General features: G+C 41.9%; 9 protein-coding genes across 12 annotated transcripts; 7 read left to right on the forward strand and 2 right to left on the reverse strand.

Annotated features, from left to right (window-relative positions):
• Nucleotides 1-231: 231 nt before the first annotated feature.
• Nucleotides 232-19,748, forward strand: crtc1a (CREB regulated transcription coactivator 1a). 2 transcript variants are annotated; one of them, XM_084008032.1, is made up of 15 exons: nt 232-421; nt 2,496-2,612; nt 4,313-4,438; nt 5,177-5,238; nt 5,942-6,036; nt 6,705-6,790; nt 6,875-6,915; nt 7,278-7,468; nt 7,649-7,788; nt 8,089-8,172; nt 9,617-9,715; nt 11,066-11,170; nt 13,579-13,662; nt 13,791-13,971; nt 14,872-19,748. In XM_084008032.1, the coding sequence occupies exons 1-15, from the start codon at nt 296-298 to the stop codon at nt 15,075-15,077; spliced, it is 1,743 nt and encodes a 580-aa protein (XP_083864158.1). In that variant the 5' UTR covers nt 232-295; the 3' UTR covers nt 15,078-19,748. The 2 variants fall into 2 exon arrangements, with proteins under 2 accessions (XP_083864158.1, XP_083864159.1); XM_084008033.1 differs by lacking the exon at nt 11,066-11,170.
• An 833-nt stretch (nt 19,749-20,581) lies between these two features.
• Nucleotides 20,582-25,899, forward strand: crsp7 (cofactor required for Sp1 transcriptional activation, subunit 7). Its single transcript, XM_084007193.1, has 3 exons — nt 20,582-20,937; nt 22,031-22,105; nt 22,192-25,899. The coding sequence occupies exons 1-3, from the start codon at nt 20,866-20,868 to the stop codon at nt 23,911-23,913; spliced, it is 1,869 nt and encodes a 622-aa protein (XP_083863319.1). The 5' UTR covers nt 20,582-20,865; the 3' UTR covers nt 23,914-25,899.
• A 3,320-nt stretch (nt 25,900-29,219) lies between these two features.
• On the forward strand, nt 29,220-34,835 carry cnn2 (calponin 2). The gene is made up of 7 exons (XM_084007194.1): nt 29,220-29,378; nt 31,734-31,855; nt 31,964-32,030; nt 32,355-32,492; nt 32,587-32,703; nt 33,088-33,234; nt 33,509-34,835. The coding sequence occupies exons 1-7, from the start codon at nt 29,325-29,327 to the stop codon at nt 33,812-33,814; spliced, it is 951 nt and encodes a 316-aa protein (XP_083863320.1). The 5' UTR covers nt 29,220-29,324; the 3' UTR covers nt 33,815-34,835.
• A 1,226-nt stretch (nt 34,836-36,061) lies between these two features.
• On the forward strand, nt 36,062-38,344 carry rps15 (ribosomal protein S15). The gene is made up of 4 exons (XM_084007075.1): nt 36,062-36,199; nt 36,600-36,685; nt 37,124-37,358; nt 38,183-38,344. The coding sequence occupies exons 1-4, from the start codon at nt 36,197-36,199 to the stop codon at nt 38,294-38,296; spliced, it is 438 nt and encodes a 145-aa protein (XP_083863201.1). The 5' UTR covers nt 36,062-36,196; the 3' UTR covers nt 38,297-38,344.
• A 583-nt stretch (nt 38,345-38,927) lies between these two features.
• Nucleotides 38,928-49,852, forward strand: LOC311012829 (dipeptidyl peptidase 9). 3 transcript variants are annotated; one of them, XM_084008566.1, is made up of 21 exons: nt 38,928-39,057; nt 40,429-40,519; nt 40,635-40,873; nt 41,076-41,188; nt 41,437-41,610; nt 42,417-42,588; nt 42,876-42,986; nt 43,081-43,209; nt 43,390-43,451; nt 43,544-43,644; nt 43,820-43,997; nt 44,127-44,286; nt 44,397-44,476; nt 45,028-45,180; nt 45,803-45,938; nt 46,586-46,731; nt 46,884-47,030; nt 47,139-47,291; nt 47,746-47,888; nt 48,345-48,456; nt 48,737-49,852. In XM_084008566.1, the coding sequence occupies exons 2-21, from the start codon at nt 40,464-40,466 to the stop codon at nt 48,827-48,829; spliced, it is 2,658 nt and encodes an 885-aa protein (XP_083864692.1). In that variant the 5' UTR covers nt 38,928-39,057; nt 40,429-40,463; the 3' UTR covers nt 48,830-49,852. The 3 variants fall into 3 exon arrangements, with proteins under 3 accessions (XP_083864692.1, XP_083864693.1, XP_083864694.1); XM_084008567.1 differs by having other exon boundaries at nt 42,420-42,588; XM_084008568.1 differs by lacking the exon at nt 38,928-39,057 and having other exon boundaries at nt 40,429-40,481.
• Nucleotides 49,853-51,343: 1,491 nt separating this feature from the next.
• angptl4 (angiopoietin-like 4) lies at nt 51,344-57,515 on the reverse strand. The gene is made up of 7 exons (XM_084007223.1): nt 56,892-57,515; nt 56,109-56,219; nt 55,891-55,984; nt 53,517-53,630; nt 53,309-53,404; nt 52,768-53,052; nt 51,344-52,680 (listed from the first exon to the last, which is right to left on the reverse strand). The coding sequence occupies exons 1-7, from the start codon at nt 57,417-57,419 to the stop codon at nt 52,496-52,498; spliced, it is 1,413 nt and encodes a 470-aa protein (XP_083863349.1). The 5' UTR covers nt 57,420-57,515; the 3' UTR covers nt 51,344-52,495.
• A 12,738-nt stretch (nt 57,516-70,253) lies between these two features.
• rps28 (ribosomal protein S28) lies at nt 70,254-72,295 on the reverse strand. The gene is made up of 3 exons (XM_084007626.1): nt 72,189-72,295; nt 71,841-71,888; nt 70,254-71,490 (listed from the first exon to the last, which is right to left on the reverse strand). Exons 1-3 carry the CDS (start codon nt 72,225-72,227, stop codon nt 71,368-71,370), a joined length of 210 nt encoding a protein of 69 aa, XP_083863752.1. The 5' UTR covers nt 72,228-72,295; the 3' UTR covers nt 70,254-71,367.
• A 984-nt stretch (nt 72,296-73,279) lies between these two features.
• On the forward strand, nt 73,280-78,362 carry LOC311012391 (potassium voltage-gated channel subfamily V member 2). The gene is made up of 4 exons (XM_084007850.1): nt 73,280-74,123; nt 74,245-74,878; nt 75,305-75,430; nt 76,724-78,362. The coding sequence occupies exons 1-4, from the start codon at nt 73,588-73,590 to the stop codon at nt 77,051-77,053; spliced, it is 1,626 nt and encodes a 541-aa protein (XP_083863976.1). The 5' UTR covers nt 73,280-73,587; the 3' UTR covers nt 77,054-78,362.
• Nucleotides 78,363-80,755: 2,393 nt separating this feature from the next.
• Nucleotides 80,756-81,755, forward strand: insl3 (insulin-like 3 (Leydig cell)). Its single transcript, XM_084007949.1, has 2 exons — nt 80,756-81,249; nt 81,546-81,755. Exons 1-2 carry the CDS (start codon nt 81,057-81,059, stop codon nt 81,719-81,721), a joined length of 369 nt encoding a protein of 122 aa, XP_083864075.1. The 5' UTR covers nt 80,756-81,056; the 3' UTR covers nt 81,722-81,755.
• The last annotated feature ends 20,629 nt before the right edge of the window (nt 81,756-102,384 follow it).

The following is a 102,384-nucleotide window of genomic DNA, read 5'->3' on the forward strand; positions in this document are numbered from 1 at the left end:
GGGGGCCAATAAGGAACACATTCCCAGGCCGCTTTTTTGCCCCAGTCCGCCCCTGGAATGAAGCATGCCAAACCAAAGAGACCAAAACAAAGCAGGTACATGTTTACCAGCAGCATTGCTGGTTTATTAAATTGGTTACGGTGGTCAGAAACCTCTTAACACAACTTTACATCTCTGCTCCTCCGTGGTGTGTTTTGTTTTGCTCACTTCGTCCTCTCTAACCGGAAGTGGCGCGTGCTCGTCGCGTGCCTCTTGACTCTGACCATTGAGGGAAAACGGAGCAGAAGAGCGAAACATGGCGACTTCGAACAATCCGCGGAAATTCAGCGAGAAAATCGCTTTGCATAACCAGAAGCAGGCGGAGGAGACGGCCGCGTTTGAAGAAGTGATGAAGGACCTCAGCATTACCCGGGCGGCGAGGGTAACGACCACACTTTTTTTTTACACCCCTCTTTCCCTCTCCTCCCGCCTCTTCTTCGTTTGTTTTCAGCGAGCTGTCAAATAATTGTGCATTTGTCGCGCGGAGCCGCACGCAGCCTGGGCAGTGGAGGTAAACAATAACAAACGACGCCTCCTGCCAGCTGTGGCCCCTTTTTCTCCCGCGGATGACGACCAGCAGAGGTGGCAGGAGCTAACAGTCCTGTAGCGTACATATCGGGGACAGGGACCCTCGTCCGAAAAAGTTATTCATTTTTTTTTGTCCCACGCAAGTGGAAAGCAAAGGGGCGTGCACGCGGATCTGACAGCCCGCGTCCGACTGCAGCGAGGATTCTCCCATCGTCTCTGCTGTTGAGGCGAACCGACTAATCGATGTTATCCACTACCATAGTGATATGTATTCTGTAATGTTAAATAATCGATGGTGTGCTGTGTGTGGGGCGTACGTGGTGGTGATATACGGTGAGGTGCTCGTGACTTGTAAACTTGTCTGACAGGTCTTCAGGCCCGCGCGCACCGCAACATGATAGACGGACATAAACAGCAAAGATGAAGGCAGGCAGATTATGTGGAAATTAAACCACATACAGCGCAGGCCTCCAAAATAAATCCTTCGGAGGCAGGGCTTCAGTGGTGACTGCTGCTGCTGCTGCTGCTGCTGGGCGAGAGCATGATGGGTAGACAGACTACAACTATACGGTCAACATGGAGCTAATGCAGCTTGTTGTGTGCCTTCACTGTCAATAGGAGAAGAATGTGCAAACACAAATCTGCATGTGTTGTCATCCTATATATGGAGCTGCTACAGGATTCTCTCTCTGATGACGAGGCTATAATATATTGCACAACTCTTCCTCGAGGTCTTTTCCACAAAAGGCACTTTGATTTGACACCATAGGCAAAGCACAGGTGTAAAATAATACAGTTAATTATGACACCTGTGCTTTTCCTACAATGTGATGTCAAAATGTCCTGTTTATGCAGAATTAGCATATCTGTGGATTTATCCCTGATTAATGACTAAAATTGCACTTTATTTGTGTAATGATGACTCCGTTGGGTCAGAATGACCATGTTGTTATTGATGTGGAGACATACTGGCTCATCTTGAGTGATTTTGTTTGTTTTTTTTAGATTTTATTTTTCATTGAATGCGTCGACAAATAGCAGGAAGCTCTAGCCAAAGTTAGACTTGTGTGAAGTGGGCCTCCGGTTTAGAGTTTCATCCCTTTCACCCCTCTCTCTCCCCTCCAGCCGCGTTCCGCCTCTCTTCTTTCTCTACTCGTCTGGCCCCTGTTGAAAAGATTTGGATTGTCTTCTTCCTGATCCTGAAATGTTCCAATAAGTAATCCTTTGTCAACAGAGCATAGCTACAAAATGCGGTTAAAGAGATGCACTGTGAGGTCGGAGGCTTATCAAAAGTAATGCAGCCGTAGTAAATGTTATTATTAGATTTTCTGCCCTGCCAACAGTGAGCAGTGGGCTTGCATGAGACAATTTAATTGACCGGTTATAGGTTCTCGAATGGGAGATGGAACTGGAGGTTGTTTGGAAATAAACACGGTTTTAAGGCTTGAACGAGTTTGCTTTTGGAAAATGCGGCTGAATCATCCCGTCTTTACTTACCACCTGACGTGTCTCATCTTTTCACATGTAAAAGTGTCTAAATTCACACTGCAGTGCTGTGGGGACTGCTGCAAATGTAGAAGCTTACATCAAACTATGCCAGACAGGCGCGAACAGGTGAAGAAGAAAAAAATCAATAAGCATGGGCGTTTCAGTGTTGCTGTCTCTAGAATCATTCGCTCATTTACAAGTACAAGTACTGGGGTTGGATCGCTATAACGGTGGATAAATATCCCTTTTGCAGCTTTCTTTTTGCTGTCATTATTGATGCTATTATTGATTGTTGTTGTAGGCCTGTGGTGAGTTTAGTGCCACTTCATTGTTTTTCTGTTGCTGGAGCCTGAACATGCATTGACTGAGAAACAGCCATATTTACTCCTCTTGTAAAGTTCACACAACGGCCTCTCGTCTTACCGCTGTTCTGCTTCCAGTTACAGTTGCAGAAAACTCAGTACTTGCAGCTGGGACCGAACCGTGGCCAGTACTATGGAGGATCTCTGCCAAATGTCAATCAGATTGGAAACAGCACTATGGATATGCCTTTTCAGGTGAGGGACTGTTTGCATTCATTTATTTTTCTATCTTTTCAACAACAATCGAAACACCGTTTGAGTACTGGATTTGCTTTGAATGTTGGCGAAGGAGCATTCCATTTCTACCAGGACCTGTTATCCATTATCTCTGTGGCCGGGTAACATCCTGCAATATTTATTCAACCTGTAGCTGCTCTATAAAAATGTTTACATTTGCTTTTTTAAGCAGCTGGTTAATGAGATCCTTGTTTCCTGGGTTAAACACTCTGCTCCAAAGGAGATGCATACTCCCTGTTTACATATGTAAGCAACAAGAGGACTTTGTTTACGATTAATAGCAGAAGGCAAAGTAAATAGACCAACCCACAGTCTACATGAGTTCTCTGTTGTACTTTAGTATAGAGGATTTCTAGCTCCTCTACAGAGCTCTATGGCAAAATAACAAACACTGTAATCAACATTATGGTGTTATTGATATGTATGAGATAAAGCAATGGTGTGCTAGCATACAAAACTAAACCGGCTATATTTTCTGTGGAAGGAGTCCCTCAACACACAAACATGGGTGGGAAACACAATGTCCTTGCTTTTTATTTTCTGAAGTTGTGTCAAAGACAGAACTGTTACCACAATTTATTTTTATTAGGTTTGTGTGGGGAAATAATGATGTTATGTTAATTCGAAATGACAAATGAACAGTGGTATGTTCTAAATGGGCCGTGGGGGAATTTTGAAGTTGTGTAATAATGAATCTTCTTTAAAAAAATGAGGTTGTGTCTAATGAAAATTATAGGAAATAATTGGGAATGTGTTCCTTGTTGTAGTGTCTCTTCATGATGTCCACACGCACAAGCTGGGAATCACGCTAACTTATTCTTTCACATTTTTTATTTTTCTGTGTGATGACGGCCATGTTGTCAACTCTGCCAGTCTGTTTCTTTGTTTTTCTTTTTTTCAGTCAAAATGCACTTGAAACAATCTCTTGCTTTAAGCACCCAAAAGTATTGAAGCTTAACATCAAAATATGTAATTTCCAACCTTTGCCCTAAATATCCATTTTCCATTCTATCCTTAAATGTATATGATATATTGCTATGACATGCATGCAACAGAAATATGATGCTCTGTTAAGGTTAAATGTGACTGAAACGCTCCAATTGACATCCAAGCAGGGGAAGTACTTATTTGGACGTTTCCGCAGATGGAGCATGGTGTGACTTAACGCTGTTGTTTCCCCATCAAAGCTCAGTTCCTCCACGAATCAGCTGATGAATGATGGCCCATGCAATTATTTCTCAAAAAAAAAAACTTCAAGAAACTCATGTGGACAGAATGGAACGGGCACCTCCCAGATCTTCATTTTTACTTTCACAGGCATTTTCCAATTTTCCGCTGTCATTTTTGCCCCGAGCTCCAATGGCTTTCATCCCTGTTCTGCATGCAGCTCATTTGATGCCGGAGCTCAGATCACAGGTTTATACTCTGTGGGCCAAGGACAGTGGAACTGGCGCTAGGCTACATGAACTGATTTTTTTTTTCTCTTTTTTTTAATTAATGACTTCAAAGCTCAAGATAGGATTTAGTTGTTTTTGCATTTAATATTCAGCCCTGTCCAATACAGCAGACTGAACACACAAAGAAGAATACTTGTAACTGGAGTGTAATGCTCATACTTTGATCAATTAATTCTATTTTTTTCTGCCTTTATTTGTCAGAATTCAGGGCTGGACTTGAATAGGTCAACGCGTCACCACGGGCTCGTAGACAGAGTCTACCGGGACCGAAACCGCATCACATCACCCCACCAGAAACCCCTGTCCGTGGACAAACATGGACGCCAGATATCCTTTAAAACCCTCCATTTGTTATGCTGATCACGTCGATACTGAGGTTAGATACCGTCTTTGAGGTGGAAAGCTGTTGAATCTATACCCACATACTGCAGGAGTTTTAATTATTCTGGTTGATGATTCTTCGTAGTGTACAAGCAAGAATAATAAAGATGGAAGCTGTCCCGTCCTCACATTAGCTTTAGGGAGACGTTAATCACACTGTGCACGCCCACGCGGTCCAGAGGTCTAATCAGGTAACGGGAGTGAAAACACCTGGGGGGGGATTTGCAGGGCCTTCGCTCTCATTACTGCGCTGTAGAATTAGGTTTATCCAAGTCTGTGGGTTGACTGTGTGACATTTCATCAAGATAACCAGCAGGTGCTCGCTGTGCAAATTGAAGTCAAAAATATGAAGCAGAGCTCATACAATTTTAGACTTTTTTTTTTTATTCCAGTGACACACATTAAATGTAGCTCTTGGATGTAACAGATGTGTCGATGTGGAATTATTGAACCTGTAATGAATTATGATTCTGTCTGTAATAAGCATGTAGAATGAGCCAGTCGGGATTGTAGATTAAGTCCAGATAAGTGTCGGATTGTGATGTTAAAACTCGCCGTTCATTATCCCTCACTTTTGTCACGTTCTGCTTGATTTTATCTCCCTGCGTTGAAATGTTTCACAGGACTGAATGCTTTCGATGTGCCAAAGACTCTCCAGCTGTATTTTCTTAACCTGCCTCTCACATTGACAGCTGTCCATATGGTTCAGTATATCTGTCACCGCCACCTGATACCAGCTGGAGGAGGTAAGACGGCATGCGGAATACAGGTCCCACATGACTGTTTATCCTCCTGTTTACTCCTTTAATAATGATCGTCATAAACACTAATTATTCTGACTTATACCACGCTGCTTTGCGTTGTCTGTATTGCATTATTTCCTGGATGGTAGAACACGCAGGGTCCAATCAGCACAAGACACAATGGGAACATAATAATAATCCTAACTGCTTCATCGCACATTTAGTGACTTCAAAATTTTCATCATAAACCATTCAAAATAATACAGGATGACGCATCAGATTATTTTAGATCATTGTGCTAAAAATCTTTGATATAATGTCTAAAGTGTGTTGATGATTGTTGGCTTATAATATTATTAAAAAAATTATATGAATTTATGTTGCATACTTTTTGCTTGTTTCTTTACGTTTCTTGATTATATAACTTCATGTTTTCTGAGGTGAGATTCTTGCTATTTGTTTGTTTCTTTAAATCCTTCCAAAATCTTAGTTAATAATTATCAAAAGAGTTGGCCATTATTTTTCTGCCTATGGACTAATTGATTAGTCAACTAGTCCTGGTTCAATGGTAATTATTTGTCTGTGCTGTACAGCATGGTGTATGAGTGATGAGTCGGGTCTTTGCTCTACAACAGACCCTATGTCTTCCTTAGATTTTACAATTCGTTGTGCTGTGTCATTTCTTTTTTTAATTCTTGTGCCGCAGGACAAACTCTGACTCAGCACTGCACCAGAGCACATTAACTCCTGCCCAGCAGGCCTCTTTCACTGGAGGATCACAGGAGCTCCAGCCAAAAAGAGGTACGCATTATCTCAACATGTTCTTTTTTTAAGGAGGAACTTTCAAGAAGTCAGTTTACATGGAAACCCGCCCAGTAAATTCATGAAATACTGACCAGTACATGGAGATAAGTGTAATACTGTGTTACAGTAAGCTCATATAGTATCCAGTTAACACATACCGTATAAACAGGTTTGCTTTTTAATCCGACTGCTCTGGTGTTTTCCCTCTATTATCTGCTGTAGGGACAGTAGGTGGTGGGCGGCCCTGCTTTCTTATAAGCCTATTCTTTTTTTTTGGTTTTATTTTTTTGGTTCAGTCGAGTGCCCTCCAACGTGTAATAAAAGGGTCTGAATCTGGCTCTGAAGGCAGAGGAGGAAATGACTGCTGAGAAGACGGAGTGCATCCAAGTGTCTGATGAATTTTACTGCTAATGGATGATATTTTTAGTATTTTAGTTTGAGGAGCAGTTTGGTTGAGTTTGAATAAATCACTCTGATCCATTATTGCCATTCTTATCTTTTTTGCTTTTTTTTCATCTTAATGCTTTTTCTATTGCATTTAAATATCACTTATCATATTAACCGAGGACATTGGGGGCTGTGATTGTTATGAGCTCAAACATTCTGGACATTTGTAAACCCGGGAGACTTAGGACATGTATTTGTTGTCTCTCCTTCTCCCCCAGTTCTCTTGCTCACTGTGCCAGGAGCTGAAGCAATTAAACAGGAGGATGATGAAGACGGACAAAACCAGAACTGGGAGTGCAAAAAGGTGGAACACATACATATTCATCTATCAGTTTTTATCTGTGGTCTTCATAATACTCCAGTTTTTTTTATTTATTTTTCTCTATAGAACATTTCAAGGTCTAAGCCTGGCAAAGTTCCAGGGATCCAGTGAGTATTTTATTGTTTTTCTTTGTGTGGAACTGGTGTGAGGAAATGTTTCCTACGGTATTTAAGCTTAAACTTAAAGTGCACATTTACGGATGAACACAACAGAGCTTTAGATTGAAGCCATCTGACTGCAGTTAAACATCATTTTCATTTACTCTGCCAGAGAAATAAGTGTGTGCAGCCAAAGCATTTGCAAAAAGTACCGATGGCCAAATATCTCTGGAGTTGTTTGTATTGGAAAACATTCCCAAGCTCAGTGATAAGAAGCCCAGTGTTTAGGTTTCTGTGCCTACATTTCGTCATCGAAATCAGCCAGCTGGGTGTGACAAGTTGTGTTAACTGCACCCATCTGTTGTCTGCAGCATATTCCCGTCTCCGGACCAGCAGCTGATCGCCTCACTAAAACCAGCAACCTACAACACGGGCGGTTCTCTTCCGGACCTGACCAACATCCAGTTTCCTCCTCCGCTGCCCACGCCGCTCGACTTAGATGATGCGGCGGTCGCCTCGTTCGGCTCCTCCGACAGCACACAGGCCCTGGCAAACACGCAAGGTAACACCGCCAACAGCGGCCCGCTCACGTTGAACACCGAAAACAGTCTCAGAGAGAGTGAAGGATATTAATTAGTTTTATTCGTTCAACATTTAGCACTCTCTGGTGCCAGTTTCTCCATGACTTTGTGTGTGCTTTTCAAACCCTCTTTACTTGTGTCGTTTTCTGTGTACTGGGTAGGAGTGAACACCTCTCAGCCCACAGTAACCATGGAAATGCAGCCTGGGCAGCACAACATGGTTCCTCTCATCCTAAATGACTCCCACCAGCACCAGAACCTGCAGCTCTCCCCGACATCTCCACCTCTGTCTCTGTCTCAGGTGCAGCCATGACCTCAGCTTTCCTTACAAAAGCAATCATGCGAGCTCATTATTTCAATTTATGGTCATTTATGTTCCACAATCCCTGACGATTCAAAATGACACCTGCTGTGTTAGGGTTATGTTTGTGGTGTAAAAATGCCAAGAATACGCTATTTGTCAGTAGGTTTGTATTAAATAATTGGTTTTATAGATTGATTTGTGGCTTATAAAGGGGAAATCAGTCATTTAAGCAGGGATAAATGAATTTCTCATAAGGCGTCAGAACCTCATGTCTTATGTGTTGCTGTGCTCCACAAGGCGGCCATCAACGCCATGAACCTTGAGCAGCAGCTGTCCCAGTATGCCTTCTTCAACCAGCAGCCGTCGTCCCAGACCCACCAGGTGAGTTTCCCTCCGGTTCTCGATCCATCAGATCCTTCAGATCCTTCAGCCTTGCAATCACAACTATTCAACTCAACTCCTCTGTGAATTACGTGCAAGAGTGTTTGTACAATTATTGCAGTATTTATGCAAAGTGGTTACATTGGAACACTTGATTTTACCAATCACTGCTGTTCAAAAAACAGTCCATTTGGAGACTAAGTCCAAAGGGTTTGAAGTCTAAAAGGTCATCTTCTTTGTAAATCTGTTCATGCTTATGGGATTTTATTAACCCCAATGTAGATCTCAACTCTAAATCCAGCAAGCTTTCAATAGTTGGAACAGCATCCAGATGTGAGCAGAATGAATAAATCAGTGAAATAAACAACATCTGGGGAAAATATATCCTGTATATCAGGCTCTTTGTTCTTAATGAAAGCGAAGTGACCTTCAGTTATTTTTTTCAGTTGTATTAGTTTTATTCATCTGAGGAAAGGGAACATTTTATTCCAGAAAATACTACCTTAAATACATTTATAGACATTTAGTCTCAAACTACCAGCATGGCACAGACCTAGAACATATTTCTTCATTCTGGTTTAGTTGTGGTTGAACATATAAATATATAAATCGACAGCTGCGTATGAATGCAGAATCAGTAGACAACCGGACAAGATTTTGGTATGGGAAGCATTGCGGTTTCCATTTGTCGTCTCAGTAGTGTTGACCAATCGCATATGAGCAGGCTTTGGTTGAAAGGGGAGAGTAAATGAGGCGGGACGCATTAGCTGAAAATGAAATCTCAAAACCCACCAGCTACCAGTCTGATGTTGATATTGCTTTTTATTATGCATATAATCGTTTATAGAGATGAGCCGTGGCCATTACGACCCCCAAAAATATTGTCCGTTCTCCCCAGAGGTTACATCGTCATCAGGCCGATAGCTGATGGGTTCTGAGATTGGAGGAGACAAAACTGTGTTACCGTCTCTCCGTCGATGATTGCACTAGAGTTCCCACCAGAGAACATTTTAAAAGTAAAAGCAAATATATATCTTCTAATTAAGATTTTGCAACGCAGATCCATCAACTTACCACAGCAATGTGTCCTCAGATCCCAGAACACTTCACTTCCTGCAGAAAACTCCTTTGAAGAAATTTGCTCTGATGTAGAGAAACAGCAGATCATGAATAATGAAATAATGATTCAACCGTGGTTTGTTGATTAGGTCATGAGTAAAAGAATGAGGCCTCTATGATGTATTATTCTGAGTTAAGTTAAGTGTTCTTAATAGAGTTATTAATATTTTGTGCAGAAAAAATGCCATGGTCATATTTGATGTTTATGTTGATACAAACACATATCAGCCAACATCCTATAAAAACAGATAGTGATGTGCTTAATGTGTGATATTAAATAATACTTGACAATGTCTGTCTTATGACCCCACTCTTGATTCTCCAGCAGACAGGTCTGGTCCAGCTGGCGTCCTCCATGAACTCCTGCTCTACGTCAGACAACCAGACGTCCTCCCAAGACAACATGACCATGGACATGAACACGGTGAGCGGTGGACGCGTCCGTCTGCATCACATGAGTGTAGCGCAGCGATGACGGGTTTGTCCTGGCTGGTTCGCACGTCTTTTCTCAGACGCCATCGATGTGCGGGTCTCGACGACTCCGCCTCGTTAAAGTATTTAGACTCCTTGATAACATGTATTTTGTTGTGATACACATTTTTCATGGGAAGTCTTGAGTGACGAAACATGATGTTTTTTTTATTTACACTGGCATAATTGATATATTTTTTCGCACATGAAGAAGATAAAAGCTCTCACATTAAAAACATCAAGGGGTCTAAATGCTTTGGCGAGGCACGGCGTGTCCTTCAGATCTTGGCTCTCGCTGCTCCTATTCTGCTGCAGTGCGATGCGTTTGGATAACCGCAGAAATTACAAAGTGGCCTGCATTCTCTCGGTCTCAGAGATTGCAGCGTGAGGTCAAGTGAAGCATCGTGAGGAAACGCATCAAGACACCAGCTTAGAGCTAATATTCTGTTGATTTAACCACAAATACCAAACTCTCCCAGCCTGTATATTAAGTACTAGTTTGTTTTGAGAGGTGGTTTTTAGATGTTTACCTCCATTTCTAAGCTGTAGGTTGGAGGTCAGAAGCAAATCCAGTTACAGGAAGATAATGGAAAATACTCATTCATATTAATAGATTAGGAATGGAGAGTTTTTAACTCCTGTTTTTGACCAATCAGAGATAATCTCAAGTCCTTTTCTATTAAATCACGTTTATCTGTTATTTATTATAATAGTAACTTTATTTTTTCTTTCCACAGTTATGGTCATGTATTTCTTCAGAGTGTGATCAGAATAGAAATGGTAGTTTTTTTCTGTGCAAATGTTCTTCCTTTGATTTTGTTGGATACGTAGATTGAAAAGAGCAGATATGACAAAACAGAACAAAAGAGTGTCGGCTTTCTCCGATCCTCCACTTTTACATTATTCACTCTCTAAACTTGGATTGCTGGCAACTTTTTTGTTGTCCTAATTAATCCCCTGTAGCTTTCTGTGCTGCTCCCCGGTCTTTTTCAGTATCATTAATGCACCGATGTGACTCATGGTACTCGGTGGACACTACTGTTACTTTAATTCTGCTGTATCTCAACTTGACATGCTTTACACCCATCAAACAATCAATCATGAATGAATGAATCAATATATATTAGTGAGTCCTCAGGTCAGGGTACCTGCTGTTCATGACTTCCAGCTGAATTGACAGAAATGAACCTGGATGACCTGCAGTGATTTAAGCAACGCTCCATCAGTATCCACTAACACTCACAGACGCCAACAGAGACCCGTCCTCCACTGTGAATAACTCAACCGTATCCTCTTGTATCAGGCCTCCACCCTCCAACAGTACCGCAATAGGGTGGGATCCTCTGCCAATCAGTCTCCAACCTCCCCCGTCTCCAATCAAGGCTTCTCACCCGGAGGCTCGCCTCAAGTAAGGGCGTGTGAACCAGTGAGCTGCTGGCCGGTTCACTCTGTATAAACGTCACCGTCCCCCTACATCCTAGTCCCGTGGTTATCATCGCCCAGTCGGACTCTGTGGCTGCCTCCCTACAGCTGCTTGTACTGTGTTGACATTAGCAGATCTGGGCAAAGAGAGAGAAAAAACAACGCTTTGTCCAAACAACAAACAAATCATAGTAGGTTATTAGATATTTAATTATTAACCGATTTACTTAAATGTTGAAATCTCATTAAAAGAACATACACTAAAATCAATATGCTTTACAGTAGACACGTTTCACAGCTGACACTTTAATGTGTCATAGCAGGAAGTTCACAAGTGTTTTCTCTCAGTGGAGGTTTCCCTCACCGATTATTGTTATTGATTACCCCGATAAAAAGGAAGCAGAGCCAAATATTGGCAAAGATTTCAGGAAACATTCTTGGAGGTATAAGAAACAAAAATAGAAAAATGGCATATCACCATTCCCAAATTTGAAAACCAAGTCATTTATGATTCGATTTATGATCCTATGAAGTAGTCCATGTTTTGCCCAGATCTGACCACCAGTCTCTTTAAACACTCGTGTCCTTGGTGTGTTATGTAGCTGTTGTCCTCTCCTTCTCTGCTGCTTTTGTGGTATTTGCATTGCATCTCCTACGTTTCCTCCACAGTCTTGCTATATATAAGAAGAGTCTTTTTGTGTTCATCAGGTCTTTGTTGTGGTTTTTTTGTGATTTTGCACCAGCATGGAGATTTAAGGTAGCGTGGAGATGGTCGTCCCACCGCCTTCAAGCGTTATTCCTCTGAGTAGAAGCTGCTAATCATTCCCATGGTCGAATCTCAAACAAACTGAACCTTGCCTGCAGGGCGGTGCGTTGAGATAAACTAAACACACCCAATGTAAACATGGATCAGGGTTGTAAATCCGCATCAGACTCCGTACAAGCATTTAGAGATTTGAAACCCTGGCTAACCGCTGAAGAGTTTGTGGGAAACATTCCTGAAAATAAAAACCTCGAATTACAGGTTAAAATGTATATTGAGTGGAGTTTTAGATTCACTACTCAAACAAAGAGTTAGGAAGCGTTTCCAATAAGTGATGTATGACTTTGTGAGTGAAGGAGAAAATGTGGCAAGTGAGTGTTTTGTATGCATTTGTTTGTGCGTGTTTGTCCTGCTGTTTGCTCACCCAGCCCCAGTCCTGACCTGAGCCCAAGTGGCTCAGTCGTCGTGCCGGGGTTATCTGCGGGCTATACCGCATCTGACAGGCTGTGTGCTCTATTATCCTGCTCTGCCCTGTGGGGACATCTGCAGCGCACACAGATAATTTGGTTTTGAGCTAGGAGGAGCACGGCCTGAGAATATGATCCAATTATTTATACATTAAGAGACCGCGATGAAATAGGAGAATTTCTGTCGCTGGTTCAACGAGGACATTCAAGTGAGAGACTTGAAGAGAAAAGGCTCGCACTGGCCGAGTCAGCGGAGAGAGAATAAAGTCACAGAGGGGATTATATTTTCAACGATTCCCTTTATTTCATGTGAATTTCCTCCGCTTTTTTTTCTATTTCTGGTTAATTAAAACTCCAAGGCTTGAACGCAGCAGAGGAAGCTCATATGGAAGGAGCTGCCTTCTCAAAGTCTCTGTCCTTATCTTAAGCTGACTGACTTTTGGCATTTGGTGGTCAGTGGTTAGTGTACACTGCCTTTGGGATGATGGTGTATGTTATGGTTCTTATTTACATAATTAATCAAGTCCCCTTTCTATTTATTCGCCTCTTCATGAATTTAGTCATTTATTTAGTTAGTAGCTGTCTTCATAAAATATGCATGCATTATTTGCCTGTTGATATCGCAGCAAATCCTGTAAATGTTTGCAAATACAGCAGGGACTGATTTAGTTTGTGTTAGTTTGTCTTTCGAAATAGCAGCAAGCTGCAAATTCCTCAGTGGGCCGTCACATGTTTGGTGTCCGTGTCTTCAAACGTCCGTTGAGAATGAAGAAGTTGCTTCTGAACGATGCGTTTCTTCTCCCTCTTACATTCAAGCCTCGGATCACGTTTGAGTTACAGAATCCTTAATGAGAGTGCAGCTTTCTCCTCTCTGCACTAGACACAAATATTGTATCATACACGTACAGAAAGGCTGGACGTGGCTTACTGGCAAACTCAAGTTACTCAACCAGAAGAATTCCTCTTCCAGATGTTGTGAGGTGATTTTAAGCACTTTGTTGCTCCGGCGTTGTTGCTGCTTTGACTGCGTCTTCTTCGTGTTCCACATTTTTCTGTTAAGTGTGAAACTCCTGCCGCCCGGATGAAGTATGTTCATTATGGATGATTTTTTTAAATGTTTTATCAGAGTCTAAATAAACATGTTTGACCTGTTTGTTGTTGCAGCATAACTCCATACTGGGCAGTGTGTTTGCAGATTTCTACGACCAGCAGCTCCCGTCCATTCAGGCCAGCGCTCTCTCACAACAGGTAGAGGCATTTGCATTTAGGGCGTTAGACCCTCAAATCCTAACCGTTTCCTTCCTGCTGTTGGTCTGGAGCTTTTACACGTACAGCGGCGACAGCTGTGATACATTTCTTAATGTTGTGATCGCCAGTTGGAGCAGTTCAACATGATGGAAACCCCCATCAGCTCCGACGGCTTGTATAACCAGACCTCCACCCTCAGCTACTCGCAGGCGCTTATGATGGGTTTGACTGGTGGCCACTGCAGCCTTCAGGACTCGCAGCAGCTGGGCTACAGTAGCCATGGCAACATCCCCAACATCATTCTCACAGGTGCTGCTTCAACATATCATGTAGCTCTTAAGTCTTACAGTAAGTGGCTGTGTTAAAAAAAAAAAAAAAAAGGAAAGAAAAACTTTTGTAGAGATTTCCAAAATCCCCACACCGGAATAATAAAGCTTGTGCTTCATATTTCCTTGTATATCTTGATATGGTGACGGTTTCTCTGACACCGTGACAACAACAAACCTTATCATATATGATTTGATTTGATTTGATTTTTATTTGAAAGGGACCATGTGCAATTAAAAACATAAATGTAAACATTTGATGCATTGCACCAGAGTTAGCCTTAGGCTAATTTGCATCTGCAGTCCCCAGATTCACTGCAGGGCTGTTATAATGCATTAAATTGTACCCGTATGCCCAATAAACTGGCTAAATTTAAATTGCCTGGCATTGTTTTTAATCTGCCTATCATGCAATGGGTGAATAATATATTTGAAGGTCATCTTTAAATGGCAGCAATAGTGTGAGCTGTCAATTACTGGAGAGCAGTGACATATGCCACGTTTTGGCTGCATTCATCAGACTAGACTATAAACTATAAGACACATGCGCCATCCTGAGAGAGCCAAGGAAGTCTGTTAAGAAGACTAAGTACAGAAAGTGGAGGGAGAATCTATATATTAATGGGTTTATATTAACTGTCAAATTGATCATAAGTGACAGCATCAACAAAGGATTTTTCCTCCCCACTGACTTTACCCTTCAGTGGTTTCGTGGAAACAAGCAGTGTCTGTTTTTTTACGGAAACGTGTAATTAAAACGTCAAGCTTCTCAAAGACGATTCTTATGCAATCATAACCCAGACTTGTCAACATGCTGTCTCTTCTTGCTGCCCTTGCTTTCTTTTCATCATCATTTTTGTGTTTGACTTGCTGTCTTGCCCAGTGAGCGGAGAGTCTCCCCCCAGCCTGCCCAAGAACCTGACCGGCTCGCTGTCCACGGACATCAGCTTCGATGTCGACTCCCCGTTCCCGCTGGATGATCTGAAGATCGACCCGCTGACGCTCGATGGCCTGCACATGCTAAATGACCCAGACATGGTCCTTGCTGACCCCGCCACAGAGGACGCTTTTCGCCTCGACCGCCTCTAACCAGGGCCACCGCATGCTCATGCACAGGTGTGTGAACGCTGCTTTCCAGTGAGGAACGGGGAGGGGGGATTTGATCTGAAGGGATAAAAAACCTGGAGGAGCAGATTTCTGGGGCGCGCTGGTCAAGACCTCGCCTGGGCAGAGCATCGATTCCACACTAACCGACCCAATCAAAGCCCACGAGAGAGCTATTTAAAGAAACACCATGCATTAAACAGGTTGGGAAGACAGTCCTCAATCCTTGAAAACCGGGAAGATGGTTTTCGACTGATGACACTCAAGTTATGGGATGAATGAACGTAAAAATGTTTTGATTTATTTAGATCTTGAGAGAGCTTGAGGAAAATATCACGAGGGCAGAAGGAGGCCGGTCTCTTATTCTCCACAATGACTGTCAGAGCAAACGCTTAACAATCTCCAGTAAACCTGTCACACCCCCGTTAACACAGAACAGGTTGATGACTCAGAGGAACTAGTTTACCTTCTCCATGCCAAGCTGGTTGCTCTCAGTAGTGCATTCAGTTTGCATATTTAATTAGTGCCGATCCCGGTGTAGTTTGTCATAGAAACCAAAGTCAGGCCTGGTTTGATTTCCCCCCCCCCCCCCAGATTTCCTCCAAAGTGTTGAGTGACGATGAGTCGTTGTTTTGTTCTTTACAAACTAGTTATTTTCAGGGGAGATGCTGAGTTTTGATTTGACCGTAGTAAATAGCAGCCATCAGTTATGCATGAAATCACAAATCACTGTGCATACTTGTTTTGCCTTAATAGCTTGAAATTTTTGGTTTTCATGCAAAGATGACTATTATGTGAGATGAGAAATAATTCAAGTGTCATTTTGACAGTCTTACAGGTGGTTTGGCCTACATAGTTCACAGTTCCTGTCATTGTATTGTTGAGGTGCGCCGATCTGACATCACTACCGTTTCATCGTTCTTTTTATCCGTTAAGAAATAGACGTTTACAGGCTTGTTTTGTTTTATATTTTACATGTACAGAATGTGATTCGATTTTGCGTAATGGTATCTATGCAAAACTACAGCGATTGGGTTAGGACTGTAAAAGGAAACCGATAAAATGAACCCTTATAAAAGGAAGCCAGGGTGCAAGGTTCTTATAGAATGCACAGTGATGGTTCCATGTTTCATTTCTTTTGATACGTTTGAAAGTCTTTACATTTTTTCCTTTCAGACTAGTACAACATAAAGAGAAAAAAAAATGCTCATACAATCTGTCATACAATAGAGACTCTCCTGGATGACGTAGTGTAGTTGAAATATATATATATTTTTCCAGACAATTGAACTGCCTCTATACTAGAACAGCATTGTTGATGCAATGAGAATGTATTTAGGTCACATCTGTACAGTTGCGTTGTTGCCATCTTGTCATCCTCATTGCCTCTCATATCTAGCCTTTATGTACTGTAGGACCAAATCATTTTTGGCATTTTTTTTTTTTGTTTCTTTGGCAACTACAGTGACACTGAATATCCGTTTCCTGGTCATGCTTTTGTTGTCTGTTAATCGATCTGTTCCGTGTGTCTGCGGCCGTTGGTTCTGCTTTTATATGGCTTCATGCATTTGCTCTTTAAAACACCCTCTTGTGTTTGTCAGTGAAGCATAACTGTGTCTCTTCTCTCATATTGCACTTTATGTATTTATTTAAAAACACTGATTTATGAGAGTTTCTATTCCCTAACCCTATATCCCCCCGTCCCCTGTGACTGTTATGTGCACTGGACCTGTTTGCCCTGTCTTTGGTTAAACCTGCCTTCTTGTAAAAAAAAAAAAGAAATATGAATAAAAAAGCCAAATTGAATTAGAATTATTTTTTAAAAGTCGAATACAGATAGTCTATTTAAAAGAGCTGTTTTTACTTAATCAGTGTATTTTGTTAGATGTCCTCTTTACAGTTTTTCCTAAATTTGGAAAACGTTTGTATTTCGGGACAGTGGTGATCCAAGGCGTGTTGGCCATTTTTCTGTGCTGCAGCTCTTTCAGCTATTGATAGCATTTTTGAGAAAACAGAGCTAAATATACTAGAAAAATATGTATAATTAATCACTGATAAGCAAAATAAATGTTTATTATTAAAATATTTAAAGATGCAGGTACAGTATAGAGTGATTTCTCAGATAAGTCCATTTGAAATCTGCATATTATCACAATATTGTGCCGGGTGGGATGAAACAGTCCCTGAAATGTATTTTATAACAAAAATGTATATTGTAATTCAGTCCAGGTATAGTTCTAATTAAAATGCCCATAAAATTAATATATGTTCCATCTTCTGGAATATTCCGCACTATGAAAAAGGCTATTCTGTAGCTGCAACATTATGTCTGTCATTGTGTGTCAAGGTCCCCCTGTGCCACAATATTCCACCATAAATCTCACATAATGCAAAATCAAAAACGTCAGTTCATGAATGAGTTAAAAAAAAAAAAAAGTTGTTGAGGTTGAAGATCCAACCACACCCCCTCATTTTTTTATACTTGAAAGGAATTTTGGATGCATTACATTACTGGAATTTGAAGCAGTCTCTTTTTGCTTTCCCCCCCATATTTTAAGAATGTTGTGACTGCATGAATATCTATAAACTTTATTTCCTTTGAAGAGTGGAATCAACTTAGTTTGTCAGAATGTTTTGTTTCTCTTGTTTGGTAATATTGTCCTTTGTCTCTTGTTAATTCAGCGTCATGTGTAGGCTAATGTATCTACTAAGCGAAGCCTAAAAGCATCAGAAATATGGTAATCAGCCTTTTATGCACACGTGGAAGCTGTTGTTGGGTACTTTGTTTTACACTGCAATATCCTGTATGTGCTTCTTTTCTGTGCAAAAAAAACCCCACAGAGTTGAATTATGTCATGGTAAATCTAGAATAGCTTTGTATATTGCTGTATGGTAGGAACAATGTTTTTCGTGCTTTATGTGATACGATGTCAAAGTGAGAAAATGCACTGAGAAATACCGTGCTGCAATATGTCATTGTAGCTCTAATATTCTCTGCCGGACCTCAGACTCGAGTCTGACATCGTCGTAGGTCCATTTCCTGTTTTGGTATTTCTTTTTGTGCTCATGTTGATAGCTCTGACTGATGTGTCCCACGTAACTGACACCGTTTTATGCATCCACGTTCAGCTATCCACTGGGATTTTACCAGTGTTTACAGAGAGTGTAAAACAGAGCAATGTTTGTTTTACTCTACATTAAAAAAAAAGTTTTGTTTCATACAGTATCTGGAATAACAGACTACATGTTAGACTACATTTTAGATTTTTAGATTAAACCGTGAATCAGTAATGTAATTTCAATACTATGCCCATAATTATATATATTGTAATTCATTATGTTTATATGAATTTATTATATATCCTTTGGACTTCATTCCTAAGCATTTTGAGACCCTGAAAGCACTTTTTACTTCAATTACAGACTTTTATTTTGCATTAATTCCCCTTCCTATACTTGCTACGAGCAGCTACATGCCATTCGAATGTTTTTTTTTTCACAGAATAGGTACTATTTAGTTTTGTATCAAGTCTGTCATCAGCACTGTATATTCCTTTCTCTTTCAGAGTAAAATCAACAGTTGAACCAGAAAGCCAAAGCTCAAAACAGCCATAAATGAGAAAATACTTAAGACATTTTAGCCTACGAACTGTTGAATCACACCCTCTCTCTCCTTTTGTTTCTCAAAATATTGTCTTGGGGTCCAAACTATTTAATCTATGGATGTATAAATGCATTGGTTACATCATTACAACATTATTCTTGCAGCATAACAAAGAGATGCGACTGACATATCATATCCACTCCCTGAGGAATCTCTTTTCTGCATTATACTGAATTTCAAAGATATCTCAGAAAAGACCTTGACATATTGTATTTTGCTTTAAGTTAAGTATTTAGTTTTACCTTGTTTTTATAAATCTGCTATTTTGTAGTGAATATTACTATATACACATCATCTAGAGAACTAACACACAGTAAGAAATAAAATAAGAAATATCAGATACAAATACTGTACAGTCAGACTATATATAGAGAGAGACATATATGTTGATTGACTTTGTCACGCATCGTGTTAAAACAAACTGAATCAGGAAGATGAAACAGAGTCATAGTCGTTTTCAGTCGCTCAGTGGGTTTACACACATCCATGAATCCTTTGTGTGCATTTTGAGGACAGCCCGCTGCTGGTTCAAGCCTCATACAATGGCAGCTAAATTGTTATACAATGTATTTTGTTTCTGACAACAGTGATACTGTTCCAAACACTGCACATGCATTTTACTGCCGTGAAGGGGAGGGGTGGCACTATACCCTCCTATAGTACACTCGCAGCAACAGGAAACGTTACGCTCATATGCAAAATCTAGCATTCTGCAGCACAGCTTGGCAAGTTGGTACCTTTTTTGAGCTAACCCTTTAAAAAAAAAAAATACGAGTTCAAACCTTGTTCTTCAAATTGTGTGTTTTCTATTTTAGCTGTAAAATCAGACCAAAAGAATCCAAGTTGGCTGTAAATGTGTGCTATATTAAAGATGAAATACGCTTCTGTTTGAACTGTACCTGGTGTATTTTTCTCGTGTGAAGGCTTCCGTCTTTGTATCTTTGCATTATTATTTGTAAATGAAATGAAATGAAAATAAATATATCTGACAAAGCAAAGAGATTTTATTTTTTTAATCTTATTATTGTCAGGTATTATTGTAGGTGAACTGAACTAAAACAGTTACATGATGATGATACAGCTCCCATAACTGGCATAACTCAGACTTTCACACCCACTCCACAGCTTCACGCCCTGCCTTTCCCACTAGGTAAGATTCACGATTAATGTTGCGAATGTTATAATGCTGTATCTATTACTGATAGATTTTAAGCCACTTGAAAATCTTCCAAAACAACTGATTTCCCAAAGAATCAGCCTGGTCATGCTCCCTGCAGTTTGGTGACTCAAACTTAAAAGGCCAAGTGCCCCCACTTCACCATCAGTGATGCCCTCAAATGGCTCAACGGTGTCATAACAACCAATCTGGTCCAGTGATGCAGCGTCTGCTCTTCTAGTTGTTGTTTTTTTGGAAACGTGATGACTCCATCTGCTGGTGGAATGCTGCAATAGAAAGTCGTCCACCTTGATCGTTCAGAATTGTAATATTTTATCACTGTCACTTTCACTATCATGTTAACACTGAATGTTAGCCTCAGAAGTGGCCTTTGGTAATGTTCTAAATGTAATACGGGTGTATAATAGCTGAGATATTTTGCAATATGTGAAGAAAAAAACCCATTTGGCCAAAGGTGGCCTCAAAACAATAATAAGCAACAGATCATATTGTTTCTTCTAGGAAAATTCTATTACAAGCCACTGATATAAGTACATAATAACAGACCGGGCATTAACAAAGGAGCACAACCATAATGCATCCACGAGTAAAGCGTGGCGTGTGAGGTGAACGGCAGGGATGTTTACTTGGTTACGTGCAGACGTCAAAGCGCATACATCGTATCCCAGCATGCAGCAGGAGGCCGTTGAGAGATCCAGCAGCTGGTAGTGACTCGCTAGAGCGCCCAGCAGGCAGCGGCCAACGGTCAACACAGCGCACACAGTTCCCACTCCATGTGAGAAAACTGAGCCGTCTACCTCACAGGCGACAGAGAAAAATATGCTGTTCGGACGCCTGACGTGTCACCGCAGCGGCTTTTGAGTCACCATTGTCTGCCGGTTTTCATTTTGGAGGATTCCTCCCTCCATCCTCCGGATCGCTCCGAACAGGCAATGACAACGGTCTCGGCAACCCCGCAGCATTTGAGGGACCGGCTGCTGCAGGCCATCGACAGTCACAGCAATGTGAGTAGGGCTAGCCGGCTAACAAGCTAACGTTAGCTTGTTTACCTAGACTCCGGCAAACTCAACAAGACAGTGCACACAACAACTGTCAATTGACATTAAACATTTCGTTGTTTCAAAAGTGCGTGGTGTGCGATTTGCGTTGAAATCGGACGTGTCGAATGGCTGCGAAAGATTGGGAGACGCTGAGCTCTTTGGTTTGACAGCTTGCAAGCTAGCTTAGCATACGCGCTACCTTGGTTGGACACCAATCTGGCGTTAGCTGGTTTACGTAGCATGCTAGCTTCTAGCCTAGCCGTTACGCTAAAGCGGGGTTTAGAGTAATTATTTAAAGGCTTGAAGGAATATAACATATACACGTGCCCTATCAGTTTAACTCTAAAATGATCTGTATGTTCTGCTCATTGGCGGGGGCTTCGTTGCAGACGGACTCGTGTCAACAATACCTTGTTACAGAAGTGTGGGAGGTAGCTAGCTAACTCTTAGCTTGAATAGCTGCGTTTTAGGAAATAGTCGGACCCTTCCTTCTCAAGTTAGTCAAATGCTAGCGGTAGCCAACTTAGCTAACACAATTACGCTAAGACTGCAAACATTCAAACGCTGTTTGAGTTTCTCGACAGGCACAAGAAACTCGCTCAAATGTAAGTTTGTTTTTGCTTAAAGTCTTTTGCTGTAATGCTACACTTTAGTTGAAACGTTCGCAGCGACGAAGGTTTTTGAGTTGACACTTCCCCCTCGTTACTTTTCAACGCCGATCTGAAGCATACAGGGAAGCTAACGTTTCCTAAGCTAACTTACGAGCTAACGTACACCCCCCCCCCCCCCCCCTACTCACACACGTTGCAGGCACGATTCAGTCGCGTTTCTAGCCAGAGCATTAATATAGCAGACTTGGCTATCATGTGAGTGTCAGGCGCGTCAGTCATTTGCATTGTCATCTAATATATGTCTTCTGTATCGTCGTCTTTTAAATATCAGGACAGTGGTCAACAGTGACTTTTGCTGTTAATTGTGTTATTGTGCAACCATTAAGTATTCGCTTTGTACAAACGGTGTAGTATTAAAAAAAACTGCTTATTTGTCCTCCCTGCAGATCTGCAATATGGTGGCTGTATTGGAGGTAATTTCCTCTCTTGAAAAATTTCCTATCACCAAAGAAGCACTTGAGGTAAGATGCTTTGAATTTGTCCTACTACTTCATGTCGAAATTATGTTGCAGAAATAGTTTCTAACTTTCACACATTGTTTATATAGGAAACGCGACTTGGAAAGTTGATCAATGATGTAAGGAAGAAGACCAAGAATGAAGACCTTGCTAAGCGTGCTAAGAAACTCTTAAGGGCCTGGCAAAAGCTGATTGAACCTGGACCGACTGTGGCTGCCAGCACCCCTGGGTCTACCAATGGCAGTTCTCATCCCTGCAGAACAGAAGCTCTTCCTCCTGACATCTCTGGGAAGGGTGTCCCTGAAGTCAAAATCAGAAACGACGTTCACAACACATACTCGCCAAAAGCTGAGAAATCAGGCAGTCGCAAACGCAGAGCAGAGCACAGAGACAGTGGAGTGCACTTACCAGAAAAAATCTCCAAAATCTCTTCATTTGATAACTCTGTTTCCCCACCACCCACCAATGGGATTGCAGGCAGTCCTGATGTCCCGCCTGACCAACAAGTCGCCCCCTCTCCTGACAGATCTCGGGTAGAGCACCTTGATAATGATAAAATCAACAGAATCCCCGTAAATGCAGTCAAGCCTCGCCCTAGCTCCCCAGGAGTGGCCAAACTACCTAGCACTTCATCTATGATCAAGGTTGCTGTGATGCAGCAACAGACCAGATTGGATGAAGGAGGAGGGGGGTGCTATCAAGCCAAAAGTCCCCGTGGCCTCACAACCAGTCCAAGAAGCATGAAGCAAGACACAGTGACCAAGCGCTCTTCAGCATATGCACCGAAAGCAACACCTATACCAAGCCCTTCCTCTAGGAACTCTCCCTTGTCTTTGTCCCAGCCTGTGTCCTCCCCTGCCCAAGCATCATACGCTGACAAGCTGCCACATTCGTCTCATCGGTCTTCAATGCACTGGGCTAGTTCGTCAGAAGTCCCCTCTCATTGTCCTCCTCAAGACATATCTTCAACACTGGAATCCCCATCAGTCTCCCCTTCGCCCTCGCACCCTCAACACAACTCAGAACTACACAGACCAACATCTGAGGGTGCCACGTCTGTGGCTGATGACACAGACGGGACAATAGTTCCCAACTCGGAGCATAAAAGGAGGAAGTACAGGTCAAGAGACTACTCTGTCAACCTAGATGGCCAGAAAATAGAGGACACGACTAAACCTGTACGGTTAAAAGAACGCAGAATAACATTTGATCCGGTCACACGTCAGATCAAACATCTGGTACATAAAGAACCCTCTCAAACAGAGGAAGCCTTCACGCCTGACCCTGCTGAGTCTAGGCAGAGAACTGAAAGCACTGTACAACAGCCCGCTGTCCCGGCCGCAATCCCAATCCCAGCCCTGGCCCTTGCCCCGGCCCCAGCCCCTGTCCCGATCCCAGCCCCAGGTCCCAGCCCTAATCCTTTCCATCAAACAAACTGGAAGGAGCTGTCCAGAAATGAAATCATCCAGTCCTACTTGAACCTTCAGAGTAACGTGCTCACCTCCTCTGGGGTCCAGGCCCCTAGTGCACACTTTTTCATGTCAGAGTATCTGAAAAGGGAAGAACAGGAGATTAAGGACTCACGGAAGATACATGTTCTACAGGCGGACAGCTCAGTAGGGGATTTACCGGGCTTGAGCCGGGAGGTGACTGACGGGGACATGGACAGGGTACACACACAGCACTGGCAGGGGGTGAATGGTTGTTATGACACCGAGGGCACCTGGTATGATTGGACAGAGTGCATATCATTGGACCCTCATGGGGATGAAAGCAAATTGAACATCCTGCCATATGTTTGCCTAGACTGAGGGGTTTGGAACGGCTGCTGTCCTTTTCCACTCCTTTTTTGTCTCCCCACAAGATACATTGTGATTTTGTTTGTCCACTGTGAGTTCGGCTAAAGCCAGGCCTGCTAAACTCCTCCCCTCACGCCTCTTCCTCTTTCTGTGATAATCTAATTACATTTTGGTATAAAAGAGTAAAAATTAAAAGAATAGTTAAGTTTGTAATACCAAGGGCTGTTTCTGTTTTTATTTTTCAAACTGAAAGCCACAGAAATGATGAGGCCCTAGTTGCAGAGTGCTGCTACTAACACAAGTAAGAGAGGACAGAATGATCCCAGACTCCCGGAATTGGTGTTATGATGTGAATTTTTGATGTTCTGAATCGTACCTCTATTTTTCAGGCTCACTGGGATATGTTTTCTTTTTTTGCCGTCTTGTTTCTAATGAAGAATTACAATCAAGGGTTAAATTTGAGGCAAGGCTGGGGTTTAGCTGACCTGTCCAGACCGCCATGTTGGTGCCCAGAAAGGTGTTGATAGAATTCATCTGGCACAGGTAGAGCCGAACATGTCCAGAGTATGAAATACTGGATCATATTTGGCAGTTACAAGAAGCTTTATGTGAGATATAAAGAGTAAATTATAAATTTCTTATCATGTATACATCTATTTATTTTAAACAGTTCATTTATGGGACGTTCATCCAAACAGGCGTTCAGAAACGTATAGATCTGTTCTTGTGCTTTTTTTTTTTTTCTGTTAGCATCACAATGCTGTCGGTCTGATCTTCAATGTTAAAGAAGCATACAGATATTTTTGCACGGTCGTTCTTTAAAGACTGGCCATTGCATTTGGTCATTAACATTCCATTCTTCACTCATCACCCACTTTCGCTTTCTCCGTCTCATCGCACAGCTACTGTGTGCCCATCCCATCTCAACTCTCAAGGAGACATTTATTCAGGAATATAATTGGGATTCAAAATGGTTTTCATCACAATAATCTGGTGCGACTTTGAAATGAATCAAACTAAAACAAAATCCTCACACAAATTTTCGCAGAAATTTGCTCCCAAGCTTAGAATATTAAAGAATGTCAAAACAGATGGTGCTGATCAATAGTTGCATCTTAGAAAACAAAAACGAGATTTCATGTTTGAATGCTGGGACTTGCTTTGTTTCCTTGACTTACCTTTAGATATCGTTTGCCTTCTATGGTTTTCATCACATTGTTTTTGTGAGTTAAACAGCCTTAGTGAATGTGTAGGATTGAGACCTCTTATGCATTTGTTCATAAGTTGACAACCTGTTGGTCCTTTAATCAGATTCATATTTGTATGGTGACTGATGTTCTCACAATCTGTCCCCACGGTTTATTCAGCATTTAAGATGCATTCAAGTTTTTGCAGCTGTTTTCAAGAGTTTAGAAAACATTTAGGATACCGTTTGAGGAGCATTTTCTTTTTTGCTTCCTTTTTTTTCCAGCAAACATAAAAGGAGAGAGAGAGGGAGAAAGCTGTGTGCATCAGATATTTTTGGCATTTTCCACGTGACAATTAATACGTAATTTTTGATTTCCCTTTATACTCATCGGTCACTACCACTTTTTTCTCACACCTTAAATTAAGATTGGCTTCTGCGCAGCCTCTGTCCATTCATTCTTTCAGTCATTCATCCCTACCAATGTGCCTTGGTAAATGGTAAATCTGGATTTGCTTCCGCATAAAACACGCCTGTCCGTGGAGCTGGGTGTACATGTGCGAGAAGTGCAAATCCCATGATCAAAAATGACGCTGGTATATGCACCGTTTCTGTTACTTTTGTACACACTGATCTAGAGAGGGTGAAGCTGCAGACAATGAGAAACTGCACAACGACGCAGCTGGCAATAAAAGAAAAGTGCTACAACTGGTTGATAAGAATCTGTTTTCTGGAGTTTTGACTGGGGCATCTTTATTTGTTCAGTGTTTAACATCTCTCAATTGTTTGAAAAATAAAATGATCTAAATCTTCAGCTCATTGGACTGACTCGTGGGTCTTTTGCGGTGCCATTGTGCTCGACGACCTCGGTATAGGGTGCCCTGTCGGAGCTGAATGGTCAGTCTGAGCTCACTATATTCTGCCTGTTGAAGTTGCATTATTGCTGTCATTTCTTGTACTTGCGCAGGTTGTCCATATGGGGGTGCACATGGTCCACTTGTCTCCTTTGTCTGCTTCAGTGTTAGTACCAGTAATTTTAGACAGGATTCATTTATCAGACTTTTTGTTTTTTCAAGGCCCACAAAGAAAACATTGCCCTCTATATTTAAACGAAAAGATCATACTGAAGATTTAGTTCGTTCTCCATCAGAGCAGCTTGGTGGGTTTAACACAGACTAAAGAGAAAAGAAACACTTAAAACATATTTTCATTAGCTTCAATAGAGATTGCATATCTCGTCCCAACATGTTTAATAGACTGGGGCGATTCATAACTACGCAACTCCATGTGGTGAGTCCGTGCAGACGTAATCTCATCACATATCGGGATGAGTAACTGCACCCCACTGCATCCCCCCCGGTGTCTTTACTTTCAGACTGTGACTCACTCCTCTGCACACCTGGATGATGTAATCAACTGCCACACACATCTGTAGAAACAGCTGTATTCATGACTCGTGGGCTTATTGTGGCTCATTGTGCAATTCCATGAAATCAAAATGACATCATAATAGGTTGATTTTAGGGCTTATTTTTATTATATATTAATGTGCTGCTGATTTTTAATTTTTTTTTTTTGCTAACTTAATTAATTAATTTATGTGACCAACATTACCAAAACCTGAAGATATTAAACTTACTAAAGAAAAGCACCAAAATCTCATGTTTGAGAAACTATAACCAGCAAATGTTTTACTTCTTCTTTTTCTTTTTGCTCACAATTGCTGAAAATAGTGATTGTTAAAATAATTATTGGTCAATTTATCAACGTATAATCTCAGTTCTGGTACTTCTTTTGGTAGATTGACACTCATCATTTGATCATTCTGTTATCAGCACTTTATAGACGATACAATACATCTATGTGTGCTTTCAGATGTATAAACATATTTCCAAGGCAGATTGCAAATTAACTCAGGTGTTTCAAAGGTAACTAAATGCACCGTGATCGGACCAGCTGAAACAAGGTTTGAGGTAACTCGGACGGCATGTTTGGCCAATGTGATGATCCTGATTGGCCAATGGTCAGCATCTCTATCTGATAGCCCCATTGTCCCTAACTAGATTCTGGTCTGTATAAACAACCCAGTATGTGTCGCACTGAGTAGGCCACCTTTTTAGAAAATATATGTTGGTGGAACTGTGTCTGTTTATTATGTGATGATGTTTCTGTTATCTTACACTGTAATGTACCCCCTGATTGCATTCAGGCTGAGGTAAAACATTTAATTCTATTTTTTTTTATTATTATTTAACTATTTAAAAACGTTCTTAAATGTCTGTCATTGTGTGAGAAGACTCATTTTAAAGTCATGTTTTTTATAAATAGAAAGTAAGAGTTGCAGGCCAGACTGGCTGTTTCTTTGTGGAACTGAAAGAAGAGACAGAAAAAGCCCCTCTGACCTGAGAGAGAAAGCGTCCAGCCTTTCAGACCCACTGCTTCATCAACAATTCTGCTGAGTGAACTGTTGCGTGTGTGTGTGTGTGTGTGTGTGTGTGTGTGTGTGTGTGTGTGTGTGTGTGTGTGTGTGTGTGTGTGTGTGTGTGTGTGTGTGTGTGTGTGTGTGAGAGAGAGAGAGAGAGAGAGAGAAGGGAAATTGTATCTATTATCTAAAACCCCATTGCACCGAAATTACGTCACCTCAGTAGCTCATAAACTTTTGTTTCCCTCCCCTTTTCGACAGTGACTCAAAAAAATGCGACAAGTAGTCTAGTCCGCTGCACGTCTGGTATGCAGGGTGGGACCTGTGGAGCACTCCCACCATTCAGGAATTTGGGAAGTTTCCTTCCATATAAGGAGTTTTTGATGTCAATCGCGATCTGAGGAAGAGAAGGGGAAGGTGGAGTCTACGATCGATTAACGAAGCGTATAAACAAAGAGTATACAGGAGAAGCAAGAGAAGTCCTGTCCGCCTAGTTCCGTGAATATAATCTTATGGAAACTTTACTGACACCATTCAATTTACGCAGCTGGAGCTCATCCAGAATGCTGAGTCCTTATCAACACCAGGAAAATGGACCATATCACAACTGTCCCGAAATCACTAGTGTACTGGCTTCCCATGTGTAAAAGGATAGATTTTTAAATCCTGTTACTGGTCTACAAGGCACTAAACGGTCTCTAGCCTAAATACATCTCAGAGTTACTTGTTCGTTATGAAGCATCTAGACCCCTATGGTCCTCTGGCTTTACTCAAGTCCCCAGGAATTGGTCCAAGCAGGGTGAAGCAGCATTTAGTTTCTAATCCCCATCCTGTGGAACAAATTCCCTGAACATCCGAGGTGTCCAGAAACTATCGGCTCATTCAAATCAGGGTCGGAAAACATGGTTGTTTACATCAGCTTTCTCATAAATTTAAAAGAAAGCTTATTTTAACCAATTTTATCCTCCACCATCCTCAGCTATTTCATCTGCTTGTTTTATTGTTTTTAAATCTGACTTCATTACATTTTAATGTCCTTGCTATTAATGTATTCTCTGTCTTTGTAAAGCACGTTGAATTGCCTTGTGTATTTACGGTGCTATACAAATAAACTTGCCTTGCCATGACATCTCTCGATGCTGCACAGGCCTGCTGGATATTGTATGTGACTCTAATATAAAGCTCAATCTTTGTCAATTTTGCTGAAATTAAACTTTTTTTTTTTTTACATGAATTTTATTGGGCACAAACAATTGTCCAATGTAAACATATTACGAGTAAAACATTGAAAATACCTATCATGTTTATTTATGTTTCTAAATAAACACATAGCCTATTGACACAGGACAAAAGAGATTAAATAATCAAAACATAATATTACACATTAAGGGAAACTCTTTTGGTAAGATTTATTTTGTTATTTTACATATTTTTCTTAAATAGCTTTGTTTAGTATAGTCGTCCATATGCTCCGTAAGCTGCTATTTCTTGCAGCATATGCTAACAGGTTGGATAAGAATACGAAGAGGTCCCAGTCACAACAGTCTGGGTCTATAGACGCATGTCTACGTTTTCGCGCGCTTGTACTGCTCCGGCGGACTATCGACGGTGAACTATCTTGACTGTCTCATCGACACTCTTTGGTAGAAACCGTGGGAGCGCTCTAATTGGCGGCCGTAAAAAAGAAAGGAAGTATTTAGTCCACTCCGAACTTTCATTGGAAGCGAAAGTCGAAGATTATTCGCAGCAGTGTTTATCAAGTGGCTGTCAGTTTGTTTTTTACCTGAATAGAAAACTCAGAACTTTTTCTTGACAATGTCTTTCACCAAGGGTCCTGCATTCGGATTATCCGCAGAAATAAAAAACAAGGTATGTGTAAATATGTTTCTTCACATCACATAAAGTAGGTAGCATCTAACTTTTCCCCCTCATCATCCACTCTTTGTTGCCTTCAGCGGAGCGCGAGCATCGCACCTGGCCTCCATTTTGATACGCTCGCGCTCCGGTCAGGTATTCAGAGGTGGACGGGAAAACAATGCCGGGAGAGTTTTAAAAGTGTCTTTTACGGGATAAAAATTGACTTTATAATCTCCCGAAAACATTCGCAGAGTGTTAATACTTTACAACGCAAATGTCCATCTTGAAAAGCAGAATATTGATTTTTCTTTGCAGGACACAAAGTTAAAACCCGACTATGGGCGTTTCCCCTCTTGGCAAAGAAGCGTGTCGTTGTGGCAAAATTTGTTATTTCCGTTTCCAGCGTTTTCTGTCCCCTGCACGGTTCGTTACCCGTCATTGTGACCCGCATACCTCTATTACAGTCCCGGGACTGGATGTCACCCATCCCCCCTTTATCTCCCCGTTCCCATCTCCTTTTTAATTGCTTCATTTTAACTGCGTGAATAGTTTCCTGCTTCCCCCTTGTGGTACGGTGTCCTGCTGCGTCTCTGGATAAAAACGCTTAAATCACGTCGGATCAGTGCAGGAAGTTGTTCTCTACACACGTTTTGACTGTGCAAACGAAGTCATTGTGTTGACTGAAGTGACACACATTTAATGGTCTCCACAGCTCGGTAATGTTTAACTTTTTGTTGAGAGGAGAGCACCTTTGTTTATTTGGACCTGCCTGCACACCCGGATCTACTTAAAATACCGGAGCTGATGCTGGAGATTTCTCTCCTGACCACCTTATTGTCTCTCACTGAGCTCTATAACCAGGGGAACTTTCCCTTTTTAGAAAATAATAATAGAAATATGTTACTGTGTTATAGAGTACATTCCTTTTTATTAGGCTTATTAGTAACACATCATCTGAATACATTTAATTTGTATTTATTTATTTTTTAACATAAGGAGTTGCAGCTACTCTTCCATAAAGCCTGCTCTTGCTCACCATGCACACATACTTCTTTAAGGCACCTTCAGCAGATGATTGTCTGTTGTTTCTATCACTCTGCATTCCTTGGCTGTGCCCTTGTATTTGAGATGGGGGGGGGGGGGGGGGGCAGAGAATGTGCTGGACTTGAAGAAAACATGTAGATATCCCCTCGCTGCTACCAGTGATGTCCTTGAAGAGGGGGTTTACTGATTTGAGTGGTATTTCCTGCCGTCTGTGACGTCGCCTCCTCTGTGAAATGTGAGGCACACGCTCCTCCCACCCCCCCTTTTTTTCAGCTTTTTCTTAAAACTCAGATTTGGAAAATCCGAGTTCTAAACGGTGAACTCTGAGTTGATCAGCTACCACGGTCTATTGATCCATGGAAAAACAGACCATTCTGCCATGGATCAATGTGCAGTTCTGCTTCATTCACCTCTTTAATCCATTGAGGTCAATCAATTCCTCACATTCAGCTTCTCTCTGTTAATTACATCTGTGGGATTCTTTTTGTGGGTGATTAAAATGGTTAGTATGTTGCCTTTTTTAAACATGGGGTAACTGAATGAAGGAAATGTAATTAGAAGACATTCCTTAAGAGCACAACCAGCTCAGCAGAGCGCAGAGAGAGAGAGAGCACAGTCAGCACCTTCAACTTTACTAGAGAATGAACCCAACACCTGGTTTAGTCACACTCCGGCACTCCAGATTGTCACCCAACTGGCTTAACTGTTGTTTACTTGCTGAATGGCCTCTTTCAGAGCGGGCTGAGTGTGTATCTGTCATCAATCAAGAAAAAGCTAACACTCGAGTCACAGCGAACCTCTCGCAAGAAAGTCAATCTCTGTGCCATGTTAAGCCCCTAACAACTCTCCCCTCCCACCCACCGCCTTCCTGTGTTTCAGTGGAGAATTTAGCAGTTTACCAAACAGGATGTCTGTGTGTGTGTGTGTGTGTGTGTGTGTAGTTGTGTCAGTGTCACCTTTTGTATTTATGACCGCTGGGGGAAGAAAGACAAAACCCCTCTGTGTCAGACTACACTGAGGCACAGTGCAACTCTGGGGTGACCATGAAACCTGATCACACGCGGTCATAATAAACCCTTAAGGACGTGATGTTATGGATGCAGCTCACTTATAGGTAATATTGTGAAATGATCCTGAAGTGGAGGGCGTGTGCCAGTGGGAAGTCATTGGGGAGGGTAAGATATCGATTTCTTCATCTGGTAACAAAGAAGAAGTCTGTGACGAACTATGAATACCTTTTACTGTTTAACGAACGACCTTCTGGCTATTATTGCTGCTCGTGGAACTTTTATGTGACCTTTGTTGACCCGTCTGCCCAACCAGATCGCACAGAAGTATGATATTCAGAAAGAGGATGAGCTGCGGGTCTGGATCGAAGACACCACCGGCGCTACCATCGGGCCAGACTTCCAGAAAGGCCTAAAGAATGGCGTCACTTTGTGCACGTAAGCAGAGATCAGACGCCATGAGGGCCTTGATTGTCCTTTTTATTTATTATAAACAGTGGTTGGGGAAAACTTGATTTTCCTCTTCGTCTTTCTCCTCCCTCACAGCCTTATCAACAACCTCGCTCCTAACTCTGTGAAAAAGATCAACCACTCAACAACAAACTGGCATCAGGTGAGTTAGTTATTGACGCACGCCGTCCTTTTGATGAAGACGAGACGCCGTTGCCTGCAGGAACAAGAGTTATTTGTACATGGTTAACAAATTGCTCCCTGTGCTGCCGTATTGTGCTCTGCGAGTGTGTTTAGTCGGGATTTCTCAACACTGAATCATGCTGGGTCATGGTGATACTTGCATGTTGGCCACGGCAGCTTCTTTTGCTTCTACAGTCATTGCTTAAAGCTGGTGCCTCCTATTAAATATATTTTAACGGAGACCTAATCACACCCCCATCATTCACATTGTTGTTGATCTCGTTTTAAATTGTTGTGGTTTTAGCTGGAGAACCTGACAAACTTCATCAAATCCATCACGATGTACGGCCTGAAGCCTCACGATATCTTTGAGGCCAACGACCTGTTTGAGAACGGCAACATGACGCAGGTCCAGACAACGCTGCTCGCACTGGCAAGCATGGTGAGTGATGCCACGTGTCATTAAAAAGTAATTTTTTTTATTAAATTAAAGTGACTCCATGACGACCATCTACACCATCTTTTTTTTCTCTCAGGCCAAGACCAAGGGCTGCCACTCACGGGTGGACATCGGGGTGAAGTATGCCGACAAGCAGGAGAGGATGTTTGACGAAGAGAAGCTGAAGGCTGGACAGTGCGTCATTGGCCTGCAGGTATATTGGCCGACACAGGGCTTCTGTGTGAGCAGCAGGGTTTCTAATGTGGAGGCACTTCCCCTTCTTGGAAAGCCGAGCTCACTACTGGGTCGAAGACATAATCTCATGTCAAGCGTGGCGTACTTCAGTATGAATGCTGCTTATTGTTCTCCCTCCGTTTCGTTGTTGATGCATGAGTGCTACCTGCACAGTGACGAAAACCTGCAAAGCAATGTTTGAGTGTCGTGTAGTCATGGCTGACAGCTGACTGAAACTTTGCCTCGTGTGATTTCAGGAATGTCCCTAACATTCTTGTCGGTCTACAGTTTGTTATTGTCGAAGTGGTTTCGAGCAAACCGCTGTTTTGCTTTACCATCTATTGCGGTCCTTGTGTCTGTTTAGATGGGGACCAACAAGTGCGCCAGTCAGGCAGGTATGAACGCATATGGAACCAGGAGGCACTTGTATGACCCCAAGGTTCATATCCAGCCCCCCATGGACAACACCACCATCAGCCTGCAGATGGGAACCAACAAAGGGGCGAGCCAGGTACTGCGACACATCCCGGCATCTCATGAGATCGTAATTATAGGTCCGCAGTGGAAATGTGCCTCGGGGCATCGCTGTCCTTCCTCTGCTATAAAGGAGTGCCACTTTAGGCTTGTAGAAAACTCCTGTATTGTCTTTTAGCAAAGGCAAAACTGACACTGGATCTGTTTGTAAAATCACGGTCGCTCGGTGAAATCAGCACTTTGTCTACAGCGGTTTAATGCCTAATAAATATTCTTGTGACTCTTCCCTTTGTCCCCTGTCTCTACCACAGGCTGGGATGACTGCTCCAGGGACGAGGCGTGCCATTTATGACCAGAAGCTGGGCACAGACAAGTGTGACAACAGCACCATGTCCCTACAGATGGGCTCCAGCCAGGGAGCCAACCAGAGCGGCCAGAACTTCGGCCTGGGACGGCAGATCTACGACGCCAAGTACTGTCCTAAAGCCGGAGAGGTGGCAGAAGAGCAAAACGGGGCAGCCGTCGCCCGTGAATTCCTCCCAGATTTGCAAGATGAGGGTTACCAAGGTTACCAAGAGGAAGAGCAGGTGTACCAAGAAGATGGGACAGATTATTAGGAGGAAGGAGTGAGCTGGGGAAGGGAAAGAGATCGTCTAAAAGAGGCGGATTCTGCAGAAAGAAACCCTCAAGGCCCACAGGATGTTGCACCTTGCTTTTGGTCATATCCTTTTTAAGTATGAAATTGTTTTCTTGCCCCCATTTGTGCGAAACCATTGTTAGACATATCATGATGAACTGTATTTCTGTGATTTCTTTTTGTTTGTTTGTTGTTTTTTCGTATTTAAAGTGACCACAAAAGCCAATATTGTTTGGTTTAGCTAGTTCTCTATCCCAGGGATTATTTTTTTTCTTTGTGCCAAAGGTGTACTATTGTCTGTTCTCTTGTGTTTTGTTGCTGACTCATTAGTTACATTAAGGGAGATTCCTAGGTTTTTGTAAGGGCAACATGAAACTCAAAGTAAAAGATTAGGGAATTTTAAACCTTTTTTAAAGACTGGGCATCATGTTTTGACCAAAACAACCATGCTTGTGTTTTATCTGTAATCGCTGTATAAACATTCCTGTGAACAAAAATATACATTGTTTGTTACTTCAGTATCTTCTTCATCCACCGGTGTTACACTTTTAGTTACTCGGAACAAAATAGTCGTACCTTTTTTCTCTCAGTCGTTTGACTTTTCTTCTTTTTTTTTATATGGAGGAAATGTTTCCTTTATTTGTGTAACCAGTCCAGCTGGAGTTTTGCATGTTTTCTTTGGATTAAAGATGGTGGGAGAGTGACTACAATAACAGGAGAGTAGTTTTCAACATTCCAAGCAAGAATACTGGATTCTTATTTTTGTCAGTGAATCAGTCTTAAATATTGGTTGATATGCAAACCAATTATATTTGATCATTTAAGATTATTATTTATGCATATTTGGGATTTGAATGGGGGTTGTTTTTGTACCTTGACTGATAACATTTGCTATTGGACTATACTTTTTTTCTTGGAATAATCTTTATGCCAGTGGAAAGAGATGTTTGAACAGAGAATTGTTTTAGTGAATACAGTGTAATAAAGGTGTGTATTCATTATCATGTGTTGGTTTGGTTTGTAAAAGATACTGATGTAATATTTGGCAAAAAAGGGTGGGATTTATCAATTTAATCTGCAGTGGATCATTGTTAATGACGGCAACTAGGATGATTTGACAAGATGTGAAAACAGGAAGGCTTATGAATCGCCTGCTCTAAGTGCAGTTCAGAAGTTGCACTATTACCAAACTACTGCAAACTACCGTATAATACTTCCTTTCCAAACTGATACAGGGAATTTTTTTTAAAGGGTTTGTTAGCTTGAAGGGAGAATAAAAGGCTTTGAAACATGTATATCAGAGATTAGAACAATGACTGGAAATGATCTTGTATGAAGGTGTAGGCAGGTAGGATATCTCGAATCCTGGGTAAATAAAGCCAAACCTATTTGAATGGCTTGATACCAACAGGTGGAAAAAGGTGTTGAGCTTTATTCTAGTTGATGAAGGGAAGTTGCTCAATCAATCGCTTAAAGCAAAGGTTAATATTAAAAACCTTTACACTTTTTTACAGCAATAATGGAAAATACTCCAAAACATAATTGTGAATATAAAACTGAAACAAATCAATACATGTGCTTAAACTTTAATTGCACTATAAGTACTAATACAGGAATTGGGTAAATGGGTTAAATGTACAACATCTATCCAAAATGTGGTGCTCTCACTCAAAATGGAAACACCCAGTAAGGTCCCAGTAGATGAATAGATGTATAGGCTACTATTAGTCACAGGGGTGAAGAAGTATTTTCATCCTTTAAGTACAAGTACCAATGCAAGAATACAAAAACAAGTAAAAGTGCTGTAATCAAAATCAGTAAAGAAGTAGAATTAGTAAAATGTATTTAAATTATGAAAAGTAGCTAAATGTGTAATACATTGGAGAGATCTTTGAGTGAGTTTGTAGAGGAAATGTCTCTGTGGTGGAAATGCTAATGGGAAGGTAGGGAGGGTAAATATAGGTGTCACATCAAATGGGAATACCAAAGTAAAGCACAAGTACCTCCTAATTGTAGGGTACACAAGTATAGTCCTTGAGTAAATGCACTTAGTTATTTTCCACCATTTTACCATTAGTTAGTGAGCCACATGTTTGTCAAAAACATTATCATAGATTGCTTTTGTTTTTCTTATTCGCCCCCCTTGATATGCAGAACTAACCGTGCAGCTCTTTTACTCCATTCGATAATAAGGAGACACGTTGTTAGACACTGTTGCTGGAATTGTTATACAACAGCACCACCTGCTGTTCAAAGTGGAGACTACCACCGGAAAAACACCACCGGATGTTGGCCTGAAATCGCGCGATATCAGGCCTAACGAGACTTCTGCCCGTTCTTTTCTCCCGGAACTTCAGGCAAGATGGTAGGTGTTCTACCGATTGTGGATATTGCCAAAATACAATCTATATGCATCCGAACTTTAAACTAACTGATTAGGAAAACTGGTGGTGTCATCCGACAGTTACACTCGCTCACTGACCATTCAGTGGAAAATATTTGCTCAGTGCGCCAGATAAAGTGTCTTAAAAGCACTGTATTAGCCTGAGCTATGTCCGTGGCTAAGCTAACCCTGTGGTTCAACGTAGTCTGTACCAGAAGACGTATATATATCGTACATTTAATGTCATTGTAGATCCGAGCGAGGGTTAATCCGCTGTTCCGTAGAGGTGTATTGGTGACACTGAATTCAGTTCTTGTTAAAGCATTTACATGTGACATAACTACGAGCTACACACTGAATTGGGCTGATGTCTCTCTTTCAGGCGGATACCGAGATCAAGAAGAAGCGTACCTTCAGGAAGTTCACCTACAGAGGTGTGGACCTGGACCAGCTTCTGGACATGTCCTAGTAAGTGAAACATTATTGGGGCAGAACAGCTGATGCTGAATGGATGCTCATCTGGAGCCACTGCAGTACTTTTTCTTAGTTTAGCTGGCTTGTAATCTGATTTTTCAATCCAATAATAAATGCTTTGACCCTAAAATGTGTTTTATGTGACTAACAGTTCATCATAGTTGACTTCAAATTCTTAGTGTCAGGTGTAACAAAGGTGACAGGTTACCGGAGCTCCCTTGACATTACACAGAAATGGGAAAATGTCCTAATTCATCAACCTGATGAACCTGACAGAAGTCTGCTTGAGCTGAATAAATGAATATACAGTTGTTACTACCCTGCACTGTAATACATTAAAATTTATTTTAAGGATTTCAAGATTTTTCTCATACACACAATGACAAAGATGGCCAGGGGCCTAACTGATGACACTGTCCTTTCCCTGTGTAGTGAGCAGCTGATGCAGCTGTACTGCGCCCGCCAGAGGAGGAGGCTGAACCGTGGCCTGCGCCGCAAGCAGCAGTCCCTCCTGAAGCGCCTGCGTAAGGCAAAGAAAGAGGCTCCTCCGATGGAGAAACCAGAGGTGGTGAAGACTCACCTGAGGGACATGGTCATCCTGCCTGAGATGGTTGGGTCCATGGTCGGAGTGTACAACGGCAAGACTTTCAACCAGGTTGAAATCAAGGTAAGCTGCTATTGGTCAGGTGGGAGTGACGGCGCATTTGTACATTTTGAAACACAAGCTTTCTTGGAGTTCCTGTCAGTTACTGAGGCCACACCCCTTTGGAAGAATGTCACTAGATGCTCCAGCGAAAGTTGACATCGGAGGCTAATGTTCTACATCCTTGGCATGAATATAAAAAAATTGTCTAATTTTTAAACAATGTTATAATGCCTGGTCAGTGTGGGATCTGTGCACTGTCTCAGTCTTTATCTCAATGTCAGGACACATGGCATGAAGTTGAAATATATTTCCTTTTCCTAATCTTGACATGTAACAATGCTTTACTGAGAGCAGCATAATGATTGAAAATTGGGATCATTTGAAGGGAAGTGATGTCTTACAATTGTTCTATTACATGTTCACAACTGGTTGAGAAGTTGCTAAAAAAGACGTAAATGTATATGTACTGGAAATTGATGCATCGTTAACATCTCAAGTTGATATAACTCTGAATAACTTGGGCAATGAGCATTGTCTGTGTGTTCTGCAAAATTATACTTACTTGAGTTATCCAGGACCTGAGGAATTATAAACCCCAGAAGAAAATGCCACACTCCAATGTGTACAACCTTGAAATTTACGCAGAACCCAGTTTTAATGGAGGCAGGATGTTACATCATGGAAGTGCTGATTTTAAAAGAGGAAAACATTGCAGAGCCTCCAGTCAAATGCACTATTAAAGCTTCCAGATTATGATTAGCAGCTACCGCATTGCTCTACATGGCACCAATAACTGCACCTGAAGCATTTCCCTGGTTACTAACGCGTTTCTCTCTTCTCCACAGCCTGAGATGTGCGGTCACTACTTGGGCGAGTTCTCCATCACCTACAAGCCAGTCAAGCACGGTCGCCCTGGTATTGGAGCTACACACTCTTCTCGGTTCATCCCCCTGAAGTAGAATGGCTGTAATCTTTGTATAAATAAAAAAACTGGTTGCTCCACAAAACTTGGCTGCTTTGCTTTCTTTAGGGTATTTCCATTAATTGCTTGTGTATGTGGTATAATGTTAGACTGAGTTTTTAACCTTTCGGGGTATCTTAATAACCAGTATAGGTGGCTTCAAGAAAATACACTGAACGGGTTCTGCTTTGTCAGCTGTGACTGGTGAAACCTAAATAATTACATCCAGTTGATGCATTGATTTAACTCACAATAGGAGGTCAATTCAGAAAATGTTCCTTCATAAAGAACATGTAGAAAATCAAGTGTGGGAGAGAGTTACACTTATTGATTAAACACATTGGTTGAATTGGGGAAATTACTGATTTGAAACCTTACCTGTCAAACTTTTTTTCCTGACTGTCTTAACGGTTAATTTGAGTTTACGTGTCAAACATAATTTTAGAAGGCTACACAAGGTTTCGGAAAGACTTGTATCTGAATAACGGGAATCAATGTGGAAAATTAACCGTCCCGCCGCATGCAGCACACCGCTGAGCATCCCTGACGCCTCCTTAGCGCGGCGGTGCGGCCCCAAAAGAGTCCCGGTGTGTACTTCACCAGGACTAAGGTTCCTCCTCTTTCCGATCCAAGAGCCAGCTACATTTTGTGTGTGGCCGCTCTGGGCCATGGATACAACCTCTAGCAGTTGCACAATCCGTTTATTGTTACCGAGCTGATAAAAACTGGACCTTGGTTGAAGAAACAGTGGCCAAACTGGTAGGTATTCGTCTTATTTCCAGGTCGTTTCGCGGGGACGGTTGATTAAACGTCTGTTTTAACAGGAAAACCAGCAGCCGCTAGGTAGCGGCTCGCTAGCTTCTAGCTAGGCAGCTAGCAAACGATAGCTAGCTCCTGAGCGAAAATGACAGAAGAGGTATGTCATGTCAAAATGTAACGCTAGCTAAGTAAGAATGTTTAAACGCAGATGCGGTTTGTTAGCTGTAATTTTCTAACAAGGTGGGTGTTTCGGAACTCACTGCCAAATGTAAGTACCGTTAGTACTGTTCAAAATGTTAACACAAATGAATTTGCCGGTGTTTTTGCCAGTGTGAATGAGTTGTTGAATCCCAGAACAAAGATCTATTGTAGGCTAGCTAATTTTCAAATTAACGGTAGCGATTCCTTACTATTTCAGCCAACTTGCTGCCGGTAACTTATCCACTCTTTAAATTAGGTTGCTATTCACTATTGAATAGTCCGCTGAGACAAACGGGGCCTTTCCATACAAGATCATGTTATGACGTTACAAGTTTTCCTTTCATTTAACATTATTTACACAGTAACACCCAGGCCAAGTTAAGTTAAAGTTACATTTTCAGGGGGATTTTTAGCAGAATACAACATATTTGATATGCGGCCTTCTACTTGTACAGGCACACTCATAGTCAGATCTGTATATTTTGGTTAATCTCTATTCGTAAATACACTTGCATCAGTCCACTCCTCGTACAGATATCCCTAGCAGGTACCTGCACAGACACCTTAACCGGTGGTCGTTGTTGAATGTGACTCAAGCTGAGGTGTATTTGTTGTGAGCTCAGTGTTTAAAAGAAAAAACAGTTTTAAGGTGCCTCGCCACAGTATTACATCAGTCTGCCTTAACTTCCTAACACCAACAAAAGAAAAACACTTAGTTACTCAGAGTACATGTTTTTTTTTTTTACCACTGCTGTTTTCGTCTTACTTATCCTTTACACAGAAGGATAAAGGAAGGAATGTGGGGTATTCCCTGGTGCCTGTACTTCAAGCCCAGCCGGGTTGGAGGCGTATCCATCCAACACATGAGGGATTTAACAGGAATTATAATACTTAGTTAATTCTGGTCTGTAGTTATGGATATATGGCTCCATGTTTCTGAGATACTATAAAGTCTTCATGAATGATTGATGGTTTTTCTCTTCTCCTTGACGCACACTGTGTTGTAGTCCAAGACTGATGTAACAGGAAAAAACAGGAAAAAGTTCAGAAAGCAGACTGGCATAGACAAAAGTATGCTCATACCTAGCTGACATAACGAGGTTGTTCCCCCATTTATTATATTTGTTATTTTCTATTTTGAATGATGTTGGTACTGTTCTTTGTTTATAGGTTACAGAATCGGAGTGAGGTGTGTTGACCGGTGAATGCATAGAGTCAAGAAGGTAAAACTTTGTGACAATAAAGAGGGTATCTGGAAAAGGTACAGTATAAGGTTAACATTATATCTCTTTTAATTGCTTTGAATAAATGCAAGAATGCAGGTGTGTCTGGGTTCCTGCACCTCACCATTCTTTTTTTCTAATGTCAATTTCCAGCTGTGAGACAGTGAGCATGACGGCTGTGGACGGCCTTTCAGACAGCACAGAGGTGGTGGAGATGGAGGACGTCCCATCTCAGTTCTTCGTGGAGAAGCACTCTTGGGAGGGCCTCCGTGACATTATCCACTGTAGCAGGAAGTACTCTGGCATGATCGCCAACAAGGCTCCTCATGACTTCCAGTTTGTGCAGAAGAAGGATGACAATGGAGCCCACTCCCACCGCTTATACTACCTCGGTAATCTGATTGATGATGGGGAACCCTGCATCAGCTTGTGATATTTATGTTCTCAGTCATGTGTTCCGGCCCTCGGCAGAATAATATGATTGCCTCATGATATTAAAACAATCACTGTGTCAAATTACCCTTTTTCTAGTTTGCACAATCTTTATGTTTAGTTATTGAACTTGCCTTTGTTTCTTTTCTATGTGCTTACCAGGAATGCCTTATGGAAGCAGAGAGAACTCATTACTCTACTCAGAAATCCCCAAGAAGATCCGGAAAGAGGCCCTCTTAGTATTGTCATGGAAACAGATGCTGGATCACTTCCAGGTGAATTCCTCCTCTCTCCCTGTTCGTGCAATGCCGTGACCAAAAAGCACAACTTATAGATAAGCAGTCCCTGAAGGTGTGACGATCTCACGTTTTATAAAAAACAGAGATATGTCCTGATTGTTCTGAAATATTAAGTTACCATGGTAGTAACTATGAGAGGAATGTTTGCACTGTAAAACTATTGTGTGTGTGTGGGTGTGTGTGTGTGTGTGAATATAAAAATGATCTTCTGTTTGTTATTTAAGGCTACACCACATCAGGGGGCCTACTCTCGAGAGGAGGAGTTGCTGAGAGAGCGTAAACGTCTCGGAGCCTTTGGTATCACCTCCTATGACTATCATGCGCAGACGGGCCTGTTCCTCTTTCAGGCCAGCAATAGCCTCTTCTACTGTCAGGATGGAGGAAGCAATGGCTTCATCGTGAGTACACTGCTGTTGTTTTGCCTTCAGATTGATTCAGGTTTAATTCAGATAATGGTAAAATGATGCAAGTACAAAATTCCACATTGTGGCTGTGAGGTGTGTGTTTGGGACTAGTACATTGAAAATCCTGATTTGTGTCCCATCTTAAGCAGTCCACAGCAATTCCAAAACAGGAAGCATGTTTTGAATAATCTGCTAGGTAGAGTGAATGCGGGTTGTGGCAATCTTTCAACCTACTGTGATGTTAGCGGTCCACTGCAGTTGGTTTGAATCCGGGATAGTGATCATGTGTGTCTTCAAACACGGTGTTTGTTCCTTCCTGTTTGTGCCTTTTAGTAAAAAGCTACTTTAAATGAGCTGAAGTCCTGTATCGTGGGGTTTGTTTTGATTTTGTCCACCCATTGTAAATTCTATAGGGAGTACACTGTAGTTGATTCAGAGTTAAAGGGATTTGCATTGGTTGTGCCTCATTGTGTACAATTTTGAGTGAACAAAGTGGACAGAGCAAAATTGCATTGACGCTTTAATCTTGTGGTTTTCATAAATCTTGAACATATGTGTGCATTTACTCACAAGTAAGTTATGAGAAAGGGGATTGAAGGAGTTCATACTTTGATACGCCTTGGTATGTACTTCTAGCTGCTGTCATTTGATTGTATACTACAACAAACATTTCAAAACTTCATGAGGCAGCTGTTGGTGACCGCATCAACTCCTCACCAAACAACTTGATGCTTGCATTTAAGCTTTCTCATAAAAATCTTCTGTCTGCTTTGGATTAAGATTGTGTATACTGGTTTTAGCAGTCTGCTCCTGTAAAGCCTGTGGAGATCAAGACCCAGTGCTCAGGGACCCGCATGGACCCAAAGATCTGCCCTGGAGACCCTGACTTCATAGCCTTCATCAACAATAACGACCTGTGGATAGCCCACATCAAGACTGGCGAGGAAAGGAGACTCACATACTGCCACAAAGGTCTGTAGGCAATTAAATGTCCTGCAAAAGGAAGCTTCACATGCTTGAATATAGTCTTTTAACTTACATTAGAGCGGTGAATTAAAGAAAAAAATCATTTTGATTTTGATACTAGATTATTTTAATTGTACCTGTGTTTTCATCATAATCTCATATTACATCATGGAAAGAAAAACACTTATTGTATCTAATCTTTGAAGACAAAAGGACATAATATTATGTGATTTGTACGTTCAGCACCATACCAATAACATTACATGTTTTCCTGATTTATGTAATGTTTACAGGTGTGGATAATGTTAAGGAGGACCCGAAGTCTGCAGGAGTAGCAACATTTGTTATCCAAGAAGAGTTTGACCGTTTCACTGGTTACTGGTGGAGTCCCACAGCAGTAGAAGGTATCTCTTAGGTCTCTTAGCTGAAAATGTTTTATTAGCACAAGTCGTTGTTTGCATACACTGGCAACAAATGACAGATTTTTCTCCCTGTCAGACCCTAATGGAGGTAAAACGGTCTACTTGCTGTATGAAGAGGTGGATGAGACGGAAGTAGAGATTATTCATGTGCCATCTCCAACACTGGAGGAGCGGAAAGCAGACGCATACAGATATCCCCGTACAGGTCAGCATAGCCCAGTTCTGCCTTTGCACTGCGTGTACACACACACACACACACACACACACACACACACACACACACACACACACACACACACACACACACACACACACACACAGGGTTGGAGGAGTGAATGATTTGTCTATTTCTATCATTTTACATTTCATATTATTTTATTTACAGGCAGCAAAAATCCCCAGGCCACCCTTAAATTGGCAGAGATCAAGACAGACCAGCAAGGAAGAGTGAGTCTTTCACTGCCTTTCTTTCGCTTTTTTCTTCTTATCCCAAATAGTTATGAGGCGTTTCAAACATGTGTTTGTGGTTGTACTTGCAGATTGTGAGCACACAAGATAAAGAACTGGTCGTCCCCTTCAACTCCTTGTTTCCTGGAACAGAATACATCGCCAGAGTGGGATGGACGAGTGACGGCAAATAGTGAGTGTTACTGTCAACCCAGTTGACTCACTGATGCTGCGCAACTCAAATAAACCACCAGAAGGTTTACCGCCTTGTATTGCAAATAATATTGTGCCATAATAGCGGCTGTCTGTTCATATTAAACTGAACAACACATGCCCTCTATTGAGTTCTGTCTGGTCTGTCACCCTAGTGGCTGGGCAGTGCTTCTGGACCGCAGTCAGAGGAAACTCCAGCTTGTCCTGCTGCCCCCAGCCCTCTTCATCCCCGTCACAGATGACCCAACTCAGAGGCAAGAGAGTCTGGAGGCTGTGCCTACTAACACACAGCCATACACAATCTATGAGGAGACCACAGACGTCTGGATTAACGTAGGTCTTTCCACGTGGTACACTCATTTGGTCACCTTAAAACGAACTGTTCTCTTTCTAATTAAGTGATTGTTATGGTTCTGAATGCTTAACAGATTCAGTAACCTACTGTTCTTCTCTTGTGTGCAGGTTCATGATATATTCTATCCTTTTATTCAAACGACAGAAGATGAGTTTACCTTCATTTGGGTGAATGAGTCTAAAACAGGTTTCAGCCATCTGTATAAAATCACATCCCTGTTACAACCAGGCTGCCACCATTGGACGGAGGACTACCAGCAAATGGAGGGTAAGAGTGGGACATGCGTTAACTTGAAATGATCCTGTCGAATAATCCCAGTTTACGTCAGTGTTCGGTATCTCAAGGAGCATGTTGATTCTATTATCTGTTCTCCCCAGGAGACTTCAAATGTGCAATCAAGGAGGAGGTTACATTGACCAGTGGAGAATGGGAAGTTCTCGCAAGACATGGTTCCAAGGTTAGACCAAGTCTGTCAGTGTTGAATATATAAATGAACACCTATAAAAGCTGGTTTTTAGAGTGCACCCAGGAAGTATTTGGACAGTTGCATATATTTTGTTGTGTTAACTGTAGTGCAACTCGATGACTGATATTTAACAATGATGATGATCCTACGGTCTTGACTCACAGCTTTGGGGGTGGAGGGTGTTTACATCTACATTGGATGAATGACTTGTGCTCATCATTTTGCTGCTGCATTGTCCTAAATTGCATTATGTATGAAAAAAATCCTGAAATACTACAATAATCCTGTGTGGCTATGAACACCCTTAAACACTGTTTTAACCCAAAGACACCAAGTTAACCTTGTATTAATTAAATAAATGATTTAAATCCAGTGTGCTGAGCTACAGTTTCCCCCCAAAAAATGCTAGGGCTTGACATCAATAAATAAGTAATACAGATGTCAGTTGATATGAAGATATTCCAGTGGTCATCTTTTTATTGTACCTCTAATTATCAAGTCTTGGCGTTTCATTTTCCTTACCGGTTTCTCCTTTTTGGTAGATCTGGGTGAATGAGGCGTCGAAGATGGTGTACTTCCAGGGCACCAGAGACACTCCTCTGGAGCACCACCTCTACGTGGTCAGCTATGACTCACCTGGAGATGTGGTCAGACTAACCAAGCCTGGCTTCTCTCATAGCTGCTCTGTTAGTCAGGTAAAACCATTCGTTTGTTTCCCTCGTCTTCCAGATAAACCCACCCGTTTAATTAGTCCCTTCATTATTTTTTTCATCAAGCTGTTGATCTATCCGTATTCATAACGGCTCCTCCAACAAGCAATGCTGTTTACAGATATCCCTGTAAGTGATAGTAATATTTCACTCAAGTAAAGGAAATGGAAGACATATTTTCCCACAGCATGCTTTAAAAATGGAGTACATTGTATATTTTCCCAGATCATTTTTGTATATTTGCATTTTGAGTTACCTGGAATAGAACTATCACAAGTGACTTATAGCTGACAGTCTACTGGGGTAACACAAAGATTGTGAATTAACATGCAGCAAATGGAAGATCAAAGAAAGTTAGATACATTTTTTTTATTCTTTTGGATAATCTGCAGTATATGGGATAAGAATCCCTGGCTTTCAGCAGTATTTTTCCCAGACAGTGTCTTATGTCAGGCCCTTTTAATACAGACGCATGTTGTATGTGGTGTAGCATTGCAATTGCATCCCCTCCTCCCTTCATCCTATCCATTCCTTCCTTGTCAGTTCCATTTTGTGCATAATTCTTTGTATTTATTATTATTCTTTGCGCCTCTCTTTGATTCTGCAGAACTTTGACTTTTTTGTCAGCCACTACAGTAATGTGAGTACACCTCCATGTGTTCACGTCTACAAACTAACCAGCTCAGAAGGTGACCCACTTCACATAGTACCTGAGTTCTGGGCCAGCATGATGGAATCACCAGGTAAACAGGATGTGATGTAATCAACCTCTTTACAGTCGTTTCCTGATTGATTTAACGTGCAGAGTTTGTATTTACATTATTGGGCTTGCTAAGTTTTTCTGAATGTCTGGCCAAGTTTGAAGGTTGCCTGACTATCTGTTTTATTTTTGGAACAATCCATAAAGCCGAGTCTGTAGGGGAGAAATTGAGGTCTGGCTTTGATTAAATCAAGGACTCACAGTGGCGTCCTCCAGACAAATCCTGACAGCAATCCGATAATGTGGCGCTCGAACACGTTTGTCATCACGAGCATTTTGTGTCAGAGTGGATGGTTGTTTATGATTTCATTAGAAGCACCAGGAGTGAGAAGGCAAATCCACACGGGCTTGTTTACTGGTGTTTGTGCTTAGCTAGAAGTTTAAGGGTCACACAGAGTTCCTGCCATCCTCATGATGTGTTCATAGTATGAGCACACCGCAACATCCGACAAGTCAAAGATTAACTCAGAATTAAAATGTCTGCTCTAAAAGAAAAATAAACCTGTACTAACTCCAGACATATTGCAGTATTGTTGCAGAATGTAATTAACTTTCACAACAAAAATGTATCACAACCTTTGACAGTTTTAGAATATGCTAACCTAATGACCATGTGTTTATGTCTCCAAGGTTGCCCCGGCGATTACAATCCACCTGAGATTTTTGACTTTCCAGGGAAGTCGGGCTTCCAGCTTCATGGGATGGTGTACAAGCCTCACAACCTGCAGCCCGGCAGGAAACACCCGACTGTTCTCTTTGTGTATGGAGGCCCACAGGTTTGTGGATATATATGTATATTCACTTTAATCTGGGTCTGTGATGTCATGATGGTTTTGTGTTCCCAAATAACCAAACTGTATAGATGTTTTTCAAAAAAGGGTGAAAAAGCATTTACAACAACCTGTTGTGTGTGTGTGTGTGTATTCAGGTGCAGCTGGTGAACAACTCTTTCAAGGGGATGAAGTATCTCCGTCTGAACACGCTGGCCTCTCTTGGCTATGCTGTGGTCGTCATTGATGGGAGGGGCTCCTGTCAGAGGGGCCTTGAATTTGAAGGAGCACTGAAAAACAAAATGGTACGAGTCAGATGATTAAATAAATTCAATACAAAAAATGAATACAACATGATCGAATGCCATGAAAACAAGGAGAATTATCAGGTTAAATAACACTCGTCTCTTTAGGGTCAGGTGGAGATTGAAGACCAGGTAGAAGGGCTGCAGTACGTGGCGGAGAAGTTTAACTTTGTGGACCTGAGCCGTGTTGCCATTCATGGCTGGTCCTATGGTGGATTCCTGTCTCTCATGGGCCTCATCCAGCGACCCAATATCTTCAAGGTTAGCAGGCTTTTTCTTCCTTCAACCCTTCATTAATCCTTAAACTCGCAATGAGCGTTCACTACTTCAGAGAAGAACATCAGAAAACACATCATAGTGATCGTAGCACTTTGTAATGCACTTTAAACATGATTAATAGCTTTCTTCCTGAAGTGTGATCTCTCAAAGCTGAACTTTTGATGTAGTTGCAGCTTACATCCACATGGTGTCTGTGTTGTACAATGAGTTGACTGATGCCTTGCTCAGTTAGCCTATTTGCAGATAGCCTTGTGCTAGAGGAATTGGAACTTAATAATTGCAGCGGTGTGTTTTAGCCCAACTGGGCCCTAACATCAGAATTTACTGAGAATATTCTCAATCATACTGTAAATCGAATCCATCTAATCCACAGTAGGATAATATTTAATTTTTTTAACATACTTTTCCATCTGACCCCCTTGTGCTTCCCCACCAGTTGGCTATCGCCGGTGCCCCGGTGACTGTGTGGATGGCTTACGACACCGGCTACACCGAGCGTTACATGGACGTGCCTGAGAACAACCAGCAGGGCTATGAAGAAGGCTCTGTGGCCCTGCACGTGGACAAGCTGCCCAGCGAGTCAGTACATACACTACACACGAAACGTCTAACTATTTCAGATTGCATGTGCTGTGTAATTGCATAGATATTTGTATATTTCATGATGAACAGTATTTCCTGTCAAGTCGGTCTTCATATTCTTTGAAAGTCGCTGATACATAATATAGAATTTGGGCATTTTGTTTTAGACGTAGGTGTGCTTCAACAAATATTTGTGTTGAGCTCATTCTGATCCTTGACCTAAACGTGCCCGTGAGTCTTGACATATGTCGGGTTGAAGCTGTGCTCATGGATGCTGAAGTGAAACTAGAGTCTTTTTCACATTTCATATAGACTTCTTTTAATCCCTGAAGGCTTTTTAAGTCATGAAGAAATGGGGGGCCTTCACTATTGCGCAATATGTGTTTAAACGTTTATTTTTAACTTTTGTATGGATTATGTCTTATTCTAACCATGTAATCCTTGTGATTCCAGGCCCAACCGTTTGCTAATTCTCCATGGATTTCTAGACGAGAACGTGCACTTTTTCCACACCAATTTCCTCGTGTCACAGATAATCCGCGCTGGGAAGCCGTATCAGCTTCAGGTTATTATCACACACCTCATTCCACCCACTAAACTCATCTGTCTGAAGTTGCCATGTGAATACACCATACCAGGTTGACGAAATTTACACACATTTGATCTCTCTCTGCACCACAAAAATGCACAAAACCAACAGCAAATGTGTTGGGTACATTGGCTTAGGCCACTCTAATATGTAATGGTAGATATTGATAGATAGAATATATCACCCAGATTTTACAGTATACATGCATGTATACACACGTCCGTCTGTAATGTTGTTACCCTGTTTAATTTTCCAGGTTTACCCCAACGAGCGCCACAGTATTCGCTGCCCTGAGTCTGGAGAGCACTATGAGATAATGCTGCTGCACTTTCTACAACAATACCTCTGAAATGAGTCAACAGCGGAGAAGGAGTGAAGTCTAGTTTCCCCCTCTCTCCTCCTTTACCCCTCCAGCTCACCACCCACCCCTAGTCTCTCTGATCTCTCCACCCAGTCCCAGTCTCCAGCTGTTCACCCCATCATCGAGGGACTATCGGACACTCTGCAGCCACAAGTCACTCTCTTATGAACTAGTCACCTAACTTTTCCACTATATTTCCCTCTTTGGCTCTGTCTCTTGTTACCTGCTTGCTCACCCTGACCCCCCCACCCCTCCCCCCAGCCCCCCCCTATGTACAGTCTGGAGGAATGGTTTAGGAGCACAGAGATTTGGTGTCTCACCCCGAAAAGCTGAACAAAGACGAGGAGAAACATTTGCAGGCTGCGTCACATTGACTCATTGCTCACCCGTGTCCTCATCTCTGCAACCACGATAGGTTTTTGCCAAACTTTATTTTGTCCCGCCCAAACTACTCCAAACTGTTTTATTCACTCGTGTCAGTGGTAGGAACAGGAATGCAGTTCACAGATATGAAATGGAATCTATACGCATATTTTGCAAGACATGAGCTCACACACACACACACACACGATACATATGTAAAATACTTGCACTCACATAGAATTGCAATATCCATACATACTGTGAGTCCATACCTTTCAATTTGTGCAACGATGAAGAAGGCGGAGACTCTTCCTCTGTCCACTTGTTTTAAGTGTGTGTTGTTTAAAATAAAATATTTTATGGATTTTAATCTTTTTTTTTTCTTCTTTTTTTTATATGAGAGCTGGCCGCTCATTGATATTTTTGCGCCGTTCTCTCCCCTCACATTACATCATTGCTCAAGGTGTCTGCTTGCCTTCTTAACACATAATTTATATTTGCCAAAGTACCTCTTGACTCTTGATCATGCTGGTATTTCCTTTTTTTACTGCAATAAAGACAACAGGAGGGTGAGCACTGGAGTCTTACAACAGCTTTGTACCACTGGAATACTATTTGTACATGATTATGAATAAATGTATGAATCAATCACATGCTCTCTTTTTTTACTGCAGTCTTCTCGTTCAAGCATTTACAAGTTATGCACGTCCTCTGGTTGTGGCATGTGTTTTTTTTTCACGTTCTGCACGATAATTCCCCTCACCTTTCGTCTAATTCACATCATCAGCACCTGACCGAAGCTCCACACACAAGGGCTTCCAAGCACTCCACACCACAAGTGAAGCAGCAAATGCTTGATTGCACTTCTGCCCCCTTTCTTTGTTGCCATGGTAACCTTTTAATAGTAGGCATCACTCCTCGTCAGTGAGCAATGCCTTACCTTGACCACAGAGATCAGATAATGGTGAGCTGCTGCTCTAGCTCACAAAGGCCCGCTGCTTAGCCTCAGTATGAACCATCAACTATACTAACTTTGTCAAATGTGAAAAATACAAGATACTAAATTGCAAAATCTTTCTCTGCAGGTCACCAATGCTGGCCCATATATATTTTAGATCATGTGTTCTGACGCAGCTAGGCACTGACTTTGACCAGCTGTGTTTATCTGCTGAAGGGAGAGGTCACTTCAGAGCGCTCTCCCATCAGGGAGCCGTTACAGAGGTTGGTGGTGAGCCAGGAGGATCAGTAGGGATGAAGCACTTTATCCGTAAGCCCGACAAGGAGGCAGAAAGTGGTAGTGTGAAAAATTAAAGCTGACACCTTGAAGCTCCTGAAGTTTGCTTCCACGTTATATAACTAAGCTGCTAAAAGATGCAGGAGATCTGCCACGTGTGGCTCAATGAAACGGGGGAGTCCGACTGTGTGGGGACCTGCAATAGTTTCCAGAAAAGGTTTTGCTGTCTGGGTGGATTTGGTTAGATTGGTAAAACAACCATCATGTTCAATTGAACTGAGATGATTATTTTGCACATCTAATAGAATTAATGGGATTCATGAAAATCAAAGAACAATCTTGTTTGATTTTCACAGAAAACAAAGATCTTTGCCAAATAAAATTAATTCAGTTAAACTAATCAAACTAATTATTCTTTATTAAAAACTTTTTTCACCAGTAATGGCAAAACAATCCGGCAACTCTACATTTAAGGGAAATTACCTTGCATTTATTTATATGTACAAAAAGTATAATAAAACAAGTTGCTTGTGTATTAGCCTATCCACTTATCTTGACTAATTGTGGCCATATTTTTCATAATATTGTATGATATTTTAAACTCAGTATAAAGAACATATAGTCATCTGCATACAGTCTGAGTTTAAAAAATGTTTCCTTTTTATGCAATCAAGACAGTTGGACCTGCATTTCACAGTCCCTGTTCACTATGTATTTTATGCAATCTGAGCCACTCTGCCGTAAATCTTTGCATGCAAACTATTACTTAACATTCCCTAGTGTTTTTGAGAATCAACATTTTCTTACACCCCTTTTGTTTGTTTTTTTACTAATATACTACTTTAAGTTGTATGCAAACATGATGATACAGTCAAAGTAGCACATAATAGACGGACAAAAGGCAATAATGTTTTAAATCAATTTTATTGGCTCACTATGGTGCCAACAATGGTTAAAGTCTCTTAAAAAAACAATTTCACAACTGGTAAACATGACAAAGAAAATATAAATTACAAAGAGGCAGCACCAGAATGTATTTAGCATTTAAATAAGCATCTACAACAACAAACTTGAGTCAGACGGACTGAACGGACAGATAGTGTCTCGACAAATCAGTAACAGTTATATTTCTGAAAAGACAGATTACATTCCTTCATAGGCTATGTACAAAACCATGCCTCTCATATTAAATGAAGTCAATATGACTTAACATCATCGAAAATCTCCACAGAAAAATGTCAATGAAGAATGAAGCTTAATTTGATTCAAGATTGCAGACATGAATATATCTTCGTCCCAAGGCTGGAATGGTCTTCATTGCCCCACGAACACAGTTTCTGCATCGTAATGCTAGTTTACAGTGATTTATAACTTTACACAATGCATTTGAACACAAATCTCGTCATGCTCATGTGGAAAGATTACTCTTTGTTTAAATTAAGTTATTTGGTCCGCACCGTTGGGTTTAAAAGGCTCGCCTTAATCCACTCGCACACGCATTTCCCTCCTGCACGCATCCTTGACGAGCAGATCTTAATCTGTGTTTGAGCCGACGGCGCCAGTTACTCGCTACAAAACCACATTCAAACTCAACAACAGCCCGCGTTCCCGCTTGACACCGCATGTCAGGGGATTTGTCTCTACTTGTTGGAACTTTTTTTAGGCTTACAGTACGGCGGATGGGCCGTGACTCGCCCTGTGATTTTCTTCTGACTAGGGGCCCCTACTTTGTCCAAACAGGGGATCAACCGCAGTGGTGCATACACATGGAGTGTTTCCACTGCTAGTTTTATCTGTCTCTCTTTTCCGCCTGTGGCTCGAGGCGCAGGGGAAGAATCTGCTCGTCTCTCGGAGATCAGAGCAGCTGAATCCTGGATCTCGTTTTAATGAGAATTCTTTTGTCTTCTATTTTGAGTGTCTTGGCTCTGGTGTCAGGTCTTCCTTGCAGGGAGATAATCAGGGAGAATGGAAACCTCTACCTCATGAACCAAGCACCAAGAAAAAGAAAGAATGTACTTCTTTGTCTCCGTTCTCTTTATCTCAACTTTTCTATTTCTTTACAACTTGTTTGCGATGGCAGCGGGGGCGATCATCATCCTGCTGGACTTCAGAGGGTAGTAGCGCCCCCTCCAGGTCTTCCAGAAGATGCTCTGCTTCCTCTGGTGCCGCTGCTTGGGAGGAGGGCTCTGGAAGTATCGACCGTTGAGGTTGGAGCGACCGCAGTTGCTGAACCACCAGCCACCTAGCATGACAAGCACAATATCAGGTTAGGTGCTGCCTTTGAGCGAAAAAGAGGTATTGATCATTGCGATTGTCATTGACAACTTACCAGAGAGGTGCTTGGCGCAGTTGGTGTCGTTTTTCTGGTCGTTGTCTTGGTCGCGGGTCGAAAAGGGCAGCGCGGAGGTGGCGTCGGTCCCCAGGGAGCTCTCCAAGGGGCTGAAAGCTTCGGACTTCTGGATCTTGAGGGAGTACTTGGTTTCCTCTCCGCCCAGATGGAAGGGGAGGTGGACGGACGCTTGGTCACCGCTCCAGTCTGAGAGCTGGATTTGGAGAATGTAGCCGCCGTCTTTGGCGACGGAGTAGATCTTTTCTAACCCCAACCAGAACTCTCCTAGAAGGGAAGACACAGAGCAGAAGAGGAATGGTGAGAAAACTGGAGATGGTGACTCCTGCTGCGTTGACTCCTGTTGGCCTTTGATCCATTCTAAGCTTATCAGCGATAAGATGCTTTTGGGGGATAGATCCTGCCCTGTGATGCCATGGTTGTCAAAGGCCGTAATGCTGCGTGAAGTGAACTAATCTGACCTTGGCCGGGCTGGCTTGTACCTGTGCAAGTTAGTGAGAGTGAGAGTCAAAAGAGCATTTACCATTCAAGCTGCCAAAGCCTTTCTCATAGGCCTGCCACAGCTGGTCAAAGTCCACTGAGCCATCTTGGCGCCTCTGGATCACCGTCCATCCGCCATCTGAGACAGAAAAACAGCAACATATCGATCAGAAAGAGTGAACCATGGCAACCTGCAATAATAAGTAAGACACAACGGGCAAATGAGGGAGAAAAGGTTTCACTTTGCTTACCAGCTGTCATCTCACAGAAGACTTTAAAGGGCTCCGCGTTGATCGGCTGGATGGTGTAGACCCCGCTGGTGGTCTCTCCTCTCAGGAACAGCTCGTGACAGTCTGACGCCATCTCTAGAAGAAGGAGGAGGGGAAAAAAGAAGAAACGTCAAGACGATGTTGTTTGTAAAAATCAAGGCTGCGCGTTTGCTGGGCTGCTGCCAAATGCTAACTGAAATCTGAACTTGTTTACTCTTCCCAGCACTGATAAGTGGGTCATTCGCACCGAGGGAACCCCTCAGCGACACGTTCCTCTGCACCGCGAGAGCCAATACTACACCGCTATCATTGGGAGCGAGCTTATCAGTACGTTTGGAGGTGTAAATGTGGACTCTTTGACCCAGCTGGAACAGAGAGCGTGTGTCTCGGGTATAAATATGACCTTTCCCCCAGTTCCCAGCACACTTCCCTCTTTACAGACTATTGAGTAGCACAGACTACTATGCTTTGCTTTCCCCCAACCCCCTTCTCCCTCCCTCTCTCTCTCTCCCTCCCTCCTCATGCCACCCCCTCCCCTCTGGCTCATCACACCTCCCTCACGTGCACAGCAGGCCAACCGATGACGTAGGAGCGCATGGCTGGTGCATGCAAGGGGAGTGATCAGAGTGTGGGGAGAGGGGATCGGGCAACTGTTGCTGTAAAGGGACACCGGAGGAGGCAGTAACACAAAGCCGGGGGACTCCGGAGGCAATTGGAGCTGTCATGTGCCTAATGAGGCACATTACCAACAGCACCTCTCCACTAATCTCTTTATTTTAAAGACATCATCACGTGATGCTATTAAATATCTTTAAATTACCCCCAAAAATACAATAATGTTCTTTTTCGCTTTTGTTTAATTGATTTTTGTTGCATATTCACCTAAATTTGTTTTCCAATGTGAGCTAAACCAGCTAATCGCGGAACCACAAATCCGTATTGTGTGTCACGACCTTTCCTCTAGTAAGATGAGCTCTTGGTGGGCCAGTCATGGCAGTGGTCTGCCTCGGGGTCAGGGGTTCTCCTGAACTTTAGCACACTTCTTATACATTACAATGCGAGAGGAGGGGAAGGAGGGGGTGGAGGTGGAGGTGGGGGGGGGGGGGGGGGGGGGGTTGTGTGCACAGTTGGGGGAGGAGAGGAGATGCTGACTGAAGAGGAGGAGGGATGTCTGACTCCCTGACAGATCTAGGGGAAAGGTTGCACATTCTTGAGGGATGTACAACTGTTTGTTTTACATAAAAAGGTGGGATGTCTTAAAAAAAAGACATCCCACCTTTTTTTCGTTTTAGAAAAAGTGGATATCTGTACAAAGTTCACAGATAATTATAGACTGCCTTTTCCCCATTTCCCCTCCCTTTCCCCTTAGCTCAGGCACAAGTACAGTAATCTGAGGACCATTACATGCTATTAGTACAGTCTAGCATGCAGTGCCCCCCCCACAGCGTGAGTAGTCCCGTCGAGCTGTGAGACCTGACCCAACACTTCCACAGACCGGTGAACTTTCCCCCAGTTGAAGCCTTGCCAGAGAAACGTGTTTCTTTCCCTCATTCCTAAAAGCCGGCTGATGTCAGAGCCCTGAGGTGTTTTTGTGATTTGTGCTGGCTAACTGCTCTCAACCGTTTCCTCCTCCGCGTTCACCTTTCACCCACTTCTCATCCACGGCCGTCAGAAACAGAGGGTTTGACTGTAAAACGTATCCCCGGCGTTAGGAAGCTGAAAAACGTGTGTGTCTCTCAACTCTCCCCTAGTTGGTGCGTGTCCAGTCCAGTGTACAGTCTGGATGAAAGCGCTCATTATGTCTGCAGTCACAGTTCATTGCAGATGGGAGCAGCAGCTGCTTGGCTTGACTGCACACTGGGCATCATTTACTGCCTTTTACAATTACTGTAAGCCACAGTGTGAGGGGGCATTGACTGCACTGACTGTGTTCATTTCCCCCCTTTTTCTCTTTGTCTGCACTTTAGGGCTTGAATGAAATCCAGGCTATGGTTGTTTATAGTGGAAAGGAGGATGCCTACTTTTCACAACTCTTTACTCATTTAATGGTACTTATGTTATCTTAAAGTGGTGGGATAATCCCATTAGAGTTCGCAGGCTAAAAGACACGACTCGTGCCAAAAAGTTCATTTGGTGATCTTTATGGCGTCACGCTGAGCAGAGAAGCGTCTCCCAAATTGATTAGATTCCTTGATTTTAATTGCTGGTGATTTAAGCTCCTTTATAGCCTTACTAAACAGATGGTCCGCCACGTTTGGCGTCAGATTTGGTCCAGCCGACTTAACGCGGTGTCAGGAAGGGGGGGGGGGGGGGGGGGGGGAGAGGGGGATTTCGGACACGTTCTGGCTTTGCTTACCAACTGGTGAGTCCCGTTGCTCGGCAACGCCGCTTTGCACGTCAGTGTTGCCGCTCCGCGGGGATGGGGATGCTCTCTGCCGTGACTGTTGGACCTGAAAGAGAAAAGTTAACAAACCATGAGAGTGCAGAACATATACCGGTAATAACGTTAGAAAATACGTCACAAAAAACTCGACGCGGAGTGCAGGAGCAGAGTGTTTTGCAACGTTTCCTCACCTGACTCTGCAGCGTCCTGATGCGCACATTCTGTTTGTCCAGCTTCTCCTGCTGGAGTCGGATCCGGTCCATCAGATCGTCAATGCGTTTGTTCTGAGCCTCCAGCATCAGCTGTAAGAAAAAGACACACTTGTTTAGCACTTTGTCAGCTGTTTTCTACAGAGAGGCTGTGCGTAAAAGCACCAGCATGGACAGGACAGACGGGCAACCTGCAGGTATTCATTGAAACCCCCAAGACACATTTCATCACCCCATCGGTGACACGCATCTGTTCTCTGCAGCCGGTTATGTAACTCGCTTCGCACGCGGGGTTTTCCATCCCACCATGAAGTCTTCAGGCTCACGTTGTAAACGGACACCTGCGTAAAGCGCAACCACTGTGTCCGAAAATACTCTACAGGTTGTGAAATGTGCCAGCTGATGCGTGCAGATGATCCCTTTGTCTGGTTAGCGTTCAAGTGATTCCTGCACGTACTGCACGCGCTTCCTCCACGCGCCCCACACCCACCACCACTGCTCTCCATTTGCGCGTTTTTGATTGAGTGCCTTTGAGCTCCCACAAAGCCACGCACACTGTACATCCTCGAACTTCACTTGCGCACCTTCAACCATCTGCTGCAGTAAAACAACATCTTGTACTTATTATGGTAATACTTGGAAGTGATGGGTGTATGTTTTGCATACAGTGGAAACCCTCATTTAACCTCCTTTTTATCAAGCAATGTCACATCTTCTGCCTTCCCAAACACACACAAAGAAAGCCAGAAACTCCTGCGTTCTCACCTGGATGCTGCGAGTATCACTGTTGTTCTTGGCGCCAGCGTTGGTGTCCGGCAGCGCGGCGTCCCCCTGCAGCATGCTGTCCACCCTCTCCTCCAGCCGGCTCATCCTCTCGCTCATCGTCCTCCTCTCCTGCTGCATCTCCTCCGCCTTCTCCCTCAGCTCGGCCGTCACATTAAGCAGCTGGCCCTCCCGGTCCTCCAGTCCGTGGGCCCGGGCCTTCAGGACCTCCCCCTCCGCTCGGAGCTTCTGGCCCTCCTTCCCCAGCTCGGTCACCGTGCGGTTGAACACCTTCAGCTTGGTGGAGATGTCCCTCATCTGGACTTTGGTCTTGTCCACGTGCTCCTTCAGCCCCTGTCCCAGCTGCAGCAGGCCGTGGGCGATGACATTGACGTCGTCCCACGCTGCGTACTGTACGCGCTTCTCCTTGGCAGCGCTGCCGGGAGACGAGCCCCCTCTCTTCTCCAGGGGGAAACCTGTGGCCATGAGCGCCACCAGGCACAGAGTCAGAGTTGCCAGCGTTGTCTTCATCGTTGCCTTTGTTCCGGACTGTTGAAAGATTGCTTTGGATGGTGTATATTTCCCTGTTTGCAGAAGTGTGCAGCGTCTGGTCTTGTCCTGTCTTCTTGAGTTGGGTTTGTGAGCTCAGGCTCCTGGCTGAGCAGTCAGAGCACCGCTGTTATATAGTTCCACAGCCCTCAGCGCTTAGCTGGAAGCAGCCTGCCATTGGCCAGCCGAGGAGAGGGAGGGGTGCAGTTACTCTCAGGTTTCTGTCCCTCCTCCACCTCTCTGTTCACGTCAGTGGCAGAGGAGGGACTGGATATAACAAAAAGACTGGCTTTCATCTCTCCCCAGTGGGAGACAGGGATTATATTATCTACTGAAAAATTAAACAGTTGATATCCCCAGCTATATATATGTATATGTGTGTGTGTGTGTGTGTGTGTGTGTGTGTGTGTGTGTGTGTGTGTGTGAGAGAGAGAGAGAGAGAGAGAGAGAGAGAGAGAGTTAAATTGGTTGATAGTGGTATCAGAACCCGAATTAAGCTAAATGAAGGTGAAGCTTGGAGAATTCATTTACAGTTTTTTTTTGTTTTTTTTAATCTCAAGAACATTTGCGATAAACTGGCCTGCTCTGAACTGAAGTGTTAAAATAAATGTACCCTGCTGCACACACACACACACACACACACACACACACACACACACACACACACACACACACACACACACACACACACACACACAATGAAAACAGTGACCACGTAACCTCCCTTTATTCTTCCAATCTTGTCATTCAGGTTATGAACATGAATTGTTCTGCACAACAAGAAATTCTACTGAATTTCTTTACGGTATAAAATGCCAACATTTGAAAAAAAGAGCTACTCTGACTTCCAGTCAAATAATCCTTCATTTCTCTTAAACTTAATTAGCCTGATTACAATCATAAGCCATCACAACAATACCAGTATTCTTAAACATGTCATTATTGTTTGATAGATAAGATATTCATTGCTGTTGTAGGAACAGTATCAGGATTTCTCAAGCATGTGGGGAATGAATGAAGTCAGTGACACCAAGAAGCACGCCAGGACACCAGGAGAGGAACATGCGTACAACGTGGCCTGACGTGCTCCTCAGCAAAGATCTGCTGCTGGGACGCCGTGACAACTGTGAGAATTAGGGGAAAGTTCACAGCATAGAGAATGCCCACATTGCAGTGCATTGCGTTTTTTTTACAACCTCCACTAGGGAAGTAGCCTGATCTGGGGCCAGACCCCAGAGATGGAGCTGCGTTAACCCTCTCCTCTCTGCAGCCCAGACTAAGTAGGTGAAAGGTAACTGGGAGACTGGTGACGGTGCTGAGAGGGGAAATTCAGTGCAGAGGAATTACAGGCCCTCACGTATGCGTGGATTGTAACAATCATGCAGTGTTTTTCTCAAAGCCTTGGCAGAGGGAGGTTTCTGCTATGACAACATAGCTCCAGTTAAAACAGTTCAACCACTTCCTTTTAAATAAGAGCCCTGAGGTCAATCTAGACAGATCTGCTTTTGTTTGTTACAGCAGGATTATCATTAAATGGGAACAAGTTTCTTTACATGCTGAGGCAATATAGGTGAAGTGAAGGCTATGTGGTTATAAGGTCTGCGGCAGGTATGAGCAGGAATAATGGCGTGTCAAATAAAGAAGAGCTTCTTGAGAGGAATACGGTAACAGTTTATCTAATGACTGTCTGGTTCGTGAACGTCCTGACTGTACATGTAAAGAATGTGTTTGCCTTGTTGCTTTTCTTCTGGGACATTAATTACACAAAACCACAGCAGTGTGATGTGGCGTTGTGTGAGTTGGGGTTGTGAAAGAAGAACTGCATTCCTTCGTTTGTTTTTGGCATTTCTGTGCTGATGTCTGCATCATATCAGGCAAATGGAGAACTTTTTTCTCTAAAGAAGCCCTAAAGATGTTTAGAAATCCGTCCGTAGTGGATGAGATGAATTACAGCTGTGCGTCAGACAGGAGGAGCCGGTTCGTTCAGGAGCAGAGCTTTATAAAAAGGGCTGAAGTTCATGCAGTTAGAAATGAGTCAAACTGCCTGGGAGGAAATTCACTTTTGGTTGATAATAATACTCATAATTGTGTGGATGACTCATGGTGGTTTCCATCCTGACTGTAAAGACAGAATTGCATAACAACTTGACAACACATTATCAGTCTGTGTTTCAATCCTTGAATGAAGTATTCGGATCTCTTACTAATACCGACGTTACAAGCAATGAAAATGTTACACAAGTAAAGCATTATGTACTTATCGTGTCAAAAGTAGGTTACAAATTATGCCAGATTGCCATTTTATTATATGTATTGTACCGCATAATTACAGATGAACAGAAGGATAAGGAAGGAATAAGAAGACTATAATGTGACAACGTGTCACATTATAGTCACAGTAGACAATATACCAACATGAGGACAGAGTAAACAAATAAACCATTCTATTAACATTAATTTATTGGGATCATTTTTTATGAAAATGAGCATGTCTTTCAAGAATCTGTCTCCTCTGGAACCATACAATCGTTTGTTCCTGATCATCACCGGATCCACACCTCCCCACAGCTGCATATTCAATTTTCCAAAATGGCCGCTCCCAGCCGGCACGGTGACCTTTTACCCAGATTCCAAACACAGAACATCTGTAAATCCAGTGCAGCGCTCAGACTGAGTCATGTACGAGGGGATGGGAAGAGGGAGGCAGCTTCCCATGGACAAACTGTGATCTTTTCCATTTTGGGACACATTTTTTATGAGATTTGAGGATTTTGGATACACCGATTTGTTTTCCGCTTGCGTCTGCCAAAAATACATGACTAAATATATTCCAATGGAGAAAATAAAAGACAGTCCAATTTTGAAAATGAAATCGGAAGGAGATTCTGAGGATAAAACATCACTGAAATTGAAATTCTCAGACCGATGCGATCTTAAATATGAATACTCAAGCAAGACTTAATATTTGTAACTCATCCATCATCAGATAGGGCACCACATTATCACATATAAACCCGTCTTGGACTGTTTCACCTGCTATCACCTTGCAAATGTCACCTACCCTACAGATTATGTTCCTCATTTCTGATATGAGATATTCATGAGCGGCAGTGACCTTTATAGCTTGCTGCACATTCACCGCAATCAGGGTTGGTAAATGGAGCTCATGACGGCCTTGTGATTGAGTAGAAACATAAATGTAGAATCAGGGAGGGACCAGGGAGGATGCTGCTATAAGCATTGTCATCAAAACTGACAAAAAAAACGAAATAACACAGGGTTTAAGCTGGGGGTGTGGTCAGGAATGTAGAGTATGTTCGATGCTTTTCTCAAAGCCGGCTTTATAGGGAGATAAATTAACTGGTTAATGTATACAAGCTGGTACACCTAAATGGAAGCAGCCATACTTCATTATTAGTTACACCTGTGCCTGTCTCCTGCTACTGTAACAATGCCACTGACGGATCAATATCACTCAAAAAAGTCAAGAGTTGAGGGATTTTGTATGTCCATTTATAGAGAATCACATTGTTTTTAGAAACACATGGCCTCATAAACTACTAATTAACCATTTTATAGAAAAAATCAGAATTGAGAGACATAATAAATAAGACAGCACTATGTCTCTCATATACACATGTCCTGATTCCTACACACCATACAGGCATGCGGCAGAAAGGTTTGCCTTGAACTAGTTCCCATGTGTGTTGAGGTCAGCCAGGATCGATACACTACTGCCTCCCAGTGGTGCAAACCGAGAGCATATCGTTTCTATTTGTTCAGCCTCTCCCCCCTTACCCCTACCATTTTACCCCTGGGGCCCTTTCAGGGACTGTTCTGACATCTGTTGCCCCGGGAGCCACGTGCTGAACGTGACATGGCACCAGAGCAAAATAAAAAGTGTGTCCTTCAGCCTCCAACTGTCCTGAGGGATGAGGCTGGTTCTGGTACTCTAGCACGATGGTCCTCTTTTCTTTTTTTTTGCAACAACACACAGAGCTTCAGTTCCCACACAAATGTTTGCCTTGTGCCTTTTTACGACACCACAAATTTCAATGTTTTTTTTCCATGTGCTTAGCTTTTGTAACATCCTGTGAAGTTTGCAAGAAGAAGCACTAAGCAATGTATTCTCTTTGAGGTCAAAACCGTAGTTACATAAAGACAAGATCAAATAATATGTGCCCCAATGCCCTGTTTGTGCAGCTGATTTTTATCAAAACTTTTGATTTTTATTCGTACTTCATCCATGTGGGTGTCTCTCTTGCATGCTCGGATGCACTCTCGGATTACATTCCTCACGTCTCAGCTGACACATGCAAAGACATGTGTTACGGGATACGGATAGATGTGTTTTAACGATTGCTTCTGCTGGACTGGCTCAGTGTTTGTTTGCTGTGAGATACTTTTACTCCTGAGTGGTCGTGAGGAACAAGTTCCCGCTGATTGACGACCCATAAACGTTTTCAACTTCCCCAGACTTCATGCTGGTCCCTCTGTGCTCTCACTGCTCGTGGAATAAATGAGTGTCCCAGCTGGCAGGAAGCAGAAAAAGTACAGAATGTACACATATCCCAGTTTGGATATTGTAAATACGTATGGACTGTGGTTGAGCTCAGCAGCTGTGCATGCTGTCAGTCCTTTATGGTGCGGAAATGTGGTTTACAATATTTTTTAACATTTTTATACGCTGAGCAAACAAATGCTGCCTATTTACGATTGGTAACACTAAGAGACTTGATCCTCCAGCTAAATGCAGCGACTACATTCAGGAAAAAATATTTTTAGTGACATTTAATGTCATGGCAGTCAGGGGAGAGATCACACAGAGAAACTGAGTCTTTTCTGGCTTCTTGCCTTGATCTGTTTTAGCTTCCAGACAGGAAATCCAGAGTTACACAACAGTTAAAACAACTACTTACTGAGTCTGTTTTTGATGCAAGACAACGTAAAATGTCAAAATAGACTGAAGTCTCCTGAAGACAACTGATGTTTAACAAATTAACATATATGTTAATGTTTGTGTATAGGCCATATCTCATTTATTAATCAAACACGCAGACGTGACAGCGGTGTTGATTGTCTCATCTAACTCCCAGCAAGAAAGTAAATAAGAGCGTTCATGTAGCGACATAATGAGGAACCCTGCTGTAGTGTGCTGTTTGCTCAGAGAGAAATCCGTCTGGAGACCAACACAAGTTTACCAAGGTCAAGGATGAATTCCATGCTAATTGCACTAGACTTAAATAACTCAAACACATTGTTACATTGTCTGGGGATTCTGCTCAAATGAGGCCACTGTGGGTGCTAAAAAAACCCAACATTTTACATGTCATGCACTTAAAACCTCAGATGTGATAAGCAGTAGCTGTTTAGTCTTTCCGGAGTTCCAGAGGAAACATCCCCCCCTCCTCCTGTTTGTCCCAAAATGAATCCCCTTGGTGATGTGTACCCCGGTTATCGAGCCTGATTCCCATGAACTAATTGGCCTCCTGTGGAACATTCAAACACACAGACTGTGTTCACCACAGAGCAAGGAGCCCTCCAGGGGCCACTGGGTTTAGGTTACCGATCACAATGATATCAATTCATCGCTCCGTTCATTTTTAATCAACGGGAGTTGAGACACTTGAAGTGAAGAGGGATCTGACTGTGAATGTGGCCCGTTGTGGGAAATATGTGGGTAAGCGGCAGACACACTCTTCCAGTAAAGTGCTACGCAGCTGGCGGTTTGGAGGAAGAAAAGGAAAGAGGGCTTGAATTACAATGTGTTCTTCCAGCACAGCAGGGCGTCTGACCTGTAGCTGTACTACAGCAGCTGTGTGCTCTTCGCACACTGACATTTCTGCAGAAATTATACAAGTATGTCTCTTATTTCTGTTATAAAAGGCTCACTAATAAAACCTGATCTGATTTGTTTAAACAGGTTAAATTAATAGTGAAATATTCTAATATTTAGGCAACACACAAATGGGAGAATGGGATATGTAGATGAGTAGTATAAGTGGTGAGGTGAGTGAATGAAGGTGTGATAATTTAATGTAGGTAAAGAATAAAGTATGGTAAGCTAACAAAACTTGTTCTGTGGAGAGAGAGAACTGGGATTTACGGCCCTCCTGTGTAGACCAGGAATCAGGAGGATTTGCTGCAGGTGTGGCTCATCCCCCTCCCGACCTCTGACTTCCACCACCCTGACTGCTTCCAGCAGGACCAGCAGAAACGGACACAGGGCCCCCACAGAGGGGAAAGGGTCACCGCAACGACAGTACTAACTTGAGATAGGTGCATTAACCTTAAACTCTTCTTTTTAACGTTATTCTTACAGCGTGCTGGAGGACTGAGTCCTAAAACCCAGAAATGAGTTAGCAATGTTTACACTTTTATTGGGTTTTTGTTTAGATGCCTAAAACAAGGTGTGATTAACACGAGATTTTAACGTCATTTACTACAACATAAAATACGTCCAAAAACTACCGTTTGCCGGAAGCTTTTGTGTGTCTTTAAAAAAGGCCGTTGCTAACAAGTGGCTAATGTTAGCTAACGCTAATGTTCGCTAACGGCTAATGTTAGCTTCTTACTTCTACTTCTGCCGATTTTATTCGTGTTTCATACATTTAATAAGTGTTGTATCTTCCTGAACAAAACATTTACTTATCATTACCCTGTGTTGTCCACAGAGTTTATTTTGTGCAATATTTCAAAAACAAATTGGAAAAATCCTATTGGCTTTTCGTCGAGGGAACCGGTGTGACGCTAACGTCTATGGTACAAACATTCGTGATCGTTGCAGCTCTCTATTGAAGGCTTTTTTTGTTAGACACCTCTATGCACTTTAAGAATGATCCGACGTCCCATTGAGTTAATGACCTGTGACCATCTGTTCTCTGCTGAGTCTTAAATGTCTGCCCTGATCCATGTTAATCTCAAATCCTAATTGAAATGGAATGGCCTCACAAGCGCTTTCAGCTTTGTGTTTTTCTGTTTTCACATATTGGCACCGGGTTGGTTTGGAGTCAGTAGTCAAGGGATGTTTTTGTCCAGCTAAAAAAACCTGTCTTGGTATTTTGTGTTATTTTGTTTGGCCTTGATGATACATCATTGAAAAAAAACTGCCAGCAAGTGTTGCGTTGTTGGCGCCCTCGTTTCTGAGCAGTCATGACAAAAATCACGTACCCAATGTGTCCCAATGACTCACTGAGATATTTAAACACTGGCACAAATGATGAGTCAATGCCAATTTTCATAGCTAGAAAGTCAGAGTAGCCTGTCATGGAAAGATTTAGTAAATCTTTTTTTTTAAAACGCTGAATCCTCGTCAAATCACAGTAAAGTTGTCCCAGCCGTGCAAGTGTATGCTGTTTCTCTCATTAGGTCTGTCAACAACTTATTTATATTTTCTACACCATAATAAATGTATCTATTTTCAGTAAAAGTGTGTCAGATTCTTCAAGGACCATTACATAAAAGCGATGTGCGACACAACTTCAACTTAACCCTGCAGCGAGTTAAGAGTTGAGCACGTGTTATTGACGGAAACAAAACAGACAGAACATCAACACAACCTTTAACCCAGACAGCATTTTAGTTAATACCATTATAAAATATTTCCCGATCAGTCTTAAAGGGCCTGCTGAATATATGTAATTAGTGTTTCTCAACTGCTATTGTGACATTGACCGTTCCTAACAGACACAGATATATGTGAACGCCATGCTGAATGACTACATAGGAAGCTATAGCCTGGCTCTGTCCAAAGGCAACAAAATCCACCTGCTAGCACTTCTAAATATTACTAATTAACATGTTTGTTTAGTCTGTACAAAAAAAAGTATAAAAAGAGCAGCTTATTCTCCCTAATTCCAGTCTTTGTGCTTAATTTGGCTTAAGCATCATATTCAACACAGTGGTAATGATCTTTCTAACTCAAAAAACAAAACAACCCCAAACCAATACATTTATTTCCCAGAATGTCAAACTATTCCTTAAAAAACGTGTCTCTACTTGCAAGTAAATAAGTAGCCTAATCTCTCTGGTAATCTTGAATCTGAAACTACGTTAAAATAAGTTCTCATCGGGTCAAATAGTCATAACACAAGTCTGAGCACATCATATTTGCCACAGAAGCACTTTTAGGTCTGGAACAATATTACTGCAGCCAGTACGCGTTGCCAGTGTTCACATCAGTCCAGGGGACAGAGTCCACAACGATACACAGTATTTACTTAAGGACGTGTACTTCAAGGCTGCAAAACCTCTCTGTCTGGACTCCTCTCGCCATCCCTCCACAACAGGCCTCACTATTATCAACGGCCAAACATCAGACGCTGTGTCTCAGCCCGAGACTTTTTCTGTCTGCGCACCTGCTGTTTTTGCTCTGACATTGTTGTGCAGGGAATTATGGGTAAATATATTTTACAAGTCTCTCACATTGCAGGGGATAAAGCCTTCAAAAAATAAATGGATGGCTTGTTTTTCTGACCTTCACACAATGGAGTCCCCCTTTTGCACTTTTGCTTACATAAAACTTAAATCAAGACTGTTCAAGCTGTTTTTGGCTTTTCTTCATCATCCTTCAAGTTCTCTTTCTGGTCTTTTATATACTTTTTAGTTCCTTCAGTATATTGCTCTTGCTTACGCAAATATACAAGGGTTTACTTTTTGCTGACTATTTGTTTCAAAACTAACCCCTTTCAAGGTCGTCTACTTGTATATCTGAGCATGATCTGATTTTCTGTTATTTCCTGCGGTGAATTAAAACCTTGTGCTTTCGCAAGCAGGTAAACACAATTATCATGTTTCAGGGGAGAGCTGCGCCGCATGCCAAGCTTTTAATCTTTAATTTCAGCCTTTTTTATTTCTTCTGAAGCTTCCCTCATTTCTGCAAGCTGTGAAAGCCTAATTAGACTGACCTCACCCTCTGCACTTCATCGCAGACATCAAAGATCTGTGGAGAGGCTGGGAGTACTAAAGTTCAGTGTTTAGAGGGGGACAGAGAGGATTAAAAAAGTTTGGGAGGCTTGTGAGAAACCAACAGAGGCGAGAGAGAGAGGGAATGTCCTCCAGTAACCTCGGGCGGGGGTCGGGGGGGCATCGTCTTCTTGGTTTCCCCTTTACAGCCAATGGGCCCCATGCCTAAATTTGAGGGCCGTGACCCCGAACGTAACCGAGTTCAGAGTGTAAATCAAAGGCCTCTCTCCCCGCTAGATGCTCCATGACCTCCCTGTTGTATATCCTGTTAACCAGCATGGGACAAATCAAAGCCCATAGCCTCCTGATCTCCAGTTCCCCCTTGTGCTTTGTGGTACATTTTTTAACATTTGTCAGACGTCTGTCATTTAGTGCTTGAAAGCAACTAAGTGCATTTAGTCGACTACTGTATTTAGTTTTGAGTACAGTTTTGAAGTATTTGTACTTTTTCCATTCTGTTTCATGCCCTGCAAATATTGTACTTTTACTCCGATGCATTTTTTTTCACAGCTACAGTCACAAGTTACATAATTAATAAAAAAAGAAGACATTCAAAAGATGATACATTTTTCAGATAGTCATCGTTAAAGATTTAAGTACCAAATGGTATTAAAAGTAGCTCCACCTTTACCAGCTGCAGCACGAAAATGCTGTCAACAAACATTAATCATCAGCGTTAACGATCCAGTCATATAATAATACACTCAAATGTGTTATTTTTCTGCATAATGAGTAATTTGATAGTTAAAGTACATCTTGTTAGTTATACTTTCGTTATTTTCTGGAAGAAAAAACATTTTCTTGTCATTAAGATTTTTTAGATTATGTTGTTACTTATACTAGTTCAGTATTCACTCTCCTTCTAGCTCTGTTTTGGTCTCCATCAACTCTTGAGGAAAGTATTTGTGACTTAAGCTATTAAATGCCTAAAACTGTCATTTTATTGTATTAATTTTAATCCTGAATTACATATTTTCAAGTTTATGAGCACATCTGTGGTAAACAAATGATTTAAAGTAGTTTTATAGAGCTCTCCATTAAATCAACAAATTGATTAGTCGACAAAATCACGAGTGTTAGTTGACTTAGTATTTCCTTGTTGGAGGACAGCCTTAGTCTGCCGTTTAGTGCTGGGCAGGTGGCGTACAGTGGGTTTCTGGATCTTCTAAACAAATTCAGGTGCAAATCTAGACAGAAAACATTGTTAAATTGATTTAATTCTGTCTCTTTATAGAAATGAAATGTATTTGAGGTTTACAGACCAAAATAAAGTTATGCAAAATGATTTTAAGTATTTAAATATGAGTCCTGCTTAGTTGCTTTTTGAGCTGCTGATTAATTGAAAGAGACATTCTGAAAAGCGATAAACACTCGTTCCTAAACTGTTAATGTAGCAACAATGACACTTCCACTCCTTGAGAAACAATGTCCTTGTTCTGATTGATGCATGTATTTCTGGCATGATGTTGCAGATCCCAGATACGGCCTGCAGACAGACAGACATGTCCACTGCTGGCGTTTTCTCCTGGCTGAGTTTGACCTTGTGGCCTGCAGATACTGTGGTGGTGGTAAACAACATACCACTCTGTAAGTCTGTACGGGTGAGTGCGGTTTGGAATGAGGATGACTGGGAATGTAAGGTGACTCCATGTTGTTTTCAAGCAGCTGTTGTTGACTGGGAAGTCTGCTGAATAACAGTTGGAAACGCCTTTGCTTCTTGCATGGTGCTTTTTTTTTTTACTTTTCCATCTCTTTCTGAGAATGGAGCAGGTTTTTCAAAACTTTCCGGCTTCGTGGTCGGATCCAAGATCTGTTGATCTGTTTTCTGATTTGCCTCGGGGTGCAACTTGTCAACTGCAGACTGCTGAGCGATTTGTGTATGCTCACATGCAGCTCTGTGAGCCGACTCTGCTGTAGGTGGCATGTGGGCTTGATTTGAACCTGAAAAAGGAGACGCTGTAAGCAAGCAAATTTTCCTATAAAAGCTCATATTAGCTGTATGTATTGATTTAATATACACTGAAATAGATGCCCTTTTCCCCACTAGCGGGTTGATTTTTGTAGTTCTGTGCAAAGTAGGTCAAACTGAGATGGAAAATGTGAGGTCATTAAACCTACAGAAAGCATACAGCAGCCACATCCCAACACATAACTCAAATGCAGGACTACTTTCCTGTTCAAACACTGGGGTCCTTCATAAACCTCGAGCTGGAATTCATCCAAATACTTCCATGTTGAAAAAAACAACCCAATGAGCAACTTTTCAATAGATGTCGAGTTAGTTGCATTTATCCACAGTCCTAGAAGTGGAATTGGTTTCACTTCTTTGATCTTCTGCATTTAAATGAAGCAATGCTAAACCAGGATCATCAGCATCTGATTTGGTCTCATACACTTTTTATTATTCAAAGGGAAAAATAGACCTAGAAGACACAGGAGAGCAAACAAAGAATATGCTGGAAAAGGGGTGAAAGAAAAATCATGCTAAACGGTCAAAATCTATGTGGAATAGATTTTGACTGTACACATGTTTGTCAGTACACTCACCTGTACTCCATGCTGTATTTAAAAAAGTTAACAAATGCAGCCCAAATTAGCATCTGTTATGATGTTCCTTTCATTCATTGGACTTTAATAATCCATAAGTGTGAAAGCAAGTTGCGGAAAGCGGGCTGTGAAAAGCCTTTGATAAAAAGTTTTTGACAAACCCTTTGATTTTAAATAAAAGGCACTGTTCAAGAAAAGACAGTCTGAGATCATTGGAGTGAATGGAACTCCAGAATCAACTAGGAGTTATACTGCCATCTGTTGGACAGAATGTAAACTTCACAACGTGAAGCTGACAATATAAATGTCCTTTTCTCTAGACATAGATATACTGGACCAAATCAAGATGAACTGGCATTTGCAGAAATAGATCTGTATAATATCAAACAACTTAACGTGCACTAAGAATATAGCAGCAGAAGTGCTTAATCACTGGCTGCTTTGGACCCGACCTTGTGACATTTGATTACTTAAAAATAAAGCTCCTCTAGTTTCAGAGGGCAGAACATTTTTATACTGAGAAAACTTTACTATAAACTGTGGAGGATGAAGAATTCAGATCTTTTACTTCCTGCACTCATAGTTTGATTATAAAAACAATTAGCATCAAAATGATGAGTAGTGATTACGCAGAATGTGTTTGTTTTGAACTATATTTGTTGATCTATTAATATGTAAGCATAAGGACATACACTGTAGGTGTACCAGCTGCAATTACAGTATGGTATGTTATAACGAGAAATTTTGAAAGCTCACCCCCAAAAACATTTTGTTTATTTATTATTTTTTTAAATATCCAAAGTAACTGAACGTCATAAAGTAAATGTTATGAAAGAAGAGTTGAAATATAAGGTAGAATAAGATACAAATATTCAAGTACCTTGTTCAGTTGAAGTTCAGTACTTGCGTTAGATACCACCACTGGCTAGTTAATACATGATCAAATCAACTTGATACGTTCAAAAAGGTACATCGTTAGCTCAATACTCAATTTAGCAGTTCTCTCTTCAGGAAACATACTCTGAATTAGTAATTAGAAATTTTGGAATTACCATAAAAGTGGATCTATTGAAATCAAATCCACTGTCCCTTGTTCAAATTTGGCACTTTGTCCAATTCAGTAAATATTTAGCATCACGAATGAATAAATCCACAGTTCATCGACACGTCTGTACTTTGAATTGTTTCTATACCTCGACTTGTGCCAGACAACCAGTTCACTGTTGCAGACTGAAGACATAATTTAATAATTATGAATACAGTTCTATCTACATTTACATACAGCAATCAAAGGACATCCACTCATCTTATTAACCAAATTTATTTCAAAGCATCTGAACAAGCGAGGTCATAGGCCATTTTAAGTGAAACAGGAGGTCTTCTGCTTCACTGTATTGGACTCTCCCCTCACAGCTTCAGGCCCTGTTGAGAAGAGAAAAGTCAGTCATGCACCATCAGAATACATTTTAAAAAAAACACTTGCCTCTGTAGAAAACAGGATACTAGCATGGTTCAGGTAATAGATTTACTAAATCTCATCAAATTGTGAATCAGCAGGGATTCTCTGCGTAATAGTTTTTTTTTAATATATTTTTTATATTAAATTCAGCCACCTGTCCCTTGCATCTGTCCGTGTTCTGGGGTAAATTATGAGAATAAGAGTGCAGCCCTGATGACTAGCTCAGAGAACCACAGAACTAAAGCCAGACGTGGAAATGGCTAAAATGCACTGTAAAATTCAAATGTCACAGAATTGCACTTAGATTTTTTCCATTTTGGTTTTGGGGAGGGCAATGGTTGGGTGTACCACAGCAATGCAGCATTTTAGTTTGCAGCTGCAAATGACAAGCAATCGTAAACAAGCATTTCTTTTTATATAAAGTTATGCTTCAACATGCAGTGGATGAAATACACGTCAGCTGCAAATGTCTGTTGGGTTAAAACCCATTTACAGGTGGTAAGCAACCCTGCAGCATCAGGGCTCGGCATTAGAGTGGGTCCAAAACACACTAAGCGAAATATGAACCCTGTTACATAACAATACTGTACAAAACGTTCTGCATTTATCCCCATTTGAGAAGCTAAGTGTTGAGTTTTTGTAGACACCGTTAAAAGAGCTTGAGATTAAATCCTATGGATATTGTTGAGGCCAGACTGTGACGTTTTTCTATTTTACTGTATTTAAGGTTTTCATTCAGTTTTGTCCACCCTCATTTAAATACAGAGGACACGACGCGCTTATTTTAGTCTCAAATGTAAGATTGGCAAGTAATAGAATAAACAGAACACCACATTGACATTGCATGCTTTCTGGTCACTGACTATACACTGATACATATTTTTGCAATACACCATCAGATGAGATGTTACTAATCATTTTGTATATTCTATTAAATGATACAAGAGTGCCTCCTCTCACCTATCGCAGCCTCCTGGCCTCTCTTTCAGACTCTAGAAGTGTCAGCACATCTCCTTCTCTGACTGGGCCCTTCACGTTCCTGATGATGGAGCGATTGCTGTCGTCCATGAACTCAACACGGACCTGCAAGATAATCAGAGGGGACACCACAAGCATAAAACACAAGTCGAACTTAAATATGTTAACAGGTAAACATCTCACACAGCAGTTGGTGATCCCCTCTTAAGTTAACACGGTTATTAATGAGCCCCTCAGTAAACAAACGTTAAGCGTGATTGCTCTGAAAGGGGACGATGACTCGAACTCAGGTGAAACACGTAGACATTAAATTAAGACACACATAACCTATCGCGTTAATCAGCAAAGTGAGATTTTCAGATCTACTGTAGTTCTGCATGCTGGATGTAATTGGTAAACTCAACCCAACGATGTGTAAAATGCTAACAGACACCATCGCTAGTCTCATGGGTTACCTGTGTACATTGTCCCTGGGAACCAGTTCTTCCGAGCACCTTGGTGACCTGGAAAAAACAACAACACGTAAGTTACATTGGCGTTAGAGGCGTCCAGAGTAAACATCTTGTTTTCCAATGTGAACTAAAAGCTACGGTTTGCAACAGGCTAACAGTGAACGAGCTAGCAGGCTGTAGCATGGACGGGCCTCCGCGGTGAATACGCGAAAGCAGGCATGGCGTCCGCTAAACGACGCTTAAAAGTCAAATTAGCTTCGATATTTTTGGACCGCATGGTACAATAGTTGTTAATGTACCCATATACCCGTACGGATATGATTATTTCCACCATATTAAATGTTTTCTTACTCTTGCGAGCTTAATCGGCTGCACGCGGCTGGCGTCCATGTTGTCAGGTTAGACCGGAAAGGAAGTCACGTGGTGCGCGGCAGCGATATATGGCGACTGTAATTTATTTTTTTTATGTTACAATTTGAGATGAACTATTATTAAATTGGAACACAATTTATAAAACGAATAACGTTATAATAAAATACATACAATACGTTTATTGTTATTATTATTACTTTTATCGTAATTTCATTTAAGATTCCCCACTTCCGTTTCCTGTCCACTGGCCCATACCATTCACACAAGCATTCACGGGTGGACATGACGGCCATACCATTAGTCATAGTGTTGTCATCCGTTTTAGCCATAACACGAATATTGTACATATACAATTGTTACACTTATTAATTATTCTTGTATAATGGATTCTTTCAGAGACTACAATTTCCCTCTTCTTTGGAATGACACACCACAGGGATTTGTCTATCTACAGGACACTTGACACCATAAGAAAATCCAACAAGTTGCATGCATATTAGGATATATTAGCCTACGTAGGCTACCAATCTGAGCATGATCTCTTATCACATGTTTAGCGTATCACTGGAACTGATGCAGTGAGAGGTGGCATGAAAAATCCTACATATTTTTTTCCGTACATGTTTTACTCTCATTTTAAAATACTGATTATGGTAAACTGAATCAGAGTTTGGTCTATACATTCAGCATTATCATTCAGTGTCATATAATCAAAATTGCACTTTATTTTGACTTTCTTAACTAGGATTTTATGAGATAATTCTACTCTCAATTTCATATTTGGCATTGGTTCAAGGATCAATGCCAAATTGATTTGATTAAGGAAATATTTCTTTATAACTGACAAAAATAGAGAAAAGGTCATACCATATTCAATTCTGGGATTGAAATACAAATCTAAGCTTGTTTTTACTGTCGAAGTTCAGAAGTACTATAGATGGAGCTAGCCAGTTTGTAATCTACCTGCAACATTAATATGAATGTCCTGTGCTAAAGCTCTCCATAGCCTAGTTGGCAATGCGACACTGTCATCACACCACTCTCCGCCTTTCCCCCCCTCTCTCAGAACTCAAAGCCTTAAATCACAACGCTAATCCTCGTGAACAGTATTTTTAACTTGCGTTTGGATAGAAAGAACAGCAATGGGATTAGAGAATCAGTAAAGAGGCTGACTCCCTAACTCATGCAGTTGATCTTCTTGCACGCCGAGAGACAAGCACAGTAGCTCTTTCACTATCTTTATTTCAACCTGAACGTTTTTTGTTTTTTTTACCCCAGAGGACACTCTTGAACCTAAATGGAGATCTTGTGGAATACTGTTGTTTTTTACTGACTTGCTTGGCACAACCTTTTTTTTTGCTTCTGAGTCGCTGTCACAATGGAGAACGTAAAGACCAAGCGGAAAGTGCTGAAAAAACGTCGCTCCAGTCTTTTTGCAACCATAAAACGGGAGATGAGTTTTTCACAGAGTATTGAAGAACAAGAGTGTGAGTTCCCCTTTTCTCAAGACAGCTCTGTGAAAGCATGGACATCGATGGACAACCTAGATGCGCCTGAGGAGAAAAGCAAGCCCAAAATAGAGCAGAAAAGGATGCGAAACCCAAGAAAATCCAACATAGTCAACCTCAACGTTGGTGGAAAGGTGTTTCACATTCCGAAGCATTTGGTCCTCAAACACCCCAAAACCAGGATTGGAGTCCTCGCCCTCTGTAATGATCCGGTCAAGCGTCTGACACTCTGTGATGATTACAACGTCCACAGCGACGAGTTCTTTTTTGACAGGGACCCTATGTTTTTTCACTACATCTTCCACTTTTATTGTAGCAGTGTCTTGTGGGTGATGGATAGTCTCTGCCCTGTCAACTTTGAGCAAGAGATGTCATTCTGGGGTCTGAAACTGAAGGACACTCCAAGGTGTGCTGTAGATACTTTATACTCACTCTATGAATTTATAGCTTTGTCTGTTGCTGTTTGTGTATTTCAAGCATGATTAGCTCTTGCAAAAATAGACAATAAATGATTTTCTTCTTCTCAGGTGCTGTCGCATTCTGTTTGAGGAGAAAGTGGACGACATTAGAGACCAACTAAAGGTAAACCAGGAGTTGATTGATGAGATCAAGCCTCACCAGGATGGCGAGGGATACAAAACCATGTTTCTGGGAGGCCTTCGGAAGATCCTGTGGGACTTGATGGAGAATCCTTACTCCTCACTGCCAGCCAAAGCCTTTGCTGTGTTTTCCAGTCTCTTTGTGCTCATCTCTATTGTTGCCATGACAATGAATACAGTAAACGAACTCAGGCAGTACAAACTTGCAGGCAAAACGTACATGGAGTGGATAGAGATATCCTCCATCCTCTTCTTCACCTTGGAGTACTTTTTGCGGTTGCTCACCACGTCCAACATCAAACATTTTGTGAAGAGCGCCCTCAACTTTGTTGACGTGGTGGCCGTGATGCCCTACTTCCTCCAGATCGTCTTTGAGATGTTTGTCATGGATTCAGAGGATGTGAGTGCAAAGGAAGATTTGAAGACTATGGCGAGGGTCAGTAAAGTCAGCAAGGTGCTCAAGGTCGTCAAGTTGATGCGCATCTTCCGTATCCTGAAGCTTGCCCGTCACTCCACGGGCATGAGGGCGTTTGGTTTTACCATCCGGCAGTGCTCCGAGCAGGTATGGAGGAGTATCACACAAATACAAATCCAACAGCAACACAAACATAGTCCATTTAGTGTGGGAACATAACACAAACAAAACAATGAAACTACAGGTAACTCCCACTTGAGCTAGAGTTAAAGCCGCTATAATCAGTACATTAATAATCTATAATTGTATATGGAAGTGGTTACACGTAGTGATGAACCCACAGATAATTATTACCCATCTTTGCTTCAGATTGGTATTGGAAGCATTCTGGTTTCTGTTTATATTGGACCAATCACATTCGACCAGGCTTTGGTGGAACGCAGTCTGTGTAGATATTCTAGGTCCGACATAATAAAGCTTAGCATCGTCATGTGACCTGACCTGTGGTCCCACATTTATGAATAAATATGAATGGGCACTGTTGTTGACATCTACTCTTCTGTCATTATTTAGGTGTGCTGCCTGTTTCTGTTCATTGCCATGGGCATCTTCACCTTTTCTGCTTTGATGCACTCTGTGGAGATGGATCAGCCTGGGACGCCGTTCAGCAGCATACCGGATGCCTGGTGGTGGGCCGCGGTGAGTAAGATGAACTACAACTTCCAATTCAGGACATTTTCTGGTGCTGTTTATTTATTAAATTTTTTTACCAGATAGCATTTTCATTTTTGCTACCAAACTAGCCTGTGGTCAAGCAACAGCTGTTGCTTTGCTCGTTGACTGATGAGAGGATTGTGGGTAAGAATAGCCAGAAGAGCATGCTGGCTTGCACGCTGCAAAATGCCACCAGATGCTGGTATTTCTGCTTATGCATTTGACATGCTATGTATGTATTACGACATACTGAAGATTTTTCTGGCAAAGTAGATAAATTGGTGGTATGGGTATTATAACAAACAGTGTGTGTTCATTGTAATGCACCGTCTGTTTAACAACAGCAGTTTCAGTTCTTTTGTGAGCTGCATTGGTTGCAAAGCGTTTGATTAGATTGGCCCATGACTGTGTCCAGCCTCCACCTCTGCACCCAGCCAAGGTTTAACACTATGTAACTCACTGTAAACCCATAGCTTGTTGTTTCCACATGGCAAACATGGTAACAGTGAATAGACACAGACGTTTGGAGAAAACACATTCTGACTACTAAATATCACTTTCAATGCTAGTTGATAGAATTGTGTGTATTTAGTTATAGAGCAATATGGTGCAGTAAATTTACCTAATTAGCTATTTTGTATTAAGCAGGCATTGTGTATGAACCCTATTCAAAAGTTTCACCTTTTTACATTTTTTAAATCAATTTTACATCGCAAACTATGGTCAGTAATAAGATGTTGTTATTAAAGTCCATGAAATGTGTTGGGTTGTTCAGCATGAGAGTAATAATATCCTCAAACTGCACTTGTGTCATTTTAATTGCAAGTCGACTTGTACATCGTCAGCCTGGTTCTCTGTGTTTCATGCACTCTCATTTAGGGACATTTGTTTTTTTTTTTATTTATCTGGTGGCAGCTGTTAACTTATATGTGTCTAATCCCCTCTAATGCTTTTTGTTTGTGGCCAGACACAGTGATTGCATTCGAGAGATGGAAAGTGTAGCAGGGCATTCTTGATCCTGTTTATTCTCAACTTTGCAACGCGCCAACAGATCAGTACAAGAAACATTTTTGATTGTAAAAAAAAAATATAAAAAAGGGGTTGTTCTCAGGCATGACTGAAAGGCGCCATGATGATGAGCTCTCCCTCTTAGGAGCGAATCCCAATACTCTCAATGTAAATGCAAAGATACAGCACAGGAGTATTGGATGCCTTTCCTTTTGCATTATTCCTATATAAATAGTAAAGTAAAGATCATTTACTCTCTTCTTCCCACAGGTCAGCATCTCTACTGTGGGCTATGGAGACGTCGTCCCTATCTCCTATCTCGGCCGCTGTGTGGCATTCGGCTGCATCTCTTTCGGCATCATCCTCAATGGCATGCCCATTTCCATCCTGTTCAACAAGTTTTCCGACTACTATGCCAAACTGAAGGAACAGGAATACACATATTCACACACCGAGCGCACCTTCCAGCTCAAGAAACGTATGAGACGCAAGTTTGACCGCTGCTTCGAACCCCAGCCGGAGGAATCCGACGACGAGACTCACTATCGGCCAGGTGGCAGGCAAACCGTCCACGAGAGCGAAGATTTAGCTGCCCACTAGCTGCAAAGTCACTCACCCTAAATGGCCTTGTCACCCATCGGTCTAGAAATTGTAAGACCCCATCTGCCTCCAACTCTGAGCCTGAGATAAACAATCTAGGGGAGGGCAGAATGGAGGCAGCAGCAAGTTGAGATAAGCTTTAAGCTTCAGCTTTACGGTAGGTGCTGTTTGCACGCCATGGGTGATGACTCCTCTGTCAAATGGACAAAATGCGCCCGCTGGACAGCTTGTTGTCTGTTTCCAAGAATAGCACACGGCCACAACAAATTCTAGCTTAACTGCACTAGAAGTTTGACACAAGGAGGTCAGGTAGTAACATTATTAAAGGAGGAGTGTGGTGAAGAACTGTTCTCATGGGAAGTGCTATTAATGAAGTATTTCGGACAACTTCATGGTCTTGGATTGTAGTCATTTTCTTTTTTTAGACTAAGGAAAAACAATGAAAACCCCTCAGATTTATGTGCACCTGAAAAATCAATTCCTCCCTACACTTCTGTAACACTTCCCCAGTGCAAAGCTCTTCCATGTGCCGAGCTTCATGTCGGAAAAATGGTATTCTTGTTCCTTTTTCTATGTCTAGTCACTCGGAGAGTTCTTGATGGCATCTAAGTGGGATGAGAGGTGCAACAGGGCGTCTGTCAGTAGCCATCAAGAGCATGAGTGTAATTTCCTTGACACGGATTACCGGGATTTGCCTGGTCGGAAGTCAATCGTGTCCTGTGCTATTTTGGTGGCACAGATAATCTGATCAGGTGTGCACAATCAGGTTCCAGTTCACATTTTACCAGCTATTTCATGAATGATGGCAGATTAATTTGATATCGCAGGAACATTAAAAACCCTGCTTGTCATGCTAGTTTCTATCTACATGGGTTCTTATAAACGTCATCCAACATGACGGCGTTGGGCGTCATCACAGCAGGGAGTGAGAAGTGAGCTCTTGGCCTGTAGTTCGGGGTCAAGCCCTGAACCGTAGTCAATCTGTCCTGCTGGCTGGGTTTAGTTCTTCGGCTTAGACCAACCGGTTCCTGTCCAGGGCCCCTGAGAGCTACAGGAAGCAAGTGAACTATCTCATCCAAACATATTCAACCTTCTTTATTGACTCCTTGCAATGGACAGAGATGACAGTTTTCTCTTGAAAAAGGTTTTTGCAGTAGATCTGCTCAGGACTGTTCTGTTCGGTGTGATGCTTTCAAGAGAAAGAGCTCTAAGGGAACACAAACAAGCTCCTATTGTACAACATCCGCTGCTTCACACCCTCTTTCCAACTATACTGAAGATGTGTTGTGTCTGTGCTCATGACTCGTGTGTCCAATTCCTGTGTACATTTGTTTCTGTTACGACACAATGGTTGAAATCTGAAAAGCAATTTGACAGCTGTTGTGCATGAACATGTGGGTAAGGAGTTGCACCGTTAGCACAAAAGAAGGGCACTTTATGAAATGTATTTCATTTTAAAGGCATTTTAAGTTATTTCATTACATTTTCAATTCATAGACATATATTCCTTTTTCAATATATAACCCATCTATATACCTTTCATATCTATAATTCAGTCACTATAAAAAAGAGATTTTCCTTGTGTAAAATGTGTCACTCTTTTATTGTCTCATTATTTTTCTTTGTTAAGCATATTAAAAAGGCAACAGAAACATTCCCCTTAGATAGAAGTGGAACTTGAAGTCCATCGCTATTAACAGACACTTGGCTCATTGGTCTGAGGGACGATGCTGCCTGTCTAATGGTATTACAGGATAAGGTAATGGGAAAGATGCCAGTGGTTTAATAGTGTCGTCAGCATCAATTAAAGCTCAAGAGGACTGAGACATTCTGGCTGTCTCATTTGACTCAGCCTGGACGGAATAGACAGGAATAGATGCAGTCAAGGAGGACACTGGGCAAAGGACGGACAGACAGACAGACAGACAGACAGACAGACAGACAGACGATGTTGGAGAATGGACAAAGATCAACTTGACTGAAGGTTTTGCATATAAAAACTGATATTTGACATATATAATGTTTGATACACCAGAAATATTGTGACTGCCATGTTTTTACTTTGTCAATCAGTTTGTCCCTAACTACTTCACATCAGTATTTTTCTATTTCCGTTTTAATTATTGCTTTTTAAAAATACCACTGCATCGAGGTCAAATTGCGCCCGCAGTCTAAATAGATTAAACTCATGTACTGAGTTCATGTTTGCCACGGTTCCTAACTGAAAGTATTTCACGCTAAGGAGACGGACACAGAAGCAACAGACACAACGTTCCTCATGTGCTTTGTCTATTTTCACAATATGCTAATTACTGGTAACTTTCTCAAGCTTGACAACAAATAACCTGACGAATGACCTAAAAGATGCTAAAATGCTCAAAGAACCGAAGGGAACTAAAGGGTTAATAAATATAATAATAATAATAATAATAATAATAATAATGAATCCCTGTTCGTCACAATGAGCAGCCCTTTGAACATTACAAGTAGTCTGTAATTATGGTGATGCTGAAGCCAAACACAAATAACATATCAGAGAAAATAACAACATAACAGGAAAGCCTGAGAAAAAGACGTTTCTCTCGAGTCCATTGTGTCAGAGGTACAATAGCCGGTATCGTGATGATCCAAATGCACTCTAGTCATAATATCTGGCTGTTATACTTTGACTGAAAATGAATAGCATCAACTTTAACACCTGGTACAAGAAATAATAAGAATCAATGAGTCAAGAAGAATAAACAAAGTAAGGCTCCATCCTGCTCTGTAATAAACTAATCTTCCAAGTGAAGAATGTTATGATTGGGGGTTAAAATGTCAGACACAGCCAGAAGTACATTTGTGATGTTAAAGTGCCACCTTTCATATTTGTCATCAGTGCTGAAATATGAAGCAGTCATGGCACGTTTGTGCAGCTACAGGACGGACTGCGGCGACCACGTGTGTGAACAGTTGCGTCAATATCCTTGACTTCGTTTCGCCAGACGCACTCTGTGTGCAGATGTGTCAAGATAAGCCGCCAAAACAACAACTCACATTCAAGGGAAATAGTTATTGTGAGATGAGTGGAGCAATGGGCCCCTGGGTCAGGACATTTAAAAGGCCCCTCCATGTCTTCTACACACACTTTATAGTTGTTCAGCATTTCTTTATTGTTGTTTTGTGTCTCTTTGTAACCACTAGATGTATTTCTCCATGGTTGTCTGTCACTTTGCATTTTCTTTGGTCCTTTTGTAGTTTTTTTGCGTCTTGTTTTTGTAGTCATTTTGTACACATTGAGTTGTTTTGCTGCTTTTCCTTCGTTGGTATGAGTCTCTTTGCATCTCTTTATAGTTGGTTTAGTCTCTTATAGTCTTTTTGTGCCTCTAGATTGGTGTTTTTATGTATCTTTCTGGTCATTTGGAGGTCATTTTGGTTTCCTGTCTCTCTTAGTGAAATGTTGTAGGTGAAGGCCAGTAAGCCCGTTCAGTAATCCATCCATGCACAATAACATAAATTATGACATTGAAAAGAGGAGTTTTGGGGATTGTCAGTGAAATGAAATGAAGAACCCTTAGACCACGTTAAGATCTGTAAGCTCAGGCTTTATAGGCATCTGCTTGGTGTCTGTCTCGGTTTTCCTTCTCTCAACAACTGAACAAACTCAGTTCTCTGTCGGGATTCAAAGAGCTGAGCAGTGTTTCATGAGTCTCGGTGGCCAAAACAGTTCACAACATTTCTCACTTAATACCTCTGATGTTTTTAAGACTGAGCCATAGATCACTGTCAACCCAGGTTTTTATCTCAATGAGAGTTTCAGCCTTGCAGAGACTTTGCATCACGTTCACGTTGAGCTCTAGATCAGGACATACTTTACCTTCATCAAGGCTGAATACATATTTCCAAAGACTCTGTGACCTCAGCGTTTTGGACTATATAAACCCCCTCATCTACGCCTCCTCAGTCGCCACGGATCCTTATTGCTTTTCACTCTGACCAACCGAGAAGCAATAATAATCACACGATGTTCGCTGCTAAGTCTTTGGTGTCTCTGCTGGTGGTGCTGGCGGCTGCAGTGTGTGTGGCTCATGCACAGGAGAGGATTAAGATGTGTGGGAGAGAGCTGATACGTCTGGCCATGTCGTCCTGCGGTAACTCCCGGCTGAGGAGGAGCAACCCAGACGTAGACCTGGGGATGCATCAGTACACCTCTCACTGTGAGTAGGCCTATATGAGGGATATTTTAACACTTCAAACATTTAGAGACTTAGATTGTAGATGAAATATCTCTCTCTTGTGTTGTAGCAACATTCGTGTTGCACTTTTTTGAGCAATATATGATAGATAAAAGCCTTTTTCATTTGCCTTTAAAATTGTTCATTTTATAAATACCATGACTTGTATGAGTGAAAATCAATCTCTTTCTGGAGTTTTACAAGACATTTCAGGCACAATACAAGCAATTTCCAGGGCTCTCTGTAACTCCCAGATGTCTATCCCCTCCTCTGCACAGGGGACCAGGACGCCTCCACGGAGGAGCACCAGGCTACGGAGACGGTCCACATCCCTTCAGAGTCTGATGGGGAGACGGATGTCTGGTCCTCTCGGATTAGACGAACTGCTGGAAAAATATCTGATATTTGTTGTGAGAAAGGATGCAGCATGAATGAGTTGATCCAGTTTTGTTAGATGTAGCTCCCTTCTTGTCGCACAATAATGAATCTTATCTGAAAATGTTCTGATCTGTGCTGAGAGATTGTTTCGAGGAACCTTCACCAAGTTGCCTCATCCTTGAAAAGAATGATTTTCATGTATTTCCAATGATGTACCATTCTGACAAACAGGCATTACAGATGTTTGATCATATACAGGTTTTATACAAAAGTGGTTAAATACATAAAACATTCTAATTTAAATTGTTGTTTATTTTGTGAATAATTTATTCTCTGTATCATAGAAGTTTCTTTGCAATCCTCAAACTACACTGTAATAAAGCTTTTTGATGATTATTATGCTTTAGTTTTATTTATTTTGCACAATTTAAAAAATGACTTTTTAGTCTCAGGGTTAAGCTCTAATAACACTGGATTCTAAATTTCCCATAATGCAACTCAATAGCATCTTTATGTTAAATGTTTATGTTAGACATTTCTATAACTGTGCAAGACTTTAAGCCCAATTGAGGAATGTTGGTGCAAGGGCGATTGATAAAGGATAAATGATCACTTCCCATACTTAGACACCTATCATTTACATTTAGGTGTCTAAATTAGAATGGAAAAAGTTACACGGTGGCTTCAGTACTCTCGTCTTACACTTAATACTAATAAAACGGTAACCATGTATTTCTCAAATAAACAACGAAATACTATTTTCCCAAATATATATGTTAATGGAGAAATAATAAAAAATGTCAATGAGTTCAAATACCTGGGTGTGATACTAGATTCCACTCTTACATTTAAGGGCCATGTTAAGAAAATGAGCCACACGCTGAAATATAACTTGTTAAATTTTAGAAACATCAGGAACTCATTAACAGTTGAAGCCGCGAAAACTTATTTCAATGCCATGATTTTGTCACATTATAATTACTGTATGTCCTGTTGGTCTCAGGCAAGTCCATCTGTCCTGAAACCCATCAGGTCACTACACAAACAAGCACTGAAAATATTAGACAGAAAGTCACGACAGTATCATCACTGTGAAATACTAAACAAATATAAAATGCTTAGCTTTGATAATCTAATGATGTATTCTAATGTCCGTCTAGTGTACAAAATAATTCATAATGTTGCCCCTCCCCCATTGAAAACCTTTGTTAAACTCTGCTCTGAGCATTCCACCAGAGCCTTAAGATCTGTCTCAAGTGGAGATTGTAACATCCCTAAGCGTAGCTCTGCCTTTGCTCAATCTGCCTTCTCTTTTAAATCTGTCAAATCATGGAACAATCTTCCAACTAATCTGAAACTTTGTACAGACTTCAATGTTTTCTCCCGGGAAGTCAAACAATGGATCCTAAGAAATCAGACATGTCAGCATTAATCATGAGCCTAAATTATTTTTAACCTTGGCAAAGTGTGAAGTATTTTAATAACTGTATGTTTTGTTAACTGATATGAAATAGGACTATGTCCTGAGTGTTTGTGATGTGTGAGAGGGTGTATATGCATATGTGTATGGATGTTTAGAATGCTATGTAAATTGATCATTCTTATATTTCTATTGTTCTTATTCACCTGCCCAGGGACTACGGATGGAAAGTAGCTAGTAAGCTAAATCCGGTACAAGGCATCTCGTCTCATCTTGAGACTAATGTTATTTTGTACATTGTCCCTGATACAAATAAACGTATTAAACTAAACTAAACTAATTTACATTTAAGGCATTTAGCAGATAATAAGTACATTTGTCAAAAGAAAGAAACCACAACATGTCATTGCCGATAAAGTAAGAGCGAAAAAAAAAATCAGCTGTATCAATCACCTGTATCAATTTGGTTTTGCCGGTGTTTACTGCAATTCATCCGTCATCATAATGTCACAGTTTTGTTGTTGATTAGATCAGTCAACACGGGTACATCCTGATTGAATGGACTAACCAGGAACACACCAATCAACATTAAGTAACACTGCGTTTTCCCATCGTTAATTCAAATAATTAAACCGGCGGAGAAATTAACCTTGAAATTGCAAATGGGTCAATTAAACTAGATTGCAAGTATACACACTCACACACACACACACACACACACACACACACACACACACACACACACACACACACACACACACACACACACACACATATTTAAGTCACGTGGCAGTGTGTGTGCAGTTTACAACTCTGGTGCTCCCTCTGATGGTGCTGAATCGGATGAGGCCTTTGGCCGAGCCATTCAGCTCCACAATAACAGAAATAATCTCTGTAAAGCGGCGACTTCCTCACACTGAGGACTGTATAATTCTCTGAATGGATAATCAAATGTGGTGCTGATTATCTGCCACTCTATACTGCAGCCTTCGCTAAATGACGCTTAATAGCAAATGAAATCAGCCTACAGTGACTGATTGGTTAATTGGTTTTATTTGGGGAGGGAGCGATCTCGTTGTATGTACAATTAGTATGTGTGTAATTGATTTTATTTGCTGCATTATCAGACAAAACACCCTAAGATGAATTTTAAATTTAGCCCAAGTTATAAGCAGATAATTGAGTGTGGAAGGTTTTTTAATTGCAGATACTTGGTTAGTACAAAACTCTGATAATGTTTGTAACAATGTATTACATCTAGCAAACGGCTTCTGGTCATGGAATAGATTTACATAAACAATATTAATGTATTTAAACATAAACCATACATGCAATTCATTTAAAAATAAATAAGTAATTAAGTAAATAAATAAATGGCTTTTAATGACATTTGTGACCATCTCAGAATTCAAATCAATTTTGTTGAAAAAAATGAAACTATAAAAGTTGAAACTATAAATGAACACATTGTATTTTACAGGCTTAGAATTGCCAAATACTTATTAAAGGGGAAAATGTGAGTGTTCACCTGGTAGACTTCCAATTATGAATAATTCATTGCTGGTCTTTTAGTCAGCTGAGCATACACAAATGTGAAATTTGTCAACAGTCAAGCTATTTTTTTTAATATATGGAGAATCTAGTTTTCAATAGCAAAATAATAACATTTGCTTGTGTTTAAAATGGAGAAGGTCCTTCGAGGAAATTATTCTAGAAATCAACATCTGTATATGTAGCCGGTCTGGGTTTATACTCTGGTTGCTACCAGCTCTGCGTTGTGTTGTGTTGGTGTGAACTGATGAGGACAACGTCTTGCTGACCAGAGGGGGTTTATTCTGTAAGAAACACACATTAAAAAATGAGTACAGCATCTTTGGTGAAAGACACAGCCCTCTTACATTTACCTCTCCTCACGGGGAATAGGGTCCGAGTCAGGAGAGTAGCGCCAAACTGCAGGAAGTGATGTCAATGTCAGAGGTCACGCAACACAAAATTAATTACCAAATTACCAAATTAAGAGCTCCCCCAAAATAACAAAAAATAACAACAGAAGTACTGGAAAATACATATAAAGGGAACATATCAAAATATAAAAAATATAAACTATAATTAAACACTGGTTACATATTCAAACATTTCCCTTATAATTAGACCAAATCAAATAATTCAACTTAATAGAAAATGACTTGTTTAATTGAGTGTAACCCAAAATATATACAGCACGTGGGTGCCCTTTCACACAACAGAGTGCTTTTTGAGTGCAGGAAAGAAGAGCAGGAGGTGATTTAATAGAGATCGTGATGATGCAGTGCCTCCTGTTTACCGACAGAGGGCGACATATATCTGATTTGTAACGATGTCCCTCCTGCACTGCTTTCCCCTCCACTTACCTTTCACAGTTGACACTGGTGAGGAGCTGGCTCATTCTGCCAACTCCGGGGGTGTCACCGCTGAATTTCAATATAACTGTATCGAGTTCGGTCATTACAGCCACATTTCCCCTCCTGCTGTAAGGATCAGTCTCTCCGAGCTCATCATTGTAAAGCGCTCAATCACCTCAAGTGATCCTTTATCTCCTTGTGACAAGAGGGGGAATCTGATCAGAGGACACTTCTAGGCCTGGTCCCATTATTACTCAGCGCCAGCAGGACATGACAAACACTATGGCTGCATGGGGTCTCTTTGATGGCTCCTGTTTTTAGCTGTTTTGCCAGCTGAAAAGCTGCTAAACTGAACAGGGGACATGAAATCAGAGCTATGCCTATCTCTTTCTCTGTCTTGCTATCTCTCTGTGTCCAGTTTCAGTGAGCAGGAAAAGCAGCAGGACAGAATAGCACCCTCGCCGATTGCCAGCAGAGCAGCTACACTGTCCACACACACACACACACACACACACACACACACACACACACACACACACACACACACACACACACACACACACACACACACACACACACACACACACACATACCAATGCACGTTCACAAACATTGGTGTGTGTGTGTGTGTGGACAGGTGGGTGTTAATTTGCATGTAAATGAGAAGGCTCTCAGTACTTTTGTTTCTAACAGCAATAGTGTCGAGGCTAACAATGCTATATTTGGTGAATGTGTGTGTATTTATGGTTTCACATTCTTACTCTCCATGTTTCAACATGATAGTGTGTGTGTGTGTGTGTGTTTGAAGTCGATGTCTATATTTATCTAATAATGTACATTGTCTTGTGTTGTTTTAGTTTCGGTGTGGGAGCAGAAGTAAAGACAATGAATGACTGTTTTTGTGTGTTCATTATTATTAGACTTAATTATTTGAGACTTAAAAACTAAAAAAATGTGATTTCCCCTGCAAGTGTATTATATGTCAACCTACTGAATATGACAGTAGAACTGATCCACTCTGCTTAAGTGAGAAATAAAAGAAGCAACAACAGCAAATTACATTGAATCTGAAATAAAATCTGATATAATTTTGCCTGCTTGTATTTTACATAAGTATTTCCATTTTATGCCATTTTATACTTCTAATTTACAAAGGGAAATGTTGTACTTTTACTTCACAGTATTGGTATTAGTATTCTTCCACATTATGTCTTCTCCTTCACAGTGCGTTTGTCTTATCCATGGTGGCAGCCCGTTGTTAATCGTGTCACCCTCACAAGCCACACTTAACCCCGCAACAGGTTTGACAGTTTTACACCAATCACATCACGGTGAAATCACGGTGGGCGGGACTAAAAGATCGACGTTAAACCCCGCCCGCTCCTGCAGGCTGGCAGCCAGGTAAACGTGGATAAATCCTCACGGTCCGCTCATTGAAAAAAAGGCGACACCTTCCTTCCTGTTATTAATCACTGATTTGTTGCTTCACCTGGCGAGCACCGTGCGTCAACTACGTCAAGTGGGCCAAATCAAACACACCCACCTGACGTCACCAACAGAGGCATGCTAACATGCTAGAAACTGAAATGCGTGCAGCAAAGATGGAGCACTTTCACCTCGAATAAAAACTTTGAGGAGCGGCCTGGGACCGGGTCTGGGACTAAATACTGGGACTAGACCTGGACCTGGACCTGGACCTGGACCTGGACCTGGACCTGGACCTTGAACCTAGACCTGGAGCAGGTTGTGGAGGAGGTCTCGGTGCTCAAGAAGACTGGTGAGTAGGCTAAGTGTGTGTGTGTGTGTGTTGTGGCTGCACAACAATAGTTATATTGTTATATTCTAGGCCTCCGTTTCCGTGTTGTCTGCTTGGTGATGATTCATCCTGCTGTAGATGCTGTGTCAGGTTATTTTTACCCTGATAATAGGATGTATCAGCTCGTTTTATTCAATGTGGTCAGTTCTGTCCTCTTTTCTCATTCATAATAAGTTATAAAGTAGTATATATAAAAGCTATTAACTTTTAGCCTAAATGTTTACACAGGTACTTTTACTTTACTCGAGTACATATATTACAAGTGTAGGCTAACTACTTGCATGATTATGATATTCTAGTGCTCTTTCCATCGCTTACTCATGTCAACTGCAATAATTTAGATACATAAACCTATGGCTTTGCTTGGTGATACACATTCAAACCATCAAACCTCAGTTTGCATCCCTCCATTACTGACATTTAAATAATGGACACACCATCATCTGAATACATGTGGTCCTGCTGTTCAACCTGAGAGCTCTAAGTAAAAGACAAGGAACGCACGTTCCGTTCAAGACCGGAGTCCTTAATCCAGGTCTAGTGATCTGGTCCCCCTAACATCATCCCATATGTGGTGCAACTCGGTCTCAACCGCCGTCTCCTCCGGTGATGTGACAGGTCTCCCTCCCATCCTGCATGGCAACATTTAGATGGCCTGACCGGCAGTGACGGCTTCAGGAGCATCGTGTGATTAGACGTTACCCAGGGGAGGAGGGAGGGAGGAAGGGAGAGAGGAGAGGGAGAAAGGGAGGAAGATGGAGCCGCCAAATGCGCTTTTTCATTGTGTCTGATGTCCTCACATCTCCACATCTGCATGCCTGGGGATGGTGTTTCATTATGTTTAGCAGTTTTACTATGAGGGAATGCAAACAAACAGGTAAAGTGGAATTTTTTTTACATATATGGTTTTATTAGTTGATAAAATAGAGCATCACTTCTTCACATTCTTCCATATTCTACCCTGTATGTCGCAAATGTTTACACTTTTTAATAGCCATGCCGTGATTTAAAACACACAGTATATCATCTAATAAATCACATGCTGCCAGGAAAAGCTTAATTTGATGTAGACTCATAAACTAAAATATTATAATAAAACTCCATTAGTGCTGTGTCAGAAACTCTAAACTGTGTTGTAGAGTTTCTAAGAAATGACTTACAAGGTTTAACTCTGAAGTCGGATGCTGGGGTTCATAAGAGAGAGGATCCCCGGAGGTCATCGGTGGTCTCATCATCCTCATCTTCCTCTGTGATTGTCCATTTCTTTCTAAATTCCATGCCAATTTGACAGTTCAGTCTGCTTAATGTTAAATTTTTTGGGGGGGTCTTCATTTATATTTAGTAAATTAATTATTAGGAGTTTGCATCGTGTCGGTTTGCCTTTTCATTCTTGTACAACTTGAATGTCCCCAGATTCCCATAGCGGGTGATCTCTGAACCAAAGCCAATTATTACCTCAACTTCCTTAATTAGTTTCTCGCCCTGTACGGTCTTCCATATGCATGTCATTATATCCGCTTAATCTGTCCGGTGAAAGAATAGAAGCACATGCAGCAAACGCATGCATGCAGAGACGTTAACGACCACTTTATCAGAACCTTGGGGCCGCTGGGAGGTGGTGGAGCTGAACTAATGGAGCCGAGCTGGTAGAGGGCAGTGTGGCGGCAGCAGCGGCCGCTGCTTCACCAACTGCAGGCGAGTTTTCTGCACATGCAGTGCTGAGTGTCGCCTCGCAGCATGCCCAAGTGACACTCGGCGTTGCTGCTCACATACAAATCTGATAGCATTGCATGCCGACTAATGGACAATCTATAGTATTATAATACAAGTCCGATTTTATTCTAGTTGCATTGATTTTATCATCAGTTGCTTACTATGTGATCTACATTGGATTACGATGAAACCAAATATATGCACCTTTTTTAAACATCCCCAATGTACCATTTAGAAGCCTCACCTTTACCCTCAGCATACCTGTGACACATTTACCTTCTTGTCCCTTTCCCTTCATAAATCTACTGGTAACTTCCCTTGAATTAACCCCAGAACTGTCCTGACCATAACTGTGACGTGACGCCACCTCGTCTGGCCGTGACATCAAACCCCGACGCTGGACGTCATGGGCGTCTTGTGAAGTCGAGGCTGATGGACTTGGACTTTGTGCGTCTGTGTACCTGTCCACACACACACACACACACACACACACACACACACACACACACACACACACACACACACACACACACACACACACACACACACACACACACACACAGAAAGTGTGTACACAAAGAGGAGAGAGCAGAAAAACGATTACCCCAGCAGCTCTTTGACAGCTGCTCGCAATTGCTCCACTGCACCTCCTTTCTCTCTGCCATCGCTCCCTCTGTCTCATCCCTCCATCTCATCCCTTCGTCTCATCCCTCCATCTCATTCCTCCATCTCATCCCTCCGTTTCATCACTCCGTCATCCCTCCATCTCATCCCTCCATCTCATCCCTCCGTCTCAACCCTCCGTTTCATTCCTCCCTCTCATCCCTCCATCTCATCCCTCCATCTCATCCCTCCGTCTCATCCCTCCATCTCATTCCTCCATCTCATCCCTCCATTTCATCCCTTCGTCTCATCACTCCGTCATCCCTCCATCTCATCCCTCCATCTCATCCCTCCATCTCATCCCTCCGTCTCATCCCTCCGTTTCATTCCTCCCTCTCATCCCTCCATCTCATTCCTCCATCTCATTCCTCCCTCATTCCTCCATCTCATCCCTCCGTCTCATCCCTCCATCTCATCCCTCTGTCTCATCCCTCCATCTCATCCCTCTCTCATCCCTCCGTCTCATCCCTCCATCTCATTCCTCTGTGTCATTCCTCTGTGTCATTCCTATGTCTCATCCCTCCATCTCATCCCTCTCTCATCCCTCCATCTCATCCCTCCATCTCATCCCTCCGTCATCCCTCCGTCTCATCCCTCCGTTTCATTCCTCCGTCTCATCCCTCCAGACGTTCATGTGTGACCGGCCTCTTGCCTCGTGTGACTGTGTATGACTGCTGTATGTTTGAGGTGGTGGTTGGAGGGGCTGTAGGTGCAGAATGGCCGCCACGCTTCCATCAGTCTGCCCCAGGGCAGCTGTGGCTACTATCGTAGTTTACCACCATCGGTTTGACTGTGACCTGGAACCCTGTCGGAGCGCTTTGGGTCTCTTGAAAAAAGCGCCATACAAATCCAATCCATTATTATTATTATTATTATTATGACCGGCCTGTTTGTATCTGACGTGATGTTGACAAAACGCTCCCGTGTGGGAGTACGTAGATGGTGTGGCGCACTGATTCAGTGATGGACACTTTGTTAAAGACATTGCTGGGATGATGTAGGAGAGGATTACTTGATGGACGGTAAAACACCGTTGGAGAGTTAAATAATGTAGCGGAGGAATCATTGCAGTTATGGCTGTCCATCACTTTTTGTTAAATGTACCGCAGCATTAAAAAAAGGGTTAATTATATCTGATCCTTTTGTCTTCAACTACAGAAATGTGTTGTATATCCCCACACACACACACACACACACACACACACACACACACACACACACACACACACACACACACACACACACACACACACACAGCCTCCTTGGCTTGCCTCCTTCGATATTCCTGTCACTGTTATCAGCTGGGTCCATCTCAGATGGAAGGCTGCTGTTAAAACACGAGCAGTCCATTCAATACGCTTTACCTAATCAAAGCTAAGCTGCTTGTGTAACTTCCAGTTCTCCACCCCATCAGGGCGTGTGATGAAGATGGAATGAGAGTGCATGGGGCTTCCTGGCAAGCTGAGGTGTGTGTCTGCAGGGCTGTTTGTGTGTAGCACAGTGTGTGTGTGTGTGTGTGTGTCTCAGTAGGATACCTAAGACCAGAGGAGTAGAACAACAGCAGGTACAGTATCTTAGAGTGAGGAAGCTTTTTAAGAAATTGAAACACAGCCTCTTTGTCACTTCCAGTAAGAGAACCCTTTAGAGGCTTACTGGTTCAGGGTTCGGCCACCTCTGTGGTCAGTTTGCCATGAAAGAGGATTCACCTGAACCTGAAGGGGTCGGTGCACAAGTTAACTTGTTTTACTGCTATTCAAAAAAACCTACGTCCTATATAGTTAATCTGTTGTCTCATATCCAGCCTTCAAATCTTATTCTCAGTTAAAAAAATAGGTTTGGTGACGTAGTAATTTACAGATCCCGCTGTTGGAAAAATGGATACAAAGAGGAAAGCTCTATTGGTGTTGGTTCTCTTTAAAGAAGGTCGGGTCTTGTTAAATTGGACGTATAATTTCGCTAATATGGTAGTTTCCTCTATCGTGGATTGGGTCCCTCACAGGTCAGCAGTGGAAGACAGTTAGCATTTGGTCTCTCTGCATAAATAAAGAATAAATACATTTAACCAAGTGTATTTATGTATATTTTTTCTCTACCATGATAGCAAGCTAGACTGCTTTTTAAAGTTACTTACTTGTGACCATATTTTCAATAGAAAACCACCACGATCAACTTAATGTGTTTTTATCTTGATCTGTGATTAAAATCCTCGTCCCATTCAGACTTGAGACAGATCTCTGCACTGGTAAAAAATGAAACTTGATACCACATGATTATCAATATTTTTTAATCTGTGATTGTTTTAACCAAACCATCTTCATTTTAAGAAAAGAACATTTTGGGACTGTAATTTCGCTATTATTTGCCCTTTTTGTATTTATCATGAGCTATGTCTGCACATTCTGATAGAAGTTAGAATTACTGATACTTAGTTAATATGAACACGGCTGTCTGTGTCATTGCAGAAACAAAACCCCTCAATATTAACAATTATTCATTTTTGTGTTTCCTCATAATGTCCGCGATTGATCGGACCAGATTAACCGTTCAGCAGAATCACCTGCAGCTCCGTCGACTTAATGTGTTCGCTGTATTTGAAACTTTCACCACCCAAAAACACCCGTACGGAAACCCCCCCGTCACCCCATCTCTCACTCATTTGTATCTCCTTTGCCCTTCCTCCTCCCCCTCCTCTCCACCTGCCTCCCCCATCCCTCTGCGTAGGTGGATCCTCTCCTCTTTCCCTCTCCATCTATCTCTCCTCCTCTCTTTCGCTCCAGCTGCCCTGCCATGCATAATTAAGTTTCAAGTGGAAGTGCACCACCCCCCTCCCTCTTTCTTTGTTTTCTCTCCCTCCATTTCACTCCATGTTGTTTTGTCCACTCTTCTTGCTCTCTTGTGACTAAGAAAGCTGAGGCTGGCCTTAGAGAACAGGACATCTCTTTCCCCCCTCTCTCTCTCCCTCCCTCCCTTCCCTCACCTCTTGCTCTGCTCGGACCGACATGGGGGCAGAGTGCCAGGCCCGTCTTGTTAACTGATAATGTTAAAATGCTAAATCACACCACCACAGCCACCCCTGTTGCCGCCTCCCTCTCCGTCTCATTCTGCGAAGGGTCTCCGGTTTCACTTTGCCCTGTCATCCTATCCAGTCCTGGTCATCAATACGCAATGCAGGAGCTCCATCGGCCTGTGTTTTTCTCTTTGAGGCTCCGACGAGGTGATGCCTGGGGCTATGACCAACATCATGTTAATGTGATGTTAATGAGCCTGAAGTATCGGACTTCCTTCTTTCTCTCGGTTTTCATGTCTTTTTCATTTATTCAGCAAGTAAAAACATTGGGTCAAATCCAGAGTCTCTCCGTTTCACTCCCACATCCTGTCTCAGAATACAGTTTCAATTCAGAGATCCTAAGATGACCTATACAACAAAAAAGATCACCCATCTAAGAATTTATGAAGCAGGGTTTTTAAAATGTTTAAACCTTGAACTGCTGAAACTAAATTTTTTGGGAAACTTCTGAGTCGCATTTTTAAGCACTTGTCTTGTACATAAATTGACCACATTCGTTTAGCACCAGTTTGACTGAAAGTATAGGCTTTGCATTTCATTGGCCAAATGTTATATTGTTATGGGCATACAGTAATGTGATTACTTTTTTTCAGTGACGAGCAGTGCAACACTGAATAACAAATCCAATAATTGTATTGTACTTGCTTATTCAGCAACTGACATTTTGGGGAGCTTGTTCACTGGTTTACCGGGAGTTTGATGGAGGGTTGATATCGGTTTGATCTTGCTGCACTCAGTGGGAAGGCTGCTGGAGAACATGTAGCCTGAGGGGTTTGAGGCTGCTAGTCGAAAGTCGAGAAGTGTAACTCTGAAGTTGTCTTGCTGAAATGTTGTGTTGAATGCTAACGTTAGCTACCGATATTCAGGATTCACATGGTATTGTTCAGATGTGTATGAACCCCACAGCTTCAATATGAGTGTAGGTCTGCAGTGTTGCCTGCAGTCACAGAGGCTAATGTGCTGGCTAATGATAAGCTAGCCGCTAAATTGTTATGCATCATGGACATTTAGTGCTTTTCAATTTTACGATAATTTGGGCTGTGTTAATGCATCTGGCAATGTCTATAATGAACTGTGTAGCCCTTTCGGGAAAATACATGCTATTCTCCTGCTTTCCACTAGGGGCATTGGTGCTATTATGGAGCCCTGCAGTGATCAAAATCAATGTTGTTGCTAATCACCAGCATTTAGTATATAGGAAATGAAATGTTTGTCTTTTTTTGGCATTATGTAAACAAACTGGTATTAAATTCAGAAATGAATCAATATTTGGTAGTTTTTTATCCGAGGTAACGAGCAGGAGTCTTTTTTTTTTTTTTTCAAATTTGACATGACACAAAATATTTAATTGCATCAAAATGATTGTTGTTGCTTATCATTGACGGAAAAACAATCTCCCTAACATTGAGTTTACAGAAAGACGACAACAACAGTGTCATTATGTAAACAAACTGGCATTTAAATGGTTAAAATTAGTGAATAGTTAGTAGTGATGATCAGGACTGATGCTGGATAAAACATTAAGATCAGTGAAAGCGAAACATAATATCTAATTTCATGGCGGTTTTTCCTGAAAGACATTGGAGGCACTTTTTCAAAGGGATGCCCAAGGGTTAAAGCACAATGCCTGCTGTGTGTTTCTACCATTTTAAATACAGACGTTGACGTACAGAGTTGTTTAACTGGACTACTGAGTAACAAGTAGGGTTGTCACGATACCAGAATTTCAGTAGTCGATACCAATACCTGTGAATTTCCATGATTCTCGATACTAATTCGATACCACAATTTAAAAAAAACAACAACAGGACCCATGTACTTTTAAATTCACTAATTTATTGAAAACTGCCGCAAACTGTCAAGTATTTAACACCACTGTGCTTTAAGATCTTTTTGCACAGAATTTAAATTGCAGTACCAGCTGCCAACAGACCTATAGCCATCCAGTATAATAACAAACAATACTGTGCTTTATAAATATGGTCATGAGGCACTTTTTGCATGTCGGCTTGTTTGAATCAAGAATTGCTCCGGATTCAGCCGCCTCGAATGCAAAATATTTCCACACGCGACTATTCGCACCTGTCTTGTCGACGAGCCGACGTGTTGTGCTTTCGCTCCCACCTGCAGAAGCCATTTTTTTCGAAGACGGCAAGTTTTCTTCTTCAGCGCCGCTTACTGCTCTGTGCTGCTCACACGCGTATACTGCCCCCGTCAGTTCCGCCAAGAATCGACACGGCTCGCCGAGTGAAAAGTTGTATATTCGGTTCTGACGATACCAGAAAAAAGCAAGTATCTAATTATTTTTTTCGTGTCGGCATCGAATTGGTACCGAAGTATCGGTTCTTGTGACAACCCTAGTAACAAGTAATGTAACTCATTACTTTTGCTGTAGACACGGACGTAATTTGGGGGGGGGGCACTTTTTCAAAAGGCCGTTTTGGTCCCCTGCACTTTTACGGTCCAAAAACAATGTTACGCTATAGTAAACAGACGCATCAAGCACTAGGACCAAGCGGAAAACGGCTGCTCAAGATGAAGCCTGTTTCACTTAGTCTAGACCGCCCACAAGCTCCTCGATTGGCTCTGCCGTTTCTTGTGTGATTGGCCGTCCCCGCTGTCACTCCATCTTGCTCCACACCGACAGTCTGCTAGTCTGCGGTCAGGAGTCCTACAGGAGTCCGCTACTGTGCGTTGGGAGTTTGTTCTGCCTGACGTCAGCTCGAAGGATTGTAATATCAGAGGTTTCATTTACATTTACGTTTGAATCGGTGTCCCTGTGCGTCTGTGCGTCCGTGTGTGTGTATGTGTGTTTGGTAATTAGACGCGGTCAGGAGTCCTACAGGAGTCCGCTACTGTGCGTTGGGAGTTTGTTCTGCCTGACGTCAGCTCGAAGGATTGTAATATCAGAGGTTTCATTTACATTTGCGTTTGAATCGGTGTCCATGTGCGTATGTGCGTCCGTGTGTGTGTATGTGTGTTTGGTAATTAGACGCAGCCAGGATGTCTAAAAGAAACGTGGACATAAGAGACTTCTTTAGAAATCAAAGTGTAAGTTACTCAAAGAAATGCGTTACACCCATCCTGCAACACCTTCACTGGCTCCCAATAAAGCAGCATATCCACTTCAAGATCCTCCTCATCATTTACAAAGCTCTCAATAATCTGATCAATAAAATGTATTATTATTATTGTTGTTATTATTACTATTGGATTAGAATTGGGTGATAATGTTTTGCTACATGATTTACAACCAGTCAAACCAAAAAAGGGAACAGTAAACTTAAACGTAGTAATAGAAAACTAGAAGAACTAGAAAACACAGTGAACTGAAAGAGTTAGAGTTTTATTAAAAAAACTTGTGTCCCCCCACTTCTGAAATCAAATTTTGTCCTTGGCTGTAGAGTAATTTGGTAAAGTAATAACTTAAAGGTCATTGATATGCAGAAATAGGCCGATCCCATTTCAACCGGGACTTGATCACATTTACTCTCCGGTTGTTAGTCCCCCACGTTAATGTAATCCTCTGAAACAATGGGTGACTCACCATATTGTTTTAGTACTATTACACAAGGTAGCCCATCTTATCAGCTAATGCATTTTCCGGCTCCTACTGTACTACTGACCCACTGGTGGCCCTGTCACCAGCTTTAAGACTTTACAGGATTTAGACTGGTAATGTATCTGGCTGCTCGCTCAGCCGTAGCTGATGAGGAAAGGATATCGCTGATTCATCACATGGGCACGGAGTAATTCAAAATGTCTGGGTTGTATCAAAATGTATAGAATTTTTGGCAAAGGCTTTGGACACGACCCACACCGAGGCACTGCAGGCACAATAACTCAGTTTTAAGGCATCCTTTTGTGACAGAATAAGAACGTATGAACTCAAAGTTAACTGTTAGCTTGCCTCCACTGGAGGGTGTCCAAAGAAAGCCTTTTCCTGGAGATCAGGTAAGTGTGTGTTCATGATTGTAACATGTATCTAGTGGCCACGAGCACACAGAGGGGGCCAGTTCTTGTGTCAGACATTTCCATCGCACTAACTTGAGCCAAGCCTTGAATATAATCCAAGGCCATCTGTTGGGTAGATCCTTCGATATGCTAATTAGGTTGCGCCAATCTTTTCTATTTACAATTGAGGCCTGACAGTCTTTGAATGGGGCAGATCTACTATGTCGCAGAGGGATTTGAATATGAATTAGGTTTAACATGAACCTGGGCTAAACATCTTCCTTAAGAGGCAATATTACGGTTAACTGTTAAATTATTGATTTTTAACTTGGATATTGTTACAGTTTTTGTATCGCTGCCTGGAACTGCAGAGTTGGGGGAATGATAATCTGTAGATTTGTAATGTACTTATTGTAAGTCGCTTTGGACAAAAGCGTCTGCTAAATGACCTAAATGTAAATGTAATGTAATATAATGTCACGCCACTACAATGTACTGTAAATCATTGGATCATTAATTTCCTTTTATGAAAAGAAATTGGGGATTTGCAACAAAAAAATGACCATGAAAAGGGGCTCGGCAAACTTAAAAAATCATACCTATAAAACAAGGAGCTTCTCCAATCTGATGCAGAATTATGTGTTTTATTTTGAAATAGGAACAAACTGAAGTCAAGCAGTTTTACCGAGTGTGCTAAAGCTCCCAATAGGCAGAAAACGAGAGGAGAAAGCAAACACAACGCACAACCACAAGGGTTTTTCCTCCGGCAGGGTGTGGAATAAAGACCGCTTCATACTCGCACGCTTCACATCGTCTCCTCCGACAATAAGTAGAAACCATCAAATGTAAAAGTTTGCTTACCGATGTGCACACAAAATAGTGAAACGAAAAAATAAAAAAATAGGCCAGAAGATGAAGGAACAAACAGGTCAGGGATCAAAGTCCTGGAGTCCAGCTCAGGTTTGGGTTGTAAAAGAAAAAAAAATCAAACTTTGAACATACCATGAAGCCCCATTCCATCCATTATTGCAAAATTAAGTGAATGTGGGTTCACCCAAAGAGGCCAAAGTCTCTTTTCTTTTTTCTTTTCACTTCACTAATTTTCACTATTTTGTGTAGCTTAATTCCATAAAGCCTGCTCAAGTATCAATGAGGTACGTCGATGCCAGGATGCAGCTGGACTAATTAGTGGGTTGCATCGCTATGCAGAGCACGTCGGTCATATACAGTTAAACAGACTTGCAATGTGTCGGCATCAATAACTTGCGTCCGGTTTCTTTCTGATCTTGATATAAAGCAACGATGTCAACAAATCAAAAATGAACTACACCGTGTTGAATAAATGATGAAGATGTGGATTCTGTTTCAATCCATGTTTTCTCTCGGTTTAACCGCTGCTTATTCAAATTTCCAGCTAGAGCTTTTGGCAGTTTGACATAATGGGAACATATTCAAAACACCCTCAATCTTTAACTCTTCTCTTCAAGGCTTCACCAGTCAATCTTTTGATGATATACATTGAGGAATTTTCACATATATTATTGAAGTGTTACAGATGAAATATCGTTTGTTTCATAATTGATCAGAATTCATAATATGAGCTTGTTTAATTAAGTTTTACAGACATTTATTGTAATAATAATAATAATAATAATAATAATTGTATAATCAAACCTTTTGTAGTGTCTGAAAATGTTAAATAACCTTCACTGGTTCCCTAGAGTTAGACCTTGTAGAAAACTGATGTGCGATCAGTCAATTTGAGATTGATAGGAGGTTGGAAACCTCTCACTCCCATGACAAATATATGCAAAATAATTCCATTCACTTTTTCGCCCTCGTATGCACAACTGCATGCGTGCCCATACAGACAGCCTATCACACGCATGGGATGGTTTCCAAGGCCACACACATCCATATGTATGTACCAAATCTGTGACATACAGCCTTTTCACCCCTCTTTGTCTTCCTCACACATAACAACTTAAAACAAAACGTAAGCCTTGAAATCCTCCTCTCCCAACCGGGGCTTTGGAATACAATCCATCGCAGTTCATGATGAAGAGGCAACTGCTGTAAAATCCAATTGGAGGTTTATGGAGATAGATGGAGATGAATACCTCTCTTTGTCATCCCTCTCTCTCTCTTTTTCTCTCTGCCTTTTTTTAGAAAATGCACAAATATGAACGCACACACACTCGCACATGGGCACACTTCCTCTCGCTCTCGGAGTTACGTGAAATCCACCCACAATTCTACAGCATCCCGCTCGCAACTGCAAGGGAATCTTTGAGCAGCCTGGGTTTGGTCTCAGCGGGCAGCGCTTCACTGCTGAGTGTGCAGCCTCCCTTGCCTTGGCGGGGGGAGGCCTCCTCTGTTCAGGTATTATCCACTCCCATCTAATATTCATCAGCCACTGGGAGACTCGTGACGACAAGTCAATTTGATAGGCTAACAATGCACCAAGGTGGTCGCTGTTGTTGAGCGCACATGTGTATGTAATCCACATTAACAAGGTATCAACAGCACACACATGGGAGGGCATGTGCATGGTGAATAAATACTCTGTCAGTGGTTAATTATAATAGCTTGATTAATTTGAAAATCTTTAAAAAAAAAGTTTTCTATAAAGATTTGAATAAGAAAATGTAGCTATCATTAAAAAGCAGCATGACATTATTACTTTCTAATTTTAATTTCTAATAAATTGACTATACCTTTATTTTAATGGAGCCATTTAAATGCAAATGGTAAGTCACTATATTTTTAAAACAATAATTTGCTAATAATGTACCACCATGCCGGTGTCTGCATGTGCATGTGTTTGGATGACGTGATGATGGGTCATGCAACAGCCCACGTGTGCACTTTGTTTCAAGTGTAAAACGGATGGCCGAGGGTTCTTGATGCGCCGCACAGTCGGCTGTTGGCACGTCACCAGTTGACTGTTTCGAAATAGCCTCAACCCGGTCTTCGTCTTCTCTCTTTGGTCTTATTAACAGACATAGCACAGAGTAAGATAAGGACAACATGTGACAAAGATGACATGAACTTAAAGATGCATCGTGAGTGAAAGCGGCCGTCACTGTGAGCAACCATGCACACATTCAGCAGAGTCACTCATTAAACCAAAAACCCCGGTGGCGTCTATGACTGAAAGCTGTTAAACGTGTTGGCTACCACCGGATTAAAATAGATTCTGTACTTGACCACAGATATCGTAGTTGTAAGCATCGAGTGACTTCTATGCTCATAAACATTCTATTGTTTCTCCATCAAATACATGCACATATCTGACCTCTACATATTGGGCCATTTGCTAATGTGCTCTACCCACAAGTGCCTAAAACCGAAAGTACTGCTGCAAAACCTTCAGCTGAGTTTCTGACTGATCCCCACAGTGTGTCTGCACACGCAGTTGAATCCCCCCTCCCTCCTCTTTCCCTCTCTTTCTTTTCAGCATCCATCACTGTCCGCCGCAATGGACTGCGAAACAAATTTCTATCACTATACATTACAGGTTAAGAAAGGGAGCTGGGAATGTGTTATATATGCCGGGTTCGATTTTTATGTAGCGTCTACGGGCTCGTCCATCATTGCTCCGCTGTGCACCCTTGTGCACCGGGCCCCTGACGAGATGTTGTCTTGGCACCGCTATCAATCACCCTACGCTTGCCAGAGCCCCGTGCCCGATGTGCAGGAGGGGGCATGTGTTGTCGCTGCAGGACTCCCTCCCTCCCCCGCCGCCGCCCCCGTGACGGTGACGCCAACGCTCGCAGTCATTCGTCATTTGACTGATGCGTTTATGCCATGTGCTTTTTGTATTTGGGGTCTTAGTCCCAGAGTGACCTCTGCCGGTCTCCCTTCTGTCTCGATACCGGTGTCGACCGGATGCTTTTGATGGCAGCAGACAAATTGGATAATAATTGTGCAGACCGGAGGGAAAACAACGTTTGGTTCGGATCCACCTGGCGCCACTCACCCGTGCAATGATACTTGGGTCAGAGCCATTAAGAAAACATGAGGTCATGCCTTCCTATGAATTGTATGTGAACGCCAACTGTATAGCCAACAAGCGGAGACGGCAGACTGCCTTTTACAGCATGTAAGGGGGTTGGATGCAGTGCAGTGCTTTTATTGGTGCCGGATTATAATTTCAGTCCATCAAGACCGTGCAGGAATAAGCCTTTACTGCTCTGATGCCTAAATATATACATTTACTCTGCCTGTGTCTTTATAGATGACACATAGGGTTAAACAGACACAGGATACTGAAGCGTGTGCCTGGCTGCTCAAGCTACTGCTATAGACTAATCCCTTTTTCTCCCAAAGTCAGGCGGATTATGATTCGAGGAGTACTCCTTCGCCCTTCACACTCCGCGGTGAAAGTCACGACCTATCAGAGAGCATGGGGGTGGGGGGGAGGTGATGGAGAGAGCGCTTAATTAGGCCAGATCACTGCCACTCTCCACCACCACCATCCCCAGTCCCAACACTATTCCCTTAGATCCCATCCACTTAATGTTCTGTGAAATCATATTCCACTCCCCAGAGAAGAGAGAGAAATCAGAACAATAAAATGACACATTTTAAAGAGAGGCGGCACCACGGGGAAATAGACCGTTAGTGACACATGGAGGATGTTGTGAGCTGATGAATAGCAAGCACATCTGTCTGGTCCATTACCAACAAACAGCATCAGGCCCAAAACGCAGCAGTAAAAACAAGTTGTCTATATTATATTATGTCAGGTTATATCGCTGATAAAGTGTGAAGAAAATGTTCTTTAGGAAGGGACATCCTAACATGCCATATCCTCACATGCATTTCTGTTTTGATAAAGAATTTTCCGATCATAAAACAGCTTTTGTAAGTAAAGAAAAAAGTAGTTCCTCCCTATTATTCCCTTTTTAGGCTGTTATTCCATCTCTTTCTCATCATTAGCACAGCTTAACCCCTAAAGATTCAGTTATTCTGTCTACTGCATAGATTTATATTCATATCAATATAATAGATTTAAGTTATTTAGAGGTAACTGAAGTATATTGCATGAATTCCACCAGAGTGAAAAGCTGCTAAAGTCGTTACCCTCAGCAGGCTTCGCTGGCTGTTTTTCCCCCATTGAGATCGGATTGAGCTGTGAGATGTGGAATAACCGAGTTACAGAAAGGTGATATTTTCCTTTTCTTTTTTTTAAACGGATATTTTTCTTTTACGGGTGGGGCAAAATCAATGAGTAAATGCAATTTTAGCTCAGTGGCTAGTGCTGTGGTTGCAGATTGTAACCAACCGAATACCCGTCCCCTCAGGCCTCGCCAGGACGGCGGTAACGTGAGCTGCGGGATGCCAAACCGTAGTTACGCGGCCCAGAAGCCATTCTCATCACGATAACATAAGTTTCAATGTGTTGGGGAACTACAGCAGCCTTTTAAAATGTACAGGAAGTCTTCATTCCTATGCATATATTATTTTTAATACGCAGTAAAACTGAGGTCAGATTCAGGTCTTAACTCAACTTTGACACAAAGTGTTTTGTGTTTGCAGTTTGGACCCTAATGCAGGGATATTAAGCACCTGACTAAACTTTAAAGCAGAGATCTTCAGCAGGGGGTCTGTGACCCCGAGGGGGTCTTTAAATATATGAATCTGTCAGCAATTATTATTTTAATGGTCATTACAAAGTACTTTTATACATGGATCTATAGGCTGCACTACACATTATTAT

Source organism: Eutrigla gurnardus (assembly GCF_963514095.1).
Source record: "Eutrigla gurnardus genome assembly, chromosome: 4".
In the NCBI taxonomy this organism is placed as follows: Eukaryota; Metazoa; Chordata; class Actinopteri; order Perciformes; family Triglidae; genus Eutrigla; species Eutrigla gurnardus.

Bases quoted from the DNA above. Each gene is read 5' to 3' on its own strand.
- crtc1a (XM_084008032.1), top strand. From the start codon at position 296: ATGGCGACTTCGAACAATCCGCGGAAATTCAGCGAGAAAATCGCTTTG. The intron at 6,037-6,704 runs GTACGCATTATC...CTTCTCCCCCAG, and splicing joins GGAGCTCCAGCCAAAAAGAG to TTCTCTTGCTCACTGTGCCA. The intron at 6,791-6,874 runs GTGGAACACATA...TTTTCTCTATAG, and splicing joins AGAACTGGGAGTGCAAAAAG to AACATTTCAAGGTCTAAGCC.
- crsp7 (XM_084007193.1), top strand. From the start codon at position 20,866: ATGACAACGGTCTCGGCAACCCCGCAGCATTTGAGGGACCGGCTGCTG. The intron at 20,938-22,030 runs GTGAGTAGGGCT...TCCTCCCTGCAG, and splicing joins CCATCGACAGTCACAGCAAT to ATCTGCAATATGGTGGCTGT. The intron at 22,106-22,191 runs GTAAGATGCTTT...TTGTTTATATAG, and splicing joins TCACCAAAGAAGCACTTGAG to GAAACGCGACTTGGAAAGTT.
- cnn2 (XM_084007194.1), top strand. From the start codon at position 29,325: ATGTCTTTCACCAAGGGTCCTGCATTCGGATTATCCGCAGAAATAAAA. The intron at 31,856-31,963 runs GTAAGCAGAGAT...CCTCCCTCACAG, and splicing joins AATGGCGTCACTTTGTGCAC to CCTTATCAACAACCTCGCTC. The intron at 32,031-32,354 runs GTGAGTTAGTTA...TTGTGGTTTTAG, and splicing joins CAACAACAAACTGGCATCAG to CTGGAGAACCTGACAAACTT.
- rps15 (XM_084007075.1), top strand. The intron at 36,686-37,123 runs GTAAGTGAAACA...TTCCCTGTGTAG, and splicing joins CAGCTTCTGGACATGTCCTA to TGAGCAGCTGATGCAGCTGT. The intron at 37,359-38,182 runs GTAAGCTGCTAT...TCTTCTCCACAG, and splicing joins TCAACCAGGTTGAAATCAAG to CCTGAGATGTGCGGTCACTA.
- LOC311012829 (XM_084008566.1), top strand. From the start codon at position 40,464: ATGCATAGAGTCAAGAAGGTAAAACTTTGTGACAATAAAGAGGGTATC. The intron at 41,611-42,416 runs GTGAGTACACTG...TACTGGTTTTAG, and splicing joins GAGGAAGCAATGGCTTCATC to CAGTCTGCTCCTGTAAAGCC. The intron at 42,987-43,080 runs GTATCTCTTAGG...TCTCCCTGTCAG, and splicing joins GAGTCCCACAGCAGTAGAAG to ACCCTAATGGAGGTAAAACG.
- angptl4 (XM_084007223.1), bottom strand. From the start codon at position 57,419: ATGAAGACAACGCTGGCAACTCTGACTCTGTGCCTGGTGGCGCTCATG. The intron at 53,405-53,516 runs GTAAGCAAAGTG...TTTCTGTCTCAG, and splicing joins CTTCTGTGAGATGACAGCTG to ATGGCGGATGGACGGTGATC. The intron at 52,681-52,767 runs GTAAGTTGTCAA...TTGTCATGCTAG, and splicing joins CTGCGCCAAGCACCTCTCTG to GTGGCTGGTGGTTCAGCAAC.
- rps28 (XM_084007626.1), bottom strand. From the start codon at position 72,227: ATGGACGCCAGCCGCGTGCAGCCGATTAAGCTCGCAAGA. The intron at 71,889-72,188 runs GTAAGAAAACAT...TGTTTTTTCCAG, and splicing joins AGCCGATTAAGCTCGCAAGA to GTCACCAAGGTGCTCGGAAG. The intron at 71,491-71,840 runs GTAACCCATGAG...ATTATCTTGCAG, and splicing joins CCCAGGGACAATGTACACAG to GTCCGTGTTGAGTTCATGGA.
- LOC311012391 (XM_084007850.1), top strand. From the start codon at position 73,588: ATGGAGAACGTAAAGACCAAGCGGAAAGTGCTGAAAAAACGTCGCTCC. The intron at 74,124-74,244 runs GTGTGCTGTAGA...TCTTCTTCTCAG, and splicing joins AAACTGAAGGACACTCCAAG to GTGCTGTCGCATTCTGTTTG. The intron at 74,879-75,304 runs GTATGGAGGAGT...GTCATTATTTAG, and splicing joins TCCGGCAGTGCTCCGAGCAG to GTGTGCTGCCTGTTTCTGTT.
- insl3 (XM_084007949.1), top strand. From the start codon at position 81,057: ATGTTCGCTGCTAAGTCTTTGGTGTCTCTGCTGGTGGTGCTGGCGGCT. The intron at 81,250-81,545 runs GTGAGTAGGCCT...TCCTCTGCACAG, and splicing joins GCATCAGTACACCTCTCACT to GGGACCAGGACGCCTCCACG.